This window comes from Festucalex cinctus, chromosome 14, assembly GCF_051991245.1.
Source record: "Festucalex cinctus isolate MCC-2025b chromosome 14, RoL_Fcin_1.0, whole genome shotgun sequence".
Classification (NCBI taxonomy): Eukaryota; Metazoa; Chordata; class Actinopteri; order Syngnathiformes; family Syngnathidae; genus Festucalex; species Festucalex cinctus.
The window spans coordinates 18,504,756-18,642,500 of record NC_135424.1 but is presented as its reverse complement, the minus strand read 5'-3'; the positions used below and the strand labels follow the sequence as shown (position 1 = coordinate 18,642,500).

At 39.1% G+C, this 137,745-nt stretch overlaps 13 protein-coding genes and 1 long non-coding RNA gene across 23 annotated transcripts in view; 6 read left to right on the top strand and 8 right to left on the bottom strand.

The window, feature by feature from the left end:
* The first annotated feature begins 19,480 nt into the window (after positions 1–19,480).
* msx3 (muscle segment homeobox 3) lies at positions 19,481–21,986 on the top strand. Its single transcript, XM_077495487.1, has 2 exons — positions 19,481–19,932; positions 20,903–21,986. The coding sequence occupies exons 1-2, from the start codon at positions 19,584–19,586 to the stop codon at positions 21,307–21,309; spliced, it is 756 nt and encodes a 251-aa protein (XP_077351613.1). The 5' UTR covers positions 19,481–19,583; the 3' UTR covers positions 21,310–21,986.
* Positions 21,987–22,234: 248 nt separating this feature from the next.
* znf511 (zinc finger protein 511) lies at positions 22,235–25,492 on the bottom strand. Its single transcript, XM_077495507.1, has 6 exons — positions 25,241–25,492; positions 25,094–25,170; positions 24,197–24,398; positions 23,932–24,056; positions 22,475–22,708; positions 22,235–22,377 (listed from the first exon to the last, which is right to left on the bottom strand). Exons 1-6 carry the CDS (start codon positions 25,385–25,387, stop codon positions 22,305–22,307), a joined length of 858 nt encoding a protein of 285 aa, XP_077351633.1. The 5' UTR covers positions 25,388–25,492; the 3' UTR covers positions 22,235–22,304.
* A 640-nt stretch (positions 25,493–26,132) lies between these two features.
* adam8a (ADAM metallopeptidase domain 8a) lies at positions 26,133–39,050 on the top strand. Its single transcript, XM_077496178.1, has 25 exons — positions 26,133–26,253; positions 26,355–26,452; positions 26,555–26,628; positions 26,717–26,795; positions 27,872–27,948; positions 28,281–28,485; positions 29,175–29,252; positions 29,357–29,425; positions 29,857–30,026; positions 30,103–30,184; positions 31,637–31,779; positions 31,854–32,031; positions 32,113–32,202; positions 32,319–32,514; positions 33,981–34,062; positions 34,142–34,319; positions 34,390–34,476; positions 34,553–34,637; positions 35,660–35,768; positions 35,854–36,034; positions 36,301–36,348; positions 36,451–36,507; positions 37,241–37,291; positions 37,364–37,444; positions 38,263–39,050. The coding sequence occupies exons 1-25, from the start codon at positions 26,208–26,210 to the stop codon at positions 38,305–38,307; spliced, it is 2,589 nt and encodes an 862-aa protein (XP_077352304.1). The 5' UTR covers positions 26,133–26,207; the 3' UTR covers positions 38,308–39,050.
* Positions 39,051–39,765: 715 nt separating this feature from the next.
* spef1 (sperm flagellar 1) lies at positions 39,766–45,762 on the top strand. 2 transcript variants are annotated; one of them, XM_077495355.1, is made up of 7 exons: positions 39,766–39,963; positions 40,398–40,509; positions 41,049–41,196; positions 41,263–41,308; positions 42,821–42,905; positions 43,037–43,142; positions 43,453–45,762. In XM_077495355.1, exons 1-7 carry the CDS (start codon positions 39,855–39,857, stop codon positions 43,573–43,575), a joined length of 729 nt encoding a protein of 242 aa, XP_077351481.1. In that variant the 5' UTR covers positions 39,766–39,854; the 3' UTR covers positions 43,576–45,762. The 2 variants fall into 2 exon arrangements, with proteins under 2 accessions (XP_077351481.1, XP_077351482.1); XM_077495356.1 differs by having other exon boundaries at positions 39,812–40,016.
* A 6,013-nt stretch (positions 45,763–51,775) lies between these two features.
* On the bottom strand, positions 51,776–58,155 carry erlin1 (ER lipid raft associated 1). 2 transcript variants are annotated; one of them, XM_077495803.1, is made up of 12 exons: positions 58,017–58,155; positions 56,426–56,551; positions 56,020–56,101; positions 55,769–55,815; positions 55,116–55,177; positions 54,894–55,019; positions 54,744–54,817; positions 54,171–54,229; positions 53,960–54,051; positions 53,792–53,881; positions 53,611–53,690; positions 51,776–53,284 (listed from the first exon to the last, which is right to left on the bottom strand). In XM_077495803.1, the coding sequence occupies exons 2-12, from the start codon at positions 56,533–56,535 to the stop codon at positions 53,114–53,116; spliced, it is 993 nt and encodes a 330-aa protein (XP_077351929.1). In that variant the 5' UTR covers positions 56,536–56,551; positions 58,017–58,155; the 3' UTR covers positions 51,776–53,113. The 2 variants fall into 2 exon arrangements, with proteins under 2 accessions (XP_077351929.1, XP_077351930.1); XM_077495804.1 differs by having other exon boundaries at positions 58,036–58,128.
* Positions 58,156–59,515: 1,360 nt separating this feature from the next.
* Positions 59,516–68,321, bottom strand: LOC144001492 (inhibitor of nuclear factor kappa-B kinase subunit alpha-like). 2 transcript variants are annotated; one of them, XM_077495835.1, is made up of 22 exons: positions 68,020–68,321; positions 67,538–67,648; positions 67,062–67,156; positions 66,868–66,985; positions 66,722–66,791; positions 66,535–66,623; positions 66,352–66,441; positions 66,132–66,256; positions 65,518–65,625; positions 65,295–65,430; positions 64,957–65,157; positions 64,735–64,837; positions 64,495–64,618; positions 63,440–63,591; positions 62,183–62,244; positions 61,985–62,094; positions 61,849–61,898; positions 61,673–61,781; positions 61,443–61,590; positions 61,275–61,318; positions 61,072–61,171; positions 59,516–59,857 (listed from the first exon to the last, which is right to left on the bottom strand). In XM_077495835.1, the coding sequence occupies exons 2-22, from the start codon at positions 67,640–67,642 to the stop codon at positions 59,780–59,782; spliced, it is 2,217 nt and encodes a 738-aa protein (XP_077351961.1). In that variant the 5' UTR covers positions 67,643–67,648; positions 68,020–68,321; the 3' UTR covers positions 59,516–59,779. The 2 variants fall into 2 exon arrangements, with proteins under 2 accessions (XP_077351961.1, XP_077351960.1); XM_077495834.1 differs by having other exon boundaries at positions 67,538–67,651; positions 68,020–68,320.
* Positions 68,322–70,695: 2,374 nt separating this feature from the next.
* Positions 70,696–78,236, top strand: LOC144001316 (urokinase-type plasminogen activator-like). The gene is made up of 11 exons (XM_077495532.1): positions 70,696–70,940; positions 71,294–71,384; positions 71,479–71,533; positions 71,617–71,767; positions 73,307–73,389; positions 73,463–73,501; positions 73,582–73,762; positions 73,866–74,011; positions 74,090–74,230; positions 76,211–76,359; positions 77,698–78,236. The coding sequence occupies exons 2-11, from the start codon at positions 71,334–71,336 to the stop codon at positions 77,890–77,892; spliced, it is 1,191 nt and encodes a 396-aa protein (XP_077351658.1). The 5' UTR covers positions 70,696–70,940; positions 71,294–71,333; the 3' UTR covers positions 77,893–78,236.
* A 3,983-nt stretch (positions 78,237–82,219) lies between these two features.
* Positions 82,220–108,933, top strand: LOC144001164 (vinculin-like). Of its 4 annotated transcripts, XM_077495236.1 has the most exons (23): positions 82,220–82,735; positions 87,007–87,077; positions 87,899–88,049; positions 88,843–88,951; positions 89,335–89,457; positions 91,952–92,112; positions 95,098–95,188; positions 95,265–95,412; positions 95,566–95,719; positions 95,802–95,977; positions 97,296–97,486; positions 97,791–97,817; positions 98,155–98,354; positions 99,583–99,711; positions 99,781–99,930; positions 100,249–100,357; positions 101,227–101,529; positions 101,599–101,723; positions 101,814–101,999; positions 104,117–104,272; positions 105,489–105,692; positions 105,880–105,984; positions 107,320–108,933. In XM_077495236.1, the coding sequence occupies exons 1-23, from the start codon at positions 82,568–82,570 to the stop codon at positions 107,464–107,466; spliced, it is 3,384 nt and encodes a 1,127-aa protein (XP_077351362.1). In that variant the 5' UTR covers positions 82,220–82,567; the 3' UTR covers positions 107,467–108,933. The 4 variants fall into 4 exon arrangements, with proteins under 4 accessions (XP_077351362.1, XP_077351363.1, XP_077351364.1 ...); XM_077495237.1 differs by lacking the exon at positions 97,791–97,817 and having other exon boundaries at positions 82,221–82,735; XM_077495238.1 differs by lacking the exon at positions 104,117–104,272 and having other exon boundaries at positions 82,221–82,735.
* Positions 100,785–105,727, bottom strand: LOC144001165 (uncharacterized). The gene is made up of 2 exons (XR_013278399.1): positions 105,457–105,727; positions 100,785–101,508 (listed from the first exon to the last, which is right to left on the bottom strand). It is a non-coding gene; the product is annotated as an uncharacterized LOC144001165 (long non-coding RNA).
* Positions 108,934–109,636: 703 nt separating the features above from the next.
* Positions 109,637–115,635, bottom strand: ap3m1 (adaptor related protein complex 3 subunit mu 1). 2 transcript variants are annotated; one of them, XM_077494515.1, is made up of 9 exons: positions 115,375–115,635; positions 114,751–115,028; positions 114,348–114,519; positions 114,138–114,275; positions 113,671–113,756; positions 112,608–112,741; positions 112,327–112,534; positions 110,458–110,602; positions 109,637–110,394 (listed from the first exon to the last, which is right to left on the bottom strand). In XM_077494515.1, exons 2-9 carry the CDS (start codon positions 115,021–115,023, stop codon positions 110,294–110,296), a joined length of 1,257 nt encoding a protein of 418 aa, XP_077350641.1. In that variant the 5' UTR covers positions 115,024–115,028; positions 115,375–115,635; the 3' UTR covers positions 109,637–110,293. The 2 variants fall into 2 exon arrangements, with proteins under 2 accessions (XP_077350641.1, XP_077350642.1); XM_077494516.1 differs by lacking the exon at positions 115,375–115,635 and adding an exon at positions 115,207–115,366.
* A 615-nt stretch (positions 115,636–116,250) lies between these two features.
* On the top strand, positions 116,251–126,496 carry LOC144000842 (adenosine kinase-like). 3 transcript variants are annotated; one of them, XM_077494519.1, is made up of 12 exons: positions 116,251–116,456; positions 117,109–117,165; positions 117,867–117,941; positions 119,103–119,156; positions 120,697–120,775; positions 120,867–121,039; positions 121,128–121,236; positions 123,061–123,231; positions 125,508–125,543; positions 125,627–125,741; positions 125,825–125,911; positions 125,998–126,496. In XM_077494519.1, exons 1-12 carry the CDS (start codon positions 116,362–116,364, stop codon positions 126,120–126,122), a joined length of 1,176 nt encoding a protein of 391 aa, XP_077350645.1. In that variant the 5' UTR covers positions 116,251–116,361; the 3' UTR covers positions 126,123–126,496. The 3 variants fall into 3 exon arrangements, with proteins under 3 accessions (XP_077350645.1, XP_077350643.1, XP_077350644.1); XM_077494518.1 differs by having other exon boundaries at positions 116,308–116,456; positions 117,109–117,173; XM_077494517.1 differs by lacking the exon at positions 117,109–117,165 and having other exon boundaries at positions 116,262–116,456.
* Positions 126,497–127,727: 1,231 nt separating this feature from the next.
* LOC144000845 (dual specificity phosphatase 29-like) lies at positions 127,728–129,599 on the bottom strand. Its single transcript, XM_077494521.1, has 4 exons — positions 129,545–129,599; positions 129,082–129,272; positions 128,768–128,991; positions 127,728–128,621 (listed from the first exon to the last, which is right to left on the bottom strand). Exons 2-4 carry the CDS (start codon positions 129,258–129,260, stop codon positions 128,389–128,391), a joined length of 636 nt encoding a protein of 211 aa, XP_077350647.1. The 5' UTR covers positions 129,261–129,272; positions 129,545–129,599; the 3' UTR covers positions 127,728–128,388.
* Positions 129,600–132,162: 2,563 nt separating this feature from the next.
* On the bottom strand, positions 132,163–135,932 carry LOC144000846 (dual specificity protein phosphatase 13A-like). Its single transcript, XM_077494522.1, has 3 exons — positions 135,751–135,932; positions 132,841–133,058; positions 132,163–132,774 (listed from the first exon to the last, which is right to left on the bottom strand). Exons 1-3 carry the CDS (start codon positions 135,873–135,875, stop codon positions 132,563–132,565), a joined length of 555 nt encoding a protein of 184 aa, XP_077350648.1. The 5' UTR covers positions 135,876–135,932; the 3' UTR covers positions 132,163–132,562.
* A 1,383-nt stretch (positions 135,933–137,315) lies between these two features.
* LOC144000843 (dual specificity protein phosphatase 13A-like) overlaps positions 137,316–137,745 on the bottom strand; it is a 2,412-nt gene continuing 1,982 nt past the window's right edge. The window contains 2 exon segments of the mRNA XM_077494520.1: positions 137,316–137,524; positions 137,597–137,745. The exon segment at positions 137,597–137,745 is cut by the window's right edge and continues 66 nt beyond it. Of these exon segments, the coding sequence (XP_077350646.1) occupies positions 137,316–137,524; positions 137,597–137,745 (358 nt within the window).

Sequence of the window (137,745 nt, the reverse complement as noted above, 5' to 3'; positions counted from 1 at the left end):
AAAGATTTCCTTTTCCCCAATATATCGCAACAGTGGTTACCTGGTGCAATCGCGTGTTACTTAGAGCAAGGGAAAAAAAAATCCAAAATCCCATATGGTAAAACAGAAAAAATCTTGAGATAGGACCAAAGATGACCAGGCTGCAATGATTGCCGAGTGGGCAACATTTAATAAATAATGTGGTGCTAAACAATGTTAATTAGAACAGCGTGAGAGTCCATTTATGAAGCCAAAGCACTGTAGACATCTCCGGAGAAGCGTGTCCCTCCACTATGACTATTTCTTTATTCAAACCATGAAATAGTAAAATAGTAAAATTCAAGTAAAAGCATTAATGCAAAAATAAATAAATAAATAAATAAATACATAAATAAATAAATAAATAAATAAATAATCTTTTCTTCAAATGAAATGGCCACCTTACAAATTCAAATACATTACAGAGCATGCTCAGAAGAACAAATCATCTTATGCTAGCCTCTATTCTACCACTACAGTGTGCAGTTAGCTAGTGAGCTATGCCTACACCCCCGAAAATGCAATTTCCCTGGATGCCACAATTTACAGAACAGCTCAAGGAGGTGACACCATTGGATGTGACCGCCGCCCAAGACAAGCCCCGGAAGCCTGTTAGCTCATGAGCTAGCTGGTGGCTACCGTCCTCTGCGCCCACAACTTTTGAAAGCAAAGACAACGGCTTAATTTTTCACAAGTTTGAAGCCTCATTTTATATACTTGCCTATTTTTTAATCACTAAATTTTGGCAAGATTATTATCAAAACTATCCAATTTATTTTCACTGAACTATAAGTACAGCATTTTGCGACATATGCTCATGGCCCAGTACCCCAATACTTTTGGTACTTTTCTCTTCAATAAGGAAGTAAGCAAGCTCAATTGGTCCATAAATAAAAATCCCTTCATGTCTTTTAAGCCAAGTCCTGAGTCACTTGTCGCCCCAACTGACTTGAAGTGGCAAACCACCGGCAAACAATAGTCTTGACGAGACGAGTAGCTGCCGACACCACGCGAAACCTCCAAACATGCCGTTTGAAATGTAATCATCTACACATTGTATGCACCGCATGAATACACAAACCCTCCCACTTCTAAAACAATCATCAGCTCCAGGCCACCATCATTACTCGCAATAAATCACATGAAGGTTGTCTCAGCATTTGAGGCAAACCGCCGCTCAGTCTCTCCTCGCGTCCTTCCGTCATCTCCCCACACACTCACAACATTTAGGAAAGCTGGGGTTTTCTAAATGACTAAAATTAACACAATGATCTACAATTAACTTAATTGATGCTTTCACCAATGCCCATTAAGCGCTCATTAGACATCTCTCGGTGGAGTTGGACCGCACAAATTACAGGGCTGCGAGAAAGACCTCCACGGTGGAGAGGACGCAAACACGAAAGCAGTGACGAGGGAGAAGTCTGACTTATGGACGCGCCACACGGGAATCATCTGCTTAACAGTTGTGTGCACTGAAAGAAACTTCAGCTTCGACATGATGCGGGGATTTTGGTCGTGAGAAAAGTGGACTTGTTCCTGAGCAGGTGAGTCCAAAGAGGGGGACAGAATGAGGCCAATGATGAGACAGTCAGTCTGGGGCCTTTTAGGCCTAGCATGTGATCATCAGCTACAATGGAGCTGGTGACAGCGGAGGAAGAGGGAAGATGAATTACACACACATATCCTTTGTCATGTATCTGGTAGGCACAGGACAAAATAACCATCCCCAATATATGAACTGTCCCCCCACATTAGACTTGCTCCCACTGCATATCTTTTTCTTGGTGTTTACCAACCACCATGCATAACGAGTTGTCAGCTTAGTGTCTAATACATTTATGTATGTATTCAGTGTTTTATTTGTTTCATAATGTTTTATAGGTATTCCAAACGCTCCTCACAATAAGCAGCACTTTGGAAAATAGTAACAAAATGTAAAGATTACAACCCCAAATAGTAAACAGGAATACCATCACACTGTAAATTAAGATTCCCGCCGTTAATATCTGGTTAAATATCTAGTATAAGTGTGTCTCTTTGAGAAAAGAGCTGACGTTTGTTGACATCTTGCTATTCCTGGAGTGTGAAAAATGGCCATTTCGAACGCTAGATGTTTGATTTGTCGAGCTGTTCTTTAACTCCTTGCTCATGTGTATAAACCATGAAAATGTATATTATTATTACAGGCATAATAATTAGAGGGAAAGCACAAGCGGTCCGCTCAATCTCAACACAAATATGCACCATTATCCACCCTTCATCACACTCATAAACTCAGTAAACATGTGGAAGCGGTTAAAGCAAGTTAAATAGCAATTAAATGTGTTTAGCTATGTACTGATTAGGCATATTTTCCACCGCGTGTTTGGGCTTTTAAATGACGGACATTATTGCTCAGGTGGGTTTTTGACGAAGAAACGCCCCCTTTGGATTAATTCGAACAATGTAACAAAACGCAACCCCTCTAGAATATCATAAAGAAGTCGTAAACAGAACTAACCCACAAGATAAATTTAATTATGGCATCTTGGATTGATGTCACTAATTATGACTGCTCCAGTTTAGTTTCATAAATATTTTAGGCTTATGAAATTTTAAGTCACGCAACACAATCATCACTGAGGTCAGCTTTCGTAAGATAATATCACAATAAGGTGCCTTGAAGACTTCCCTATAATATCAAAAAAAAAAAAAAAAAAAAAAAAAAAAAAGTGGAGAATTTGGAGGGCGGGTGGAATGTGGGATACCAATATGCGTGTTTTTTTGTTTTTTTGTTTTTTTATGTAAAGAGGAAGCCAGAGTACATGGACGGAACCTTTGCAATTATACGGAGAAAATGCACGCCACAGGGCCCGACTTAACAAAGAGCTAACAAATCAGGCACCATGCTTCTGCCAATGAAAACCATGTCCAACCATTTGGAGTTTGACCAGCATTTTCTGGACAAATATGCCTCACAAGATTTGAGTTCAAACATGCGTGACAGAAAAGAACAGAAACTTCAGTTCATCTAAACGATTAACTCCACAAGTTTTTGCCTTTGGCTTTCATCAAGCTTTGAAACCCATGACGTCTCTGAACTGTGAGACAAACATGCTAGCCCCATGTGAAAAAGTATTTCCAGATACAAATGAATCAAAAATCAACCAACAATTTGCATTCGACCTTGGAGGTTCCACTGTACGGTAGATTATATTCTGCATACTTCAGCTACCAGGACCTGTCCTTGCCTTGTCATAACTACAGTTCTGTTGTTCTCATGTTTTCATTGTCGATTACATTAGCTGTTTCCCTTAATTTCAGTATAAGTGTGTGACTCACAATGAAGCAGATTCTATCCTATGTCTTAAATTAAAGAAGTATTTCCCATGCTGTGGTTAAGTGGGACTTAATGAGGCTTGGTGTCTCAGTGTGAACCAAAATTTAATTTGCAGGCTGGGAAAACAGTGACTTCAAAGTTGCCGACAAGCTCTGTAAAAGCCGAGTGTGACTGCAGACTCATGTGATAATCGTTTTTGGGGTCATCACAACAAATGACACCTTTCACGCACAAGAAAGAGAGAGAAATGCCTCCAGGATGAGCGCATCAAACACGATGCCCCCTCCTGCTTTCCTCCATGAATGCCTCCTCGCTGGAGTCCACGGCAGCCCTAGTTGCCAGCTGGAGTACCCTCTAACCTTTAACCCGTGACCCCCAGCGGCACAGAATTCATCATGGGGCTGTCAGTTCAACACACACGGCGGGGAGTACTTCCTGCGTAACGCCGCCGCAACAACAGAGAGGAAGGATGTGCGCAGGTGTTGAAAACTCATACAGGTGCCACTGATTAAGTATTACACATCATAAAAACTACCTCTGCGACATCACAAGACTCCACTCAGTGTGCACTCGTGAGTGTGTGCGTCTGTGTGGCTTTGCGTGTCATGCTCCCATCCGCCCTGATGCTTCTGGGCTAAAAAGGGAGGATCCTGCTGTTTCTTGATGGAAAGCTGCCTGCGACAGAAAGATCTGGTTACAAGAACCCAGCGCTTTCATCCTTATTAAAGAAACATGTGCCTGCTCTGTGCAGCTACATTGGCAAATTTGACTTCCTTATGATCTCCGTCAATAGAGATGCTATCTTGTCTGTGGCAAAATTACCGGGGTGATGAAATTATGGTGGATGAGTAGTGTACTGGCAAAGGAAGAGGAATCTTGGAAACCTACGGTCCACGGGCCATATACGGCCTACAAGATCATCAGGCCTTAAAAAAAAACTGGAACTGTTATGAAAAGCCAGAAATCATAGATACTATAAATTCTCATAATATACTTGGTGTCCCCTAAAAAATAAAGAAAAATTAAATACGAATTTGGTGGTTCTTTAACTCATTCACTCGCAGCCATTTTCACTGAAGCAACCCCCTTGGCTCCCGGCTGTTTTACTGGATTTTGACTAATTTTGCAAGGCTCACTGAATATTGTGTTCTATTGCTATAAAACCTGGAACCTACCAAAAGAAAGATTAGATTATCTTCTTTCATCAGGAAAAAAAAAAAAGTATATTTGTATCTGTTTCAGTTTTACAGCAATTAGCATTAGAATTTAGCTATGTTTCATCATTATTCACAAACTTGTTTAAAACACTAGGGAAAAGAGCTTTTTGCAACATGGCCCTGTTTGATATCTTATGCTCTGCTGCCACCCTGCCACCTGCTGGCCGTTTTTTCTAATAACTACCATTGCTTTAAGCGACCTCTTTAGGTCAGAGGCTGCATCAAAAGCCTACTGTATGCTCCAGCATAAAAAATAAAATAAAATAAAATAAAAAAAATAAAATAAATAAAAATTAAAAAAATTAAAATAAATAAAAACGTATAAATACGTTTTTTGGGACCATGACAATATTTCAAACAGAACGTTTTTATATGTTTTGGGGAATAAATGAGTTGAGAGTGATCTCCAACCACCGGTACCAGTCTGCGGGCCACTTTGGCCTGGGCTGCGGACTGTGGCGGGCTGCAGAGATGAAAAGAATTTTAAAAAAAAACAAAAAAAACAAAAAAACAAAAAACAAAACAAAAAACATACAGTACTTCTGCCTTTTATTTTGAAAAGTGACTGGTTTCTCTCTGTTTCAACCATCTGACACTTGACACATGTCAAGATGCTAATTATTTTGGTTGCTAACGCTAATATTAAATCCACCAGCTGGCAAGATGATTTTAAAAAAAAGACAGACCATATGTAAAGTTTCTTTGCAACGGAGAAAGAAAGAAAAAGAAAGATGTACTCACAAAGGAACAAAGGATCTCCAATTCTACATGAAATCTGCATTTGCGGCGTTTGTGAGGAGATTTACACGTATGAGTCCCTGTCATCACAAAATGCGGCAAGTGGCCCTTGATTTAGCGTTTTGTGCGATGCTGAGTTATTCATGGAATTGTTGACTCATTTCCGGAGGATGCTAATAATATAATTACGTTAAAATGTGGCTTCACGTTTCTTGTTCTACCGAAAATACCCTTCGTATGGTATCATTCATGATAAGAGTTATCATAGTGACTGTATTAAAGCATTGTTGTTACTCTTGTTGGTGTTTATGCTGTTTGAGTGTGGTAACAGATTGAATTAAACTTGCATCTTAAGGCACTAGTGTATCTGCATTATGACAAATGCAAGACACAGAAATGGGAACTTTTCAAATTGTAATTAAAAAATGCACAATGAGTCTCTTAAATTTGATACATCCCCTTGAGATCAATTGAGTGAGAATTGGCTATTATTTTATCCATCCATCCATCCATCCATCCATCCATCCATTTTCTTGACCGCTTATTCCTCACAAGGGTCGCGAGGGGTGCTGTAGCCTATCTCAGCTGGCTTTGGGCAGTAGACAGGGTACACCCTGGACCGGTTGCCAGCCAAACACAGGGCACACAGAGACAAACAACCATCCACACTCACAAGCACACCTAGGGACAATTCGGAGCGCCCAATTAACCTGCCATGCATGTCTTTGGAATGTGGGAGGAGACCGGAGTACCCGGAGAAGACCCACGCGGGCACGGGGAGAACATGCAAACTCCACCCAGGAAGGCCGGAGTCTGGACTCGAACCCGAGTCCTCAGAACTGGGAGGCGGACATGCTAACCACTCAAACACTGTGCTGCCCTGGCTCTGATTTTAGATTACAAAATTATGTCAACTTTTATGGGTTGTCACTAGAAATTTTGACCATTAGATGATGGCCCTTTATAAAAATGGAAATACAGTACTCCTTTATAAGAAAAAAAATTATATTCTAGTGTCGGACCTCAGATCCAATTGACATGTAAATGAATGGGAAGAAGAAGAACCTGAATCAAAGCCAACGTACAGTGTAAGGATACCTTGCTCAAGGGGATGTCACCTATGCTTACATACATTCCAGCAACAGGCCCACACTTTTTGGTCCACAGCAGGTCTGCCGCCACCACAAACCCTGTCATACAACTGATAACTTATCTGTAGCAATCACGCTGAAATGGTTTCATTAACTGTGTGTTAAACACTGAATTCAAAATGTGTTTTTATTTTAGTACTGACTCACAATTGAGTGATTCATCTCAAAAGAAGAAAAAAAAATGTCTAAGAGCACTATAACTCGTGTCTTGGGCGATAAGACCTCTGTGGTTGGACGTATTTATATAATGTTACTGATAGTGAGCAGTCAAACAGGGCAGGAAGAGAAAAAGAGCAGAAGCACAAAGCTGATGATAAGGAGCAGTGATGTTTACAGTGTATTTCAAAGTGATTTAGAGGTTCCGGAAAAAAAATGAGTCTTGTGGAGGACACACAAGGCTGTGTCTATGGATTTTTGTCTATATTTTTCATTAATAGTTAAGCTGATTCATTATGATTTTATTTTTAAATAACCATTTATTTCACAGAATTCTATGCAAAAAATAATGATGATAAACTAACTCTTATGTTCTGCAAATCTGGGATGCACGCAGTATGTTTTTTTAGGAAGACCAAAAAAACGAGTTAAATGCACTTGAAGTGGATAGCCGCAGTGTTCTTTTCTAATTAGCTTAACCCAATAAGGATACGCGCTGCGTCTTCTTCAAACAAGCCAGCCAACACAAGATGAAACCCCGCTAAAGGGGGTTATTATTACATTATTGCTTTACATAGGCCTATGAACTTATCCCTGCGGAAAGACGCTCGCCAAAGTGGGATTTCACTAAAGTCTGAAAATCACTCCCAGCTGGCCCGAGTGCAGGAAATGCTGCTTTCGTCTCAAAACCTCAGAGCAAATAGTACATGAAGTGTGGCGCGTCCATGAGCATGTCTGTCCTCGCAACTAATGTCTGTCCTGGATTTTAAAGCATTTTATGTCCTTCAGGGATGCGGCCACGGCCAGCCAAGTGTTTCCTTTATGGCCCCCACTGTCGGCCTAAGCTAGCCGTTCAAACGTGCTCAGCATGCTTGAGGGGAAGATGCCAGGCTTAGGAAGGCGTGAGGGATGTAGTACTGCTTCCATAATGATGTCAACAATCGCTGTGGGGTCAGCCGCACCGTGACCAGGGTCCTCGTGGATATTTAAAAGGTCTAGTGGACATCTGAGCAGGCTTTGGTCTCATGCTTATGAAAGCAGTTTAGCAATGGCCTGGGGCCAGTAACAACAGAGTGGGACTGATTAGGGGAGGGAAAGAAAAGAGGAAAAAGGAGATAGCGACTGATAACATCTCACCCTGCGCGACTAGAACAGACAGCTTAAATCGTTGAAATGGTGTTTAAAAACTCGTGCCAAATATAAACAATAACATTAAGGAATAGGAGAGAACTGTTTTCGGAAATTGGAGTGGAAAATAATAAATCAAAGTCAAAGAGCTTGATTTGAGTTTGAACTCATATGTTGTGCAGTGCACGGGAAAGTTACTTCCAAAAAATAATATACTGTATTACACATTACTCGTTCCTATTATTTGAAAGTACATTACAAAATGAGTTGTTCTAGATTGTGTTCCACACCTTTTGTTATATCTTCCACCAAAACAACAGAATTCTAAGTTGTGAAATTTAGCAACAATGCAAAATGTTGACAGGCCTACTTCCGAATCAACTTTTGCACCTAGTTACAAAATGTAGTTTTATCAATAGAATTAAATAACATTTATAAAAAAAAAATGTCACTATTCAACCTCTTTGTCAGCATTACCAGAATATACAAGGTTTTATGCAAGACTTTCTGATTGTTTCATACTTTAGCACTAATATATCGCTGATGTTGTCATTATTATTTTTCAGTATGGTACTATAATTTATAAATGAAAACAAATCACAGGATGGAATGCACTGCAGTAATCTATATTCACCGTCAATGGACAGCTCATAAACCAATTCATGCAAAATATCCAAGCTAGCGAACACAAAAGTAAGAATGTGGGCGAAAAAAATCCTCTCACTCCGTGTTCTCGCTGCTGGGACAGCCAGTAATGTTACTACGATCCTGTATCAGGTTTTGACGCTCTACATACAATATACTGTACTATTTGTTTTTGAACCACAAAAACATGGCACGGTTGTCAAGGAAGATGCAAACTGCGACAGAGAGGAACCAGGTCAAGAGGGTGGATATTTTGAGAGGCTGCGGCAGTGATCGATCTCCCCATTCACTGCACCCATGCATTTCTGGGACAGAGACTTGCATGCATTGCTGTGTAGCCACAGGTACATATGAAATTCTAAATATACCATAGCTGAGTTTCATTGTAAAACACATTCATTCACTTATTTGTTGCAGCAAGATTCAAGTCCTCCGTCTCAAGCCAAAGACATGATTAGCGACTAGTCATGCTCTCAATGTCACCATGAATTTAACAAGTCGACTAGTCTATAACAACTCAGGCCAGAATATGCCTGATATATTTTTATTCAACTTTTGGTCCTCATAATAATAATAATAATAATAATAATAATAATAATAATAATAATAATAATAATAATAATAATAATAATAATAATAGCAATAATAATAATAATAATAATAATAATAATAATAATAATAATAATAATAATAATAATAATAATAATAATAACTACAAATTAAAACAAATCAACAATGAATAACATTTACTTGGCAGGCAATATATGCTACTTATTATTCTTATTACTTCTATTTACTATTATATAACTATTATTATTATTATTATTCCTTATACTTATTATGCTAGTCCTAATTATAAAATCGTACAAACGACTAATCAGTAGTGCTTTGACCAATGACTGCAAAGTCAGCCAATACTAACACCACCAGGTTCAAAATCACATTATGTTTTGTTTAAATTGTATTAATGAACATATTTTATTTTTATTACTGAAATATTATTAGTCATGCCATACTGAGTTACAGCAAAAGGTTTATGATTATTTTGTTAAATATTAAAGTTTTATTACTAGTATTGTTATTTTTGTATGTGACCTGATATATTTTTTAACTAATAATAAAAAAAATACATAAACACATCAATAAAAATAAATGGAACAAGAAATTACAAATATATACATGAATTATCACTCTGACTCATTCTCTTATTATTATTATTATTATTATTATTATTATTATTATTATTATTATTATTATTATTATTATTATTATTATTATTATTATAATAAACAGAAATTCATTTTAATAAATTACCATGTAACCACATCGTAATTCACTATTTACAATATTATTCCCTCTTCCTTCTCCTTCTGTCCCCCTCTTTTACTCCCCCCACATTCCCTTTCTGTTGCCAACTCTTCTTGTGTCAGTGAAGGCTGTTCTAATAAAAGTTAAAAAGCAAATGAAAAGGAGGTGAGAGGGAATGGAGGGAGGCGCATTCTTTCCTCTGAGCATGGAAAGAGTGTGGCCAAACAGAGTACCGGCAATGGCCTTAAGCGGGTAAAGAAAGGGCGGTGCTGATCAGAGTGGATCGGAGTAGAGTGTCACCCGTTTCACATACACACAAAAATGGTATGGTCCACATTTAAAGACACAGCGATTACTTGGGAGATGCGGTGATGACAGGAGATCCAAACACCCACGAGGGGAGAGAACCACGCCTTCCCAAACTTGACTGAGGGAAGTCATCCTCTCCTCTCTCCTCGACATGCTTATAAGCGACACTATAGCGGCACCCAAAAAGCTCATCTCCATCTTCTCTGTCTCAGAGGAGAAGGCGGCCATTGTGTGCCCGCTCCTCTCTTCCCAAGTCAGTTTCCTTTTGAGGCGGTGAAAGGCCCTTTGAGGGGCCCCCGTTTTGGCTGCGCAGCTCACCTGCAGAGGGGAAACTATGGGTCTATTCTGAAGCCCAGCAGCTGCCAGGGCACAGAGGCTGGCACCCTGTGAGAGAGAGAATAGCGGCCGCCGACTCTTTCAATATGAAGCCACTTAGTAACAGAAGGCATGTGCCAAGCCTGCAAAGGCAGAATGAGGAGTCACCCTTTGAAAATATCAGCAAAGACCCGTCGTCGCTCCTTTCTTCCCGTCCTATCTCTGCCTCCGCTCGCTTATAGGATGATGGAAAAGGGCCAGAGCGTCGGATTGGGGTCTTAAAGCCATCACACCGGGCTGGATGGCGGACCCCAGAGTGTTGGAGGAGAATTGAGCAACTTCAGAGGCAGCAGGCCCGCAACACAAAGCCCCTTTTCTGTCTGCCGCCTAGCTCCCACACTGGCGCTAATTTATGATGCCCTCACAGCGATTTCCACAGTCAGAAAAGTTCAATTGTGTTTTCCAGCTCATTAAGCATCAGCGCAACAAAGCTTTCATCTTCTCCGTCATCCCGCCGCTCATTCCCTCCCTCCACCCATCATTCGCTCTTTATCCCGCTGTCTACTAATCTGCCTCTTGTTTTAAATATCCAATCTAAATAGATGAAGTGGAGGAGGGAAAAACAGCCATTCTTATTGAAACAATCTCTCTCGTACTTTACGTTTTAGGTCTTTTTTTTTTTTGTCAGCTCCAAGTTCGACTGTTCCCCTCCTAAGCGAGAATTTAATGGTTGTTTATACAGGGGCCTCTGCTGTGCCCTCCCATCTCTTTCACAGCTCCTTGAGACAACGTGGCATCTATTGTCATCAAGCAAGAATCAGCCCAACATATTTGTTCAGGTTGTCACTGTGCCGAGATCACAGGAGCAACCTCGCATTCTCACACAGACACATGTAGAAGCGGCAAAAATTTAAGCAAGGCTTTGTACACACACTCCCACGTCACATCTCTGCATTTAAAAGTACAGCAACTACATAAAAGTCACTCAATTGGTAGGGTGACAGACTGTCACGCTGGCTCTCAGATCCGCTAACAGACTAATTGAAAGGAAGTGAACACAAAGTGAATCTATTCCCACCATCGAGAGCTACCACATAAGTGCCCTTGACTAAAGCATGTAACCTCGATTTGTTCCAGTTTTGACTTTTCCGACGCGAACCCGATCACGGCCTCTAAGAGATGCCGTTTCATTTTCTCACCCAAAGATGGCATCCCAAAGACGGATGAAAAATGAATGTACACCAAAATTGCATTTGATGTCCAGACAAGCCATTTAAATTTTCAAATAAAATCAAATATAGTTTTACCCACATTGGAACTTTCACTGCATTTGTAGGAAATTCAACAAGCGAACTCCTTTGCGCTGGCAGACATCATTATTATATTGTTGTCTGTGAGAACAATAGTACATGAGAAAACATGAGAAAAATACTGTAGATAATTTACAAAGACAAAAGCAAGAGACAAGAATTTATATAAAATAAAAGCTGGAAACAAGGTTGATTTTTACAAGTTTGGTAGTACCTGTATGTTTGAATTTGTACCTGAGCTATATGAGAGTAAAAATATGAATAAAATGCTCATTCGAAAGAATGGGCAAAATTATATAAAGTGCAGAAGAAAAAACAACAAATAAATAAATACATAAATACAATTATTATTATTATTATTATTATTATTATTATTATTATTATTATTATTATTATTATTATTGTTATTATTATTATTACTGCGATTATTACCATTGTATTTTGTCATCATTATTACTAATTATCACATGCAATGAAATGTGAATCATGATGTCTCTCTCTCTCTCTCCACAAGCATGACAATCAGCTGATATGCCACGGACATGCTGTAAAAAAACACATTTGTTTTGTCTAAAACATTTTATTTTTTAGGTTAATGGGATTTCAATGCTTTATATACCGGTCCTCATTTTAAATTTATGTTAAGTGTTATTTACACAATTAAGTTTTTTAAAGAAGTAACACATAAGTAGTGGTGTAGTGCTCCCTGGAGAAGTGGTATCCAGTACTATAAATTTTCACCTTTGACTTTGGCTGAAAAATCCTGGACTACAACATTGCACATAAGTAATGTAATTTCTTGCTGTTTGCTCTGCATTACTATAACTCTCTAAATTCCTATGACACTGAGCTATTATTACAAATCCAGATGTATGTAGTTCATACATCACAATAAATGTCATCACTGGCATGTGGAAATCTCCACAATCCAAATTTGGTCAATTTCATAGTTTGTTCACCAAATCTATTCGTTAGTTCATGTGGGTATGTTATTTTATTTATTTATACTTTTTTTTGTAATCACTTATTATTACCTAACAGCATGATCATGTAATCCTTGTCTGTCCTATCACCATTTCATCAAGCTAGGTAAAAACACCTCAGGGGACCCTAACTTTTTGTTCACCGCTACCTGTATATATATGTATAATAGTAGCAATTTCAGAGAATAGACAGTTTCAAAACAATCCTTCTATTTGAATTTCGTCAATTAGAAGAGCGGATCAGTATCACATTCCACCATCATCACCAATTGAGCACGGCCAATTTCAAATTGTTTTGTTGGAATGTGGAATAAACTCATCTTTTGCAACGGATAGCCATGCGCACACAAATGTGTTCATTGTTGGTGTCAAATATGAACACAAATGGGCCTAAACATGAGACTCCGTAATCAGTTGCACAAAATAAACAATCAGATCTAGTGTATGTTTCTATCTTGTTGTAATCCATTGTATATTGGCTACCATCAAGGTTTTCATGAAAGATGAATTTTACGAGTAAGACCTTGTGTGTGTCTCAGGTTTCTTTCTGCACTAGGCCCAACTCCTGTGCTGTCATCACCCACAAACGAAAGACGCCAACTTCGACTATCATGGCCAGACAATAAAGAGCCTGTGATAATTGGCCATCTCCAGCCTCTGCTATAGGCTCACACTCTAAAGTCTTCATCAATGCCATTATCATCACTCGGAGTCTAAGTTCCCTACTCTGCTGTCAGCACCCATCCCGAGCTCACCCCATGCTGGTCCACGCGGGGGTGTCTGGTTCCATTCGTCCCCCTCTGCTCCAGACAGATCCTAACAATATACAGTATCTGTGTTCACCTGTTAGCACTCCTCGCCGCGGAGTCGCCGTCAGTCTAACACTCGGCCCGACGCCATGTGGAACGCGCCTCCCTGTCACCGAAGCCTCCGTCCCACAAACCGCACAGAAGAATAACAAGCCGCTCGCCGCTCACCTGTCAGCACTTTCCCTGGCAGCTGAGTCATGCTAACATACAGAGCCTACATGAAAAGCACTTAACCCATCAGCAATCCATCAGGTAATTACAAAGAGTATCAGCGCATCATCTGTCACCTGTTGTCCCATTAAGTCCGCAGTCCTACTACTGCAGCAATTTCTCAAAACTGGCCCAGCTTCAGGCTTATTGTTGGCAGAGAAACATCAGTAAATGCTCAAGAAGAATCGGTCAGCGGAATGCGCATGTGTGTGTCCAGATTACGCTTCTACCACAAATTAATGACAATACTCCAATAGCCAGTTTAGTTACTTACTTAAAGTCTTAATTCGCATATCAAGGCAGGGCTTTAAAGGTCTTTGTGAACACGGATTGTTTTACTAACTTTACAACTGGTACGTAAACATTTTCAGGAAACAAATATACAAAATAATTTTTCCTAGGTTTTAAATGTACCATCAGTTGTAACAAATTAAATGACTGTCACTTGTAATAGTGTCATCTAGTGTTCAAAGTATTAGAGGCACACAGGACTCAGCACCTTCCTAAAGTTTGCTCAGGAGGAGCCACTACGGTGGCTCGGAGAGACCACATTTCACAAGCTTAGCTTACCATAAATTCTTATTTTGTGTGAGCAAACGAGCATCTCTGCGAGCGATGGCGACTAGGCAGCCGTTGTGAAGCACGGTGAGCGTCGCTGAAAGACCGAGTGAGCCGGAATTACCCGGAGAAGCTAACGAGAGTAGCTAGCGGGAGATAGTCGAAAGTGACAAGTGACGGGCCCGAATCACGGGCGTTAGTCACGACCACCTGCAGGTCCCGGCTGTGGAAGGTAAGGTGCAGTCGGCCCATTGGGTACAACACTCGATGCAAGTATGACCCGGGCTAACTACATTCGCAAAGTTGTCCTTTGTGCATCCCTAGCAGGAAGATTGCAGCAAAACATGGCAGCTCTCGTCTGGTGAGACTACAGCCATGTACTATAAATAGTGATTACTAGACCTATGATTACGTTTTTTTGGGAAAAAAAATGTGATACAACATATTTTTTGGCATGCTATTGACATAAACAGTACTTTTGAATGAATTATTACTTCACCACTAGATGGCGCTAGGGATCACTGAATGTCCCTTTAAATTGTTACGCTTCAACACCCAGCGTGCTGCCGCAACAAGAAATACATAAATACAAATAACAAATCCTAGCATGTTGGCGACTTATTTTTTTAATTTTTTTTTATATATACCCACTCACACGCATGGCCTACTTCTTGTAGACCACATACATGGGCCTCTCCCAGGCGGAGGTTGAACCCACGGCAACCGGCACCAAAGGCAAGTGACGGTTCCACTCCTCCACCTGGAGCCCATGTTGGCGACTTATTGAAATAGTCATATTGGGGTCGACGTGTTACGAGAGTGAGCAAGGTAATATCTTAATTGCAGCTCAAATGACCCACACAGCACAACATGAAAGGACTCATCAAGGCTGACATGCTGTAGCAGTTCCCTTTACAGCTCTGATCAGATAAGAAGGACCTCGGGCCCTCAACATCAATTTGGCATGACTGAGCACGTAACAGTGTGCTTGACTTGATTATTTCAGAAACTACTGTAGTGAGTAATTGCTTAAATAAACAGTTTTTGTACTGTTAGTGATTGTATTTTGGCAGGTTTGAACTTCCTGATTTTGTTCTGACGCCTTGAAAGGACAGCTTTTTGGGAAGCCACCCACCTGACTAAGACCCTTCTCCCCAATCGCTGAATTAAGACGAGCACACAGCTCTCGGTGGAGTCCTGAGGGTTCTGAACTTTCCCATTAGTCCCCAGATCTGTGCCTTGAAGCAATACTATCTCAGAGACAGACAGACAATTCTTACGACTTCATGTTGGTTTGAGCTATGACATGCACTGTCAACCGTGGGATCATATAAAGGCAGGTGTGTGCCTTTACAAATCATATCCAATCAAATGGATTAACCCCAGGTGGACTCCAGTTAAGATGTGTGAATACTTTACCGATCTCTTTTTGCCGTAACGTAAGTGATCAAAAGATAGAGTATTTTCTGTGCGTGTCATGACTTTACATTGTACATTATTTGGATTTTATTTCATCTTACATTTGTGCAACCGTCACAATCAGTTCAACTTTGAGGTACGCGCTTCTGTTGATTAGCTTAGCTCACTTCTGCATGAACTCGAGCATAACCAGCATTTTAGCCTGATGTAAGGATGTGTTCAATGGCATGTGAAATATTACTAATGGCGAGGAAAGTATGTAATCTAACATCCTTTCTGACAAACCAGCGTTGGCACTCACATACACACAAGATCATGTTCTGCTATGCTTACTTTTAAAGACGTTACCTTCACCACAAAAACTCAGCTGCCGTGTGTTTTATAAATGTTTATGCCAGATGACTCAGCACCTTCCTAAAGTTTGCTCAGAAGAAACATGCCAAAAGTCTCATGAAAGGGGAAGACTTTTTTTTTTTTAAATGAAATAAAGCTTGCTCCAACATGTTTGGTTTGAGAGGAAAACCACACTTATCTCATTAAACAGTTCTTGCCTTTGGCAAGCCGCAGCACTCGCAGAAATGAATGAGAGCAACTTTGTCAATTCTAGATAAACCAAGCCTGTTACTAATCTTACACTTTAATATTCAAAAGCCAAGATGACAGATGTGGAGATGTAATAAAATCAAAGGCTGTTGGACAAGTGACAGTGAGTGTGTTGTATTTTATTAATCCGACAACAAAACATTAAATTTAGAATCACTTTGAATTATGCTTAGTTCATATAATTTCTTCACAAATTGTTTCTCAAAGCAAAATATTTAATGATGACTTTTCAAAAATGTGCATGTTGTGGTGAGAGAGATAAGAATAACTACATATGTGTTTAAAATAAACAAAACAAACCCACGCAGCTAAGCCAGATCCTTTTTCAAAGAGTGGGAATCAAAGTCAAAAGTTGCTACATTCACATTAAGTACGGAGAATGTAATGTTGAACACTAAATTACAGGCACTGAAATGTCTGGTTACTCAGCAATCTATCTGTCACACACACACAGAGAGTAAGAGCAAGGGCGGGAGGGACGGAGGGACGGAGGGGGCGGCGGGTTGCTACGAGGGGGGGTTAGACATGGAGCAGACAGGCGCCAGTCACAGCAGGATCAAAGCGAGAAAAGTACCTCGGGGAAAGAAACAGTTAACTCCATTTAACCAATTGTCCCACAGACAGTCAGTGTGCTTGCTGTGGGCCAAAAAAAAAAAAAAAAGTTCCCATGAGGTGGGGGGGAAACATATTAGGTTTCTCTGAAAATGATTTGGCTTGATTTGAAGTGCTGCAAAGCAAGAACCAATTGGACGGGGCTCTTTAATGGGGCCTCTTCAACTTGATTTGGGGTTTCACTGTCTGTCCAGGGGTTGGCTGACAAAGAACACAATGGGTTGAAATACAGCCAATACGCAGCCATAGATAATTTGATTAGCACTAGGCCAAAAGGCAGAAACTTTACAGTGATTCCAGCGTATTAAACTACTGTAAATAACCCAGATATTTTAAATTCCTTAATGAAACACGTCGATGAAAATGTCTGCATACTTTCAGACACAACTGCTCAGATAAGGAAGCCTTTATAAATTTGCAGCTAGCTAGATGGCAGTGGGCTAGGACACCAGTGACACCAGTTTTTCCAGTGTTTAGACGGGAACAAAGGCATCAACTTGTTTTTCCAGGAACTTTTTTTTTATTTTTATTTAATAACAATTGAGTGTATACTGCCCCAATGACAAAACACCACGTGCAAATTCGCGCAACTCTTTTGAGCTTCTATCACACATACAGAATGAGGTCTTAATTCTGTATCCTTTTTTTTTGGTGTAAATTGGCATTTTTGGAGACTGGCGGGTCAAAATGCAAGTTGTCTATTCGTCTGAGTCCCAGCCAGTGTGCTATGTCCCAAAATTAGTTATTGGTGACAATTTAAATGATTCTTTGCTCAACTTAAATGCTCTTCCACTAAATTGTAGGCGTTAACCTGTGCATCTACTTTTTGTGCCATTTTTGTTTGGTAGCGTGTCATGAGATTATTCCTAATGTGAAATATGTGCCTCGGCTAAATAAAGTTTAAGAAGAAAACAGTGCATGTGAGAATTTTGTACAACAATTACAACTGTAAAGCTGCAATTTCACAATCACCAAAAGATGACCCTATGTGGGTTGTGGTCTACAAACTTTTCTATTTTCAGTTACCGACCGATGATTTCCTGTAGGCATCCATCTTTTTTTTTCAACGTGTTTACTAGAAAGCCACAACTAGGGTGTGACGTCATTCTGGAATTTTTTTCGGAAAAGACTCTTATTTCAGCCGCAAACTGAGGTATCTGGACTGGAACGCAGCCCATTAAAGCCGCACATTATCAAGCAGTCACATTCAAACCATTGTTCTACACTGTTATTTGAAATTGTTGTGCAGTGAGAGAGAAGATAATGTGTGATAAGAAAACTTGGAGGCGATACATTGTGGGAGTGGTTAGCACACCTGCCTCACAATCAAAAGGTTCTGGGTGAAAATCTTGATTCAGCATGCTCTAAGTGGAGTTTCCATGGTTTTGCCATGTTATCAGGTCCACTATAATGTGTGCAGCCGGGATGGCAATAGCTGCATATGCTAGGTCATGGGTCTGCAACCTGCGGCACTGGAGCCACATGTGGCTCCCTCTTCTGTGGCTCCCTGTGGATCTCTAAAAAAATGAGTAGAAATGAATATATTTTTAAATATTTATTTGTATGTTTTTTAGATAAAATATTCTTTAAATGAATTAATGATTAAATCCAAAATAAATAATAAAATATTTAAAGAAATGTCAGAGTCAACTAGTCACTACAAATTTTTAGGTTGTCAGAAAAAGAGAGATGTAAGGTTGATGAAAAAGTTTTTTAAAAAATACCTAAATGTTCAAAACGTGACAGATAAAATGTCCAAAAGGGAAGCGGAAAAGCAGAAAATTACCAATAAATGTCCATTAAATTGTCAAAATTGAGTTTAAAAGAATTTAGTTAAAAAAAAGAAAATGTTCGAAAAGTAACCAGAAAATGTCCTAAATCAAAAGAAGAAATCCCAGAGATGCCCCAAAATTGACAAAAACGTCAGAAAATTTATAGCAGGGAGAAATTTTCAAAAAATAGCCTAAAATCTCTAAATAATTAAGAAACTAGGCAGAAAATAAGTACAAAAATAATAATAAATAAATGTGAAAAATTACCCCCCAAAAATCCAAAAGCAGAAGACGAAAAGTAGAAGAAAAAGTATTGGATGCTACTGTGATAATTTTGTGTTGTGGTGCAGCTCTAATTAGCTATTAGGAACTTACTGCGTTTGACTAAAACTAATACTGTTTCCTTCATTACAATCTCCAAATGTTTTGTTGTCTCCACACAGATTTTGGGTTATTTATTTTGCCTAAAATGGCTCTTTTAGGACGTGGAAGAAGAGGACACAACCATGTTGTTGTTTGCTTCCATGTGTCCTTCGCCCACAATGATGAATTAATTTGCTAGTGTTAAATAAATAATGGGTGGATAATATTGCCAATATCAAAGTGGACCTTGCATTATTCGGAAGAAAAATATTTGGCACCCCGATGAGCTAAAGAGTCATCAGCAGCACAAGAGAGTAAATGCTGAATGTAAATTGACTAAGATAGTAAGGAATGCCAAATAACAGAGGAAACCCTGCTGGAATGTTCAATATAATATTTTTAGGGTCTCAAATTAAGCCCTTGGTTGGAACAGTACATCACAGGCTCGTCGTGAGGATGGCTGCCCTATCAGAGACTGGCTGGGTGGAGTCACGGAGGTTCGACAGATGAAAGCTTGTGGTACAGTGAGTCGGGAAAGCACTTCGCTGCATGAGGCGCAAGTTGCTGCGTGAAAAAGCATTTATACTTGGGTAAAGATAGCAAACACGACGGAGAACGCAGAGGGACATATGGTTGTATGGCACCTCAGCTGTGCGTCATGAATCCTGCGCAGGGATCGCCACCTTCGGCCGCACCGGGGGATACTTCCGCGGAGGAGCGCGCCTCGGGGGGCTCCGCACCCGAGAAGCTCCACTCGTCACCTGCCGCCAGGTGTAAAGGCAAAAGTGTGGATCTGCCTTTCAGCGTGGAGTCGCTCATATGTGATCGGACGCAGGCTAGAAGTCAACAATCCACGGAGCCCGGCGCGCGGATAGAAAGGGACACTGCGCGCACTTCGCCAGTGGAACTTAATCGGGTCAAAGGAGAGAACGTGGATGTCAACGACAAGGAGAGCAGCCCCTGGTCTTCTTACGCATCACCTCCTAGTGAGTGGAAGCAGTTATTTATCTTGTCCAATAATTGAAATGGTGAAGTATAAGATGAGAAGGCATACAAGTGAGACTAAAATAAGTACTTTAGCGCACTACACTATTATCATGTAGCCTACGTCACTAATGTATAGTTACATTTGGTTATATTTAAAAAAACAAACAAAAAACAAAAAACAGCATTCATAGCAGTAATATATTTATTCTTTGTATAGCTTATATTAATTTTATAAATTTAAAGCATCTTTATATGGTGGTTTATGTGAATTTAAGCGCTGTAAAAAAATAAAACATTTAAAAAAAAAAAAGATGTTCAAGGTCAAATAACTTTCTTTTAAAATAATTTGACGTTATAATTGGTTATTGTTGTGGTAGAAATGCACTGCATTAATACCTAACATTCTTCTGCTATTTTTAGCCTCTCACGTGGCTGAACAGAGATCAAAATAACATTAGAAACGTTTTTCGTGATGATGCAATACAGTACAATACAAACTAACAACACAATAATGAAGTGATGTTATTATCAGTGCCATTGACAATTCCGAACATCCGGGCATTTCTGATATTTCCCCAATGTAATTAACGCAATGCTTTCTTTACGGTGAAAACAAACGCGGATTGTAATTGCTTTTGCCTGTGACTATAATACAAACTTGGCAGGCTGTTATAGTCAAACGACATTTAATTACAAATTGAAATCCAAATAATCCTCACAAATCAAATTAAGGATCCAAATTCCGATGCTTTTTAATGACTGCAGAGCGTCATTTCACCGAGTAAAAACGCCATTGTGATTTGTGACTATAGCTCGGAATTGTCAAATAACCGTGTCCCGCAAAACAAAACCAAAAAAGTCCAACATTAATTACAATTTCATTAAATCGTGTATTAAAAAGTGTTGCTAAAGTGCCCATTCCTTATACATGCAATTAAAATCGCCCTTAATGATTTCTGTTTATCACAGGACTCCCCAGCCCAAGCCACTGCAACCTGCGCAAACACAAGAACAACAGGAAACCCAGAACTCCGTTCACAAGCACTCAGCTGCTGTCCCTGGAGAGAAAGTTCCGTCAGAAACAGTACCTATCCATCGCCGAGAGAGCGGAGTTCTCTAGCTCCCTCAGCCTCACAGAGACACAAGTGAAGATCTGGTTTCAGAACCGCAGAGCCAAGGCCAAGAGACTGCAGGAGGCCGAGTTGGAGAAACTCAAACTGGCCGCTAAGCCGCTACTGCCTGGCTTCGCCTTCCCTTTCCCCCTGAGCGCACCCATGGGCGCACCGACCCTCTATGGGGCTGTGAACGGCCCGCGACCAGCCTTACCGGTACCGAGACTATTCGGTGGACCGTATGGGATGTACTACTTGTCTTAACGCCGCATTGGACACTTTGCGTGTGTGAGCATGCATGTGTGCCTTTTGCCTTTGAAATGACCTCAATGCCACAATGCAAAAAGTTAAGTCTAATGAAGAAATTTATGTGAGAGTATTTATTTAGTTGGAGAAAAAAAATCGTATACACTTGTTTTAAGGTTAACAACAAATGCAACCTATAGTGAAGCCGGTGGCCTTAATCATTTTTGACAGTAAAGTCAAACATGACATTTTTTGAAGTGTAAAAACATTATGAACAAAATTTTATCATTTGTTGCAAATTATGTTTTCGACCAAAATTATTTTTCTTAAAAACGGTGAAGACCAATTAGCCTATATGTTCTTGCGACTGATGGTAAAATCTGAAATTGACCAAATTATCTGTTTTTATACAAATTGTTTGTACAGAATTTGAGCAGGCTTTACAAGCCAAAATTATGCATCATGTGACCTTCATAAAATGTAATCCAAAGATATAAGCAGGCAGTCCAACTAAATTGCACAGAAGATCTGAAGCAATAAAATTTCAAATGGATCCTGATCTTTCCATATGCATGTACTCCATATTGCACACGTTTTTCCCACATTGACAAATTTTACACCACTGACCTTTAAATTAAAAATTTCTCAAGTTGTTTTTTTTTCCAGTTGTTTGAAAAGCTCTTATAAGACAACAGCGGGCACCATTTATATCTGTAAATAAAAGTTGATGGCTTATTTTATACTAAAAGTGATCAACAGTGTATTTTATACTTGTTGGCTGAAAAAAAAGCATTTTTTGGAAATTAAAGTCTATTACAAATATAATGGAGTTTGTTTGTTTTTTTTGTTTTAAAGTGTTCGTTTTTAAAGACATACGGTTAAAAAAAAAAAAAAAAAAAAAAAAAAGTGCATGTCACGCAAAGGACTGGTTGAACAAATGAGCTGCAAGAAAACTATTTGATTTATTTTCATATATGAAACAATTGAGCACGTTTGTGATTTCTAAACATGTGTCATTTCCTCCTTCCTCTGTGACCTCTGAAGCCTCGGATGGAGCCGTGACCAAAGCACACATTAGAGGGAACCCTAGAAAAAGAAAAAAAAATCAAGCGGGATTGTGCAACTAACAAAAGGAATATTTAAGTGGAGTTTGAATGCAATGTCACAAAGCCGACCCACTAACCTGTAAGAGTATCGCGGTTTCAGATGCTCATAGTTTGTGTTGTGACCTGCTGCCTGTTCCTCACATGAGGCGCCTTTTTCAGTGAAGTGGGTCTCGGACACGGGCACGGGCGTCTCCATGGATTCCTCTTGATCTGCCTGTTTGGGCGGCTCTTCACAAAGAAACTCGCTTGCATTGTCCACCACCTCCATCGCTATGTCCATGTGCTGCTGCTGCTGCTTCGTCTCTCGAGGTCTAAACAAAGTCAGAAATTTTAGCTGATGAATCTATTCAAAAGAATTGACAACTTTAGTTAAAAGCAGACAAAAGTTGCAAGTGTCACAAGTGAAGCAAAAAGTTACTTTGTTGCCCTGCAAAAAAAGTGATGTTTTCAAAGTGACGTACTACATGAAGCATGGTATGAATAATAAAACTCCGAGGTCTTCTTATAAGTGGCCTGACATTTGCAAACATACAATCATTCTTTTGAAAGCGCATGTAAGAAGTGGTTAAATGATACTAAATCAAACATCTTTTTACATGGTTTTTTTTTTTAATCTACAACAAGCTCTTTGATCAAGAGTCATTGCAATCATGTACATTCTATCTTCATAAACATAATGAACATTTTGCATGCATCCTTGAAATTGCTGTCCACTCTGTTATTATGGGCTAACAGCCTCTTTAGAAACCCTCTGATGTCTTTCATGACATTACAACCAATATTAGCCAAAAATTGTCCAAGCTGTCAGGAAGCTCACATATTTTGCTATCTACATGTACAATTTAAATAAAAATAAAATGTAATAATAAAACTAAAAAAAAAAAAAAAAAGGGTGGGGCCTTGACATATGCGTTTCTTAAAGCATTGTTGATAATAACTCAATTATGTACCGGCAATCTGTCTGATGAGCCTATTGTGCTGTTTCATATAGTGTAAACAACGACGTGACCTAAATTTAAGATTGTTTCTTGTGGCTGAGTTTGCCAATGTTATTTTAAAAATAGTTATTGCTGTTTGAGTTCAAGTGATATTGTTGGGCAAAATCTGAATTTGCACTTAAATGTTTGCCTATTTGGCAATCATGTTTTATAAAAAATGAAATTAAAAATCTGATATTACTCACCAGATGTCCAGGTCATGTTTGTAAATGAGAATTAGTTTTCAGATATTTTTACCTGGTGAAATAAAGGTTGAAGATACTCACTATTTGAGTAGTTTTCACTTAATACTTACAAGGCACTTAAAGTCCTCTTACTCAGTTAATTATTTGGAGGGCAACTTCTTATACTATAAGTACAACTTGTTAGCTTACCCACCTCTAAATATCAGTGTGACTGTTTTGGAATAACATTGCAAAGTAGGCCCAAATAAAAACTTTTCGTTTGTAGAAAACAATACAATCATGGTAACAAAAAAAAGTACACAGAGGACATTGCTGCCATCTACAGAACAATTGAAGTAAGTGCAGTCTCACCCTTTCTCTCTTTTTGGTTTGTCAAATCTGAAGTCTGGAGGGTACTTGTGAATTCGTACGAGGTGGTCCTTCCTGAGTGTGCTCGTCCTGAATTTGTGTTCACAGCCCTCCACCAAACACTGGTACTGTAAATCACGTGTACCATGTAAAGCTGCGTTACGCAGACCATCATTTTTTTTTCTTTTGCTTGACATGCTGAATGTCAAAATATTATAATGATTGGAATTCCTCCACTCAGAATTTTAATTCTCGTGTTTCATCATACCATGTCTTCCCGCTGTGCCAGGACCATGAAGACAGAGTCGTGCCACTCCTGAATGTGAATGTCCAGGAGGCGAGCGGTGGGTAGTGAGCGTCGGCAGATGGAGCACACGTGTCTGTGTATGGAGTTGTAGTGGTGCTCATACTCCTCTAAAGTGCCGTGGACTGCATTGCAGCCAGAAATGTGACAGGCAAACTCTGAAATGCTGGTGAAAGATCAAGACAAACAAAAATTGTGAGGACCTGGAAATTGTGCTCCAGAAATACTGCTATAAAACCTAAATTGTGAAAGTGTAAAACTGCTTCAATAAGCTGAAGTACATTGTGGTGGTGTGTAAAAGGTAGTGATGGGAAGTAATGAAGTACAAATACTTTGTTACTGTACTTAGATAGATTTTCTAGGTATCTGTACTTTTAAACCACTGATTTTTACTATATAGAGTCTACATTTCAAAACAAAGGTAACTGGGACTTCCATCCATCTGAGCTGAGGCCTATCCCAGGTGACTTTGGGTGAGAAGCCGGGACAGCAACGACATGGAGGACCATAAACTAACTAGCATTAGTGAAAATGACTCAAGAGATTTGGAGCAATGAATCAAGCCAAATCTTGCGCCAGCCTAAAAACCACAAGCTTCTGAAGATCTGTCTAATCTGAAAGGGAAAAATGCCTAATTATCAGTTTAAAAATGCATTTATTTATGTAATAATTAAGTACATTTCAGTTTGTGTCTTTTTTTAGGCCTACAGTTGAATCATTACAGTACAATACCATACGTCTATTTTTAACCCGGTTTTTAACACACGTATTTGCACTCCTATGTATTTAACTCAATTGTGCGCCAAAACAAATAATGCTCGAGCTACCCACAGGTTGTGTACGTGTACAACTGTCACTCACCTGCTTGTCTGTTTGTCGTCGTCTGCCTCTGAAATGTAAAGGTCTTGAAGGTACATGTGTCTTTCAACGTCGCCATCCTGAACATAGAATGTCCACTGTAAGAATAGTAAGGTACATTGTTGTAAAAGCAGTTCAGGTTGTCATTACCTCAAACAATTCATGGTCCTTATGAAGGAAGATGAGCTGAGGACTGAAGCTAAACGGGGTTGCCTCCTCCTGCGAAATGACGTCAGTCATGCCGTCTTCATTATAGTGGTGCCTTTCTCGAGTCGGAACCGTTTCTGGTTGTAACATTACTATTTCTCAACGTCCACGCAGTCTAAAATGATTCCCCCACCACCTCACTGTTTTGGATTTACTGTAGTTGCTCGTGTCGCCGAATGATGACGTTCAGACGAAAAAACGGGAAATGGCGCCATCCTGCGACCATATCTAATCAAGATTATGCTGACGTACTTTTTTTTTTTTTTTTTTTTTTTTTTTTTTTTTTTTGTTCTTTTCATTTTATTGCCACAAAAGTAGTCATTTAATGTTTTCAAATATTTTCTATAGATTTAAATAATTGAGCACCGGAGATGTAGTTTCTGGTTTTAATTATGTTGTATGCAGTACACGAAGATGGCCAGCAGATGGAGGCAAATATGCGCTTCAAAAACTTTGGCCGATTAATTGATTGCTTTAATTGTATTTGACGCTTTTACACCCCATTAATGTATCAGAATGCATCCATATCCATAATCTATTTCCTTCTCCTTTTTTTTTTTTTTTTTTTTTTTTTTTTTTTTTTTTTTTTAAGATGGCCACTAATTGTAAATTCGTTGTGTTTGTATTTCCATGTTTTGGTTTTATAGCCAATTTGTGAAGTTTTGCCGAAAAAAAAACGCATTTATTAACCTACACAGCGTCGTACAAAGTATTAAAGGGTTTTTGAAGAGTAAAGTTGGATGGCTTTTTTTCTTTTTTAATTATTCACTTGTTATATCTACTCGTTAGAGGCAGGGTCAGTTTGAGGAAATTACAACACGGAGGGGCGGAGAGATGCTAGTCGACTCTTCGGCATTTTCTCAGACCGAGGAGCTCACATTCTCACAATGACTGAGTCCGTCCAAGCAACATGACCCACTTTGGATATTTGATATGGATTTTCTTCTCCGCGTGGGGTAGTTCTTTCTTTCTTCCCCCCCTCCATATCTCTCTCGCTTTCTATTTTCTTTATTTTTTTCCTTTCTTTGTTGGCTCATTGAGACGTTCCTATTTGCAGGGAGTGTGTGGACTCTACCTCATGTGATGAAGTATCAAACAGTGACACCTCAGAAGCTGAGGAATTCATCTCACATCACTAATGCTGCCACCCATCAGGTAAGTCACCCACACTCTTTACACACACGCCCTCCAGCACAACCTAATTTTAACCTCTGAAACAATCACTCATGTGCTTGAAATATTGTGTGTGTTGTGTAGAAGTACCCTGATGTACTCCAGTACTCTGTGATGATTGCAGGACAAAATTGCACACTGCACCTGGAGAGAAATAAGTAATAGAGGTTTATATTTGTCCGCTTGAGCATACATTTGTGTACATATTTACACTTGCTGATGTTTCAACCAACTTGATCATTTCAGGGATCTTATCGGAAAAACCTTCTCTTTGACTCATTATTCTGAGCAAGGCACGCAACTAACAGCAACTCCTGCTCTTGAGGTATGTGTTGTTTTATGAGGGTTCACTTTTTCAGTTATTGGGTCACAGCTTACTAAATTCATGAAAAATATCATAATTATCAAATAAAGCTTTATAAAGTTTTATTATATTATGATATACTGCACATTAGATATAATATTACAAATTAAATCTTAAATATATTACATTGTTTTGGGTTTCCCTATGGGGCAAAAAGTCCAAGGACCAGCAAATGTGTGGCATTATGCCTACAGGAAGTACACATTGAAAAAAGTAAGTATTGATAACATATTCCACTCTTGCAGAAAAACATTGAACAAGATTTGGAGTATGTCTGTAGATAATTGTCTATTTGTCCAGAAGTGCATGTATGAGTTCAAATTCATCTAAAAATGCCTCTATGGGCTTTGCTTTGTATGAAATGATTGCCAAAGTTAGAATAAAGCATTGCCCAAAATGTCTGGATAAAATAAGGAATTTAGATGACTAAAGGGTCTCTAATCCAGAAGTTCTCATTTGGTCTCCCTTTGGGACCCACATTTTCCCATGGTCCCATTTAAGTTGTGACCCAGACAAGGGAAATAACTTTTTTTGTGTGTCTACATTGTATGTGCTCTGCGATTGGAAAAACATCTGCGGTAGGGTCCAGCTCACTCAAAATCAAAATATACAGATGGCTAAGAATGACTGTTCTAATCTAACCATGGATCAATGAATTACTAATTTGACAGTGTGCCCAAACACTTTGCGTTCATATCAGTGTTTTCACCACAGGAGATTGTTGCATGTATTCATCAAGGTCAGGATATCCTGTGGCATCATACCCATACATGTTGTACTTTTCTCAAATTTGCTTCAAATCCACCCAGTACACAATTTGACGTGTGAGCTGGGCACTTTGATTTCCTAATGCCACAGTTCCTTCCTCTAATGCTGACGTCTCATACAGGAAGTTGATTAGTAATGCTAATGTATGTTCTTGATTTCTCATTCCCCTCTGACCGTGACTCATAAAGTGCAACACGTCAAACTTGGCCTCATTTTATGCTGTCATTACGGTATTTGTGTTCAAATCTGTGTGTTCCTGACATGTTCAGAATCACTGCTACTACCATGGACACGTCGTGGGAGTGGACGACTCCTCCGCCAGCATGGAGCTGTGTTCAGGATTAAAGTAAGGTTTTGTTTTTTGTTTTGTTTTTTTCCCCCACTCCCTGTCATGTAAATGTGATTCCAAGCATTTTATTGTTGCCAATGCATGGCATTAAAGCCATTATAGTTTGAGACTGTCCATTATGACTCATGTCCAGCATGTTAAATACAGACTCCACTGCAGCCGTTTCCTCCATTAGAATTAATAAGATTGAGTATGACTGGGTCTGAGATCCAGATGTCTGCTACATATTACATATTTTCTGCCAGATAGACTTACAAAGGGACTTCAGTTTGACCTTAGGGCAATGCTCGTCTCTCCACTGTCTCTGAAGTTCCTGTTTTACCCTGCAGGGGGTTTGTGCGCCTCCGGGATCAGACATACCTGATAGAACCCATGGCCTCACAGCAGGCTGAAGTTCACAGTGATGAGGGTCTTCACGCAGTTTACAACTACAAACACCTGAGAAGGAAGAGGAGCTCCTGTTCCCATGGAAACACAACCATGTACTATGATCATGGCGCTCGTCCGTCTGGGCTGTTCCAGCTTAGCAGTCTGGTAAAGACACACGCACACACACACACACATATATATATATATATATATATATATATATATATATATATATATATATATATATATATCCCTAGTTTAACCTAGAGTAAAAACTACCAAAAAATTTCATTAATCATGTATTAACGTATCTTAATTGCACTATTAATTTTTAATTTTGACCACAGATTATCTTTCAGCTTGACAGTGGATGGTTACGTTAAAGGTAGCACAGATTGTGTTTGAGCAATAAACATAACTACATCATTAAAGTAAAGTACTTAGTAAATGTTTGCATAAGACATTCAGAATAGTTTTTTATGTCAAACTGTCATTTTTTTTTCATTCTAAATTATGATAAGGAGGATGTGTGCAGTGGATTAAAAAATGTTGAAGACATCCTCATAACATTAAATGTCAGAGGAATTAACATATAACAGGTGCTCTTCAAATTTGTCAGGTAAAAAATGTTGATAAAAAGCCTTTTTAAATTAGTGATTAATCCTAATGAAACAAAATTCTACGATGTGATTAATCTGATTTAAAAATGTAATAATTTGACAGCTCTAGTACAGTATATGGTTCGTCTCCTGTATTGGATCTCATTACATTGTGGTGCATCTTCAAAAAAAAAAAAAAAAAATGAATACACTTATATTGTTTTTTTTTCCTTATACAATGTCTAACTTCCCCAGAGAAGCAGAGGCCAAACTAAAGATGGTGGAAGAAAACCCAGAACAGTAGAGCTCGCTGTGGTGGTCGACAACACAGAGGTTTGATTCTTCTTCTCATATCAATAATACATTTGGCTCTAATCAACATTGCTGATTCCCATATCAGGAATTGTACTAATGTACAGTAAATGTTTTCCTTTCAGTACAAGAGGTTTGGTAATAAAAGGACAGTGGAGGCCAGAGTGCTTGAAATAGCAAACAACGTTGACAGGGTAGGTGTCTCTTACACAAACAGAAACAGTCAGTACTGTGAATTAGTTGAATTCTAATATTCACACGATCTGGGAATATTTCCTGTGCCTGCACCACATTTCCTGTGGATAGCAGAATTGAAGAAAAAGTGTACTGATACGGTCTGTTCCCTACAAGTGACTAAAAGGAGAAGTTCTCTCACTTCAACTGTGAATCTTAGCACCTAAGCAGAGGAGTTTCACACATATCACACTTTGCCCGTTTGCATATTCTCGAGGAATTGGGCCAATGACTCATCAGACAGTAAACCCAACAGCGGTGGTCCGTGACAGTATTATAGACCCAGTCTATCCTTGCTCATGTCTGACTCGCTTTTGAACTTCTCCACATACTGTATTAAGTCATCCGTCCCTTTGAATGTGCTTAAGTGCATTCTGCTGTTGTGTTCCAGCTGTACCGTCCTGTGGGCGTCCGTGTCATGTTGGTAGGTCTTGATATCTGGTCGTACAACGATCAAATCCAGGTCAGCTCCAATCCCGAGCAAACGCTCGGCCGCTTTCTCGAGTGGCGCCAGCGCAACCTCCTGCCGAGGGTGAAGCATGACAACGCACAATTCATCACGTAGGACTCAGATGTCGTTTTTGGCTTTCATCCACTCTGACTAGTATGTGAAAAATGCTCTCTTTTTATTGTTTAGGGGTTTGGATTTCGAAGGCACCACGGTTGGTCTGGCTAACACAAATGCAATGTGCACTTCGAGCTCGGGAGCGGTCAATGAGGTGGGTGCTTTCTTTTATTTCATGCAATTATCCAGAATCATCATAAGACCTTTATAAACGGTGATCTGGGAATAGTTAGGCATTGGACAAAATGTCGTCGATTCCTGGTACCAGAACTCCACGCTCCTCACTAATCAATATACTATACAGTGTTGCCTCACTTTTTTTGCAGATGATACGTTCCATGCCGCCAGGTTTGGATGGATAATTACTAATTTTATTTATGTTTAAAGAAAAAGTATTACCGCTAGACAAAGGAATACTGTATGTTTCTTTTTCTTATACGTTATGCATATGAGTGTGAATATTAATACTTATTTTTGTCAAAATGTTGTTCTAAATAATTCAATACACTTTTGTTTGCATTGGTGCTGCATTGTATGTAGCGGTTGACTTATTATGTTATTGATCCAAATAAAAATCCGTATTAAGTGAACCGCGACGTAGCAAGGGAACACTGTACATGTTTATTAGGGATATGGAAGTACCGATACAAGATATGGTATCAGGCCGATACCCAGCCTTCTTGCAAAGTTTCGGTACTCATGACGGCGGCCAATACCGCTTGTGGCCATTTTATAATCAGGAACTAGAAATTAGAAGAATAGAAAATTGCTATTTCATGCAATTTTAAAGAAAAATGCTATAATGGAATATATTGGTCTTTTGTTCAAATGATCTGTTATTGTTTTTTTTTTTTGTTTTTTTTTTTGGGGGGGGGGGGGGGGGGTTGTTTATCAAAAGTACTAGTGGTATCGGTACTTAGTATTGGTATTGGTAAAATAGAGTGTACTTATATAGTAGTGTTGTTCCGATACCATTTTTTGGCCCCTGATTGCGATACTCAGCTTTGCAGTTTCGGCTGATACCGATACCATACCGATACCTAAGGTATTTTTTTTCCCTCAACATGAAACAGCTGTCCTGCCATTGGTTCAGAGCATTCAAGGTCCAATAGGATATCTGAGATTGGCATGCAGTGAGCATGTCACATATCAGTGAATGTCGTGCACGAGCAAGACACAAGATGCTGCATCCAAAATCCTATATTAGCGCTGGAATTAATGGTATCGGCATGTTACTTGTGAGTAGTTACCGATACCGATACCACTGTTTTAATGCAGTATCGGCGCCTCTGCCGATACCAGTATCGGTATCGGAATAACACTATTATATAGTGCTATTATCTCCACCATATGGTGCTCAAAGACTATTTAAGAGTTGAGTACTTGTACTGGTATCATTCTGAAAAAAAATGATATCAAACATCCCTAACGTTTTATATATATTATTGCTATATTGACCACATGCAAGTTAGATTTAGTGAAGACTAATTCTCCATAGGTGTAAATATGAGCGGAATGTTTGTCTCTATATGCGCACAAAGTCAGATAGCCTATGGTAGACTACAACTCACATACAATTTGTAACACACTTCTATTGTGCACACAGGATCATAACAACAACGCAATTGGAGTGTCCTCCACTATTGCCCACGAGATGGGTCACAACCTGGGCTTGTCTCATGATACCGAAAACTGTCTCTGTGGTTCTTTGACGTCAAAAAAAGGCTGCATTATGGCAGAGAGTGTTGGGTAAGTTATCTTAAGCTAACTACTGCACACTCAAACACAGAGCAAACGTTATTGCTTATTGAATGTTTCTCTAGTACCGTGCCTCCAGAGATGTTCAGCAGCTGCAGCAAGCAGCAGCTCAACAGGTTCCTGGAGGAGATCAACCCAGCTTGTCTGCTGGATACCCCCTCTACTGGCCGCATTTACGGTGGGCCAGTGTGCGGCAATGCCTTCCTGGAGCCCGGAGAGGAGTGTGACTGTGGAAGCGTAAAGGTACGTCGCGCTCACACAAACATTTACATGACCAAAGCTCACCAATGAAGGCTGGGTTGGAACAATACGCTCGCTTCCAAGGAATGCAAGAATCCCTGCTGCAACGCGACTAACTGCAAACTTAGTGCAGGAGCCCAGTGTGCTGAGGGTGAATGCTGCCACAATTGTCAAGTGCGTATTATACACTCTCCACATGATACTCAAAGTGCTACTATGTGGCTGTGACAGTTTGCAGGCTCGTCGCTTGTGTGTGATTAATTGCATTTGTGGTCCGTCACCGTTTGCAGCTGAAAGCGTCAGGCAGCGTCTGTCGGCCAAAGACAGGAAACTGTGACTTGGCAGAGCACTGCACTGGACTGTCCGCCTCCTGTCCTCCCGACGCCTACGTCCAGAACGGCCTGCCGTGCAACCGTGGGAAGGGATACTGCTACAACGGACAGTGTCCGTCGCGGCAGCAGCACTGCAAGAGACTGTGGGGACCAGGTACGAAAATTATCTTTTGTCTAAATTAAGGGTCTACAACCTGCGGCTCTGGAGCCTCATGTGGCTGTTAAGTCCCTCTCCTGAGGCTCCCTGAAAAAAAAATAATAATAACAAAATTAAAAAAGTAAAAATGTGGGTGTGGGTGTGTGTGTGTGTGTGTGTGTGTGTGTATATATATATATATATATATATTACATATTCAAGATTTTTTTAGATTAAATATTATTTAAATTAATTAATTAAATAGATCAAAAGAAAGAATAATATTCAAAAAATGTCAGTCCAAATTTGTAAATTTAAAGTGAGGCGAAAGGTACGTGAAAAAGTTTAAAAATACATAAACATGTTGAAAAGTGACGATAAAAATTCGAAAAAGAGGACAAGCAGAAAATTACCATATAATGGACACAAATTGCTAAAAACAAAAAAGAAAAGAAAAAAAGGTCAGAAAATCTATTTAAAAAAAAAGGTAGAAAAGAAAATATTCAAAAAAGCCATAAAACATCCAAAAACAAAAGAATAAAGATAGAAAATTACCATAAAATACCTGAAAATGCCAAAAAAAAGTCAGTAAATTCATTTTAAAAAAAGGCAGAAAAGAAAACTTTAAAAAGTGACTATAAAATATCTAAAAACAAATGAAGAAATCCCAAAAATTACTGTATAAAATGTCCACAAAATTGCCAGAAATGTCAGAAAATTGGTAGCAAAATAAGGCATAAAATATCCAAAAAAGGAAGAAAACAGACAGAAAATTGTTTTAATATGTTCATACAATTGCCAAAAATGTCAGAAATTTGACAGAATGGCAGAAAATTCTAAAAATGTATGAAAAACTAAGTCTGAAAAATTACACAAAAAAATAGAAGACAAAAGGTAAAAGAAAATTAATCTCTAGTATTGAATGTTGCACATTTTCTGTTATGGTACAGCTCTAATTAGCTCTTGGACCCTCAGTTCATTAGACTAACACGAACATACTCTTTCGTTCATCATAATGTTCAAAGGTTTTGCAGCTCCAGACAGTTTTTTTTTATTTATGTCACCTAAAATGGCTGTTTTGACAGTAAAGGTTGGTGAACCCTGGTCAAAATCCTCATCCTCCTCTTGCTGGCTCTGTATCCATCTAAAACAAAGGTGGATGTTCACCATCCTTGCAGTCAATTGCTTCCACAATGCGGACTGCACTTCCATTGGAGTCTATAGACAAAAAGTAGTTAGTAGTAGTAGTAGTACTAGTAGTAGTTAATGCAGCCATTCCAGTCAAACTTGATTGTTTAGTTTATTTTGATTTAATTACATTTATTTGTCTTTTTCTTGTATTTATGGTGAGTCATATTCTAACCAATTGAAGCACTGTGAGTCTGTCTATGCTGCATGAGCTATATAAACAAGATATACTTACTAAAGAACTACAATATTATCTTTAATTCTGTAACAGAAATCAATTTGTGTCTGGTTTATAGATGCTGAAGTCGCTGCAGATGCTTGTTTCTTCCAGCATGGAGGCTGCAGAAGTAGCCCGTTTATGCGTAGATGTCCTGGCCAGTATGTTTTGACACATATTAGCACAACAGTGTTGCATTCTTGATCTTGTGATTCATTGCTTTCTGCCGTTTGGTTGCAGAGAGCAATCATGCGCGACTCTCTTCTGCTCGGGAGGATGGCAGTTCCCAGTGACATCCCGGAAGTCCTTTTACAAAGTAGGAAATGAGGAATGTAACGAGGCGACCATGAACCCTGAGGACAACTACCCTGCAGACCTGGGCATGGTGCCCACTGGTACCAAGTGTGGCAACAATATGGTAAAAAAATAATTGCTTTACATTGTAGCTTCCTCAGACACGCTAAAATGTGTGTTGATCTGTTTTTAAGGTATGCTACAACCAAAAGTGTCAAGACATCAGCAACATAAGAGCATATGGAACCGATGACTGCTCCGCCAAATGCAACAACCACGGGGTGAAAATCTTCCCCACACACACAGACGCGCTCAATATTTGAAGCATCCCAAACTGACTGAATTTATCTCCAACAGGTTTGTAACCATCAGAGCAAGTGTCACTGCGATCCTGGCTGGGCTCCACCTTTCTGTGATGTCCTGCAATCTGAAGTGTCCGAAGGTATTGTACACAATCATGTATATAATCATTTTTATGTGGCTGCAGAATTTAACTTTACACTCTATCATACTCTTTGTCCACGTAATCCATTTATTTTGATTGGATTTTTATTTATTTATTTTGATCATTGTACACAACAGAAACAATACAATATTTAAATACATAATATACGTTTTCCATTGTTTAATTTAAAGAAAGAAATGTGTTTAAATCTGTATTAGTAGTGTGAGAATACAATTCACAGTTCATTTACCTACATGTAATTAAAGAGCATACTGTAACTGTATGTAGCGTACTGTATGTCACACTAAAAGCGAGTCAAGATGCACTGATAGTTTCTTTGTGTATGACAATAGAGTAGTCAATTTAGTTTTAGTCAGATATTAGGATATTATATGATATATAATGATGAGGAAACATTTGATTCAGAACTTACAGGTAAATAAATACATGTTGTAGTGTGTGAGGCAAGTGGTATCAACTTTTAAGTGTCCAAAATAAAATTGTATTTTCTCAAATGGTGGCCATGCCTCTAATATGGAAAAATTAGGACAAATTAAAAATTGTTAGGAAAAATACATGTAGTAACTTGAATAATCTTAAATGCTACAGTATTTTCCAAACACAGACATTAAATAGTTGGATTTAAATAGATACTGAAAGAATAAAAGAGTGTAGGAGTCAAAACAAAGAGAGGACGATAAAACAGTGTGGCTCCACTAGTATAATCATGAACTTCGACAATCACGCACTGATATGATGGTCAGTGTAGTGTACGTACAGTACACAGTTGTAGTTGAGCTTGATAAGTGTGCATTGCATGTGACTTTGCCTTGCTTTCTTACTTGAATGTATTCCACGTGGAGTCAGACAACTGAGCTCTTGTGATCAAATGGAGACACCAGTAGAAGTGATTTCACAGAATTTCCCTTCGTAGCCACAGTAATGATGTGAACTGACATACACTGTCGCTCCCCTCAAGTAATGAATGGATATTGATAATGTGATGTGCGTGTTTACAGGCAGCGGACTGGGGCTTATTGTGTCCCTGGCTGTGAGCTTGCTCATAGTCGCGGCCCTTCTCATCGGAGGTTTCATGTGCTGCAGCCAGAAAGTGCAACCTTCAAAGAGGTTTGACATTCAACTTGCTTGACCTTGACGGATCAATGCCCAAAGTTTTTTTTTTTATCTTAATTATTGTGTATTTATTTTACAGATGCCTCCAATCTACCTCAGGTCAGACGAATCCTTTATTTCCATCAGGCAATGCACGGGGCAGCCCTCATCTTCGCTCCACAAACATCAGCCAGCCAACGTTTGTGGAGTCTTCAGCCACGCAAGTGTGTAAACCGCTTTCCTTCTCCGTGGCGTCCAAGCCCTGCAGAACAGCTCCTGAGGTTTGTCGGTTAAATCGTGCAGCTTTTGCCACTTCGAAATCTTTTAAAAGCCAAAGACAACAAGGAATTTAAGTCATGGGGAAATTATACCTATTTTTGTGATCCCAGACACAAGTCTTCGTAATTGTCTCTGTAGCATTGCACCCAAAAGACCCATATTGTGTCTGGAACCTTCTACTTTCCAATGACTAAGCCAAGTCAGTCCACTCCTTGTAGTCTGTCTAGCACTCATCATGTTTTTCTTTCCACTTCGTTGTGTCCGGCAGCCCCCCAGAAAGGAAACAACTGTACCTCAGCCATCAAAGATCCAACAGGTAACGTGATCCAGACGTTCGTTCAGAACCCCCACGAGAGCCACCCTTATTCTCCTTAATGTTTGTTTCTACTTAAGTCACATATTTTATTTTGTTTTTTAGGGTTTAAAGCCACTCTTGCAACCACCAGCAGTGCCGAACAAGCCTATCTACTCTGAGGTAATATACAGTATAAAATGGAACGTAATCAAATGTTAGCAAAATGGCTAATAGTTTTAATCATGCATTCACTCATTATGCTGTATCAATGGATAGACAGCATTGTGAGTGACAGTTGCCCCCGCCCACCCCCACCCCCCACCCCCCACCCACATCCCCAAACAATTTGTTATTGTCCATATGTTGAAAACAGAAGAGGAAGTTTGGACGTTAAACCCTTTCACAAGGAAAAGGAGGGGTGTTGAAACACCCACATCCCACACGGGTGCGACACCCCTGCTAATAACTCAGCTTTGTTACTTGTATTAGCTTTGTTAAAGTGGAAGTCAACCTTAAATATTTCTTGAATTTTACCTCACTACTCTAAACATGACATTCGGATTAATATTACATTTGTGGAATAAGAGTTATGAAGCAAAATAGAGCCATTTTTATCCATATCGTGGGGCGGGGCATTTTGCTACTTGCTATCAACTGAAGATGACATCACAGTTGCTCAGGGCTCAGGCAACGACCAATCTCAGCTCACCTGCTTTCTGAAGCAGAGAACATTTGGGGGGTGACTTCCCCTTAAAGTAATTCCTCAGTTCTTTATTTGTAATAAATATGCAAAATTCAGATTTTTTTCTTTCAGGGATGAAACAAAAAAACTCTACTGTGAGAGGCGTGTCCAAAAACTTGGGTCTATATAACATGATTAGTTAGTCACATATTGATCTGTGATTACTTCCAGGCTAGGCCACTACCTCCGTCCAGACCTCTCCCACCGCTTACAACCAAACCAGTAAGTCAGCATTTAAATGCGCATGTAGTCAATGTTTTTGTTCTTTTGATGTAATTATCTGCATTCTCACAGGTCACAAAGCCAAAACCCGTCACGCCTCCAGTGAAACCAAAGCCCGCCGTCGTCCCTCCGCAGCTGCCTCACACTCAGCTGGTATGTATTGGCACCACAGTGATGCTTCCCTCAATCCGCCAGACTCTTATTGTTATTCCTGAGGAATCCGCATTCATGATTGTGTTTTTTTGGCCATCATTCCAGCGTAGCGATTTAATGAACAAGCAGTGGCTTGGTATTAGCTGTCCCTGACAAGTAATACACAATATGCAAAAAAAGAGATGGGACATATAGTACACAGCTTCGGCAACTCATGTTGTTCAAAGTCAGCTGGGATATGTGCTCATCCATGACCCGATGGTGAGGATAACCAATACCGAAAATGGATGTATGGATATTTGTATCTATTGTTTAGTTTTACAGGGAAAGTCAAGCCAATTTTATTTTTTATTTATTTATTTATTTATTTATTTATTTATTTATTTATTTTTTACAATAATATAGCATATTATGCGGCCCCACTGGTCTAAATATTGTATTCTGATTAATATGTGTTATTATTATTATTATTATTATTATTATTATTATTATTAAAACCTGATGTACTAGAGAAAAATGAGGACAGATGCTGAATCAGCGCAAAAAAAAAAATTCTCAAAAAGTAGTAAAATTTGTTGCCCATGAGTGTAATTATTTTGGTCATTTAGAGGAAATATGTGTGCGTTTTTGCATTTGAGTCACTTTCAAAAGTTGCTAAAGATTTCCAAACAAAATTTGACATGAGCTAAATTTATTCCTATGCTTTTTGTCTTACTAAATCTAAAAAATTGCTAAATTCATCAATGTTTTAACGTCTGAAGAGATTCTATTGAAAGAAGATTATTCTGTGTGCTTCCTGATGGTATTTATTTGTGTAGCTTGCAGGGAGAGCTGCTCTGACTCCACTCAGCAGACCCAGATGACCGAGGGGAATCCTTCCGCTTCTGAGATCCTCAGACACTGATGCTCTTATCTCACCTCCAGGACTTAAAAAGAAGGGGAAAAAAAGCTCTCAGGAGACGTTGGTGTGGGTTCATACGAGGACGAGATCCAGCTGAAGGATCAACAACAAAAATAAGCAAAAGTGCTTTTTTCTTCTTTTTTTTTACGCTGTGAGGATTACCGCCGTCTGCCTTGCTTCTTTTTTAAACTGTGATTGACAGCTCTAATGGCTGCGCAACCATGATGATGACGATGGTCTGTTTGAAGGGAAACGTCTCCTCGTCCTCCTCTTCCTCAATCCTGAGATATGTGAAGACTTTATGATTGCACTGCTGATGCTGTAACTCTTTTCACATTGTTTTGGTACTAGACAAGTTAAGGAATTTTCAAATGTGGCACCAATGTGGGCACTTTAAAGATTTTGTGTATGATAAGGGCAGAATGCGAATAATATGACTTTGCCTTGAATCCTTTTGTGGGACTGTATGACTGTATGAATTTGTGCTTGATGATTGTCTTTTTCTGATTGCAACATCGATTTTAACTTCTCAAGGATTTTTTTTAATATGTACTATGCAGTAGTCATCATCATGTTTCCCTTACAAAAGTAGTAATAATTCATTCCTTACAACGAGGACTCAAATTTCAACTTGAGTTTCATTTATATTTATAAAGGCCATGATGTGTGCATGCTTGTCTTTGAATAAAATTACAGAGAACTTGACGTTTGCTTTGCAAAATTATTTAAGGGTGGTAATAAATCACAGCACATCATATTAATCTAATGCCTACCAGCATATATCTGCATTTATCTATAATTGTCTGATTTATTTTTACTATTAGCATGAACAAATAATATTGATTGATAAACTACCATCCAAAGGTTTGTGAGTCACTTAGAAATTTCTTTTGGAAATAAAAGCTTTATTTTTGCTTGTTTTTTACTTTATTAACAATGTATAGTCTGATACTCGTGTTTCTGATTAATTTAAAACTATAAGTATAAGGACACTTTATCAGTTGCACTGTTTTGTTGTTTTTTCCCAAATTCCCCCAACAAAGAATATCAGAAAGTCAAGGCTAAGTGGGTAAATAAAAATTGTGATGCCTTTTTTTTTTAAGTTGCTCTCTAAGTGAGCCCCAAACTTTATAGCATACTATATATAACACTGTTTTCACGGAACATGAATTTGTAATGGGGGAAAATCATTTAAAAGATATGGGGGGGAAGTGTGTTTCTTCGTTGTCTAATTAATGTAGTGTATTTAATTATAAACTTGGTCAAACTGCGTAAGATACACTGTATTAGTAAAATACGGGAAAAAAAATTAGTAAAATACGTACATAAACTAAAGCAATATTATCATTTAAAACTGCTCCTCTGCTTTCGCTCTTTACGTAACAGGCCATTTACGCAGTGTTGCTTAGCAACCCTTTCAAACAACCCAGCGAACTCGTCTGCTCTGAAACGGAGCACTTGAAACGGTCAAAAGTGAATTCATAAAGTGTACAGAAACGCCAATAGCGAATGGATCGCGAGCTAGACGAGGATGAGCTGCAGGATTTGTACGCGTGGATAGATAAAATTCGTCTTTCAAGACCTAAAAGAAACATCGCTAATGACTTCAGCGATGGAGGTACTTCAAGCTAGGCTAAAGCTAAAATTAGGACAACAGCCACATCATTACGGGTACATGCGCATCGAACATTCTGCTTTTACAAAGATAATCATGTTTATTTTGATAGACAATAACAGAGATAATCTTTGTTTATTGATGTGAATTGTGAAGGTGTGAAATCACACTATAAGTGTACTTGAATTTTTAATAACTATAGCTCAGGTGTACATTAATAATAATATGGTCAGTTCCTAGCTACGTATTATGAATTTATAGTATGATTTTGTGTTGTTTATTTTATTTTGTGGTTTTAATTGTGTCTAAATGTGATTCTTATATGGAAAAAAAAAAAACACTTCTAGGCCATAAATATGCGCAAACTAGTTAATTGTGTGCTATTCGTAACATGATGTTGTATGAGAAGAATTCACCAATATGTTGTCTGTCTGCAGTGATGGTGGCTGAGGTTGTCAAACATTTCTTCCCAAAGCTTATTGACTTGCACAACTACACTCCTGCCAGCTCCACTCAGCAGAAGCTCAGCAACTGGAACCTCCTTAACAGGCGAGACGCAACACATTGTCCATGCATTCATCCATCAAAAAAAAAAAAAAAAAAAAATCCAGGCAAACGTTCTCACAGGCCGTACACAACTAATGAATTGAGTGGCCAGTGATTGTGTATCCCAAACACACTTTACTTGAGGCTTCCTGTGCTGTATTTGTTTGGCCATGACTGAGGAACAAATTCACACAGCATAAATATTTTTCTACAATATCCTGTCGCTCAAAGTATAGCTGTAGCGATGTAAAACGGGCACAATGGGAATTCAGTATGTCGATTGCCAACCCTACCCACCACTCCCAGTGGATACATCAACTTATTCAGTGGCTGAACTTAGCTAAACTCTCTTCATTTGGCCGTGAGAACCAGTCCAAACACTGTCCCGGACCATTTGAATGGCGCACGGCCAGCCCCGAGGATCCCTGTGGTGTTTATCATCACAACATGCAACGTCGGTACAAAACGCCTTCCATCTGTTGCTCCTTTCCTAATTGGAAACAGATGTGTGCGTGTTATTGAATGTCATTTTGCATACACAGGAAGGTGTTTTCCAAGCTGAACTTCCACGTGCCTGAGAAGTCGGTGAAGAAGATTGTACTGCGGTCCTCGGGGGTGATCGAGAGTGTGCTGAGCGGCCTCAGGGAGAAGATAGACCAGAAGTTGGAGGAAAAGATACACCTCATATCAGTATGTAATGCCAGCCTGGATAGACATGTGTGATATGTTTGTTGTTAAAGTCTATTTTCAATGCAGGATTTGGAATACTTTGACACCAGGAACCCAGAAAGAACGCTCACAGGTAACCACATCCTTGTTTTTGTTTTTTTACTCCAATAGAAATTGTGTAATTTGCGATCCACCCATTTTCCATGGCGCTTATTCTGATTAGGGTCACAGATGAGCTGAATCCCCAGCTGACTTTGGGTGAGGGGCGGGGTGCACCCTAGATTGGTCTCGAGCTAATCGTATGGCACTTTTAATGTAAACTACGTGTGGCCCTATCTATCCTGTTTTCCATCTTTCACTCCTCCAACACAACTGAATCAAACGATCAGCTCATCAGCCAGCTCTGCAAAAAGTCACCATTCTTTTTGAAGCTAAATAAATGAAAAAGAAAAAACGTACATTTTATTGTTTTATTTTTTGAAGAAATTCAATTGTGCTGCTATTTGTGCCTGTCTTGGCCACTGGATGGCAGTAATGGATAATAGAGTTATGCAGATACAAACAAAGAAGAATAGACTTCTTCTTCTACTATTACTGTGACTCATTAAGTTGTAAAATTTGTCTTTTTGTAGAGAATAATGTACTGTAGCCTGTGGGTATTGTTAAATTACTCATATACGTGTTGTCATTTGTGTAAAATATCCCTTGATGAAGGGTTGTAAAAAACAAAAAAAACAAAAAACAAAAAACAAAAAACAGACTGATAGCACGTCAATAGCAATTCCCCTCTTGGTTTGATAGTAAATTTCAACTGGGAGTGGCCTTAAACAGCTTGAAGCATTTTTTTTATTTATTTATTTATTTATTTATTTTTGAAGAATTGTACACTATTTGCTAGAGTGCTGCTTATTGTGAAGTAAGTTGAATTGAGTTTACTGCCACCAATGCCATACAGCGCTCGTAAGTCAAAGCGAAAGAAAGAAAGAAAGAAAGAAAGAAAGAAAGAAAGAAAGAAAGAAAGAAAGAAAGAAAGAAAGAAAGAAAGAAAGAAAGAAAGAAAGAAAGAAAGAAAGAAAGAAAATGGATTGTACTACATTATGATATCACTTTGAATCCAATTAATTGGTCATCCCTAAATATGATACCTGCTAATTCTAGAAGATTTTCCCTGATCCTCTCTGCTAGCTCCCCTGTAAGTGCATGTCATTCTATCGAGATCATAGTGACCACACACACACACATGCGATAAGCAAATGTCGCAACCTTTTGGGCGTCAGTCGCTGACATGGCTCTCCTCCTATTCTCACACCTCATCCTTCCCGCCAAATAACCTTGCGAGCTGACCTCAGACCAGCTCCTCTTTCCTCTCCTCCCCTCCACCCTGCGTGCTATCACAGAGAGACACAGAGCACACATCCCTGTATCAGCAGATGGCCTTATCACTGATCAGCATGGCAGAACTTCAATGTATTCCCTTCCTTGTTCTGCTCCTCATCAGCCTAATCCTCCATCTTCCCCCATTGTTTGTGCTCAGAAGATTTACTGGACTTTGTATGGCGTCCAACAACAGCAAACTTTTCACCTCTTAAGAAGAGTCGACATGATTGTAGAGGGAGTGTCACACATTTTCTTCTCTTTGCGCCAGAGTTTAGTCAGAGTGAGGCCAGATATCTGTCTGAGATGGTACGTGTGGAGGCCAAACGGGATGACAAGTTAAAAATGGAGACGAGGTAACAAAATCAAGCTTCACATGGCCATCAACCAATTGTCTCATGTTTTAATGCCAAAATCTATCATTTTAACAAGTTGTGTGGACTTTTTCTATATCCACTTTGTTTTTTGTGCGTATTTAATGTTGCAGCAAACTACAACACGCAGCTCAGTTTTACGCCAACTTGGACCCAGCTGTACGCCAAATTCTAAAGGAAAAAGAGCATGCGGCCATGGCTTTGAAAGAAACAGTGGAGGTACGCACCAATCAGTGAAACACATCGCTTGACTCGTTTTCCTATTTTCATTCTCTGCTGGGGGGAAAATCAGGTCATATAGACATTTTGCAGGTGTGCATGCATATATAGCACAAGCTGTGTCAGCAGTGGTCAGTGAGTCAGTTTCACCTCAGTGGATATTTTAACTCTCAATGTGTGACAACATCTGCATGTGAGGCAAGAGGCGACTTGCAACACTTCCTCTTTTTCTTTCATCACGCATCGCTGGACATGAGTCAATACACTGCCTGTTGTTTTCCCATCTATGTGTTGGCATGTGTGTGCGTAGATCCTGGAAATGAAGGTGAGCAAGTTGGAGCGCCTGGTCCAGCTCAAGGACATGCGGATAGACGAACTGAGGCGCAATCTGGAGATGTGTACATGCCTGAAAGGAAAAGACACCGATTCCTAAACCAGCAGTTTTTAAGCGACTAAAACAATTGCTTGGATCTCTTGAGAAGTCCAATGGAGGACCAAAACTGACAAAATTCGAAATAAATAAATGACTAAATAAATAAATAAATAAATAAATAAATAAATAAATAAATAAATAAATGAATAAATAAATAAATGACTAAAAGTGAAAATAAAAATGAATATAAAAAATATAATTCGAAAATTATATCTAAAAAAATAAATATAAATGGAAATAAATCCATTTTTATTTTCACTTGTAGTAATTTATTAATTTGTATAGTCATTTATTTATTTAGTCATTTATTTATCTATTTATTTGGTCATTTATTTATCTATTTATTTATTTAGTCAGTTTGCAACGGTGGAGTCCAACCCAAGACACGCTTAGGACCACCCCCTCATTTGAATAACATTTTGACTTGGCAGTACTGCCCAAAACTGCCAAAATTCAAAATAAATAAATGACTAAATAAATAAACGACTAAATAAATAAATAAATAAGTGACTAAATAAATAAATGACCAAAAGTGAAAATAAAAACGGATTTATTTCCATTTATATTTATTTTTTGGATATAATTTTCCAATTATAGTTTTTATATTCATTTTTATTTTCACTTTTAGTCATTTATTTATTTATTTATTTAGTTAGTTTGCAATGGTGGAGTCCAACTCAAGACACGCTTAGGACCACCCCCTCATTTGAATAACATTTTGACTTGGCAGTACTGCCCAAAACTGCCAAAATTCAAAATAAATAAATGACTAAATAAATAAACGACTAAATAAATAAATAAATAAGTGACTAAATAAATAAATGAGCAAAAGTGAAAATAAAAATGGATTTATTTCCATTTATATTTATTTTTTGGATATAATTTTCCAATTATAGTTTTTATATTCATTTTTATTTTCACCTTTAGTCATTTATTTATTTATTTAGTTAATCATTTATTTCGAATTTAGGCAGTTTTGGTCCTCCATAGAAGTCAACCCCAAAATATTTTTCTTTACAGTAATATGTTATATGTAGCGTTTAAACACTGTATTTTGATTAATATTTTATCCACCCCATTTTGCCACTTGCCATCAACTGAAAACGGCCCACCTGTTTTCCAAAGCTGATTTGTGATTGGTCGTTACCTGAGCAGCTGTGATGTCATTTTCAATTAGTGGCAAGCGGCAAAATGTCCATCAGAGGTGGATACAAATAGTTGGATTTTGCTGCTTAACTCATATTCCACAAACATAATATTAATCGAAATATCGTGTTTAGACTAGTGAGGCACATACGACATATTGTAAAAACATATTTGGATTAACTTCCTCTTCAGTGAAATACACACTTTGAATGATTTGCTTAGCTTCCATTTATCCCTTACAAAAAACAAAAAAAACAAAAAGAAGCAAGGTTCATGTGTATTTCACAGTGAGACCAGGACTTTTTCCTATTGGAAATAATGGAAATCTAAATTTCATAAGCCACCAAGTGCCTGCCCTTTTTGCACTAAGTCAGTCAGCAGCTAGCGGGCGTTAGCAGCTAGCTAACATTAGCAGTTGACTTCACTGGCTGGACGTTGATACAATATGTACAAATATAGTATCTGATTATTGTATTTAAAAAAAAAAAAAAAAAAGCAAGAAGAAGAAGAATCAAATGTTTGATTGCCTACTAAATTCTCAAAAGAAGTTCAATAATTTAATGTTAATAGAATTACTGTTAATTTATATTTTTCTGGAATCAAATGTACCGCAAAGTGTCCTCCTTTATAGTCATACAGTATATTGTTCTAACAATCAGACCCAAAAATCAAGAATATTTAAGAACAAATATAGTAATATAGAGAATTTATGTGGAATACATACACGCCTTATTTGTCCATAAAATAGTGAAAATTATTTTGTGTTAAAATTAATAGTGACTTCTCATTTTTTTAAGCGATGGCTTTCAAATACTGTTACACCAGCAACTTTAATTATACATGTTTATGTTAAGTTAGGGACAAGTGAGGGAGATTTACTATTTATTTATTTGCCTTGTGATTTGCTAATACTGTATTTAGTTGATGTATTTTTATTTTTAATAATGAGGTTCTGTTCTGGTGAACCGTTAAATGTGTAAACCTTTGTACAGCTTTTAACGTCGGACCACCCAATGCTCAATATATTGTCTAACCACTTTATTTTCCCAGTGTGACTTTTTTTGAATAACAAATAGGTCTCTTGAGAAATGAGCTGCGAACACAATAACATGCAGTGTTAAGCTTACTCACAAGCACAAGTCTAAAAGCACAACTTATTTTTAAATCAACTGTTTCCGTCTAAAGTGTGACATTTGTTCAAAGATAGCACATTTTTCACCAACGTTGACGGTTAAGATGAGGCTGACGAGAAAGGGTAAGTAATTGCTGATTCAGTATCACGGCCTCTAATGATTAAGCATTAGGTCATGTTAGAAAGCTGACACAAGTAGGTCAATTTTAGAACAGGATAGCTTCAAGATAGAAATGTACTCAAGACTAAACCATAAAAACAGGCTCCATCATGAGTAAAATAACATCTCCGCTATCTCGCAGATATAAACAACATCTCAGATACTGACCGTGTCCCTTTGCACAAGATCTTGTTGTCAAGCAGAATTTGTTCTGCCCATTTAAACACACTGTTCTGAACAACTCTTGGGCAAGTGTAAATGCTGCCTCCGCGAGTGAATCTTACCAGAGGCAGGTGTACATGCACTTTACAGTTCACATTCACTTCTGTGGGCAGGAACAAATTAAACGCCACTGTTTGAAAAATGCTCTGAGTTTAAAGTCTAAATAAAGAGTGATACAGTGGATGAAAGTGGCTTTTGATAGCTATTGTTGAATGGCAAAGAGCTGAGTAAGGAGCAGAAAACAGTGAAAGTGCAGTAAACATTAAAAAAGTATATATTCAGAAAAGTAATGTTTTTAGCATGAGTGTGAAGCTCCAGCACACAGGATTGGAATGTAAGGGAGAACAAGCGGAGCACAGATGATGACTGATGATTGAGTGAATCACCCTATCACTCTTCTGTTTAACAAGGATCATTCCAGATTTTTACACAAGCTGCCATGCCATATCGCTGGTGGGCTTCAGCAGACATGACATGACTTGACCTGACTTCCTGACAACACCAAACCACCCATTTAAGGACTGGACACAGTAAACATTAATATTAGTATTGGCAAGGTTTATTTATCTTGTTTATATCTTGAAAAAAAAGTAATGAAATCAGGATCAGATCCTATCTTTAAAAAAAGAAAAAAATACAGTAGGCCTATACAATAGGCAACTGAGGCAATTGCCTAGGGTCCCGACCTGAGCATAAGTGGGCCTCGTGAGTCGACTCATTGGCACCAAATCAGTGACAAAACAATGGCACTGCTTGTGTAGGAAATCCCCTGCATAGGGTCCCTTACTAGATGTTGCTAACTGGAACCCCATAGACAGACTCGCCTCAGTAGGACCCCCTTATAGCAAGTTTGTTTGATTGAAGCAGGCATTGCTTATCTCCTAATTATATATGAAAAGATATTATTTGCTTATCCGTCGTCCTGGTTTTTATATGAGGCCTCATATGGTCCTTCTTGGTGTTTGAAACTCCCTGTGATAACAAAATGGCTTAAATACACTTAATAAGTGACCTTTTGCCCCTCCGTGAGCCGGTACCTTAACGTGGTGGAGGGGTTTGCGTGTTCCAATGACCCTAGGAGCTATGTTGTCTGGGGCTTTATGCCCCTGGTAGGGTCACCCATGGCAAACAGGTCCTAGGTGAGGGGCCAGACTAAGAACGGCTCAGAAGACCCCTATGATGACGACGATATTTGGAGAAGCGTTTCCCTCGCCCGGACGCGGGTCACCGGGGCCCCCCTCTGGAGCCAGGCCTGGAGGCGGGGCTCGCTGGCGAGCGCCTGGTGGCCGGGCCTGCACCCATGGGGCCCGGCCGGGCACAGCCCGAAGAGGCAACGTGGGTCCCCCTTCCCACGGGCTCACCACCGGTGGGAGGGGCCAAAGGGGTCGGGTGCAGTGTAGGCTGGGTGGCGGCCAAGGGAGGAGACCTTGGCGGACCGACCCCCGGCTACAGAAACTGGCTCTTGGGACATGGAATGTCACCTCTCTGGCAGGGAAGGAGCCCGAGCTGGTGTGTGAGGCAGAGAAGTTCCGACTAGACATAGTCGGACTCGCCTCCACACACAGCTTGGGCTCTGGTACCAGTCCTCTTGAGAGGGGTTGGACTCTCTTCCACTCTGGAGTTGCCCATGGTGTGAGGCGCAGAGCAGGTGTGGGCATACTTATTGCCCCCCGGCTCGGCGCCTGTACGTTGGGGTTTACCCCGGTGGACGAGAGGGTTGCTTCCCTCCGCCTTCGGGTGGGGGGACGGGTCCTGACTGTTGTTTGTGCATATGCACCAAACAGCAGTTCAGAGTACCCACCCTTTTTGGAGTCCTTGGAGGGTGTGCTGGAGAGCGCTCCCTCTGGGGACTCCCTCGTCCTGCTGGGGGACTTCAACGCTCACGTGGGGAATGACAGTGAGACCTGGAGGGGCGTGATTGGGAGGAACGGCCCCCCTGATCGGAACCCGAGCGGTGTTCTGTTATTGGACTTCTGTGCTCGTCACGGTTTGTCCATAACGAACACCATGTTCAAGCATAAGGGTGTCCATATGTGCACTTGGCACCAGGACACCCTAGGCCGCAGTTCGATGATCGACTTTGTAGTCGTGTCATCGGATTTGCGGCCGCATGTTTTGGACACTCGGGTGAAGAGAGGGGCGGAGCTGTCAACTGATCACCACCTGGTGGTGTGTTGGCTCCGATGGTGGGGGAAGATGCCGGTCCGACCTGGCAGACCCAAACGTATTGTGAGGGTTTGCTGGGAACGTCTGGCGGAATCCCCTGTCAGAAGGAGTTTCAATGCCCACCTCCGGCAGAGCTTCTCCCTTGTCTCGGGGGAGGCGGGGGACATTGAGCCCGAATGGGCCATGTTCCGCGCCTCCATTGTTGAGGCGGCCGATCGGAGCTGTGGCCGTAAGGTGGTCGGTGCCTGTCGTGGCGGCAATCCTCGAACCCGCTGGTGGACACCAGCGGTAAGGGATGCCGTCAAGCTGAAGAAGGAGTCCTATCGGGCCTTTTTGGCCTGTCGGACTCCGGAGGCAGCTGACAGGTACCGGATGGCCAAGCGGAACGCGGCTTCGGCGGTTGCTGAGGCAAAAACTCGGGCATGGGAGGAATTCGGTGAGGCTATGGAAAACGACTTCCGGACGGCTTCGAGGAAATTCTGGTCCACCATCCGGCGTCTCAGGAGGGGAAAGCAGTGCACCGTTAACACTGTTTATAGTGGCGATGGGGTGCTGCTGACCTCGACTCGGGACGTCGTGAAGCGGTGGGGGGAATACTTCGAAGACCTCCTCAATTCCACCAACACGTCTCCTTTTGAGGAAGCAGAGTCTGGGGACTCTGGGGTGGGCTCTCCTATCTCTGGGGTCGAAGTCACTGAGGTGGTTGGAAAGCTCCTCGGTGGCAGGGCCCCGGGGGTGGATGAGATCCGCCCGGAGTTCCTAAAGACTCTGGATGTTGTGGGGCTGTCGTGGTTGACACGCCTCTACAACATCGCGTGGACATCGGGGACAGTGCCTCTGGATTGGCAGACCGGGGTGGTGGTCCCCCTTTTTAAGAAGGGGGACCGGAGGGTGTGTTCCAACTACAGAGGGATCACACTCCTCAGCCTCCCTGGTAAGGTCTATTCAGGGGTGCTGGAGAGGAGGGTCCGTCGGGAGGTCGAATCTCGGATTCAGGAGGAGCAGTGTGGTTTTCGTCCTGGCCGTGGAACAGTGGACCAGCTCTACACCCTCCGCAGGATCCTCGAGGGTGCGTGGGAGTTCGCTCAACCAGTCCACATGTGTTTTGTGGATTTGGAGAAGGCGTTCGACCGTGTCCCTCGGGGAGTTCTGTGGGGGGTGCTTCGGGAGTACGGGGTGCCGGGCCCCTTGATACGGGCTGTTCGGTCCCTGTACGACCGTTGCCAGAGTTTGGTCCGCATTGCCGGCAGTAAGTCGGATTCGTTTCCGGTGAGGGTTGGACTCCGCCAAGGTTGCCCTTTGTCACCGATTCTGTTCATAACTTTTATGGACAGAATTTCTAGGCGCAGCCGAGGCGTGGAGGGGTTCCGGTTTGGTGGCCTCAACATTGCATCTCTGCTCTTTGCAGATGATGTGGTGCTGTTGGCTTCATCAGGCCGGGGCCTTCAGCTCTCACTGGAGCGGTTCGCAGCCGAGTGTGAAGCGGCTGGGATGAGGATCAGCACCTCCAAATCCGAGACCATGGTCCTCAGTCGGAAAAGGGTGGAGTGTCGTCTTCAGGTCGGGGATGAGATCCTGCCCCAAGTGGAGGAGTTCAAGTATCTTGGGGTCTTGTTCACGAGTGAGGGTGGGATGGAGCGGGAGATCGACAGGCGGATCGGTGCAGCGTCTGCAGTGATGCGGACTCTGTATCGGTCCGTCGTGGTGAAGAAAGAGCTGAGCCAAAAGGCAAAGCTCTCGATTTACCGGTCGATCTACGTTCCAACCCTCACCTATGGTCACGAGCTGTGGGTCGTGACCGAAAGAACGAGATCCCGGATACAAGCGGCCGAAATGAGCTTCCTCCGCAGGGTGTCCGGGCTCTCCCTTAGAGATAGGGTGAGAAGCTCGGTCATCCGGGAGGGACTCAGAGTCGAGCCGCTGCTCCTCCGCGTTGAGAGGAGCCAGCTGAGGTGGCTCGGGCATCTGGTTCGGATGCCTCCTGGACGCCTCCCTGGGGAGGTGTTCCGGGCATGTCCCACTGGCGGGAGGCCCCGGGGACGACCCAGGACACGCTGGAGAGACTATGTCTCTCGGCTGGCCTGGGAACGCCTCGGGATCCCGCCGGAGGAGCTGGTTGAAGTGGCTGGGGAGAGGGAAGTCTGGGTTTCCCTCCTGAAGCTGCTGCCCCCGCGACCCGACCCCGGATAAGCGGAAGAAGATGGATGGATGGATGAAGTGACCTTTTGGCTGCTAGTGGCCTTCAAAATGAATAAGAGGAAGCCGTGCCTCGCATGCTCACACATGTTGAGTGTTTCCTGCGTGAACAGCTGAGCTGACCCTCCTTCGGGATCACGGAACTATTGATTTTACGTTGTGCTCATGACACACGAGTGCGTGTCACATTGTATGTTGCTCCAGTCATCCACACGTGGCCACAAACAACTTCCACGTGTAAAACCCCCAGAATGTATGTCTATTGTTATGGCTGAAATTTGTATTATGCATGTGGGCTTTTAACTATACCTGAGTATTTATGGTGTTAGTGCGCCCCTTGTTGGAAGCTATGGGAACTACACTTTTGTAGCCCTTCAGTGTGAAGGAAATAATGGTACCACCACTACAATATTTTAAGCGTTTTTGTCCATTGTTTGATACTGAAGTATTGTCAGCATTATATCTGTTCATACATTTCGCATGTTGTAAAATATTGTAACTAGTTAGCAGTGTACTTCTGCCTTACAGTTGAGAGGTTGTGGGATCAAACCTCGATCAATTTTCAGGGTTCTAAAGATGCTTTTACATTGGTTGAATCAGTGTTTAACTCTTTCTCTCTCTACTGTGTATATATATAAAGACATATTTTCGCTATTAGTATAATAAACACATGACTGCCGCTGAATAATGCCACAGGGAGAACACGTTTTTTTTTTTTTTTTACATTATATTTTCAGTATGATTTAACACCTGTTATTCGGGTACTCTTGTTGCAGTGGTACCAGAATCTCCCCATCCTCCACTTGTTAAAACTGAAGGTAATCTAATTCACAACTTCGAAGAGTTCTATTGTAAAAACAAAAATCTGAATATGCAGTGTACATTGTGAATGTAATTCAAACGTACTGGTAAATATTTTACATATCATACATTGAAACCAAAATAATTTTGTCCTACAAAGTATACTTGCCAAAGCAATATAAAAGTGTGCATAATTGTACTTGTTTTGTAAATGTCTCAGACTGTTTCATACTTATTTTCTGCATCTGTATAAATGTTCAATTTTGTAGGATAGTATACTGCAGCCAACAAAGCAGTTTTAAGTCAAGTCAAAAGAAAGTTGATTTTAATGGCTAATTCAGAATATGAAGATGAATAATTCAGTCAATCGAAGCATGGAGAAGAGAGGTACCAAAATAGGCTTTATTTAAGAACATTGTCAAAACGTGTTTTTTTTTTTGCATATAAACCCTTTAAAAACAAGGAGAGACAATTTAGGAGAATTTCACAGATTGTACAAAATATGAACGAGAAGAAAGAAAGAAATCATGTTGAGTGATTTATACCCCTCATTTGCATGGTTATTTGCAGCCGCCACCACGGCAAGTGAAGGAAAAGTGCGGCCATTTGGCGGTCACGTAAACATCACATTAGCGCATGTCCCTCTGAACACAAATAGTGTCTTTCTCTCTGCTCAGGTTGACGCTGATGCACCACAGCGTGGCTGACCACCATTATGAAACCTGGACAACTCGCATTTTCCTTAGACAAAGCCAAGAAGAAAAAGTCAAACTAGCCCCTGCATAAGCACTACTAATTAATTGCATTTTACAAAAAAAGAGAGAGGATGATAGTGTTATTACAAGCTAGTTTGTTTGGCAAAGTCAGACTGTGCAGTTTGTACGCAGCATCACAATGTGCTGACTGTTGAACGGTTGTGTAACCTTTACGCTTATTTTCTCATGTCACAGTCCCGTAAGTTTCTTGTGATCCTAGAACAGTAAACTTGAGCGCAACCCCAAGAGAACTTGAAAGGGATTTGGATTCTAATCCAGTATCAATATTAGGAAAAAAAAAAAAAAAAAGTCCTTGTGAGCATCTAACTAATTGTCATTTTCCTGAGATATCCTCAATAAGCTCAAAACAGAAAGCGTTGGCAGATATGAGCAGGCACTGCTTTTATCATCAGCACCAGGCCACAAGACAAACGAGCAGACCAAATAAGGACAGGAAGCTCTTCCGCTGGAACGTTGTTTACGTTCTCATTAGCATGTTCAAGTCCGCTTTCTTTTAGCAGCTGGCGAACGCCACAGTGCACTGTTTGACCCACAACCTAGAAATTCCCCACAAGACATTAAAAGAAATAAAGAAATGCCTCATCTTCCGTTGACTGATCTTTCCTCATACAAAACACAAATACCCTCTTGTTTCTAATTAGTGTCATCTGCTGCATTCCAGTACAGATAGGCCGTCAATAATCATCTTTGCATACAAGGATAGCCAAAAGCAAAAAAACAAAAACAAAAAAGTTGAACAAGCAGCGACTCCTTGCTGTTGCCTTACAAGCGGATAAGTTTTTAGCAGGCTTTTCATTCTTATACTTAAAACCAACCTCCACCCAAAAAAAAATAAAAATAAATCTATTCCCTTTTATTACCTTCTTCCTTCAACTTTTTAATCACCTCAAATCCTCCCAATCTCTTTTTGCTGTTTAAGACTCAATGCGAACGGCACTTTTACGATTTCAGCAAGTCCTGCTCGGGTGCCTTGTGACTGCTTTCGGCTTTGGGTGAGCCGAGATTTCCCTCCACGAACATGTTGGGGATGTCTTGGCCGAAGTAGATCTTGCTATTACTCGCTATGGCCTGGTATTTCATCAGCTCCAGGTACTCCGGCGTTAACTTCAGCTAAGAGACAGAACATATGTGATTGTTAAGCCGCACGACCACATTTTCATTATTGTGGTGACTGTAACAATGAAAAAAATGATTGATTCAACTAAACAGGAACACAGAAAAATGAAACATGATCTTGAGTGTGAATGGGTATTTATCAATTTCAGCTTGGATAGGCTACCCTAATGTTGATGAGTAAAAAAGAAAATAAATGATTTCCTTTACAGGAACTAATTATTCCACATCACTGATTTCAATTTGAATGTGAGGTTACTACCAGAAAAGGGTCTGCCAAAAATTGTATTACAATACTATTGCATACAATGTCTAAACCGTACCTGGTTTGCTTCAGCAAACCTTGCAGCGGTGTAGTATTCTGCATCTGCCTTGGCCTTCTCCCTGGCCAGAAAGGCAGCATCTAAATGAGACACATGACACGACAGAATACAGAAATATAATAAATAGTCGTTTCAAGAGATAAACAGGAAGTACTGCCTGTGATAAAGCAAGACAGCTGACCCTCAATTTCTGAGATCTTCTTCTCTGTTTCTTTCTCCATCACTTTCTGCTGAAACTGGATCTCAGCTACTTGAGCCACTTTTTGAGCCTCTACACATACAAAAAAGGCTTTGTGGTGAGCAGATTATAAGAGCGTGAAAATTAAGCCACCAACAAAAACACATTTACCGATAATCGCTTTCTTCCTCTCAGTCTCCGCCTCCTTTTCCACCACCTTCTGAGTCTGAGCGGTAATTAGGAGACGTGTCTTCTCTGCTTCCCTGCGCGCACACAGTTTCACACATACTGCACGTTTGTCTTCATGCTGTTGAACTCATTTGAACCAAGTAGGTCAATGGCAAAAAATGAAGGAAACATAGCAACTTGGGGTCAAACTCACATCAGTTCAAAGTTCCTCCTGATAGACTCTGGGATCTTTGGCTTCGTTACGCGGACAGCCTGTATCCGGTTAAGAGCAGGGAGAAAAGGTCTTTGAAATCCTCATAACTTAATTGCATACGTCATGTAATGATCGCCATGTTGAATGTTGAAGACTACTGTCAGGGACTAATACAAATTATGAGCTAGTCTGATGGCACATGATGTCACTAATGACCATAATGTCAAGAAAAGAGGAAAGATAGTAAGTTTTTACCGATAGCCATATGATACTGGATAGTGGATACACTGGTTCATTTTGTATGAAGAAAGAAAAAAAAAACATAAGAAAAGGTAATGAAGCAAATTGATTGTCCTCGACTTGAACTGTATCATTCTCTCAATAAGCCAAAAAGGATTCCTGAGTGGAATTGAACCATGGAAAGTGATTCTAATCACACACAACAAAAAAAGGGAAACTGGTTTGTTTGATTTGGCTGGTTTGAGTTTAGTCTTTGTCTTTGCGTCGTCACACAAACAAATTGTATTGACTGTAGTAGCCAACTGGCAAAGTGTCATTTGTACAAAAAAGTACCTGTATAGTAAGTCCAGGGGCCATCACATTAAGATCTTTCTGCAAGGCAGTCTTGAGGTTTTCATCAATTATATCTGTAAAACAAAAACACCATAATTTATCTACTGCACATTCAATATTGAATAATTCAATATTTAGCTCGAGGCAAACCAAAGAGCTCTATGTAGACCTCCTGCAGTGTGTGCACACTGCAGAATTGGTTTAATTCGTGGTGAATCTTGTTGAAAATGAGAGTTTTATCATAGTCGGCCGTGTAGTTCCTCACGATGTCTACCACTAGAAACACATCAGGAAGACAAACGGTGAGACGCCAACAACAGTTGTGCATGAAAATAAAAGGAACTTTTGCAATTGATTCTGAATATTTTGTACCTGCTGAGGAGACCAGCATATTGACAACCTCTATTCTGTCAAAATAGATCATCACGCCGCCACTGTCAAGGAGATACATAATGTGTCACTATCTCTCAACTACCAAAGGAGTATTTGGGCCCTCTTTAAAAAGCAAACAAGGTAAAATTTGGAGGAATGACCCAAGGCTTTATTTTGTGACCAGCAAAAGTCTGGCGCGAAGTGTGGACTAAATGTGCACAGGGGTAGGCTAGACTTTGTTTTGGTATTTTCGCAGACACCTGCAGCTTGGCGCAGTTTAAAGCAGGCTTTTGCACTGTTGTAAGAGTGAACACAACCAACTTGATTTGGCACTAACATTTAGCAGCTCCTCTCATTCCCCTTAAAATGAGCACAAAAGAAGTGCACACCCCTTAACATGGTGCTCGAGTCCATGCTGGAGGAACAAGAAGCAGACCTCCACAGGAGGATAATGTAAAAATAGCCCAGCTGATCTGTGAAGTGGGCCCTTGGGGACTGCCTTCCACCACGACAGTACATGTTCATGTTTTCGTAATACTTCTTATTTTATTCTCAAATTTCTTTGACATTATTCTGAAACCATTCTTTTTTTTTCTCAGTTGCATGTAACTTACTGAGGAAACAGAGACAAAAAAAATAATGTCCTATTGTACCTTGTTCCACAAGGAACATTCTTGATCTCATCAGTCTGTAGTGTAGTCTGAAACCCAAAAAAAACAAAAAAATAATGACCACAATAGTTCAGATAACAAAAACAATGACAATATGCTTTTCCACCAATGTACATTAAGAGAACTCTTCGCATACGCATATCATAGGTTCCTCTTTTGTTTGTATGTACGTTGAAACACGCTGTTAACGCCAACTTCCTCATTCTTATGAGAAGGATGCCGGAAGAGTTTACCTGCACTGCTCTGTAGGTAGTAATGAAAGGCAGCATGATATGATATCCAGGACCATTGGGTGCCGTCAGCAAAGCACCACCCCTAAAAAAGAGATTTAAAAAAAGTGGAATGATTTCGTAATAGCTGATTATCTGTTGATTACAGTGTAGGAGGGTGGAGAAAGGGAAATTGCCTGTAAGGCATAAAGTTAACGACTGAGTTCACTCTGATGTCATACAGTGGAATTCTCAAGTATATTATAAATCTTTCTATGATGTCAGTTACCTGTTTGAAAAAGTTTGCGAACAACTACTTTAGTGGTTCCCCTGTCTGCAGAGTTGCAGACAATAATGTATGACGAATTTGTGAGCTTTATAGCACAGTAAGGAATTTACCATACTCTAAAGGGTCAGTGTAAACAATTACCTGTAGTAGACAGCAAGGTGTCCTTCCTCTATTTTGTGAATGGAAGAGTGCAGCAGGACAGCCATCACTCCTGCTATTGCTGCAAACACAGCCCCAACATGCGGCATCATCCTCACTGGCTCTCACCTGCAGACAGACGGCCATTATTTAAACATCTGAAAATATTTACACAGGTACGGTAAATGGCATGGAGACGTTCTGCTGCCTTTTTATTGCAAGCAATTAAAATGAGTGGAGTCAAACAGGATTCATGCGGAATAAAAGCTATTGCGAGTAATTCACCATTTGACATGAGCAAAACAAAATTGTTCAAAAATGTTCATGCTTTAATTAAATTGGCTGATCTCCTTTAATGTACTTAATGATCAAATTAATAGTATTGGGGTTTCGAGGTTGAGTGCTGTAATGTATTTGATGATCTATTTCAATTTAGGGTATTTTCTATTGATGATTTAGGCCTGCCTGTGTTAATGTTTGAATACATCTACTGAAGTGATTCCCAACCACGTTAGTATGCCATGAGAGATCATCAAGTCAGGCAGGAATTAATCCCAATTCATTTAATTGTATCCAATTCCAAAATGTTTAATTCAAGATCTCGCTGAATTTTCTTCCTCTCAGTGTTTCAGCTTTTGTTCAGCTAAACTGACCCACACAGTGCAAGTAAATTTGTGGTGGTGTGCTGTGACATTTTATATAATGTAAACATGTGGTTTAAGCTCAATAAAGATGTGGTCAACTGTAGGCTACATCATTAGTTGTTTATCTTTTGATTACGGTTTGCTTTGTAATGCGCTTGGCTGCACTGTTTGTACCGTGTCTCCTTGTTTTGCCATTCACTTCAATGTTTCTCATATGAAACGAGATGATACATCTCAAGGGGTTAATAAACAAATGGCACGAAATGTTATGCATTCTACATTATGTAACAATCCAATTTTATGTTTTAGAGGAGGGGGAATCCAGCTATTCCACATTGATGGGGGGGAAAAAATGTACATTGCAAAATGGTATGTGTTTAGTTATTTGGAATAGCAGGTCGCACTAAGAGTGATTTATTCCCTCGTTGCAAGAATTTTACTAAGTAAACTAAAACTACGCACACCCATGTCTATCCTGTCCACAGCCACAGAATACTTTCACTTTAAATGTGTTAACCACAACAGAGCCAGTAACATTAGAACGTCCACACAACTGTCGCGACGGTTCATTTTACAGTGACAGGTGACAATTACTATACAGTTAACATTAGCACAAGTACACCGATTGGCATAAAAACAGAATGCTTTCCGCTAAACAAACATAAACAACAATCATTCTTCGTGACCACGGCTAAACATTTAAACGCAAGAGACCGACTTATTTCCGACTATGTTAGCCACAGTTAGCCGTGCAGCTATGGTTCACTACCGGGGGCGGATTCCGTATTGAGGCAGCTATAACATGCTGTGTGCTAACTCTTTGGACTGATAACGTCCGCATGCTACCTAACAAGGCCTAGTCTGTTTTGGAATACAACAACAACAACAACAACCGTGTAAGATAGTGTAAATGCCGAGTTGAATAATGAGTTGTAGTAAAACGAAATTACCACTCTCTCGAACAGTCACCTCTCCTGGTGTTCATTCAAAGGTTCATCCCCCTCAACCGCCTCCCACAGATTTGGTTTTGACTCGTTACAGTGCTGCATTCAGCGACTGTCGGAATAATTTTCGCTTCTGGAAGTGCACGTCAAAAAGTACAGTCTTTCCGAATCTGAAGTAGAACTTTAAACCAAAATAAATGAATGAATAAATAAATAAATAAAAAATATGTGACAGAGGTTTTATAAATAATGATTCAATTAAAATGTAGTGCACATAAACGTTAAATAAAAAAATGTACTTAATGAGCATACAGTACCTTAAATGCTGCATTCAGGGACCGTGGGAATTAATTTTTACTTTTGGATTTCACTGGTGTCCGATCGAAACCATGAACATTACATCATCAAAGACAACAAGCTATTTTCAACACTTTAGATTGGTATTTAAAAAACAAACAAAAAACAAAAAAAACGTGGACGTAGAAACGGTATAGAATTTTGAAAAAAAATAAATAAAAATAAATGATATTTATCATATGGTGTGACTTAAGGGGTTTCGGGCCAGTACCAGCCATTTGCAATGTGAATTCCAGAAAGACTGGCCACAACACATAACCGGCCCTAAAGTCATGTTTACTAGTAGTAATGATTAGAAATAATTAAGTAAACATCAATACAAGAGCTGAAAAATTCGACTTTTACAAAGATAATAATGCTGACAATAAAAAGTGTATTCATTTACAGTGACATTGTTTATTAATGTTGAATTTCAATGTGTCATAAGTCTGTAGGCTACAGAGTGTCGACTTCTTTGCCTTTCTTGTGGAGCAAAATAGGGTAATATAAATATGACAAACACCTCTTGACTTCAGTACAACAAACTAATTAATGAATACGTCTTGGATAATTAAAGATAAGAATACCAGGACCCACCAACAGATTGAATTCAAATTGTCTTTGAGATGGGCTAATGTTCGTATGATTTGCTTAAAATTACACTTTAACTACAGTTATTGTTTAATTCACAGAATCATTTAACTATATTTAATATTTTACTCCTCCTAAGGCTAGGTTCTGGGTTTGAATTTCAATGTAGGTCTCTCCTGTGTGGAGTTTGCAAACTTTGCACGTTTTCCCTGTGCTTGCTCCATATTCCAAACACGCGCATGTTAAATTCAGTGGAGATTCTAAAAATTGGCCGTATAGGTTTTGAATGTGATACATGGATTTTACTCCAATGACATTATGTACTGAAGTGAAGAAAATACATCACTTGAGAGAGAGCGAGAGAGCGAGAGAGCAAGAGCGAGAGAGAGCGAGAGAGAGAGAGAGAGAGAGAGAGAGAGAGAGAGAGAGAGAGAGAGAGAGAGAGAGAGAGAGAGAGAGAGAGAGAGAGAGAGAGAGAGAGAGAGGGAGGGAGAGAGAAATGGTTTCCTTAGTTACCCATAAGTTGTGTGGGAAATATGCTGTGTAAGTGGATTTGGCACACAATAACATTGAACACATTGTGACCAGTATATAATTTTCTTGGCAATACTTCACTCCGAGTTCAGTTTTACTAGTAAAATAAAGAAATTCTGGTTTATTGGCTGTATGTAACACACTTAAAACCAAACCCCCCAAAATATAAGCTTATATCACTACGTTTTAACACAAGTCTGTGCCTATTACATCACTCTGTGTAAGGAAAAGTTACAAAAAAAAAAAAAAAAAAAAAAAAAAATCAGGCAGCATAACATGTAAGGCACAAATAATGTATCTCTGACTTATTAAGTTTTTGGTTGGCTGCTCAAAGCCTTTTGGTTGTGTTTGTCTGCGCCGTTAGGGATCCAACTCCAATCTTGATCCTGTCGAAATAACAAAGAGATAACATGTCATTACACGACAGGAAACAAATTGTTGCAATCTTGTTTTGAGAGTAAGTTGGTAGAGTTGTTCCTGATACATCATCAAAATCTTTTCACTATATTGTCTATGTTAACACATAGCTTCAGGGTTTTCGTAAATGGAGGATTTAAAAAGGCTTACGTCAACTCAAGACTGCTAAAATGTAGTGACACATTTGGGTAATTGACGCTTGAGTTTACTGTAATTCAATGAGAGAATCACAAGGGAAAACGTGCCACCGTGTGGCAGAAATGTACAATATGCATTATTCATGAATTTTCACCATGTCTATGCAGTGATTCCCAACCTGGGTACTGTGACACCCTCAAGACCTGAGTAACAGTGTTGATCATATTTTACCTTAATTTAATTCCACTTCAAAACTACACCATAAAGTGTTTGTGTAACTTAACTCATTCACTGCCAGTCATTATAGAAATTTTTTACATTTCCAATACTCACGTGATATTACATTCAATAATTATATATAAACCGAATCTACCAAATAACAGAATAGACTCCCTACTTTTTGTCCCGTCCCGTTCTTTTATAATTGACAGCAGAAAAATGTAGGTTTGCCAAAATACAGCCATTTCTCCCATGGACTCTGAAACTGTGTTTATTTCCTATAAAATGGGGCAATGATGTCATCTACCGGTGGTTGGGCATCAGTAAAGTTGTTTCCAAGTTTGATATTTACAGTGGAGCATGCTCAGATTCGCCCCCATTTAGCACCGCTCTAAAAAATACAATTGACAAGTATACTTGTCAAAGGCAGTGAATGAGTTAATATGATAATAATAATAATTCAGACACGAAGACATGTGAGCATCTAACTAATTGTCATTGACATGTGACATGTCAATGACACGACGTCATCTTTAATTGACGTCTCCATGAAATAATGACATTGAGGAGTGGATGTCTCATTTTACCAAATATGTCCCTCCCCGTCTATTTTGACACACTTTCCCCCCCTCGGCAAGCTACGCTGAATAAATGGGAGGAGTTACAACGCACGTAATTGGTCTGTTTGCCTCTTGTGTTTGTACATTTACAGATAAAAACACTCGGCAAGCTACGCTGAATAAATGGGAGGAGTTACAAGGCACGTAATTGGTCTGTTTGCCTCGTGTTTGTACATTTACAGATAAAAACACTCGGCATCTCGTACCATCATGCTTTGCTCCCTTTCATGGCTGGCATCCTGTAGCAGAGAAGTGAGCTTACTTAGGTAACGCCAGTTGTCATCCAATAATTGAGAAACCGTTTCACTGCAAGAGAAAAAAGGATCGTTCGTATAACTTTGAATCATGAGTTTGTACAAATCATCTTTTAGACTATTTGGTAATATAAAGCTTTGTAATTCAAAATTACCCATCATTGGATGGCTGAACACAAATCTGTGAATCATTCTGGGCCTTAAGACACAAACATGCAAAGTAGCATTAGTGGCTTTTAGTTTATTGTTCTATCTTCTAAATATCATGGCTACTGAATATTATTTTAATACTCTTTATTTACTTAATTAATACTATTACTCACACATGCAATCTTAAGAAGATACCAGAACTCTTTCTGCCGCTTTGCTTGCATCTGCATGACGGCTGCCTCCGCCGTCTTTATGCTCTCAACTGCCTTCTCCAGCTTTGGGAACAAATCAACGATGCGTCGCTTACACACCAGAATTGTGCTGCAGAGTGAGACACGTGTGGTTAAGTAGAATGACACATCAGTCCTGCTGCACTTTGCTGGGTTGTTTGTGAATGAATTACCTCAGGTGAGTGTACAAGTCTTTCAGCACTCGGTCTTGGTTCTGAACCATTTGTAGTATGGCCTTCACCATGCCCGAGCTGTCACTGTAACCATGCGGTGGGTCGGGGCCTGTACAAAACAATTTATTTTCTATCACTCTTCTATTATAATAATAAATGTGAATTTCTGCACTAACTTTTGCATTTAGCTTTTAGTTGCTTGTAGAGTTCAATAGCTTTCCCTTCACTGTGGAAAAGCACATGAAGATAAATTAAATAATGTGTACTCCACAGCATTAATATGATTTGTTACATCGTGACAAATATACTGACAGCTGTTCCATTAGGTCTCCTTGTCTCCTCAAAAATGGACTCCGCTGCAATTCCACAATTTCAGAATGAAGCGCAACAATTTCTTCATCCAGATATCCCACATCAGCAACCTGCAGCAGAAAATATTTGTTGAACGTGTAAATTCTTAAATGGAAGTACAGCATGTCTGCATATATGATTTTATATATTTCGTCCTACCTTTGTAAAGCTATCGGCCTTCGCTTCATTTTCATGCCACGTCCTAAGCATCTTCTCTGAAGCTTCGCATAAATACATAAATGTTTAGTAATAATTTTAAACACAGTGAATGTAAAAAGTGTAAACCACCGTGTTCAAATGTGATGTTTTTCTTGATTTGAAGGAAAACAGACCAAGACAAATCCATCCATCCATTTTCTTGACCGCTTATTCCTCACAAGGGTCGCGGGGGGTGCTAGCGCCTATCTCAGCTGGCTCTGGGCAGTAGGCGGGGGACACCCTGGACTGGTTGCCAGCCAATCGCAGGGCACACAGAGACGAACAACCACCCACACTCACAAGCACACCTAGGGACAATTCGGAGCGCCCAATTAACCTGCCATGCATGTCTTTGGAATGTGAGAGGATACCGGAGTACCCAGAAAAGACCCACACGGGCACGGGGAGAACATGCAAACTCCACCCAGGAAGGCCGGAGCCTGGACTCGAACCGGAGTCCTCAGAACTGGGAGGCGGACGTGCTAACCACTCGACACCGTGCCACACTAAGACAAATCATTAATAATAATAATAAAAAATAAATAAAAAAATTAAAAAAAACATTATTTCAGTAACCTCAATTGAATATTTTGTAATCTTTTCAAGAGGGTAAATAAAAAAATAACACAAAAATATTTGGTTGCACAAGTATGCACATCCTCTTTTACCTGGGATGTGACTGCTTTAAAAAAATACCAATCAATTCCAACCTATGGAAAATTATTATATATATCTTAAATACAGTGGGTGTCAGCACACAACTGCCACCATTTAAAGTGGTTCTGGTTAACCGAAAATTAATGTCAGCCATTCCAATAGATTTTTACTGACATTTTTTTTCTGTACTCTATAGCGGAAGTCTGAAGGGTTTGTGCTATTGCTGAAATTGGAAGTCTTCATAATATAATATAATATAATATAATATAATATAATATATATATATATATATATATATATATATATATATATATATATATATATATATATATATGTTTTTATTTCTACTTTTCAAAAATACCTTTTTTTTTTAAATGAGTAGTACTGATTTTAGATCACATTAATGGGTGGTAAGAGTTTTTAAATAATTTATCTTGGTCTCATTCTTTTGCATCACAAAAACCCTGCATTTGAACAAGGGTGTGTAAACATTCTCTATCAACTGCATGTGCATGGATGGATGCATGAATGGAAAAGAGGGGCCAAAGAAGAGACACTTACAGATGCCTGTGTGTCTCTGCTTGGCGTATTGCTCCAAGTCATGCTGGATGCTGGTTTTGAAGAATGCCAGCTTGGCTTGCAGCTGCTGTGACTGTGAGAAGAGCAGGTTCTTGTAGCGTGTTAAGTTGGTATTGTAACGCAGCAGACTCAGCCTACGCGCAAACAAAGGAAAGGAATGCTTTTTAGGAGCGGGTACGGCTCCCAGTTTGCCCTTCTTTATGCAAATTGCAATAAAGTGCATACATTAGGAACAGTATTTGGAATGTGACCTGCATTTTTATGATTGTATGATTTTAACGTTTCGCAAACAATTTTACGCATGATATTCCACAAGAACACAGAAACCTCAGTGAGTATCAATGGATTAAGTCCGGGATTGTGTTTTGTTTTTCCTTTGGCTTTTTTACAACATTTTCTCTAAAAGCTGACTCTCATTCAAATCAGCATCACTGCCAATGGTAAGGCTCTTTTTATACATGTACTGTATGTCTCTAAAAATAAGTGAGAGGCATGAGGCACAACCACACCTTTGCATTTGCATTGTCTAGGTAAGACTATAAAACGTCAAAATTCCCCGACACGACCGTGCCAGTTTTCCGTCCCTGCACCGCCGGTAAAAAATGTTAGGGGTCAGGGAATTTTACTTTAAAAGATTACCAGCCCTCAGCTGGTCATAGACATGTCATACCAGGAAGCAGTGACAGCTCTGATGAAGGCTGAAATGTCAGATGCAACTTTTAGCCAGGTAAGAGAACTTCTCTTTACCTGAAAAATATTTGCCTGGATACAAAAAAAAAATAAATCTAAAACTTATCTTAAAAGGCCTGATGAATGCCATCGATTTAACACTAAAGAGTTTTTGTCTTGTTTTTTTATATACACTTTTATGGACGTTTGTATGATGGTGACAGTTTGACCCTGAAACAATTTACTGTACTTCCTATTATTTCATTTGGACAAAGTATATATGTCTATTGATTCATTCATCCATTAACGTTGTTGGTTATCACCTTTCTAAAGGAGCACTCAAAATGCAATTCCATGAAGGTACTTACATAGCAGCTCTTTGTCCCTGGTACAGGCGGCTATAGTCCTCTTTTAGCCCACAAATGTAGCTGACTGCCTCTCCCCATACCTTCCTCAATGCTGCCAGCGGGAGCTGCGTCTTCGTCTCTCTGACTGTGGAAATAAACATTTGTTCCCAACACTTAAAATTATTTATATTTTATGGGAACCAAGCACCAAAAGAGCATATTTAATCCTATCCTATCCTATTTTAACGTGAAAATTTCTACCTATAAAGTTGACACTCTCAGGCAAGGTCCTGGCAGTGAGGGGTCCTGAGTACTTGGATAGGCTCTTATCAAACAGGAAGACGATGAAGGTGTCCCAGCCTCGCTATAGAATAGAACAAAAATGAAGGCACACATATTGCAAAGGTAATGATACCAGTTAATCCAAAGTGGCTGCAAGAAGGTCATTTAATGCAAATGTACTTCTGCATAGGGATCACATACCAAACCATCTGGCAGGCAGTGCGCAGGAGGTCGGCGTGGGTCGAGGGTGATTCCCGTCTCTAACAACAGTTCTTGATTCAGAGGAGAGATGTGAGTCTGTGTGTGCGTCTCCAGACGAATCTGCAAGGAGTGTAAGCTCTCTTCGGCATCTAGGATCAAAGAGTGCAGCTGGGCTGACGTCATGTCCAACACATGGATCACCTGAGCACCAAATCTGGGAATTATTATCTTTCTCAAGGCAAATTTATGACAGAGCTGTTGTGTTAAATGTAAACTGTACAGATATATTTAAAGGTAGTTGCTAATGAATGTACATAAAAGTGCTTGTTTTTACTGACCTTCATGTTGAGAATATTCTGGAGAGCTTTGTAACAGTTTGCCTTATCCGTAACAGGATCTAACCCGCCGCCCCGGGCTGCTGGGTCCCACAGTAACAACATCTGTAGCAAATTCTCTACTGGTGCCAGCAACGGCCTTTACACAAACACATGCAAAGAGTTTAAATGAGCAGTAAATTAGATACGTGATTTATGGCGTAATAATTGTTGTTTTTGTCTCTACCTGCTAAGGTTGTTGGGATATGGAAGCTGTGTTGAAAATCGAACTTCTCCGTTCATGTCCTCCACTGCCATGATGTCCTTGGCACCTTTATTCTTCACATGGCTTGTCCTAATAAAAAGGCACACATATTAGAACATACAACAAATATTGTGAACATTCATTATAATGTGTTCCAAGCTGAGTGCATATGCGATTTAGTCAAATTCAAGCACTTTCTAACACAGTTTTGAGCGACCATCTTTCATTACAGCACAGGAAGAAAGGAGTTTGAGTTTTCACAAGCATATTTTGTTTACTGGGACACATAATATGGAGAATTCCGTCGGATAGGTAAGCGCTGCAGGAAGTGCATCTACCATGTAAAAATTTTGAAATCATAACAAAATAAATACAGGACTGGAAGAAAATAGGAGACCACAACTTTTTTATTTGTTTCCTATAAACTACTAACAACATAACTTCCAATTTCCAAACATAAACATTGTCACTGGGATTTAGCTGAAAATGGTCAACATACAAAAAAAAAAAAAAAGCCACATTTTTCTGACTTGTATTTTTCTTGCAGTTGTACGTTTATATAATATAATGCAAATTTAATTATGAAGCAAACTCACCACTGTACAGGCTGCATATGGTGTAGAAACGGGCGAAAGCCACACGTGCATTCAAAAATCACTGTTCCAAAACTCCAGTAGTCCACAGATACCGTGTAAGGTTTACTCTCAAACAGCTCTGGAGCCTGGGACATGTAACATAGCATTGCACGAATGGTTTTAATTTGAAAAAGAAAAACCTACGTTAGACTGCATAGTAACATACAATGTGTGCACTTACAAGATACTGGAGAGTTCCGACGAATGATGTACAGACACTGCCTTGGTCAAGATCTTTAGCGTAACCGAGATCTATAATTTTATGGACAAGCTGAAGGAAAATGGAAGTGAGAGCATGTACAAGAAAGCAGTAGTTCGAACATTACAGATGGCGCTTTTGTATACATGCAAGATAGAGGTTTACCTTCCCGTTGATCTCTTGCAGAACTATATTCTCTGGCTTTAGGTCTCTGTGTATAATTTTATTTTCATGAAGGTATTCGATACCACATCCTGTCAAAAAGTTAAAATGCATTAAACTGTGTCATCACACTAGGACTTTTGAAGCAAAAAATAATAATAATAATAATAATAATAATAATAAATCTTACCGATGTCACGGAGCAGGGCGAGTACTTCACTCTCCTTCAATCCACAACAATTTTCTGGTTTACTGAGAACCTAAGCATTTTAAGGAAATATATGTGGTGACAATTCAATGTTTAAAGCCTTGACAAAACACTTAGTTCATAATTACTTTGCGTAGGTCTCCTCCAGAGCAGTACTCCATGGCTAGCAGCGGTAAGTCATTCAGAGCAATCAAGCTTAATTCTTCAGGAACTTCGCTGGCCTGAACCACATTCACGTGGTTCAACCTGAAACGGAAAAATATGACGGTAAAAATCGAAGTTATTTTTTTCCTACAACAGTTGATTATCCATCCACATTTACTTCTTCATGATCTGGATCTCTCTCCCCCAGCGTTCCTTGTTCTTGGAGCTCAGTTCAAGGCGGCAGATTTTCACAGCTAACTTCTCCCCTGACTTCTGCTCAACAAATAAAAATAAAAACACCTCACTCATGAGCAAAAATAATGATTCATTCTCATCTCCTTGTTCTCATATTAAGGAGTGTTAGAGCCACACAGAAAGGAAAAAATATATGGTAGATTTAATGAGTAATCTTTTAAGATAATATTGTATATTTGTACAATTAAAGTCATAATATTACATGATGAAAGATGCATACTGTATTTTCGATAAAAAAAATAAAACTAAAAAAAATTCCACAGGAAACAGTGAGAATGATGGAATGATGGTTGGACTTCCAGCCAGTTTGTCATCTCCGGCAGCGACTATACATCATCTAAGTTCAGGGTGGCAATTTGTATACTCCTGTGTAGTGACCATTTGGATGAAAGCACTTACGTGATTTTGGTAGAAGTAGACATGGCCAAAACCTCCCATCCCAAGCCTCTCCTTCATCTCCCATGGTCCACACAGCTGGTTCTGTTTGATGGAAGCCCGCTCCATTGCCACCTGCTAACGATAGAGAAAGTACATTGCAGAGTTAGGCCTTGCCTTGCCTTTTACATATGTGCGAACAGTTTATTTAATCAGACAAATATACAACAGACAATGGCAGGAAATACTGTACTTTTAGCACTTTAATAATGCTGTACATTCATTCAACAGTCTATAGTCACTAAAATTTTGGTGTTTTGGGTAAAAAATAATTTTAAACTGCAGATGACATGATGTATATTTTGCTAAACATAGCTAATAAATAACATCCATCCATTATACATTATTAATACATTTCTAGGTACTACCGAACTGACTGTCAGTCGTCAAGATAACTTCCTGCGTAGAAATCGTCCTACTCGCAAATTTGGTGCAAATCCTCTTACCTGTTTAGTACGTATGTTTTGCTATGCCATGACTTCGCGTCACAACATTTTTAGCCATGCACAGGTTATTAGCCTTCAAAGTTAGCTACCTATGAATGACGGTTCTTTCTTTTACATTTCTGTCACTGTTTTACGGCTAAGATATAACTTAACAAAACTGGTAGCTTCCCCGGTCTTTCGCGCTTGTAACTGGAGATATATGTGGTGTATTTAGGCTGTCGTTGAGAGTTGATGGACCCAAAAGGGAGTTCCAAACAAACTGAAACTAATGTCAACGCTTAAGAACATCTGCGCATGCGTGAGAGGATCGCCTCAGAAGAAGAAAAAAAAATGGAAGGGAGTTATTGTAGGGTTCTTGTAACTTTTTTTGACTGTACATTATTCCGATTTTTTTGGAGGCAAGAATGTATTGCAGGCTGTAGTCATATTTTTTTTAATCGTTTACCAACCCTGCTCCATGAAAAGTCTCATTCAACATGGTATGGTTTTAAAAGTGGTCTGCAGATGGCGACGTATACTCAGCTTTAGGTCTGGTTTATTTATTTTATTTATTTTTATTTTTTATTTTTTTTCATTTATATTTTACATTTTTCCCTCTTAACTTTGACGAAAGGTTTGTTCATATTATTATTATTATTATTATTATTATTATTATTATTATTATTATTATTATTATTATTATTATTATTATTATTACACCTATTCGTAAGAGATAGTGCTAAAGTCGTGTCCAAAAAGGAAATGAGAGGTAGTACAGTTGATCTAAAGTAAACTAAGTTGTATATTGAAGCTAAATGGGTTTCTCACCTGTTTCACACTCTACAACACTTTTCAAAAGAGGCCCATTGTGAAAGTTGCAATTGTCAAAACGTTTTTGTGGCAATAGGGGCCTATCAAAATCATTGATTTTATCCAAAGTTAAAGTAGTTTGGCAATGAAAATTCCAGCGTTGGACACTTTGAGCTTATGGTAATGTGGAATGTGGAATAGGTGAGAAACCCAATGCCATTTTTTCACCGGAAGTGAAACAATTAAAATCATGGTCGTAGAAATGACAGTGTTGGACATTTTACACCAAATGTATTGGCATTTTCTGACAGTCGTATTTTTAAAGTGTTTCTCATTAGAAAACTGAGGCCTCTCTTCATCAAGTGCATGTTGAACAATAGGACGTTCCGTTCCAGCAAATATATGTGTGCCTGTGGGCTGGATCTCACCAGCATTTACAAATTTCTCATTTTAGCTCCGCTTACCATTTGGCTTTGACATGATAGCGGGGCGTCACGTGGGGATGTGATTAGTGTTTCAGACATAGTCCAGTGGTTGGGCTACATCTTGAAAGTGGTTCTGGATCTTCACCCAACCTATAGATTAACCTGTCATTGGCTTAGAAACTCGGTGTAGGGGTAAACTATCCATCCATCCATCCATTTTCTTGACCGCTTATTCCTCACAAGGGTTGCGGGGGGTGCTGGCGCCTATCTCAGCTGGCTCTGGGCAGTAGGCGGGGGACACCCTGGACTGGTTGCCAGCCAATCGCAGGGCACACAGAGACGAACAACCATCTACGCTCACAAGCACACCTAGGGACAATTCGAAGCGCCCAATTAACCTGCCATGCATGTCTTTGGAATGTGGGAGGAGACCGGAGTACCCGGAGAAGACCCACGCGGGCACGGGGAGAACATGCAAACTCCACCCAGGAAGGCCGGAGCATGGACTCGAACCGGAGTCCTCAGAACTGGGAGGCGGACGTGCTAACCACTCGTCCACCGTGCCGCCTGGGGTAAACTAGACTTTTATATTGTTTCATGACTTTCTGCATCATTTGCTTTTTCATTTGTTGTTTAATCCTTATTTGCAAATAGAGTCTGAGGCCTGCACGATGCAGGAGTTTAATTTGTGATTTTGTCGGGGAGGGGATCAACTGACATTTTAAAGCAAGAACAAAAATCACAATTTTGAGTGAATGTAGCCTTGAAATTATAATGACTAATGTGCTAACTTCTTCCTCCTGTTGTTTCCCGCTTCCTGCCTTGGCCATGATTAAGTACACATGTGCCACCGTCATCCCTAATAGAGTTCTGATCAGGAAAACGGAAGTGTGACTAAAAAAGTCATCATGTTTGAGATAGTGTATTGGAGGGGGATTTCAAAGACAAAATCCCCGATCAAGTACTGAATATTACAAGGCAATAGTACAAACTAAACTTGATTCTGTTTTCATTACTGTCGTTTTTTTTTTTTTTTTTTTTTCGGTAAACCAATGGCAAATAATTTAATTACATTTGTTTCTATGCATAATGTGACATATTACCACTAGTACAATTCAAACAATTGTTAGCATACACCTTTAAATTAATCATTCAGACTTATCGAGTTGGCATCTATCAGCATTCATCTTGCACTGTACAGTAATTTTATGTATACGACAGTACGACTAAAATGTAAACTATGAGTAGCATTTGTCAATATCCGGCCCATTAAAAACAAATATTGAACGGCACAGTGTCCGCATTGCTAAATTAAGTTCAAACATGTAGACTTTCTTTGTGTGTGCCTAATTAGAAAAATAAATATACAGTTGATAGACATTGTGTTGGTGAGCTCATCTTCACATAAACGTGGGTGTCTGTTTTATTACCAATTTTGGATATACTTCTTCTTTTCGAAATTGCTGATGTCACACGTCATGACCAATTCTTTGGTGGAGCCAAATGTGATGGTCAGCTGTTTTGTGGGACTGATGTTCTGTTGGCCTGTCATAAACTCCTCCTCCCAGCTTCTGCATTTTTAAATGGGAGGGTTGCAGGGGAAATCAGCACTCAAACACACAGCAAGAAACAAGACACGTAGAGGAAAAAACGGCTTCAGAAAAAGAATCTTCATCAGGATCTTTGGCACCGTCTTGCAAAAGAAAGGTATGCATATATTATCACATTTATTTCCCAATCTATTATGTTGACAAAATTATTATTCAATGTTTAAATGTTTATTATTTTGTGTAATAAGTGAAGGGTAAGTACAGTTCTGACCATGCAATCATGTCTTTCATTACTATCACATTGATACTGCGTTCTTTTAAGAGAAAATATTTTTATTTTGCAAGCTCATCTGATACTGCCATAGATGAACATATCCCATTGACACAAATATGTGTACTGTAGATTGACGCACTTTATTAATCGCATGCACGTCTGTTCTCTTGTGTCACTTCAGATAATCTCCCTATAAGGGCATTTGGTGTTGATATATTCTATTCCCTTTTTTCTAGTTTGTTTCCAGACCAAAATATCACAAAAGCAGAAGTAAAGATGAACTTCTTAGTCATCCTGTGCATCATTGCTGCTGTCAGTATTGAAGTTGTAAGTCCATTTCAAATGCAAGATTTCATTTAACGCTTGGTAATTGGCCACATATATTTTTTAAACACATTTGTGAATCATTATTCTTCTGCAGGCATTTTCAAAGAGGTGGCTTAAGTGGTCACCAAGACATACACGCGCGCATCAAGGTGAGCTCACTGCTCTTCACTTATGTGTGTAGTTTGGTTTTATTATGTGTGGAGCCATTAATCATTTTTTATTGTTTTCAAAGATGATGCTTCAGAGGCGTGTTGGTCAGGGGATGGGAGCAGTTACAGGGGAATCATTTCCAAAACAACAAATGGGCGCCGGTGTCTTAAATGGAACATATTCAAAAACCCCTGGGGCACCTCATCTGGAATTGGGAATCATAGATACTGCAGGTAGGCCTGAATTCACCTTGCTGAATTAATGCCTAATGATACCTGGCCTGGCGGCACGGTAGTCGAGTGGTTAGCACGTCCGCTTCCCAGTTCTGAGGTCTCCGGTTCGAGTCCAGGCTCGGACCTTCCTGGGTGGAGTTTGCATGTTCTCCCCGTGCCCGCGTGGGTCTTCTCCGGGTACTCCGGTCTCCTCCCACATTCCAAAGACATGCATGGCAGGTTAATTGGGCGCTCCAAATTGTCCCTAGGTGTGCGTGTGAGTGTGGGTGGTTGTTCGTCTCTGTGTGCCCTGCGATTGGTTGGCAACCAGTCCAGGGTGTCCCCCGCCTACTGCCCAGAGCCAGCTGAGATAGGCGCCAGCAGCCCCCGCGACCCTTGTGAGGAATAAGCGGTCAAGAAAATGGATGGATGGATGGATGGATGATACCTGGCCTGAGCTTCTATACTATTTAAGTGCAGTGAAACTTAATTTCAACATGCATTCAAAACAAATTCCCATCTGAAAATGGCTCAATGAGTCAAGTTTCCCTAACCAATTCTGGCTTGCTGAACTGAGCTCTTGTGAGGTCTGATGCTTGATGAGCTGAGGTCTCATCCGATTTGATTTCATATCTACTGTGAGACTTTAGAGCAGGGGTCTGCAACCTGCGACTCTGGAGCCACATGTGGCTCTTTAGTCCCTCTCCCTTGGCTCCTTGTGGATCTCTAAAAAAAATAGTAGAAATTAATATGTATATTTTTTACATATATATATTTTTATTTTTGAGATAAAATATTCTTTGAATGAATTAACAATTTAGATTTGAAAAAATGCATAATCAAATATTCAAAAAATGTCACTCCAAATGTGTAAGTTGTCAGAAAATGAGACAAAAGGTCGATAAAATTTCCAAAAAAAAATTTAAAAAAAAGCAGAAATATTACCATATAATGTACACAAAATTGCCAAAAAACAGAGAATTTATTTTAAAATAGGCAATAGGCTGAAGACGTTCAAAAAGTAACCATAAAATGCCCAAAAACAAAAGAAGAAATCCTCAAAATTACCATAAAATGTCCAAAAAAATGCCAAAAATATCAGAAAATTTGTAGCAAAAAAGGCAGAAAATAATATCAAAAATAGCCATAAAATTCCCAAAAAGGAAGAGAGGCAATTTTTTTATACGTCCATACTGTTTCGTTTATCACAATATTCATAAGGTTTTGTGGCTCCATTCAGATTTTTTTTTATTTATTTGGCCTAAAATGGCTCTTTTGACAATAAAGGTTGCTGACCCCCTGCTTTACGAGGAATAATATTCTGGAATTCCATATTAGGCAATCTTAGTGAAATTCTTGACATTCTAATTAATTTGGTTATTTCTCTATTTTTTTTTCGTGAAGTACTGTAGAGTGCTATTACAAAATTTGATGTTGGTGTTTTTGGCGCTGGAACAGATTAATGGCATTTCCATTCATTTTAATAGGGAAAAGTTACAGGTGTATTCACAGAATGAATTCAACTTGTACATCAGGACCACTGTCATTTTTAACTTCTAGGAATCCTGACCAGAGTCTGCGGCCGTGGTGTCGTGTGAAAAGAGGGAAGAGAGTCGTGAGAGAATTCTGTGACATCCCTAAATGTGAGAGATTGAAATAGTAAAACTTCTTCTAAGTTTAATTTGGACTTCCTAATGATGTCATGTTGCCCTCCAGGCTCCACAACAGTAAAACCTCCTGCAGCTGTGGATACAGGTAATCTAGTTTTCACTATCTTGTCACAATAATGTCCTCTGATGATAAACTGATGATTCCCTTCTTTACCGTCCTTGTAGAACTGACGTGTGGTGAGACATCAGAGCGGAGGATGCACAAAATTGTGGGCGGTTCTTTCGTAGCTGCACGGTCGCAGCCGTGGGTCGCCGCCATTTTTCATCAGCGCTACAAGTTCTTTTGCGGAGGCTCGCTCATTGCGCCATGCTGGGTGCTCACGGCTGCTCATTGCTTCTCCGATGGGTGAGGCCAAACACACAGCCATGCGTGTCATCATTTCCTCTGCTGAAATTCTCTTTAGATAATAGCCCTGACTCATATTTAACACTGTGTGTGTTGGGTTCAGTGAAGCCACCAACCTCCAGCGTTTGTCCGTGTTCCTGGGGAAGAGCGCCATCAATGAAACGGATGACGTCAACGAGCAGAAATTCACTGTGGAAAAACTGATCCTCCATCAAGTATACAATGGGACCAACTACAACAATGACATAGGTGAGCGCAGGCAAGGCTTTAAAAATATATTGTGTTGTACTCTATGATTCTCATAAGTGGTTTTGTTTGTCTTTTCAGCTCTGTTGAAGATCAAAAGCAGTGATGGGCGATGTGCTGTGCGATCGGAATCTGTTCGCACGGTTTGTCTTCCTCCACCTGACACTCAGCTTCCTGTTGGCTTTCAGTGCGTCATCGCAGGATTTGGCAGGGAGAAATCTGGTAGGTACAACATAATACACAACAAACTCTCCAGATAACACTACTGGAGAAACATGATTTTTATATTTCTTGGTGGGTGGGTGTGTGTGCGTGTGTGTGTGTGTGGGTGGGTGTGTGTGAGGGGGGTGTTTTTTTTGTGCTACAGTAATAGTAAAACAAAATATCCAGTCAATACAGTACACTCACAGAAATAACTTAAGATTTATGTAAATTAATTTACATAACAAATTCCATTTTCTTTTTTTTTTTTAGATAATTTTAATACAAACCTACCAAATAAATCCTATATATATTTATTAGTCTAATAATGGCCATTTAATTGAAATTTATAATCCTCAGGTTTATGTATTTAGTGTTAATAAAGTATAATTAATTTATTTTTATTAATTTTTTTATGTTTTGGGATGTCTGCATTCAGTTTCATTTCATCCCTAAAACTCAACATGAAAATGTAATAAAAGAAAAAAAAACAAGAACATAAGTGTTTTTCACAGAAGCATTATATTTATCGTGTATAGGTAACCAGATTATTATGCAATTCAAGCAATATACTTTATGTATTTTAAATAAATACACTCATTATTATTAACTCATTCAAGTCGTTGTACTTTATTAATAATACATTTATAAATATATGTGTGTGTGTGTGTGTATATATATATATATATATATATATATATATACATATATATATATATATATATATATATATATATATATATATATATATATATATATATATATATATATATATATATATATATATATATATTAGAGCTGTCAAACGATTAAATTTTTTAATCAGATTAATCACATCGTAGAATTTTGATTAATCACGATTAATCACTGACTTAAAAAAGCTTTTTTTCCCCAACATTTTTGCCCGCTGCACACGCTCATCCTGCTTTTTCTAATCAATTAATTATTTGCATAATTTAAAATGGGGAAAAAGTGACCTACAGCATACGTAAACATTTATTAAATGCTTTACTTTAACGCATGTAGTTATGTTTATTGCTCAAACTCCAACAGCTACCTTTAATGTAACCATCCACTGTTGGCTAAAAAGGATCATCTGCGGTCAAAATTAATAGTGTGATTAATCTGTTGTAATACAATGATTAATGCGATAATTTTTTGTGATTAATTAATTAGTTAACGCTTTAACTTTGACAGCACTAATATATATATATATATATATATATATATATATATATATATATATATATATATATATATAAATCTGATTATGCATTTTAAATTAATAGGCTTTATTGGACTAATGAATATGTATCATATAAGGTTTATTTGGTATGTTTGTGTTAAAATTATCTAAAAAAAAAAAGTAAATGGGAATTTTTCAGGTTTAAAAAAATTACACAAAACTTAAGTTAGGCTTGAAATAGTTCTGTGAGTATGTTGTAGTAGTTTCAAAATGGTGTTACTCCACCTGCTCCACAACTTAGACCTGCTTTTAGATGTTTTAAGATCTAGTCTATTTTCTGTCACCAGATTGTCAGTTTTGCTAGGAGCATGTAAAAGAAAATGCTCTCTGTGCATCTGACTGAGCCCAGCATCGCGTATCCCAGTCTGCCAAATTCCCAAACAGAAAACAGTAAACTAGACTTGCCTTGTCACGAAAATCAAAACTTCATTGTCTATAACATGTTAAAACACACTTTTTAACACATCATTAACTTTGTACACAGAAAGTATACTATTGACAAGTGCTGTGAATACCTCTAGATGGCAGTAATGCCTAAGGCCAGCTGCGCACTGAATAATGAAGCCGGCTAAACTGTATTCATGTAAAAAAAAAAACTGTAAAAACCCATGAAACGTGATCACTTATAAACTCCAGATTTCCACAACAGACAAGTAGATGCATTCCACAAAAACATGAATGGCGAGAAACTGTGAAAACTGTATGATCTAGCAATCTAGCACGATTCTAACTTGTGTTGTCTGGCATGTCTACAGCGGCGTTGCAGTACTCTCAGTACTTGAAAGAGGCCCGTGTGAACCTTCTCTCCGAGTCTCATTGTAAAAGAGATTCCACGTATGCAAATCTGTTGACTGACAACATGTTCTGTGCTGCGGCACCCAATTGGAGCATGGACGCCTGCAAGGTGAGCAAGCCCCGTTCATTCCAAGAACCATTCTGCCGTTATACTAAATTTGGCCATGTGAACAAAAGCAAGTAGAGGGGGAAAAAAAAAAGTAGAAGTGGTAGCCAGAATGTGATTTCTGACTGTAGAAAAGATGATCTGAAACTTTCATGGTATCCACTTCAAGGGGTTGCAAGGATTAACAATGTTTTGAACCTGTAAATGCAAAATAAAAATAATGCTATTTTGCGTCCCAAAAATGTTTACAACCTTCTTGTTTGGTTGCTGGTCAAATTGACATCTTTTAAATTTTCATTTTTCTTTTTTTGTTTTGTTTTTTTGTTAATATCAAAAACATTTCTTTGTGTTACGTGATCTTTTTTATTTTATTTTTTATGACACAACATTTGAACGGGTCACATTGACACGTAGACATTATTGAGAAACAAACAGGAGGGGTACTTTTATTTGGTAACTTATTCGGTAAGATGCTTACATTTCTACTGTGGAGAAAAAAATAAATTATATCATGGCATCATTAGATGTGACTATGGCACCTCCAAAGTCGATCACATAGCTTGTTGACTTCCAAGTTGTTCTCATTTCAAAACAGTGCAGTATTTGTCAACTACAACTGGAATGTATTCATTCCAGACTCAAACTGTCACAATCATAAAACAATTGTTAAATGTTAAGGTAATGTATTGATGAACATTTTAGCATATTAAGCTACGATACAAGAATAGAAGAAAGTTAACCACTGCACAATTAAACAGACAAAAAAGAAAAAGAAAAAGCAAAACTAATCAATGTGATGATGCGAAGAGGGGATTCCACTTTTCATTTCCTCTTCTATTCTGTCGTGGCACTTTTCCTCATTGCTATCACTGGTACAATTCCGTAGTGATGTCACAAAAAAAAAATCATGAAGTAAAAGCAAAACACAATGGTGTAATTAAGCTTTGGCCACTTAGTAAACTGAACTGAAGCGCATGACAATAATTTCCATTTGACATACTGGGATACTGCCTTTAGAGGGTATACAAGTGGTGGCTGCCTACAGAGGGCACCTTATCAAAAGGGATGTAGCTTAGTGGTAGGGTGCATGCTTTGCATGTATGAGATCCCGGGTTCAATCCCTAGCATTTTCAGCTTACTTTTCCTTTACTGTAAAAGTATGATTATGTGTTTGTCCATTTTCTGCAATTCTTATCCTCATCACAGTCATAATGAGTTTGAAATATATACATCATTTTAAAATTGTAAGGTTTGATACAGCACTTGTGTTGGAACATGGCTGGATGGACCTCTCATTGTGCACGAGGCACTGACTGACTCACGTTTCTCTCCTCGTCACAGGGCGACTCTGGGGGTCCGCTGGTGTGTGAAGCCTCCGGTCGGCTGTTTCAGTTCGGCATTGTGAGCTGGGGCATTGGCTGTGCTCAGGAGAACAATCCTGGGGTTTACACTCAGCTCACCAAGTACAACAAATGGATTGCAGAGAAAACAAAACTACCACAGTATACAGAAGGTGTCATGTACCCCCCAAAATGAAGGTGGATGACAGGGAGTCCACTGTGGTCAAGTTAATTTCCCAAAGGAACATTTGGCAGCGCAGAGGGGAAGGTGCTGTGTGCATTTTGTTGTTTGCACTGTGCACATAGTGGCAGCTAATGGGCATTTACTGCACATGGACAGAAACAATCCTTAAAGGGTTACTTGACTCATTGAGCCATTTTCAGCGGTATAAAGTAAAAATTTTGTCTATAATTAATGTGGTAACTTCATTATTTTTCATGTACAATTAATACCTTTAAAAAGTACTTTTTCTACTTGCTGTCGACTGATGATGACATCATCTGTGCTGAGAAAGTAGGTAACGACCAATCATGCCTCAGTTTACTGGCCATGATTGGCCGTTACCTACTGCCTCAGCACAGGTGATGTCATCATCAGTTGACAGCAAGTAGAAAAATTACTTTTTAAAAGTATTAATATTACATGAAAAATAATGAAGTTATCAAATACTTTCTGGTCAAAAGATTAACTTTTCACTGCTGAGAATTGTTCAGTGAGTCAAGTATCCCTTTAAGGATTTACTGTCATTTTTCTAAAGGAATGTTTATATTTTATTTATTATATTGGATGTAAAATAGCTTTATATACTTTTTTTTTTTTTTTTTACATATTTAACAAATCTGTTTTATTTAATTTAATGTTACCATTTTCAACTATGCATATTGTAGAGAAAGATTGTCCTTAATATTTTTAATAGATTGAAACATAAATACTGTTTTCATACTGTGCAAGAGAAAATGTGTTAATAAGTGGAATGAGCCACTCACTGCAAAAATAAACAAATAAAACAGTAATGTATCGTACGTTGAAGTATAATTTCCACATTAAATTTTCAACAATGTAGTGCATTGGTCATCTTAAAACCACTAGAAATTATTAAAGGGGAAGTCAACCCCAAAACAATTTGTTTGACAATAATATGTTCTACGCAGTTCCACTAGTCTAAATATGGTATTCTGGTTGATATTGTGTTAGTGGAATATGAGTTACGGAACAAAAGCCAGCCATTGTTTCCAATCTCATGGGGCAGCCATTTTGCCACTTGCTGTTGACTGGAAATGACATCAATGTTGCTCAGTGCTCTGGCAATGACCAATCACAGCTCACCTGATTTCTGAAGCTGAGTTGTGATTGGTTGTTACCTGAGACCTGAACAACTGTGATGTCATTTTCACTCAACAGCAAGTGGCAAAATGGCCGCCCACTGAGATGGATAAAAATGCCTGGATTTTGCTGCATAACTCATACTCCATAAATGCAATATTAATCAGAATTTCATGTTTAGACTAGTGAGGTCACATATAACATATTATTGTCAAGAAATGTTTAAAGTTGACTTCCACTTTAATTAATTTAAAGACTCTTAAATTGTCCTTATATCTGAATGTGATTGTGAATGCTTGTCTGTCCTTTGTGTCCTGTGATTGGCTGGTGTCCAGTCCAGGGTTTACTCCACCTCTCGCCAAAAGTCAGCTCATGGGCTGCAGTTCTCCTGCGAAACTAATGAGGACAAGCAGTATATGAAACAGATGGTTGGGTCGGATGCAGTCAGTTATACTAAACTGCAATTTTGCATCCAGCTGTTTTTAGCTGAGTTCAAACCTAATGTGATCTTCCGTACATCCTTTAATTGAGCCAAATATCAATATGAGCAATATGTTCAAATAATCAAGCCTTGTAAACATGAATATGCGTCATATTTTCTCCATAATATTTTTTTTAAACTTCAAAACATCTCCAAGCCACTTCTGACACGAGCATTACTTAGAACAAATACCAAGCCATGATAGTTTACAACAGCACTGCTGGGGCCAGTCACAACACTAACTTGTCCCCCTACACACACCTCAACTACTCACACAAATCTGTTTACTTTATTACTGTGCCTCAAACCATACATGGTTTTGAGTTGCACTAAGAGTGTGAGTCTCACTCCCCAGAAAGGACATTTCCAAGAAGAAGGTTGGGATAGATCAGGGTTAAAGATTGGTTGCCTCGCAGCTGGAAGCTTTCAGGTTAGATCCCCCGCTTCCCAGCCAAGTTACTCAGGATGCTGCATCATGGAGATGAGACGGTTACCTCCCTTACATGGAAGTGTACATGGAGTACAGAAACGGAAATAGCACATTTTTTCTTGTATAAAAAAAAAAAAAAACTGAGACCACAATAAGTTAATTGAAATAGAAACTATTGATAGAGTAAAAAAAACATCTACATATATCCATCCATCCATTTTCTTGACTGCTTATTCCTCACAAGGGTCACGGGGGGTGCTGGAGCCTATCTCAGCTGGCTGTGGGCAGTAGGCGGGGGACACCCTGGACTGGTTGCCAGCCAATCGCAGGGCACACAGAGACAAACAACCATCCACACCTAGGGACAATTTCGGAGCACCCAATTAACCTGCCATGCACGTCTTTGGAATGTGGGAGGAGACCGGAGTACCTGGAGAAGACCCACGCGGGCACGGGGAGAACATTGCAAACTCCACCAAGGAAGGCCGGAGCCTGGACTCGAACTCGAGTCCTTAGAACCGGGAGGCGGACGTGCTAACCACTCGTCCACCGTGCCACCCCCCTCTAAATATAATAATATTAAATTAACACTATTTATGTGTCATTGTTGCACAGGTAATATTTAAGTGACCTTATTTAGTTACATGAGGAGAATCCATTGAAGCCTCTCAGTGTAATGTACTTTCCTGCACCTTTTGTTTTTGAAATGGCAGCCATTTTAAGAGCTCTTGTCATAGTAACGATTAGATTTGGGTATATAAATGCTGTCCATTCAAGAATTGTAGAAGAGCGCCACTTCAACCAGGTGGACCAGAGTGTCTCTCCTGTTCAGATGACAACAGCCTCTTGTTCACACCCACACACATACACCTAACACACACACACACAGGCCTACAGGCACTGGTAGTGAATGTCTCCAGGGTATAAATACTGTTTTCGTCTCTGGTTTCCTCAGCACACGTTGAGACTGTCACCATTCCAGCAGCTCTTACAGGAAGTCACTCATTGCTAATACCGGCAATTCAATTTGAATGCATTTATTTATGCATGAAATTCAATGTGGGTTTTATAAATGATGTTTATGCCCCATGAAGAGACTCTTCTTCGGTTCACAGCAAAATGAATTCCTGGTCTTAATATAGACTTGCACATTGAGGTTTGAAGACGTGGACTCCTGACCCAGCATTTAATGAACGTAGATCATGTATCAAATGTAAGTTTGTAGCTTTGTAAAGAAAAAAAAAGAGAGAGAGAGTAATTCACAGACGTTTCACGCCAAGTACCACATAAAAAATACCTACAACTTTCTGAGTACCAACATAATGGACATCACGCAGTAGCAAATAAGGTTTAAGTGTAGTTCAAAACAGAAACAGAGGTTTTATTGCTAAAAAGTATCCTGTATTTAATATTATTGTAAGCCACGGTAACGTTTGAACACCACATGTGTGACATACTAGGAAAATAGCAAAACTGCTTAAATAATCAGTTCAATACAAAGTGTACCTAAATGTTTAAAAACAAACAGTTCTTAAGGATAAATGCAAATGTGAGGAATTTAAAGGTTAAATTCAACTTATCTGTACTTGGGCAGTGATACTTTTGTGTCCCATGTACTAGAGCCGGGTCTGCAACCTGCAGCTCTGGAGCCACATATGGCTCTTTAGTCCCTCCTGTGGTTCCCTGTGGATTTCTAAAATATTTACATATGGATTTGTAAAATATTTACATATTTATGTTATATTTGTTTTCAGATATTCCTCAAATTAATTAATGATTTTGATGGGAAAAAAATTGAATAATTAAATATTTGTTTTAAAATCTCAAAAACATTTTGTTAGAAAAATAGATGAAAGATGAGTTTAAAAGTTTTTAAAATTACCAAAAAAATGTCCACAAAGTAATCAAGTCAGAAAATGTATTTTTAAAAAGGTAGGGGTGTTCAAAAGGTAACCATAAAACATCCAGAATTTTTTATTTTTTTTATATTTATTTATTTATTTATTTTTACCTTAAAATGTCCACAAAAATGTCAGAAAAAAAATGCAAGCAAATTTTTCTTCTTATTATCTGTATATACTGTATAATGAAAAATATAAATGTACAGTACTGGTATAATAGTGTTGGGGGCCAGGCTGGGGGGTGGGGGGGTGTTAAACTACCACTCGTTGCGGTACCACATTCGTCCTGTTGACGGCGCTGCACTCAACGTCCTCAGACAATCGAGGAATCCCCACCTCTTCTCATTAATTTAGCCCTTTCCTTTTTGGGGGGTGCACACTGGCATGCATGCATGACGTCATTTGGGAAGAGCTGTCACTTGCAACGGTGCTATGCTCGTGCATGTGCATGTGCGTGGCGCGTGAGCGCGCAACAGTACCGACCCTCCTTCACAGCACCCGCACAGAGCAAGCTGCGTCTTCGCCGTGATTGGGCGGAGGGCGGTGATTCCTTCTGGCACGACTCGGGCCACAGCAGGGACTCGGGTCCAGTTTTGACCGTCAGAGCCGACGTGGTTGTTGCTCCTCCCGCGAGTGAGGAGAGAATAAAAAGCAAGAAAGGAGGGCTTCTGTGCAAGGAAGCCGCCGACCACCTTTGTTTGTGTGTGTTGGGGGCTGCGGTAAAAGTCGTTCACCATGCCGGTGTTTCACACCAAGACCATCGAGAGTATCCTGGAGCCGGTGGCCCAGCAGATCTCTCACCTGGTCATCATGCACGAAGAAGGCGAGGTGGACGGGAAAGCCATCCCGGACCTGTCCGTACCGGTGCAGGCGGTGCAGGCTGCAGTCAGCAACCTTGTGCGGGTGAGTCGATGTGAGTTTATTCTATCGGTTTGCTTTCTTTCCAGTCATCATGTCAACGTCAGTTCGAGTGGCCCAATCAATGCCAGACACATTTTGAGCAAAGCCCTATTTTTATGGCGTTTGATCTTTGCACAGCATGTAAGTGACGCACACAAACAAGCAACTTAACATGTTCAACTTTGCCCTTTCAGCCCATCAGATGGACACTCAGCTCTCAAAGGAGTTTGTGGGGCGGAAGATTGATTAGACACACACGGTGCTCATCTTTAATTTAAACTGAGATTACGCAGTGGGTCACTTTGTCTGTGTGCACTCACTGGCAAAATCAATACTGGCAAAGTCAAGAGACATCACTCAAGAGGCACAGCAGTCATTTGCTTTCGCTTCGACCGATTATGGGACATATTAGATCAGAAGCAAATTGTACAGCTCATAATCAGCCACCCACTGTCTGTTTGCTGTTGCGAAATACTACAGTTAAAATATTATATACGGCCATGTACCATTTTTTTTTATAATGCTTGCAATCATTTGATGAGCTGGAGCCTATTGCAGCTGACTTTTTCAGAGAGACGGGTTACACCTTGGACTGGTCGCCACTCAATTGTATGGCACAACAAACAACCATTCCCACTTATTTTTCGGAGTCCTTGATGAACTGAACATGTTTGCTTTTGGTACTTGAGAGGAAGACAGAAAACCCCCGCAAGCATGGGGAGATCATGCAGACTTGATCCCCAAACCTGGGACTGGTTACTAGTCAATCAATTATGCACATGTATACAGACATTTGTTTGGTTGTTAGATTGTATTTTTTCATGCCCCTCAGAGGACATAATACAAAGTAAAAACAAAATTGTGCACTGATAGGAAAAGGTTCACCAGCCCCAATTTCATTAATAATGAATACTTAAAGTAGAGTCCACGCTGTCCCATGATTGCGTCTCTGTCTCTCTGCTTGTCCTGATCACTTCAGTAGATCCATCCAGACGGCGAGCAGGGGAGGCTAATAGCAGCCTTGGACATAGATGCGTCCCTGATGCAATTGTTGGGAAGCTAAGGTCCAGATAGAGGAAGCGCCTCTTATCGGATGTAATTAAGGATTTCAAATTTGGGGGCTCATTTTCATCTCCTGATGACGCCTGCTAAATGTGCAGCAATGCAGTTGAATAGGAGACAAGTGGTCACTAATGGATGAGAAACATAGAGGGGAAGTGTGGAACGAGAGCACACAGCTTGCTGGTTGCCGGGTAGAAAAACTTAATTGGATATGATGGACGCCCTCTGGTTTTGTGGACTTTATTTTAGCAAGAGTCAGTTGATGCGAAGATATACCTGTAAAAGAGTAGAGTTCCACTGATACGGTTAGACTGGGTGGCCGTGTATGTAAAAAGTAGGTCACTTCTTCTAGATGCAAACAAGATGGTGTCAATCTGTCAGAGAGGCGGCACGTGCGTAGGCTGATGATTCAACTAAACATCTTAAAGATTATGTAGTGCATATGTTTGGAAAAGAAGTTGTGTTGTCTGAAGTTGTGCAGATGACGGAGACGCTGTTGGAAGTTTGAGCTCCCCAAGGAGGCGATGTCGATCTAATTCCTGAGTATGTCTGAGGGGGAGGGGGAGGGAGGAATAAATAGATTTACTGTTGAGAAGTGAGGCCGGGTGGGAAGTGGGCAAAAGAGTCACCTGCTTCTGTTTGGGATGTGATTCACTACATGACCCTGGATTACCTTTCCTACTGTGCCCCCCTTGCGAGTCCTTATGCATCCTATTCTGTACAGCCACTCAGTAGTCATGTTTTAATTAGAGCCGGGACTCCAACTTGTTATTTTCACTTAATTAAATCACAGACAAGAGAAAAAAAACAGAGGGAATCATGTTTTTCTATTTCTGCACTCCAAGCGACAGAACTTCAGTGCCTGAATTACTGGCACTTTGATGCAAAAGCATCAGATGAGGTAAAGATTAGTGTTGTTCTGATACCGATACTGGTATCGGCAGAGGTGCCGATACTGCATTAAAACAGTGGTATCGGTATCGGTGACTACTCACAAGTAACATGCCGATACCATTAATTCCAATGCTAATATAGGATTTTGGATGCAGCATCTTGTGTCTTGCTGGTGCACGACATTCACTGGTATGTGACATGTTCACTGCATGCCGAGCTAAGATATCCTATTGGCCCTTGAATGCTCTGAACCAATGGCAGGACAGCTTTGTCATGTTGAGGAAAAAAAACCTTAAGTATCGGTATGGTATCGGTATCGGCCGATACTGCAAAGCTGGGTATCGGTATCGGGAGCCAAAAAACGGTATCAGAACGACACTAGTAAAGATTATTGTAAAACTGTCTGGTGGAAGTCAGACAAAGTCTTTGGTTATCATTGAAGACCTTCAAGCTTAAACTACTGCTACAGCGTAACTATGTTTCGGACAGTTTCATCAATCAGGCTATTAGCATTAGCATTCCTCACAGTTTAGTACTAGACAGTAGTTGACCACTTTCCTCCTGCACTAAAGCGTTACAGCTATTGATTTTCACTTTCAATTTGACCAGGTGCAGACCTTTTCAACACACACATGGAATGACAGTGTGTGGACATGGACACTACAGAGGGCCACTTAACTGCACATTAACTATGCAGCAATTGTACACTGAATAATCAATGCTAAGTGATGCCAATTACAGGAAGCACTTACACTCAAGCAGGTCCTTTATCTGAAGTTTCAGCAGGACTCACCTGCTATACTTGCGGAGCTTCATTCCTGCGTGTTTCAAGGAATCTTTTGCAGTAAGATTGGATACCAGATAGTGCTCGTGGTTGCTTCTTGCTAAGAATGCAACTTCCTGTGACTCTCTGGGGCTCACACAAAATCTATTAACTGAAGTTCACCAATTCAGCACTGAGAGACTGATGATGTCATCATCTCCCTGAAATTGCATCTCGGGTGTGTGCGTGGCCACGTTGGCGCTTTTGTGTGTGTGTAATTTGGGTCCTCTGCCAGCCATCTGCATCTCTGTTGATGAAAACATCCGCAAGAGAAGGCAGCATTCTCGCTACTGTTTGATTTTTCACTTGCTGTCAACTGAGGCAGCAACCAATCAGACCACACCTGTTTTCTGAAGCTGCGCTGTGATTGGTTGTTACCTGAGACCTGAACAACATTGATGTCATCCTCAGTCGACAGCAAGTGGCAAAATGGCTGCCCTCCTGAAATGGATAAAAATGGCTGGATTTTGCTGCATAACGTAATATTAACCAGAATACCATATTTAGCTTAGTGGGGCTGCATAGAACATATTATTGTTCATCCTTCCATCCATTTTCTTGACCGCTTATTCCTCACAAGGGTCGCGGAGCACTATCTCAGCCGGCTCTGGGCAGTTGGCGGGGTACACCCTGGACTGGTTGCCAGACAGCCAATCTCAGACATATTATTGTTAAAAAAAAAAAAAAAAAAAAAAGAGGAGGGTAATGCCTTCACTATTTTAATGCTAACTCAGAATCAAAAATGCTATTGATAGGCTAATTGTAGTGTTTATTACCATTTAAGCAACAGATATTTGAACACACACGTAGACAGACAATATCACAATACTCACACTCAAAAAAAAAAAAAAAAAAATCATCTGCAAAAAATGACTTAGTTCAGTAGCTAGCTAGCTTGCGAGTCACAGTAGCATAATTGTGAAACTATTCTTTTTTGTTTGTGTCTGCATGACTATATATATATATATATATATATATATATATATATATATATATATATATATATATATATATATATATATATATATATATATATATATATATTTTATACTGCCCCCAGCCGGCCAAGGTGGGCACACCGAAAGGAGCAACTCAATGAATTGGATTGAAGCATTAAATCATGACGCAAAAACTGTTTAATTCTTTACATTCCATGTTTTTTATGAAGCACAATATTATAGAGTGCTATCTAAAATACAACATTACAACTTTTCTTTTCTTTTTTTTAAGAAAGAGAGACTGGAACTGATACCAATTCTATTTGTTTCAATGTGGAAAGATGATTATTTCAGATGAGGGTTTTGAGTTAAGACTGTGGTCACAGAACAGATTATACTCTTATCTCAAGGCACGCAAGCATAGGACAGTCTTCAGCTCATCTACTAATAAGACAAGTATTAACGAAGATGGATGGAAGTGTGGAAGTTTCATATCATAATACCAAATAGATATATTTTTTGATGCAAACATTTAATTTCCCATTTGTCTGTTTCAGGTTGGGAAGGAAACAGTTCAAACCACCGAGGACCAGGTGCTAAAGAGAGACATGCCGCCTGCATTCATCAAGTAAGCTTGTTTATGACTCTCCGTGATGGAATTCATCCACTTTATGTCTGAGCAGACAGGGAACTTGTTTTGAAAAATACAGAAGAGGATTCCGAGCAGTTTAATGTTAGGAAATATGGCGGCGTGCCCAGCTGCAACAAAGAGCCACTTCTGAACTGAGTGTCCGGTCAGAAGCGACCCACGGGTGACTTGTCCGCCATCAAGCATTCACCCGGATGAGAGTTTGTTGTGTTCCAGCATGCTTCCAAAGGTCTGATAAGAAGGCTGAAAACGCCGACTCAGCGATGCTGCACCCCTGACATCAGGCTGCATTGACTTTAGTGTCCTGTAACGACAGAATTATGGATATCAATGACCTAAGCGCAGCAATGTAACACTGCATTTATGTAATGAATTATCAACAGCCTTGGTCTATCCTCAGTTTTAAGAGCAAATTCCAGATCTTAAACAGATATAGATCTGAAAGAGCAATCCCCCCTCGCACACACACATGTATACACATACATACACATCGTAAATCTCACCCACCGGGCTTAGGAGGGGCGCATGTGTAATGCGAACCTGACTAAATATAGATGAACTGGCAGCTATCGATACCCTGACCAGCGGGGGTCAGAAGAAAGAGGAGGTGCCTTGGCTTCTTCCAGGCACTTACATTCATCACCTTATTCAACCTAAGACAACCTGTAATAACTTATCATTAGCACACTCAAAAACAAAACGTAACATCCAACATTGTTGTGCTTTATGTGTAGATGTTAGCCTTGTTTCGTTTCTGAAATGTAACAAAAACAAGAAATACATGTTGCGGGTGTGTGCAGGGTGGAGAACTCGTCTTCTAAACTGGTCCAAGCAGCTCAGATGCTGAAGACGGACCCCTACTCGGTCCCCGCTCGGGATTACCTCATCGACGGATCCAGAGGGATTTTGTCAGGCACATCTGACCTGCTGCTTACGTTCGACGAGGCCGAGGTGTGTGGATATCTTTCAGGGAAATAAAGCTTTTTATAGCGGTTCACGGGAGAAGGAATTGAGCTCAGACCTCCGAGCAGTTAATGGGAGTCTCAGTTAGATTTAATCAGTGAGATCAAATGACTTTCCCCTCTATCATAATGCAGAATCTGTGTGTGCGCGTGTGTCTGTTGGATGTTTGAGGTTTCTCCTACTCCCTAAGTGGAATCACGCTGAGCATGGTATTATGGTCACCGTGCTTTATCGCTAGTTTTGAAGAAGAAAACCTCTTCTAGTCACAAGATATCACAAGATTGCACACACACTCTCACGCACATAACAGGGGCCACTTGAGGAACAACAATAAAAGGCTTTAGTATTCCTTATTAGCCATTTTCAGCAACAACAAAAAAAAGTTCATGTTTTGTCTATGGTGAAGTTGATAATGTCATTATTTTTCATGTACAATTACTACCTTTATTTTTCCACTTGCTGTTGACTGAAAATGACACCATCGGGGCTCAGTTGAGGTAACGACCAATCAGGGCTCACCTGGATTGGTCATGTGACATTTGCAAACTGAGCCATCATTGGTCGTTACCTCAGCTCTGAGCACACATGATGTCCTTTTCAGTCGACAGTAAGTGGGAAAATGTGTTTTTAAAGGTATTAATTGTACATGAAAAATAAAAATAAGTTATCAAATTAATTATAGACAAAATATCATCTTACTGTTGAAAATGGCTAAATGAGTCAAGTATTCCTTTAACCGTTTGTGATGCTAGCTACTCTATGCACATTTATTGTGTTTCAGGTGCGTAAGATTATCCGCGTATGCAAAGGTATTATGGAATATCTGACCGTATCTGAAGTGGTGGAGACTATGGAGGACCTCGTCACATACACTAAAAACCTGGGACCAGGTCAGCAAGAACTATTTTTAACACTTTCCAAATAAGTGACGTCCAAATTAAGTATAAAGCTCAGTTGTTGACCACTAGATAATGTTCATTTTAATTTAATTATATTTTATTCATTTAAAGTAATAGACTTTCATTTTATTTGGGCTAAGTTACAAAATATGGACTGCAACCTTTTTTCATTATTATTGTTCCTTGCCCTAATTTTTTTTGTTTTTGTTTGGGTGATCCTAAAATAAGATGAGCTTCATTAATCCCACATTAGGGACATTTACATTGTTTATCAGCAATAGTGGATGCAATACATATGTTAAAAGATATATTTTCTGTCTCAGTGCCTGTGACTGAATTACTCAATTGTTCAATAACTCTCTGGCTTTGCTCAGGGATGACCAAGATGTCCAAAATGATCGAGGAGAGGCAACAGGAGCTGACACATCAGGAGCACAGACAGATGCTCATCAACTCCATGAACACGGTCAAAGAGCTGCTGCCTGTTCTCATATCAGGTCAGTGTGTGTGTTCCACGTGCGCGTTGGTCCGACTGCGTCACAAAAAGCCAAAGAGAGCAGGTCACTGAGCATGCCTCATGGTTGTTATAGCAACGCTGATCATTACAGTCATTAGTTGCGTTGTACTGCGAGATTGACTACAAGCACACACGCAAGCTGCTGCTTGTTATCCCGGATCGAATAACAAGAGCTGGAAAACTCTTTATACTGTAGAGGCAAAAGTATTGGGACACCAAGGCCTTTATACCTGCATACCCAAAGTGAAAATGGCAGTATAACAATTTCCACTAAACTGTAAAAGAACGAATAAAAAAGAAGCTTCACTTTGTCCTACTGTTCATTAAGTATCTCCTTTGGTTGTATTTATGATTATTTTAAACCTTTTTCATTATCAGTTACATTTTGAACTTTCATTTATGACTTGCTTCACATACACATGGCTCTATTTTGATTTTGTAAGCATTTGAAAGCTCACTCAATCAAATTCTGTCTCATATCCTCATAATACATGGGGTTTAAAAAATTGCATAATTTAGTAGTCTAATAACAGCCAATTCTTGGTCTCAAATGTTAACGACGTGAACAAATTTGAAGTTAAAACCCTCCATGTCACTGTTGCCATTAGACAGCGATAGATTGCTCAGGTAATAAATCCACGCTAATCTACGATATAACTAATCATAAAAATAATATAATAATAATAATAATAATATAAATAAATAAATAAATACTAAATAAAAATCAAATAATAATAATAAAATAAATAAATATCAATAAATAATCATAAAAATAATTAATTAAAAAAAATAATAAAAATACAAAAATTAAAAAAATAAGAATTCATAATATTCTAACAATGATATAAATAAATATAAATACAGGCGGCACGGTGTATGAGTGGTTAGCACTTCCGCCTCCCAGTTCTGGGGACTCAGGTTCGAGTCCAGGCTCCAGCCTTCCTGGGTGGAGTTTGCATGTTCTCCCCGTGCCCGCGTGGGTCTTCTCCTTCCTGGGTGGAGTTTGCATGTTCTCCCCGTGCCCGCGTGGGTCTTCTCCGGGTACTCCGGTCTCCTCCCACATTCCAAAGACATGCAAGGCAAGGCAAGGCAAGTATATTTGTATAGCACATTTCATACACAAGGCAACTCAATGTGCTTTACACAAGGAAAGACAACACATAAGCATCAAGAAACAGTAGTTAACATTCAGAGGAAGAAAAATAAATGAAAATAGGTTACAAAATTTACTAAAAAGAACATACAATAACAATCTTAAAACATTATTCAACAAACTTTAAAACATTTCACATAAGGAAGTTTAAAATAATAATAATAATAATAATAAAAACACTTAATTAAAGCTGTTTAAAAGTCCCTAATCAAAGGTATAAGAAAAAAGCATGGTAGGTTGATTGGGCGCTCCAAATTGTCCCTAGGTGTGCTTGTGAGTGTGGATGGTTGTTCGTCTCTGTGTGCCCTGCGATTGGCTGGCAACCAGTCCAGGGTGTACCCCGCCTACTGCACAGAGCCAGCTGAGATAGGCGCCAGCACCCCCGCAACCCTTGTGAGGAATAAGCGGTCTAGAAAATGAATGGATGGATAAATACAGGTGGCTGAGTGGTTAGCACGTCCACCTCCCAGTTTTGAGGACTCAGGTTCAAGTCCAGGCTCCGGCCTTCATGGGTGGAGTTTGCATGTTCTCCCCGTAGCCTCGTAGGTCTTCTCCGGGTACTCCGGTCTCCTCCCAGATTCCAAAGACATGCATGGCAGGTTAATTGGGCGCTACAAATTGTCCCTAAATGACAAAATGGAACTTCATTTATATAACACTTTTCCACCTTTAAGGCCCTCAAAGCGCTTTACATTTTGACTACCCATTCACCTACTGATGAAGCAGCATCAGGAGCAATTGGGGGTTCAGTATCTTGCGCAAGGATACTTCGACGTGGTCACAATGGCCTGGGATCGAACCCACAACCTCTGACGACCACCACTGAGCCACGCTGCCCCACTGTGCTTGTGAGTGTGGATGGTTATTCGTCTCTGTGTGCCCTGCGATTGGCTGGCAACCAGTCCAGGGTGTCCCCCGCCTACTGCCCAGAGCCAGCTGAGATAGGCGCCAGCACCCCCTACGACTCTTGTGAGGAATAAGTGGTCAGGAAAATGGATGGATGGATGGATATAATATAAATACATAATTTAATATAAATAATAGAAACAAAAAATGATATATAATAATAATAATAATAATAATAATAATAATGATGATAATAAAAACTAAGCTCATAGCTTATGAGTCTTCTTCGCCTGAAGACTTCCATCCATTTCCCCGCCACTCTTATGAGTCGCTCCCATTATACATATATATATTTTTTTTTATTCCAGAATGAACTCAAATGAATCTGGACGCATAAGTGGGTCATAACAGCTGGAAACGTTCACCCATTTCCGACGAAGCTTCCAATCATTATTGCTCGTCTTTCCGTCCTCAGCCATCAAAATTTTCGTGGCAACCAAGAGCGGGCGCGGTGCGGGCGTGGAGGAGGCCGAGAGGAACCGACGCTTTACCTTTGAGAAGATGAGCGGCGAGATCACCGAGATCATCAGAGTCTTACAGCTCACCACGTGGGACGAAGACGCCTGGGCGAACAAGGTACTCCTCAGTTCACAATGCGGTTTCTCATTTTAAACCCCCGCAAGTTAATCCCCACACACTTATTTAATTGCAGTTTTGGTGTGGAAGGCCTCCTCATACACACACAGACACACACGCCCCTCCACACATAGTTTAACTGTGTTATCCACACAACCCTCTTTGCTGCAGAGAGCATCTCTTGACCTTTTGTGATTCACTTTTTCTTTTTGCTTGCTGGTGTAACCCCCTTTTTCCTTTTTCTTTCTGTACCTTCCTCCTCCATTATTTTCCCTCCTTGTAGAAGGTAAGCCTGCTTCTCTCCCCATCTGCAGCCTCCAGTGCACGCATGTGTGCCACTTGGTTGAACACATTTTAGTGTAAATGCCATGCTGGTACTGAACAACCTGTGTGTCACGTGTTTCAGTCAGCTGATGTGATGACGTTCTGTATATATGTAACTCATCACTTTGTGTATCGTTTTATGTGCATCTGTTTGTGTGATTTGAGCAGAGGTGACAAAAAAAAAAGAGCTTTAGGTAGGCGCACGTACTAACATCTTCATTTTTGTGTGGGGGCAAGTTGAATTTAATATTATTATTATTATTATTATTATTATTATATAATTTAATTTAATGTATTTGTTTTTTGGGCAGACCACGTTGCGCCTCACTAGAAGTTGATCAAGGGTTTTGTTTTTTGTTTTTTTAAACACACACTACCTGACAATTTGTTGACTGAAAGTATGTAATAGAATTTAGACCAGCTAAAAGCAGGTCTAAGTTGTGGTGTTATGAGGTGGATGTCATCATATTTCATTCATGAATATGACAGCTTAGGATAATCCCTGTGAACTCATTGTAGAAATCCATTCATTGAATGAATTATTGTTGTTATTATTATTATCATCTTGAAAATATTTTTTACAGTACCACCCTGACCACGGCAAAACTATGGGTGGATTCAGGGAGGTTGTCATACGCGGATGTGGACTCAAAAGTACACTGTAAAGAATTGACTGTATAATTTACAGTAAATAACTGTTTAAAAAAAAAAAAAAAAAAAAAAAAAAAGTTGTCAGCTAATTATTGTAAAATGTGAGTTAATTACTGTAAAAATCTATCTCAGCATAATACTGTAAATTTGTATTTTTTCCTGTATGTTACTTACTGTATTCTTTGTAACTAATTTCTATACAGTAAAAAAATAAAAATAAAAATTACAGTAATATTCTGTAATAGATTTTTTTACTGTATATAAATTACTGTTACTGTATTCTTTGTAAGTAACTAATTTATATAAAAGTTGTCAGTTAATTTTAAAATCTGTTAATCTCTATAAAAATCTTTTACAGTATATTACTGTATTTTTTTTTACTATATATAAATTGCAGTTACTGTGTTCTTTTTTTACAGTAATATGCTGTAATAGATTTTATTTTTATTTTATTTTTTTACTGTATATAAATTACAGTTACCTACTTTTACGTGCGCCCATCTAGGAAAATATGAAAAGAAAGAAATCTCCACCCATGTGCAAGCTGGTCTGAGTTTTGTGCTACATTTTCACTAGGCATGAAAATATGGCCCTCTGTCTTCAAGTAGAAGTCCTGATTCAGCTGATTTCAGTCGATTTTTGAAAAAACTAGCAAGCCTATTTTGACAAAGTAAGGGATCGAAAGTACTGATATTTGATTTCAAATTAGTGTGCAGAATTAGAAAGTTGTCAAAATAATAAATACTCAAGTAAACTAGAGATGCTTCAAAAACCTACTTCAGTACAGTAACAACATAATTGTACTTTCCACCACTGGATTTGAGTTAAGTGGCTTGAATGATGTCTTATAATGTAAAGTAACCGAATTTACTGTATTTCCTCTACAGCTCATGTCGTGTGCGTTACACAAGATGTTGTTTTAAATCAAAATGACTTCACTCCGAAATGAGTCGGATACCTTGTTTTCTTGATTTATTTTTAGAACATCAGAGATGATAAGATAAAAACTTCCCTTGTCCAGCCTGTCACTCTGCATGTTTCAATACACATAACCGGTCCACACAATGATTTGTCTTTGTGTGTCTGAGTGGTTGCTGTGCGCATATTGTGGCCTGTCCCAGTCATCATGGGGGGCAGATGCTGCCCTCCTCTCGTGGTCATGAATGATATAAAATAAGCTGGTGCAGACACATGCGTAATACATGACCTATTGAACGGTTCCACTCAAGCGTTTTATCGTCCTCTGAGCTGGAAGTTAAATGTTTTTCCTCTTTTATTTGGGGAAAAATGACCATCTTAATACAATTTTGAGTTCATTTTCAACTAACTGAAGCTGTATGATAACATAATCGCATGTTTGATGGCATGTGGTGTTTTAATGACTGCTGTGACTATTATATTCATGTAAGTGACCATAAACTAGTTGATTGATAGTTACCAAACATTTTGTAGGACAATTGAGGCAAAATGGAGTTTACTGTTAAGATGGAATCCGCATAGCAATTGTTTAGTGTAAACAAGCTGCCTTGTTACATTAGTTACCAAATGTCAGCAAAACCCCCCCATTGCGTCGTCCTCTGCAGTCATTCAGTGAGCCATTGATGGACGTCATGCTCTATTTTTAACTGTAAATATGACAGCTTGGGTGGCAGAGTGGTTGAAGTCATTCATAATAGTGATTCACCAACAGATAAAAACAGTCGTGTGTAAAATGGTAGTTGTGCAAGAAATGACCCAGATATTTCAGGAAATTACTGTTACCGGCACACATATTTTAAAAGATGAGAGTAATTTTGCTGCCAATCAAAATATAATATATTAGGCACTTTATTTAAGGGGCTGGACTCTAAATGAGGTTTGACACAATCATATTAGTGATTTAACAGTGATCAAAAACGCTTTTTGGAATGACGAAGAAAATTGTAAACAGTTTTATACATGGTCTCCTCATTATTATTTTAATTAAAAATAAATATTTTATTTTTTTTTCCATTTTAATAATTTAATCAGGATATGGAAGCACTGAAAAGATCTTTGGCCTTGATTGAATCGAAGATGATGCAAGCAAAAAGTTGGCTGAAAGACCCCTACGGACAGCCAGGTTTGTATCTGAGTGGTCCATGTTGCCCTTTTATTGCCGTTATAGAACAATATTTTGACCTGTCGCCCCCAACCAGGAGAACCAGGTGAGGTCGCCCTACGTGTGATTTTGGACGAGGCGGGAAAGGTGGGAGAGCTTTGTGCCGGAAAGGAGAGGAGGGATATCTTGGCGACACACAAAGCTCTGGGACAAATGACCGACCAGATTGCAGATCTTCGAGTCCGGTATTGCCTTCTTGTTGTTACTGTTCTGTATTTCATTGTTTCTCTACATTTATTTAGGTATAGTATGAAGTTACTGTTGCCACCGCTCGAAAACTATGCATGTATTTACATGTATGTATTCAATATTCATCCTTTTGTGTTTATTTATGGCAGAGGCCAGGGTCCGAGCCAGGCGTGTGTGCAGCGTGCAAGCCAATGCTCTCAGGGCTTAGACTTGTTATTTGGCAAAGTGGACAATGCTGCTCGCAGACTGGAGGCTCTTATCAATGCCAAGCAAGCCATCGCTCGGAGACTGGATGCTGCACAGGTTTCATAAAACAACACAACATAGAGATTTAAGCACTTTTACCATCACCAGATGGTGTTTATGATCATGTTGTTTCATTTAGGCCTGGTTGGCTGACCCGAACGGCGGTCTGGAGGGTGAGGAGAACATCAGGGCGTTACTCGCAGAGGCCAAACGCATTGCTGACCTGTGTGAGGACCCCAAAGACAGGGACGACATCCTGCGCTCTATCAGTGAGATTGCAGGCCTCACTTCCAGACTTGTAGAGCTTCGCAAACAGTACGTTTATTTTGTTTATTTTCCCTTTGACAGCACTACTGTACATTCATCTAATTCTAAGACTATTCATTCCCAGGATGAGAGTGCAACCTTGTGTCACCAATACCTGGCACATTTTACCTGCATGGAGGTTATGTTGTTGCCTGCCAACTTTAGGCAACAGTCCTACGCTAAGGTTGCTAAAATGTTTGAATATGGTGAAGAGCTAATGGGGTTAATGGTTTTGATGGCTTAACCCACCTGTTATGTTTGTTTGAGAGGAACAACAATTTAATACTCAGTTTTAAGTTTGAATTTCCAGAGAAAAGAATATATCACACTGGGTGTTATGTGCATCTTTCAGGAACAGCAATAATGTTTCTGGGTCAAAGTGACCCTGAGGTATTTAATCATCCAAAAAGTGTCAAATAACCTTTTTTTTTTTTTTTATACTAATAACAAGGACAATAATTTTATTTTAATTTTCCACCTGTCTGTTCCATTTGTTTCTTTGGATTAGTAATAACATCCTGGGTAAGTTTGACCCGGGGTGATAAGCAATTATCCAAAGAATCAAAGTTTTTATGTGTATACAATCCTGCTGAACTAACAAAGCCAATACTGTACTTCATTTGCACTCGGGATTTTTTCTTTTTTTTTCCCCCGGAGCAGCAATAATTATCCTGGGTCATTTTGACCCAGGTTTTGCTTAATTTTAATAATTTAAACAATTTCAAAAAACATTTTTAAATATCTCTATCACGCTTCAGAGATTTTTTTTTTTTAGTAACAAAATGCTTTAACTAAAATGTGCATTTGTTGATTATACATAATAAGCCAAGCAGAAGTCTTTACCTAAAAACAACTTTCAAGTTCAACATTTACTTTAAATTTCTAACGGGTCAGTTTGACCCACAACATAACAGGAGGGTTAACGCAAAAGAATATGAGTGCAGAAATTAAAGGGGAATATGACATTGAAATTGAGACATTTATTCAAAGGACCTGCTTGGTTCCTGAAGTCCGCCAAGTCATAACATGAATCATTATTTCCCTAAATTTTGAATGCAATGACCATAAAAGGAAACAGACATAAACGTGTCAAGTAACTCTTTTGTCACATCATATGATTTGAGACATGACATAAATGTTATTTCCCTTTAAAGATTGTCTAACCCTGGGTTAATAAGATGTTTGGATTCTAACAAAATAATAATAATAAAAACATTTTTCCCCCAATTTAAAGGTGGCGAAGACTTTATTTCCCTTCTTTTTGGCTGCTCCTTTTCGTGCACATCATTCCAAAACATTTTCTCTCCATATTGCATTGTGGTCTCAGAGGTAAAGGTGACAGTCCGGAAGCCCGTGCCTTGGCGAAACAAATTGGTGCGGCACTGCTGACCCTGCAGGCCAAGACCAATCGAGCTGTGGCCAACATGAGGCCCGCCAAGCCTGCAGTCACTCTGGAGGGCAAAATGGAGCAAGCGCTACGGTGGGTCGCCAACCCAGGAGTAGATGACAGAGGTGTAGGTGAGTGGGTTTGCCAAAATCCTTATGTTGTTCTGTTTTGGTTAGCAACTGGGTTGAAATGAGCTCAGCAGTTTCTGTATGATGGTAACTGAATGATAGCGACAATGAAGTGAGGTAATCACTGTCGGTACTGAGTTTTCTGACGGGAAGAAAGGAGGCATCTATTTCAGCGTCAAGTGGAAGAAACAAACACTTATTGAGGAAATAACTAATTGCAATTCCACCTAATGTTTTAAATTCTTAGTAATGTTTGACTGTTTATTCATTGTCACCTGTTCCCTCCCACGCTGCCTCTCGGGAACAGAGTGTGAGAGACTAGAGTGGAACACAGGTACTGTCTTCCACTTTTCACCTTCCGCTGAAGATGCACTTTAAATATTCATGACTTCAGAACTTGATTTTCAAATTGTGATACTGGTAGCACTAGGGGTACGCCGGCTCCCTCTAATGGTATGCGGAAGAATCACTGCTTGAATACAGTTCATTTGTGTTTACTTTTTCATAACTTTGTTTTTACACATTTATTATTGTTTAACATTTATACGTTTTTTTTAAATTTCCCTCCCTCCAACACCTCCATAGATGTTTGTTTTTATTCGAGAGCAAGCTGATAGCAGGTATTTAAATGTGATATGGACGACGACCTCTGACCATTGGGGTGTCCTCAGGTCAGGCGGCTATCAGAGGGATGGTTGGAGAAGGCAGGAGACTGGCAGGGGGCCTCTTGGGGCCGTACCGCCAGGATATGATGGGACGCTGCGACCGAGCGGAGGCTCTCATGACATCCTTGGCAGAGATGGCTGGCAGGGGGGAAGCCGAGACCCCTCACGCTCGGGCGACTGCCGCGCAGCTACATGACAGCCTTAAGGTAGTACATATAAGCGCTGCCTTCTTAACTCATTCACTCCCAGCAATTTTCCCTTGAAACAACCCCCTTTGCTCCCGACTGTTTTACTGGATTTTGACTGATTTTGCAAGGCCCACAGAATATTCTGTTCTATTGCTATAAAACATGGAACTTACCAAGAGAAAGAATAGAGTCTCTTCTTTCATCAGGGGGGAAAAAAAAGTATATTTGTATCCGTTTCAGTTTTTCAGCAATTAGCATTAGAATGTAGCTAAGTTTCATCATTATTCACAAACTTGCAAAAAGAGCTTGTTGCAACATGGACATGGCTGATCTCTTATACTCTACTGCCACCTGATGGTCGTTTTTTGTAACAACTACCATTGTTTTAAGCGACCTCTTCATGTTAGAAACTGTATCAAAGCCCCCTGTATGCTCTAGCATAAAGAAAAACATGGGGGAAAAAAAACCCTTATAAATACGTTTTTGAGAGTGAAGGACAAAGTATTAAAAATGTATTTATACGTTTTGGGGTTTGAATGAGTTAATATATTCAGGGTGGTCAATAAATTAAAAGCGTTAATTTATAAAATGGAATTTGCTATACTTAAGACCTTAAATGGCATTAATTAGCATTAGATGTTATGTTGTTGCTTTATTTTTATGCCCAAATAGCAACTACTCTTAATTTGAAAATAAAAATGTACTTTTCCTGTCACCAACGTCCAACATGAAACACCAATGCCACCTAGTGGCAGAAAATTACCTCAACACAAATTTATCACCCAATGTTTCACACTAACCATAACGTAACTGTCAATTCATGACTTTCTATAACATTACTTTACCAGTGAACTAAAAGATACAACCACATTTATATTTGGTACCCATGCTTGTCTGCTTTTATTTTAATTAACAAGAGTATGAAAAGCGTGAAAAATACATTTTATTGTACGTTTACAATAGCTATAACGTGCAATTAAGTTGTGATTAATCACAAGTTAACTATGGAAATCAAGCAATTAATCCTGATTAAAAATTGTTAGCGACTGACAGTCCTAATATATAAACACTATATACAACACAACGTGGGCATTAGCACAAAAGTATTCCAACCCCACAGTGTAAACAAATTAAATTAAGCTACACTATTTCAGTCTACTGTATGAGGCGTGCTTGTCATCTGATTGAATGCACTGGTGGATTGCGCCACCCAGTGGTCTGATAATGGAATATGTCCCCACGCCAGGACCTGCGGCATAAAATGCAGGAGGTGATGACCCAGGAAGTATCTGACGTTTTCAGTGACACCACAACGCCTATCAAATTGCTGGCCGTGTCTGCGACCGCACCCCCGGACGCCCCCAACAGAGAGGAGGTTGGTGGTGGATTCAGAGGAGAATTGCGGTGAATAAGATGCTTGAGTCTTCTGTCATCCTCGTTGCAGGTTTTCGAAGAGCGTGCTGGGAATTTTGAGGCGCACGCAGGTCGACTGGGTGCAACAGCTGAGAAGGCGGCTGCTGTGGGAACAGCCAATAAGAGCACGGTGGAGGGGATTCACGCTGCGGTCAAACATGCCCGTGAACTCACGCCACAGGTTAATTTCTTTCAAGATAAGACACACGAGTGTGGGAGCGTGAGGTGTTTTGATATGGTCATATCCTTATTTGGGGGTCTCCAAGAAACCCAGTAATGGGGCCCTCTACATACTGCAAAAGATTTGGAATATTAATGTTTAGTATAAACGCTAAACTGGGAGTTATAAAAAAAATAAATGAATGAAAACAAATAAGTGATTTAAATCTCAGAAAACCTTTTTAATCAGTTTCCGTGAAGTGATTTGGGGCCTCCTGGAAATCCAGGTGCCCCAGACAATTGCCTGGGTTTGCCTAATGGTAAGTCCAACCCTATCCAGGTCACTTCTGCTGCTCGGATCTTGTTGAAGAATCCTGGGAACAAAGCAGCGTATGAGCACTTTGACACCATGAAGAACCAGTGGATCGACAATGTAGAGAAACTCACAGGTGAAGATTTTGCTTTTCAATCTTATTATTATTATATTATGATTATGTGTGTGTACAGTGATTATAAAACCGTTTCATCTTTATGTTTTAGTTAGGATTTTATACGGCAAACATAGCTAAAATATTTTTTAAATATATATTAAAATTTGTCTAGCTGTTCTAAATAATATTATAGTATATAGTTATGTATTTAATATCAATAATAATTAATTATAATACACTATAGTATATCAGTAGGGTCTATTCAATTTAGATTTTTTTTTCTATTGTGGTAGGTCAGATATTTTATGTATCCTTGTAGTGGGTATTATTTTTTGATACATTAGATGGGACTACTTTAAATACATGCATTAATTGTAATGTAGTGTCAGACAATCATACTTTTACTGTACTGTACTGTATACTACTATAGTAGAATAGAAAAGAATAGATGTTTAGCCTTTTAATTAGGTATTACGGTAGTCATATTATTAAACTTATTTCATAGCATATTTAACAAATAAAAGAACATTTAAATTCAATTTACGTTTTTTTAAATAAAAATAATTGCTCAGTTTTATATAGAGCCTTTAAAGCATAGGTATCAAACTGCAGTCCTCGAGGGCCACACTTCTGCAGGTTTTGGAGGTTTTCCACTTTCAACACAGCTGATTCATATTTAAGCTCATCAGCAAGCTCTGCAGGAGCCTGATAATTATCCTGATCATTGAATCAGGTGCGTTGGAGTAGCGATACCTCGAAAACATGCAGGACTCTGGCCCTCGAGGACCGGATTTTGACACGTACTTTAAAGGGACATTAAGAGGCTTAACAATATATTATTGGAGTAATATTCATATGTTTGTGTATATGTTTGTGTGTGTTTCCAGGTCTGGTGGATGAGGCCATAGACACCAAGTCACTCCTCGACGCCTCCGAGGAAGCCATCAAGAAAGACATCGACAAGTGCCGGGTTGCCATGGCGAACGTTCAGCCCCAAATGCTTGTTGCCGGGGCGACGAGCATCGCGCGGCGAGCAAATCGGGTTCTGCTGGTGGCCAAGAGGGAAGTGGAGAACTCAGAAGATCCGCGCTTCAGGGACTTGGTGAAACACGCGTCAGACGTCCTGTCGCACACCATCTCCCCCATGGTCATGGACGCCAAGGCAGTGGCTGGCAACATACAAGATAAAGGTACACACACTCAGAAGAAGCCATAAACAATTGGTGCGTGAAACAGGATGACCTCTGACCCTTCCACAGGGCTTCAGAAGGCCTATTTGGACTCCTGTCTGAGGATCCTGGCCGCTGTGGGAAAAGTCAGAGAGGCCTTCCAACCTCAGGAGCTGGATTTCCCCCCGCCACCACCTGACCTAGATCAGCTCCAAGTAAGCCCAACACTTACTTACTGTTATCATTAATATTATGCATTGTCATGAAGTGTAAGTAATGGAATTTCAAATGTGTTTTCTATCCAGGTAAGTGATGAGCAGGCTCCACCCAAGCCGCCCCTACCAGAGGGCGAGGTGCCACCCCCTCGTCCTCCTCCTCCCGATGAAAAGGATGAAGAGTTCCCGGAGCAGAAGGCCGGAGAGGTCGTGAGTGAGCCCATGATGGTGGCCGCCAAACAACTGCACGACGAGGCTCGCAAGTGGTCCAGCAAGGTCGGTCCAACTATGCATATTTGCCTCAATTTGTAAAACTGACATTCATTATTGTGGTCATGGAATACAGTACATTCTCTCCGTTGACTTTGAATTCATATGTTGATGCTGAAATGTGGAAATCAGTGGCTTGATTCCAATTTCAGAAGGGAACTGGAAACTGTCATCTGGTAAACTAAAAGAAACAAATGCACACACACACCTTTACTGGACGTTTTTTTAATTACACTTGCACAATCCAGAAGCCTGAAGATGGATGATGAATAATTGAGTTCAGTTCTGTTTTAGCGCTGTTTATTTTTGTAATTTTCAATATTATAGAATTAGCATATAGGCCTCACAATCAGGAGATCGAGGTTTGAATCTCCATTGGAACATCTCTGTAGAGTTCTCAAGTTCTCCATTCATTTGTTGTTACATAAAAAGATAAGGATGTTCATTAGGACTTTGACAGCTGATTTGGTAATGCAGTGCTGCCTTGAGATACAAGTGACCTGACCGGCGTTTTTTGAGATACAAGCCATCATTCAGACAATTTGTTTGCATTGACTTGACTGTGGAGTGGCAGTCAACTCAATACAGCTCACTTCACAATAAGCAACAGTTTGTCAAATAGTAAACACTTCATCAAAAAATCAATTTTAGTCTGTTTAATGGCACTCCCATGTAAAGTTTACTGTCAATTTAAACCTAATACTTAGAGAATTACACCTTGTGTATTTAAATCAACCAAACAATGTAGCCTGAAGAATGTACTGCTAGCTTAATTCTGCATATAATGGTTGATAATAAAGCACACAAAACTTTAGATTTGTGTGGGCTTTATAATGTTTCTTTTAGTGCCGTTACTAATTACCTTTTTTCCCCCAGATGTATTATCCTATCGATTAAACACCCTCAGCTCCGAAAAACTTAAAAAAATAATAATAGATAAATAAATAAATACATACATACATACATACATACATACATAAATGTTCTTTAAAAAAAAACTTCACTAATGTTGACCACGAGTTGAATTTTGTGGATATAAATACTCTGTTCCTTACTGTTCCTTTATCTTCTGTACACATATTACACAAACACCAACAAAAATTAGCCTATGCTAAACAGTTAACAATCATGATTAGCATTAGTTTCAAATAAACTTGAATCACTTACTATTGTACTTTTCCCAAAAATCACTTCATAGTCCAACACATGAAAAATGCTATTTTTAATCAAAAATATTAAATGGTAAATGGAGTGCACTTAAATAGCACTTTATCTTCATCATATGTTTACTAAGCCTGACTATTCACTTCTCTCATTCAAACATATTTCTTTTCCCTTTTGTCCGTCTCCTCCTGGCTGTTGTATTGATATAATGTAATGTTTTGTGTTCCTAAATAAAACATTAAAAGAATGCATGACGTGTGAGAACCATTAAAAAAAAGTCATGCTAATCGATATTTGTGGTTTTAGAACACTTGAAGCAACTGATGTAGACAGATATCCGCTGTTTAAAAAAAAAAGAAAGAAAAAAAAAACTACTACAGCACCATACTGAGTCAAATACAATAATAGTAGAAGTACAATTATTCTTCTTAATGCTTTACAATCTTTGTTTAAGTTACTAGTACTACCCTTTTTTGGTACAGTATTATAGAACGCTATTATTCAAATGAAAAAGCAAAAACAAAAATTAATCTTGTATCTCAAGGCACCACTGTAGGTATAGAAGATCCCAGGTCACCTGTTTTTTATATTTTGATGTGGAGGAAATAATTTATTCATATTTCATTTGTGACGTGAGATTCAAGCAGTTGCTGCTACTTTAGGTCTTGTCTATGTGCAGTCTTTGGAAAATGTGTCAGTCACTTTATTTGCGTCCTGCTCATATTTTGGAGCTAAACCTCAGAAATCACGGCCTCGCCTCCGCCGCACAGTCCCGCCTTCCCTCCCTTCTCCTCCATGATGCTTGTCCTCCTCCCTCAATTCCTCCTCTGTTCTTCCACCTACTGCTTTGCATAGTGTACTAAACACCTCCTTCCCTCCCGCCATTCCTGGCTCTCTCCCTCCCTCTTTGCCTCCGCCAACCGCCGCCGATACACCCCTTCCCCTCCTTGCCGTGCCAGGAGGCAGTAGAGGTAGAGGATGAAGATGAGTTTACTGACGGTGAGGATGACTATGAGCCCGAGCTGCTGCTGATGCCCTCCAACCAGCCTGTCAATCAACCCATGCTGGCGGCTGCCCAGGCTCTGCACCAGGAAGCGCGCAAGTGGTCCAGCAAGGTCTGACGGCGCGTTTTTGCCGCTGGATATTTTTGACTCCACCAATTCTCTCTACACACGCATGCAAAAACACATAAGTGTCACTCAAACAAATTGCATCTGCCGCTACCATGGCAACCTCCAATCAGCTGTGGCTGCTCAGATGGTGCTAAAGTTGTACTAAAGGTTGACAGTTGATGGAATGGCTTTTTTTTTTTTTATCTTTGTTTTTACTGATGCACCACTGTGACCACCTTCCCTCCCTTATGTTGGTGATTTAAAGGAGGAGTCTCGCTGTTGTCAATCACTTGTTGTCAGGGCGACCTGTGATGCCAAGGATGACAGTTTCCCAAAGACATCTGGGTGATGTCGTGTAGTTTCAACCCTAGTTACTAACCTTAAAGCACTGAGATACGGGTCAGCATGTAAATATCACAATGATATTCTGCATGTAACTTACTAAAGAGCATTCGCTGCCATTTTCATGATTTCTAACCCATCATTATATTAACAGAACAATGCTTGGAAACCTCATGCGATGTATGGACAAAAGTATCGACGCATACAGACAGAACTGACAATTGAGATTTGATTTTTTTTTTTTTTTTAATGAGCTTCCTTGTTCAAGAACTCTGATGTGATACTTTAACACAAAAATTATCAAATTTTGGTAAAAAAAAAAAAAAAAAAAAAAAAAATGCTTTTCTCAAAGCATTCCCACAAAATCGGAAGCACAAATGGGGTATATGCCACAGAAGAGGCGGGACTTCCGTGTCTTTGAACATCAGCTGTAATTCCGGTTCAGGGTTGCGTGGGCCGCGTTCCAACACTCAACTCTCCCACCCCTGCGTCTCCCAACCGCTTGCTCCCGTCGATGGGCGGGAGCACGCAAGGCGTCTCAGTTCTCTGAAACCTTTCCGACAACTGACATACACACTACACACGCGCAGTCGCGCACCCGTTAACGGGAATGTGCAACCGAGGGGCACAAAGTCGGAAGCACAAGTATTGGGACGCCGCCCAAACGTCGCGATCCGGAACCGGAATCAAAGCTGATGTGCAAAAACACGGAAGTCGGAGGTCCCGCCTCTTCCGTGGCATAGTAGATTATACGACATTGTACAAAATTCAGTAGATGTGTCCCAATACTTTTGTCCAGAACAGTTTCTCCATCCTATTCCCTCATCCATCCTCCTCCTTCTCACCTCTCTAACATCCCCTCGTGTCCTCATTTCAGGGCAATGACATCATCGCGGCTGCCAAGCGCATGGCTCTGCTGATGGCCGAGATGTCGCGGCTGGTGCGCGGCGGCAGCGGCAACAAGCGAGCGTTGATCCAGTGCGCCAAAGACATCGCCAAGGCGTCGGACGAGGTGACGAGACTCGCCAAGGAAGTGGCCAAGCAGTGCACGGACAGACGCATCAGGACGAACCTGCTGCAGGTTTGTTTTTAAATGAATCATTCCCTCGTGAGAAAAAAAAAATGACACTTTTTTTTCCGCAGCAGTGCCCTCTACAGGACCAGAGGAGCACTGCGCCAATTGCCCCAATAAAAAAATCACCATGAGTAGAGTCCAAGCCATTCATGTGAAATCCTAAATAATTTATTTCTTCTTTTTCTTGTTGAAGGTGTGTGAGCGGATCCCCACCATCAGCACTCAGTTGAAGATCCTCTCCACTGTGAAAGCAACCATGTTGGGGAGGACAAACATTAGTGAAGAGGAGTCAGAGCAGGTAAAATTAAATTACCATGCACATATGCAAAAGATTCATGTTATCATTTGACTATAAGGGATTGACAAATTAATTCCTCAAATAACAGATTCAATGTGGAAGTCAACCCCAAAATTTTCTTGACAATATTTCTATGCAGCCCCACTAGACTAAATTCTGTATTCTGATTAATCTTGCATTTGTGGAATATGAATGGAGCAGCTAAATCCACCCATTTTATCTAGCTCAGGGGACGGCCATTTTGCCACTCACTGTCGATAGAAAATGACATCACAGGTACTCGGCGCTCAGGTAACGAACAATCACAGGTCACCTGTTGTCTAAATTTGGTCACGTGACATTCGCAAGCTGAGCTGTGATTGGCCATTACCTGAGCCCTGATAAACTGTGATGTCATTTTCAGTTTTCGCTGCTTCATTCATATTCCACAAATGCAAATTTAATCAGTACCATGTTTAGACTATTTGGGATGCCTAAAACATATTATTGTTAAAGAATTTTTGAAGGGTTGACTTCCCATGCTTCAATTAACTTCAGGTGTGATGTCCACTACAATTAATAAACAACTCTCTCAAAATATACAGTGTATACTTTGGATTTAATAATACAATGGTAACTTGATCTGCTCAATTTTTAAGATTTGACCTGTCTCTTTGTTTTTTGTTTTTTGTTTGTTTGTTTTTTACGCAACTTGCAAGAAAAAATTTAAGTTACAAATGCTCGCCCTGGTAGCAGCAGTTTGGCAGATAGTCAAGTCATCTTTATTTATGTTGCGCTTTCAGACAGTCTTAGCTGTCACAAAGTGCTTTACAGAAACACAACAAAACAAACAAACATTAACAGCAATATGAAGAATTCTTCAAAAATGAAGGCCAGATGAATTTTACTGTATAACTAAGCATAAAGCAAATAGAAGTACATGCTGTGTTTGTAACCAAACCACATTTAGTGTTGTCTTATGAAAGTCAGCTAGCTTAATGCTAACACACATAACCAGGCTAATGAAACAAGCATCAATGTCATGGTAAAGCTTAAACATAATTAGACATCATGCAGAAATGCTCACAGGTATATGTTTTGGTTTTTTTTTTTTAATCCACTGAAAAATGACTAAAATGACTTTGGTTCACCTCAAATCTACTTGTCTATATGTATTATACTGCCCCCTGGTGGCCAAGGCGTACACACCAGTTCATCTTCGATTAACTTTTAGATGAAAATAATCATGATATGCATGTCTCACTTAATGGGTGGGCATAAGAACATTAAAACAAAAAATATATATTGTTTGTGGCTTCCCATTTATTCCTCCCAATGTCTCGTTGCTTGGTGCAGGCCACAGAGATGCTGGTCCACAACGCCCAGAACCTGATGCAGTCCGTGAAGGAGACGGTGAGAGAAGCCGAGGCGGCCTCCATCAAGATCCGCACGGATGCAGGATTCACCCTCCGCTGGGTGCGCAAGACTCCCTGGTACCAGTGAACGAGGCAATGACTTTGTGAACAGCGGCGCACACTATAAAGAGTACAAAAAAAATAAAAAAAAATGAAGTAGCAACATAGACATAGATGATTCTCCATCATCCACTGTAGATGTGCTTCATTTAAAGCTCTTCCTGTCCCTTTTTAAGTGGACATCAAGGAAGTGTTTTTATTAATATATATTTTTGGTATTTTGATTGCAGGTAGCTATATATTTTTTGCATGGTGATGTTTTCTATTTTCTAAAAGGCGATTTGAGACATTGTGATAGGACGTTTGTGTTTAACAGAGCTTTGTTTCTTAATAATGAAGTATTTTGTGCGTGTGTGTGTGTATGCTAAACTGTGAGAGATTCTCACCAACTTTAAAACGCTCAAGGGCGGCGCTCTCATCCGCTCATGTTTACTTTTAACGCTGCTGACTGAAGACCTGTGTGTCCATTTGAAGGTGTGACGTCATCGCCTACATTTCGCTTATACTTGAACTATGAAGTCTTCTGGATTGGAGGTGCTCGGCAATGAAATGTAATTTCATAAATGGGTGACTATGGAAGTTTTGAAGTGTTTGCTTAGCATTAGCTGTGTGCGTGGCAACTGATGATTCTTTGTATGGACGGGCTTAATAATAATTTTAATTGCAATATTTGCTGGTTTTAATTGAGGCAAAATGGAGTACACTACTTGTGTTAGTTTGCTGTCAAAATAAGGTCAACATCACTTGGCTGCACATATCATATAATGATAATAATATATAATAATATAATCATATTTTAACCAGTTCAATCATATTTTAACTAAAAAAAAATTCCACACAGCCAATCAAATATCCATCCCTATTTAAATGTGAAGTTTTTATGTCTGCTTATTTTTTATTTTATTTTGAAGCCAAATTATCTATTTGACATTTTGACATCTATTTGACGTACTACATTTTTAAAATAATTCAAAGAGCCCACCACCTCACATTTTATTTTGTTTTATTTCACTTTTTTTTTTTTTGTAGCAATGTGTAATTATTTAAAATTAGTTTATTTTCCTGTGCTATCTCCATAACAGTTGAACTGTTTTGGGGTCATCATGTATTTGGAGTGGTGGCGTCACAAGTTAATCTCCATACATCATTTTAAGCTCTTCTTTTCGCTTTCAAGTTATGATTTCTACAGTGTTTTGTATGATTGCTGGGCAAATGTAACTTCTAAATGGAGAATCACTGTGTGCATGTGTGCTCGTGAATATAAACAAGCACGCCAATGACGCCATTAAAGAGACAGAATGTAGTGAGCATGTAGCAGCCGCTTGCTGAGAGCGACAGGGTGTATGTACACTACAGTATATATGTACACGTGTGATGTATCCCATGCACCCTGAATGTATCCTGAGAGCTCATGGCCATGCAAACACATGCGCTGTTTGTGCCTTGGAAGAATAAAATAAATAAATAAATAAGACTGATTCTGAAGGACATACTACTTGCAAGTTTGCCTTTTTTCTGCTATCAGTATGTATGACCTCCTGCAACTGGACCTCAGACCTTAACTGCTAAATCTTTTATCTCTTAATTGTTAGCACAAGGGAGTTTAAGCGTTAAAAAGTGTATATTTAAAAAAACATAAGGCTACACACCCGTGTTCTATGGAAGCGTGTTGCATTTACTTTTTTTTCCCCCCCAATTTATTTTTTATTTTTTTCTTTTACTGAATTTTTTTTCTGAATATTTTTTTTTGTTTTTAATATTTTTTGTTTTTTATATATTTTGTGTTATCTTCTGCTTGTCACTGAACCAGAACAAATCAAATAATAATCAACCTATGACAGAATTTCATAGAATTTGATTAGCATCAGAATGATTTAATTCACAATTTCCAGATAGCTGCTATTGCAAAAAACATACGGTACTTAAATTGGTTAATTCAACCTATTTGATCCTGTTTTTTTGACTTGTTAATTTTTAAGATACATTTTTATATTGTTTCATTTCATGTAAGGTGTACTAATGTGCTCTGAAAGTCCTCTTAAAATGACTTGTATAATTTTGATTGCTACAAAATTCTGATTCCTGCTTCATTAGTGAGTCCAAAACAAAACAAAAAAAACAAAACCTTAAGGAAAATGTTGGGAAACAGCACAAAAAAAGGAACATGGAAGAAGCACACACATACAAGAAGAGTACAATTTATACTGTCAAAAGAATTTTATAAGATCTCTTGTGCACTGAAATTCATACTTATAGAGCAATGGACTTTTTTTTTTTTTTTTTTTTACATAAAGAAAGTTGTGCAAATGCTAGGCTACGATAGAAAGTTGCGTTCAATAACACATAAAGTTTGTGCATATTTCTAAGTAGGTGCTCCCCTGCAGCCTGACATAATAGTGATCAGATAATACACTTGTGTTGCTTATCTTGTTATAAAGTCCTGAAGGAAGCACCTTACAAGGCCACATTACAGTCAAAGTATGCAAAGAAAATTGTGTTGTCTTCACAATGTAAGTGGAAAAAAAAAATGATGCGCAGAAAGGCAATATGCAAGCAATATTTCAATAATGATTGTATGGGCTCAGTGCCCATTTACAAAGCAACATATTCCCTTCAGCAAAACGACATTTGGAGGAATTGGTCACAAGGCTGATTTATATTATTACTGTTATTATTATTAAGGCTTCCCTTCAGAGGCCACACAACATAAGCTTCTTGTTATATACAGAGCCTGTAATGCCATAAAACGTATTTAATAAATAACTGTTAGAATGCAAAAATGTGTTAATAACGCTGAGGTTTGGATAGATTTGGAGCGCCGGGCCTGGAGCGTTGACTGTCGAGTTGTGATTGAGTCAGGTTCGCACTTGGAATTTCCCAGCTTTGGTGAGGTATTTCACCCCTTTAAAGGGTTTGTACTTTTCCCCGTACATGTCTAGACGGTTCACCTTTAGACCTGCAGAGAATAAATTGTTAGAACGTCCGTCACATTGTGACATTCCCCCATTGATTGCATTACCCGATATGGCCATTTGCTGAATCTTCATGTCAATGTTAAGCGAAGGGTTCTCCTCGGGTTTCGGAGCGCCCGACTGCACGCTCAGGCTGCCTCGCAGGTTCGGAAGCTTCTGGGGGTTCAGCTTCCCGACGTCCCAAACCAAAATCTACAAACACAGATGGATGATGTTAGTATTACAATTAACATCTTATCAGTAAATGAATAGATGGAAATACAAATGTTTTGAAATACATGTATGTTTTTAGATGAGTCGGATGAAAAGTATAAAGGTAATGATGAGGAAAAATTAGTTCCCTCATGTTTGATTTCTGATTGGTGACTCATTTGATGCATGGAAATGGTAAAAAAAAAAATAATAATAAAATAAATACTTCTACTGGCATTTTATGTTAAATGCTGAGTATTTAAAATAAAATTGTAAACTGTGTTAAATAAAATTGTGATGATGTCAGCCAAATGACTGCATCCATTGTACTTTTCTAAGCAGAATATAGGGCTGCTTGATTATGGAAAAAATAATAATCATGATTATTTTGGCAATAATTGAAATCACAACTATTGAAACTATTTTTTTGGTACAAAACAAGAAAATGTTTAAGCATTTAGAAATATTAAGAACAATTCAAAAATAGAAACACTGTAATTATGTAAGTTACCTTTGGACCAAACTGAATTTATAATAATATATATTTATAATAATATTTATTAATTTTTTTCTGTTGGCAAAAACTTGAAGTTGGTGTCCAGCTTGTGCACTGTGTAGTAGGATGATCATTTATTTTTTGGTACAAAACAAGAAAATGTTGCACATTTAAAAATATTTTAAAAAATAGAAACACTATAATTATGTAAGCTCTTTTTGGACCAAACTGAATTTATAATAATATTAATATTTATGATAATATATATTTATTTATTTATGTTGGCAAAAACTTGATGTTGGAGTGCAGCATGTGATTGTGCACGGTACAGTAGAACGATCATTTATTTTTTATTTTTGTACAAAACAAGAAAATGTTTAAATTTAAAAAACGAAAAAAAATATTAAGACAAATACAATTCTTTGAAACACTATAATTATGCAACTTTTGGGTGAAACAAAATTTATTAAATTAGTTATTTTAAAATTAAATAAAAAGGTGCAAATGTATAGATTTGAACAACACAAAAAAATAGTATTAATAATCTTTTTTTATTTATTATTATTATTATTATTATTATTATTATTATTTATTCATTTTTACGATTATGCTGATTTTGTAATTGCTAAATGTAATAATTGTGGGAATGCTGAAGCATTCCCACATGTTATTGTGATTTTTATTCTCCACACTTTTTTGCCGCATAAAAACTCCCACATAATACTTCCACTACATACTGTTCAAATTTCAACTAGCTTAAAAAATTCACGCCTCACGGGGCGTATCGTCTGATTCCACATTACTTACAGTATTTGCACAATTTAATGTTTAATATAAACTTTTCTCCATTTTCAATGGGACAGACTTAACTATTTTTAAATATCACTTTCCACGCCCACTTCCATACATTAACTTATCATCATTACCAGGTGTCTGATACTGCTCGGTGTCACAGTTGGTAAAGTCCATTGCCCAGTAATCAGGAGGTCATAATTTCCTAATTTATCTCTCAATTTACTTTATAAGCATTCCACATGCATTCAAAATCGTAGCATTCAGCTTTCAGCATTCCCACACAATTTCTCCAGAAATTGCACTTTGTCTAGTTGAAATTATAATTGGTTGTCGATTAATTGCACAGCCCTAGCAGAATACATTAACTCCTCAGTCCCCGATTCACAGGCAAGACCCAAAAGTATGGAATCTTCTGTGCTGAGTGTGCATTCACCTTGGTGGCGAGGTCGTATGTGTAGTTGCCCTGCGTGGCAGTAAGGTTGGCACTGAGCACAGCTTTGGGCATGTGAATGGTGACCAGCAAGCCCTCCACCGTCTTCCCCATCGTCTGCTTGGGCCCGATTGTGATGTCCAGACGACCGCAGGAGCCCGTCTCCATGAAACTGATGTTCTGTTTCACGTACACCGGGATGGCCACCAGACTGAGGTGGTAGGAAAAAGTAACCTTTTTGCATGAAAAAACAAAACTGCACATTCAGAATTGTCTGCGCTTACTTTTGTGAGCTGACGTGATAAGTCATGAGGGTGAAGTTGCCGTCGGGCGGGATGAACGAGAGGACACGCTCTGACTCCCAACGCTTGAACCGCACACACGGGTGAAAGCTGACGTCGTCCAGGAGGCGGGGATTCTGTATGAACAGAGCAACAATAGGGTTCGTAATTAATTGCATGATTTCCAGAGCTAACTCGAAGATTAATCATGCTATATCTGTTCTAAATGCACAATAAAATATTGTTTGCAAGTTTTTCATACTCTTATTATTTAATATAAAAGTGGACAAATATGGTTACCAAATAAAACTGTGGTGGTTGTATGTATCAGTTCATTGATTCGGTAATTTTACAGTGTCGGGGTTACCTGTTTGACATTTATTCAACACGACACAAAAAGGAGAGAAGACACTCAGTTCAGGGCTCGCGAGCAGAGAGGAACTGACTGATACAATTCACTCCTGCACTCTCTGAAGATTCCTCTCCTCACCCTCGCTATTTATTTGTTTTTCCACGCCCCTAGTTACATGGGTGTTCCAACCCTAAAAATGCAGATGCAAGGCATAGTTGGAACACAGTGTACTTGTTTGTCTATGTGTTGTGCATGTGTGTGGAAGATTGCTGAGTACGTGTGGTCAAGTTTGCAATCATTTCTTAACAGAAAACAGGCGACCTCAGCAGACTGGCTCGAACCATTCTGCTGTGTTAGATGTTGTGGTTCTTCAGCTTCTGCATCTTCCAATAGCCAGGCTATGTGAATGTGAGTGGGAACAGAGCAAAGCATTCTTCACTGCAAGCAGAAGCAATTCTTTTTGGCAAGCAGAGCAGTCTTCATTGCAAGCAGAAGCAGTTCTTTATTGCAGCAAATGTATGATAACTTATTTACAATTATTCCTACATAAAGTAAGTAATTTATAAAGTTATTTGAAGTTATAAAGATATACTAAACAGTTAAAAGGAGCGTGAAACATTGAGTCAAAGATATCTTGAAGTAATTTTCTGCCACTAGGTGGCATTAGTGTTTCATGTTGGAAATAATGAAATGAAATCAAAACTGAGCACTCACCATGAAGGACAGCGTGAGGTCCGGCATCCCTGTGAGTCTGACACAGGCTTCAATCACACCTTGAATCTCTGCAAACACCGTGGAACCTGAACAAAAAGCATAGTTTACATAGCATTAAGTTCAGTTTATACTTATTAACAATATTAAAAAAAAAACAGTTAATAAAAGTTTGAAGACAATCTGACATTGTTTAACTGTAACAGTCTTTGTGACAGAGAAATCCTAATCAAGTGGGTGACGCAAAATACTTTCTTCCCTTATAACAAAAAAATGACTGTCAATCACTAAGTTAAGTGCAAATTTAATTTCATTTCCAGCCTTATTACAATTTCAGGAAATTATTACGTTATTGGGTGCTACAAGGACCTTGAAAAAATAATCGCCCTACTTTGAAGTTAATTACATAATATATAATAGTTCTCAGTGGGAAAACAGATGGTGGATCTCAGTAGGGAGCATCTTCCAACCTGATTTGTCCAAAATGGCATCGATTTCCTCAATGACATCAAAGTATGCTTCATTATTGGTGTATTTAACACCAGCACGCCTCCAGGGGATATTGGACAACTGACCAGTTGGGAGCGTGTCTCCAAGATTGCTCCCACCTAAGGAGAAACGCAACAAAGGTTTTGGACTCCACACATTTTGAGATAAGTAAACGTCAGCCATTTGTTTACCCGTGAGAGTATTGACGACCGTTCGGAGGATGGTGGGAGGCCTGATCATCTCCTTGAGGACGTTGGACTCGGTTGCCAGCGGAAAGCCGTTGTCAAGCATCTCTTCGAGGATCTCGTAAACCGTCACCAAGTTGTCTTTGATCACGATTTCGGAGCATTCCCCAAAGTAGTCCTGTTGTATACAAAGGAGTTTGAGCGTTTGGTTGATATCGTTGATATTTGACACTTTACAGGAAATCAGGATCACAAAATAAAAATGAGAAATTACAAGAATAGAAAATTGTCATTAATTTTATGCAATTTTATGGAAAAAATGTATTATTGGGATGCCACCATATAAAGTGCCTCTAATTAACCCCAAATAAATTTGAACTGTAGGTTTCCCACCTATGTTGTGACTTACTTGAAGAGTGTCTGCAACCCTGTGCAGGAATTCAATGACAAACAGTGGAGGCACTTCAGTCTGGATGACAGCGAGGAAGAAGAGCTTCCCTCTGTAGATATTAATGAGATAGTGGTGCGGGGTTTGCAGGATGGGAGGCACATTCTCGGGTTCCAGGGCCTTCTCCTTGGCTTCGAAGAAGTAGTCGCACACGCTCCGGTTGATGACGCTCTTCCAGTGTTTCTCCAGGAAGATGTCTCCCGTGAAATTGATTAGAAACAAACTGTGGATCATCTCAGCTGAAACAATAAGGTGATTGTTGTTGTTTTGATGTCAACAAAGCAAGGTAACAAGCGCGCGTCAATACTTTTAAAGCATTCATAGTCATACGAAATTATAATTCTTTGTTTCCATTTAAATTCAAAAGTGATGGTGTCATAAAGAAGTCTCATATTGTGCCAAATCTGAACAACTCACTCAGTCAATCGAGTTTACTCCGACCAGTTCCTGAACTTAGTTTATAGATTCCGGAATATATATATTTATACGATCTACAACAATGTACAACATTAACAAGAATCGCTAAATTGCATATACAGAAAAGCTTATGAGTAGTAACGTTCGGTGTAATATTTTAACTTTTACCTGCTGACTGTAGTTTGGTCGATAAACAGTGATGATGTTGCCACCAGACAGGAAAGTCCTAGCAGATGCCTGCTCCAATGAAACGCATAAACGACTTGATTCACTATTTTATGGCAACAAATTGAAGGAACTACAAATCCGATTGGATGTATAGTTTTTAAATCCCTAAAATAATGATATCAGTATTTAAGGGAGTTTCGAGGCTATCGGTCAAGCTTTTTTTTTCCCGTCAGGCACATTTAAAGGCGGCTGTCCCTACTTTGCTCATAAGGAGATGTTAGTGTTAACCCTCATTCACGTCTTTCAGGATTTTTGTTACATAAAATGTAGCGATCAGAATAATAAGTATGTCAAGCGCGAACTAGATTTTTACGCCAAATGAATGTTATTGTATATTTATATGTTTGGTGGTAAATTATTAATTTTGACTCTTTTAAATATAGATAGCTAACCTACGGAAGTGTCGAAACTCGGTATTGCAAAAATTGCATAATAATCCAAAATAGCGCTTTAGCAATTTCCCGTTTTCCCCTTTTTTACGATACATTCCTGTTAATTACTTCATTAAATGTAACGCTCTCTTCTATAATTACAAATACCCGTAAAACACAACAAATGTTGTCGAGAAGCAGTGATCTTAGTGTTAGAAAATTGTAACTTAAGAACTCGTAGGAATAATAATAATAACAATAACAATAATATTAATAATAATAATAATAATAATATTAATAATAATAATAATAATAATAATAATAATAATAATAATAATAATAATAATAATAATAACATAAAGCTTCTCAAGTCAACGTACTACAAGTCTATAAATGCAGCTTTTGATTGGTGGCGAATTCTTGGTCCGGCCGCTTTAATATCCTGCGAGCCCACAATCAGGGTGATATATCAATTTATTTTAATAGCGGGATCCGTGCATGTTGTCTAGCCGGTAAAAAGGTGAACGCAACGTGCCCGTGCCTTACTTGACCAATAATGGCCTCCTCTGAGGAACCCAAAGCCAAGAAACCTAAAATTTCTACAAAAGAGAAGACGGACTCTGTAGCCAAAACCTCTCCTGTGAAATTAAGGTGATCACAATCCTGGGGTGGGGAAATGTGTGCTAATATTTAGTCGTTAAAACGAACTCTAAATGTGAGCTTCGCTTGCAGTAGTTTTTTTTTTTTTTTAAACACAAATTTGAATGAAGAGAAGGAGGTCAATGATTGTGTGTAACCTAGTTGTATTAAGCGTCCCCATGTAATTGTCCTATGAGTTGTTATTGCCAGTTCAAGGTGACCGTCGGTATGTAGAAATAAATAGTTCACCCCCCCGTCAGTGAATTGCTGTACAGTTGCCAGGTTTGTTGGGGTGACACCTGAACGCACCACGGTTCACCACAACGCGTGGCACGGCGGTCACGTGGCCTCGACAAGGCACTGTTTTGGTACCCAGTTTCCCCCGGCTTGCAGTTGAATGCACCGCGATGCGATTCTTCACGGCTAATCCAGCTCATTTGAAGCGCTTATCAGCACGCCTCTCACGATCTTCTGAAGTGTCTTACAAGAGATGTGTTGAGGCGAACCAAGCCAATAGCCAGGCGGAGAGCGGCTGTTGTGGCCCTTCCTCCTTTAGATGCCCACCAGTCAACCAGTTAGGAGGAGGAGGAGGAGCTGGGGTTGCAGGGGGAACATCGTGCTGAAATTGATGTGTTTGGGAATTCTTTGCTCCTTTTTCATTTAGCTCACTCAACAGGTGTCTAGCACCCACAGAGACAGACAGACAGAGAGACCGATGTCTGCATTGAGGTAAGTCTCCAGTGGCAAAGAGGATCAATGTAATCAAGCTTGAGTAATTGGCTGCACAGATATCTGACTTGCATAGAGGGAAGATGTATGTGTGTTGTCGGACAAGATAGTGAGGGTGTGGCATCCATCTGGGGCCCATGCATTGCCTTTGGAATTAACAATCGAGCTTTAGTCTTCTGTGTTTTAGAAAAAGGCTAAGTTACCAAAGGGAGGCATGTGAAATGAGGTTGTCTAATCAGGACTTCAAGATTTTGTGGATTATAAACGCAAAAAGTTGCGTGACAGACATTTGCCGATGCTGCACTTGTGGATGTTACTCACTGACACAAGGCCTGAGGGTCTGGAAACAGCTGGTGTGCTTTTGCAAATGGAATCACATGCAGTGTCGACCTGGTGGAGAAACATTTACACACACGGTTGACTTGGCTCTCTTGTTATACAATTACAAGTAATGTCATTGCTGTGCACCATTTCTCCTTTACCGTGCATATTTTTTCCATAGTCATCATGTGCTTGTGGTCACATGAAGCTAGCGTATGCCCACAGTGACATTTCTGAGCCACTTGCTGACTTATCTCGAGCAGATTCGGAGAACGTAAACAAGCAGGATGCTGCAACGTTTAATCTCAAGATGCTCCTTGGTGACTTCGAGGAATGCAATGGCTAAATCCTCTTTTTGCACTTACGTTACAGCCCTAATTCACTCTTTGGGATGGGGAATCCCTTGCTGGACATTTGCGCCGTGGTGGACAAAGACTTCTTGGACAAGTAAGTTCAATGTTGGGGATAGATGCTGATATTCAACATATTGACGAATATCAATATCAACCTTTTTTTTAATTTATTTTTTATTTTATTTTTTAAATGTGACTGTTGATAATAGAGCAATTTAAAATTGCATTAGCTTCAGGAAAGTATTTATTTAAACTTTCAGTTAACTTTAAGAGATGCTTTAAACTGCACCTTCTGTTTTTTGTTTGAAATTGAAACAAATATAAGTGAAAAGTTAACATTTAAACATTCTTAAAATTTCAGAAAACTTTTATTCAAATTTTTAAGACATGATGATGACCCTGGCAGTGCGATAAACTTCTCATTAGAATTTTTAAATAATATTATTATTTATTTATTATTTTATTATTAATAATAATCATAATAATAATAATTATTATTACTTAATAATAATAATAATAATAATAATAAGTCAATAAGTTAAAAGTTGACGTTTTGGTTTAAAACTTGTATGCTAATAATTTCCCTTTTAGTGAAAGTGAATGTCTGCTTATATCAGCTTGTATCTGCTTGTATCAGCCCTTTTAAAAAAAACAAAAACAAAAAAAAAACAGCTTATCTCTATTCAACAGCAGTCAAAATAGTTTGTTTCTAATGGTCTTGGATGCACCACATTAAATTCAAGCTAGCGCAAAATGTACACTAATGAATCATTTCTGTATTGTTTTCTGTTTAACCTCTATAATAAGCAGATAAAGCAACAATTTGAGTTCCGAATACCAGTTGGCGCCAGTCAGACATTCTATTTACTTATTTCATTAACTCTGTATCCTCCACAATAATCGGCAGACTTTCCTTTCATAGTGTCCAAGCTGCACTGAAGTGACCAGGACAAAGGGCTCATGAGGCTTCCAGTTCAGAGTCCACCCTGCAAGGAAACCTTGCGTAAACGCCGGGATTAGATTTAAAATAGCCAAGCACACGCATCTGATTCAGCCTCTCCTAAAAAAAAAAAAAAAAATGAAACTGTACCTCATGGATTAAAAACGTTTTTTAGATTAAAACAGTGGCAGAACCATTATTGTGTTTAAAGTCAAGATAAACTTGTATGAGGATGAGTTTTTGTTTTGTTTTTTTTTGTTTTGTTTTTTTTCCAGAATGAATGTTAATAATGTGCTTTTTTTGTGCTATTTGTAGATACACACTGAAGCCAAATGACCAGATCCTGGCTGAGGACAAGCACAAATCCCTGTGTGTATCTCCCCCTTAACAGCCCCTCTTGTCGAATATTGACCATTTGATGTCACATATTTGTCCCTCGCTGTTACATGTACATTCTGACGGTTCCTCTCAAGGCTGGAGCAGGCCAGTCAAAACAGCCCTGCGATGTACTCCGTTCGGTTATAGAACAGCAATAGTAGGACAGCAGATCTAGCACAGCGAGAGTGCGTGTGAGCCAATAGGAGAGCGGGACTTTTCACCTCCCAGTTCCTGTGAGACAAGAGCCACAAAGCAAACAGCAGGAGATAAAGTTGTGGACTCGAGCTCGCTGTTATACATCAAGGAGGCGTACAGTCACATGATATACACTTGTTCATCCATTAGGTAGACTTTGTAAATATCCATAGGGAGTTGTTCAAAATGCAAAATGAAAAGCATGACCTATGTGACAGTGCTTATGCAAGATGACTCAGAAAAAGAGGTCAGGAAGTGATTGCAGTGCAGACACATTTGTTGGGAAAAAAAAACACACAAACAGCATCTTTTGCATTTTACACAGAATCGTCACAATAACCCGCAATCAGTTAGATGCGTTGTACTGGACCTTCTGATTTAATCCCATCCAACACATGCGTGAGTCTAAATAATAATTTCTACCCCTGAACTGGTAGGCTCTTGTAGGATAACCATTTGTATCTTTTCTCATGTTCCGTAAGCAATCATAGTCAGAAAGGCCCACACTGCGCCATCTGGTTCCGTCTCAGAAAATATAACAGCAGTTGTCCTACCCACAGTCCCGTTGAACCCTTGCAGAACAGGTTTCTCAGTGACAGTAGGCTATCGATGTAGGTTGTTGTGATCCATATCTTCTACCACTAGAGGTCGTCTTGTCTTCTCTGGAACTGGCAGTTGACTGGAGGGTTATTCATCTACAGTACTATGTATGTTTGCATGAAATGAATGACCACTGACCAGCCATCACAGACCATGCCCATACGTTGTAGGGAGTGCATACAGTTATGTGGAGGCCATTCGCACTACTTAAGCACATTAGGAGTTTTAGGATATTTAAGCGTGATTCTGAAAACTGCTTTCAATCACAGGTTTGTGAAAAGGGGATGTAAAAAAAATATATTGAATATGGTATGTTCTATGCAGCCCCACATGTCTGAATACAGTATTTTTAGATAATATTGCATTAGTGGAATATGTTTTAAGCAACAAAATCCATTTCGCCACTTGCTGTCGAGTGAAAATGACATCACAGTTGCTTAGGTCTCGGGTAACAACCAATCACAGCTCAGCTTCAGATAACAGGGGAGCTGTGATTGGTCGTTTTCTGAGCAACTGATGTCATCTTCAGTCGACAGCCAGTGGCAAAATGGCCGCCCCAAGATGGATTAAAAACGGCTGGATTTTGCTGCATAACTCACATTCCACAAATATGTTCATCAGAATGTCACATAACATATTATTGTCAAGAAATGTTTAAGGTTTATTTCCCCCTTTAATCAAGTGTGACATAGGTCTTACTTTTTTTTTTTTTTTTTTTTTTAAACACCCCATCCAGGTTTGACGAGCTAGTCAACAAGTTCAAAGCGGAATACCACGCTGGAGGAGCCACACAGAACTCCATAAAGATCGCCCAGGTTAGTCGTCTGTGTCGTCCTGTGACATCACGGCAGTGATTCAGTCCTTCATTTAACGTGGAGTGGTAATTTGTGCGGTCACTGTGTGCAGTGGATGATCCAGGAGCCTCACAACGTGGGCACCTTCTTCGGATGCATCGGCAAAGACAAGTTCGGGGAGATCCTGAAGAAGAAGGCGGAGGAGGCCCATATTGATGCTCACTATTACGAGCAAGACCAGGAGCCCACGGGCTCGTGTGCAGCGTGCATCACTGGAGCCAATCGGTAAGGTCCGCACATGTACGGTGGTTTTGTTTATTTGAAATATACAGCCCATGATTTGTTTATCTCTGGTGTTTTCCCTTTCTTTAAGGTCTCTGGTGGCTAACCTGGCTGCTGCTAACTGTTATAAAAAGGAGAAACATCTGGACCTTGAAGAAAATTGGAAGTTGGTGGAAAGCGCTAAAGTTTATTATATTGCCGTGAGTACTGAGCTGTGAATGTCACTTGTACACCTTGAAACTTCAAGGTGAACATTAGAGTATTCACTGTACATATAAACAAATGTCGGACACAAAAGGCAACATGGATTAATTTCAAATAAGTTATCATTTAAAAAAATAATCTAAATCAAAGTTTTAAACAAACTGTACTTAAATATTAACTTCAAATGTGTTTATTGTATTAAAAAGTTAACTCTTTGACTGCCAAAGACGTTTAATAATGATTAGTAAAATTCCGATGAATGGAATGCGATCATTCATTTAGTAGCCACATTGTATATGTAGTAAACGCAAACAATATTCTTTTTGCCTTGAAAGATGAGTTAAAATGCTCAAAAGCAGCTGGCACTGTGGATTTTTTTTGTTTTGTTGTTATAACATGTGGCTGTCAAAGAGTTTTAAAAACACAACACAACTGAACTTGGGCAGTGATTTTTAAGTACCACTCGAGGGAGCCTGTGCACCACTAAAATGAGAATCCCTGTTTCACCATATTTCACCCAATCAAAACGGACCAGTGACCTGTATTTGGACAAGCATTGTTTATGGCAGTGTTTCCCAACTACTATAATTTATTTATTACAAATAATTTAATCTGTGAATGAGTGACTGATTGCCACAGACGGGACAATTATATGCTCTTCCACTAGATGGCAGAAGTTTTATTTAACTTTCCCAGCCGTTTAACCTGGCGATAGCCAGATGGTACCTCTCTACAATAATTTCATTGGGAAAAGACGGGACATTCTGTACAATAATTGGAGCTGATTCGACGATGCGACATTCTACACGTTTGTTTTAACCAATCACGGCCACGGGTGAAAATTTCGTTTTCGTTCTTGTCGAAGGGGGGAAAAGCACGAACATCTTACCAGCTAAAAATGCACGAAGTGCCTCTCGCTGTTCAACATTCAACAAGGAAACTGTGAGTAATTCTGCGAGAGAACAGAATTAATTGTAGCGTCCATTCGTCCATGTTGGGTTTGTTTGTTAGCCCTGGCTTCCTGGTTTCATCACAGTTGCATATCCCGCCCCCAAACACAATGTGATTGGTCCAAACCACCAGTGGTTCGGAATGGTGGTTATCTCTTCGGGAGCGGTACAAGATGTATAAGCGAAGTGCGCATTAAGTTTGCGCATGCGCGAGGGAAAAAACAAGGCTACCAACTACCTTATCAATTTAAATGGCGGAGATTAGAGTGGTGACAATCTTTGCGTAACTGTACACTTTAAAGCTTGCAAGTCAACTTACCTGATGTCAGTAAACCACATGCTATGCATGCTAATAAAAACAGCAACTTTCCAGCAGTTGAAACATTTCTTTCAGAGCCGATTCCATTGGATCCAATTCATTTTCAATGACCGTTTGGTAGTTTTGCCTACCCACAATGCACCTTGAATTCGAGATGCGCACTTCGCTTATTCTCCGGAGTTTGTGAACTCACAAATACCACGAGAATTCATCCTGCAAGAGCAAGGTTACCAGCCGTTGCTTTTCATGGAACAAAATAAGTCAAGCCTTCCTGCTATCATATTATCAACTTATATTATTATCAAATTTGTTATAGAGATGAGATCATTATTTCTGTATACATACTTTTTGTTTACTGGTGTGAGACTTTTCTAATGGTAACTACGTCCCTAAGTTCAAAGGTTGAGAAACACTGATTAATCGTGTAGTATCGGTTATTAATCTAATGTAATTAAAATATTTGCTTGTGGATGCATAATATGTATTTTTCCACAGCTGTACTATGTGTTTCCACATGTATTGATGCAGCTGTTGATGATGTTCCCTTCCAGGGTTTCTTTGTCACAGTGTCTTTGGAGTCCATGCTGAAAGTGGCCAAGCACGCATCAGAGAATAACAAACTGTTCTGCCTCAACCTGTCCGCACCCTTCATCTGTCAGTTCTTCAAGGACCACCTCACGCAGCTCTTGCCCTATGTGGACGTGCTCTTCGGCAATGAGACGGTAAGGTAGCTTTCTGATAAGTATTTATTGTATGTGCACTTGTGTTCAAAATAAGAGCAAAATGGAGTGATTAGGATTGTATTCTGGTGTTCAACATGATGCAACGTTACCTCTTCAAATATTCTGATGTATTCCAACTGATCCACGGTAAGCCATAAATAGTCCCACCACTACAGAAAGTGAAGCCTCCCCATATCATGATCAAAGGGTACTTTCCTTCTGACAAACTGTCTGCAGCCTCTTTTAGTCCCCAAAAGAGCAATCTTGCTTTCATCAGTCCACAAAATTGCTCCATTTCTCTTTTAGGCAAGCCAATGTGTCCTTTTGGTAAATTGTCGCCTCTTGAGAACTTTTTTCTTTTATCTTTTTTTGGCAACTGGACTTTGCAGGAGCGTCTTGCCAAACGTTTACCTAAGTGAAGTCTTAAAGATTACCAGAGTAACTGTAAAATGTTGTCTAATCATCTTGGACTGGATAGCAGTTCACAGGTGCCAGAATGTGTACACTGTGTAAAAAACAACAACAACAAAAACACAAAAAAAACTAGTAAAGGATTTTTACTTAGAAATTCAAAGTAACTTTTACAAGGAGAGTTATGAGTACATTTTACCTGTTTATTAAAAAAAAAAAAAAGTTATTCAAGTGGTGAGGAACAAACTCATGACCTTCAGCTTGGTATGCAAACACTCTACCTACCACCTGAGCCATGCCACTCTTGCTCGTTGCCACTATACTGCATTGCTGATGTGTCCAAAATGAGACCAAAAATGGATCTTGGAGATATAAGGATTCCGGCTGACACCATCAATAAATTATCACACAGCAGGAACGGCATGGCTCAGGTGATACTCGTGGCTGTCTCTCAACCTGAAGGTTGTGGGTTCGTTCCTCAACTATTGAGTAGCTTTGTTATTATTATTATTATTATTATTATTATTATTATTATTATTATTTATTTATTTTTTACTCATTCACTCCCAGCCATTTTCACAGAAGCAGTCCCGTTCGCTCCCGGCTGTTTTACTGGATTTTGACTGATATTGCAAGGCCCACAGAATATTGTGTTCTTTTACTATAAAAGCATGGAACCTACCAAAATAAAGATTAAAGTCTCTTCTTTCATCAGGAAAAAAAAAAAGTATGTTTCTATCTGTTTCCGTTTTGCAGCAATTAGCATTAGAAGAGAGCTAAGTTTCATCAGTTTTCACAAATCTATTTAAAATTGTAAGTAATTGAGCTTTTTTTCTAGATGGCCCTGGTTGATCTCCTTTGCTCTGCTCCCACCTGCTGGCCGTTTGTGTAATAACTACCATTTCTGCAACTGTTCTTTGCAGTTGAGAGGCTGCATCAAAGCCTTCTGTATGCTCCAGCATGAAAAAAACAAAAAAAACGTATAAATACGTCTTTGGGACACTTAGAATATTAAAAAAAACATATTTACACGTTATTGGGAGCAAATGAGTTAATAAGCTGATAAAATGTACTTACAGAGCCCCTAAAGTGACATGGGTGAAAAAATAAATAAATAATTGTTTCTTGTCCAAGAAACCCATCCATCCATCCATCCATTTTCTTGACCGCTTATTCCTCCAAGGGTCGTGGGGGGTGCTGGCGCCTATCTCAGCTGGCTCTGGGCAGTAGGCGGGGGACACCCTGGACTGGTTGCCAGCCAATCGCAGGGCACACAGAGGCGAACAACCATCCACACTCACAAGCACACCTAGGGACAATTCGGAGCACCCAATTAACCTGCCATGCATGTCTTTGGAATGTGGGAGGAGACCGGAGTACCCGGAGAAGACCCACGCGGGCACGGGGAGAACATGCAAACTCCACTCAGGAAGGCCGGAGCCTGGACTCGAACCGGAGTCCTCAGAACTGGGAGGTGCTGTCCGAGAAACATTTGTTTATTTTTGTATGTACTAAAAACTCTCCTTGTAAAATGTACTTAAAATTTCAGAGTTTTAAAGTAAAATATTATTATTATTATTATTATTATTATTTATTTTTTTAACACTTTAACATAACTATGCATAACAGTTCTCAGAAACTGTGGTTATGCAACAAAATGTTGGTTAAGTGATTCAAATTAATATCTAATATCTTCAAGCAAGTTTTTTTTTCTGTTTATACTATTAAACAAGTGGTTCTTATCCTTGTTGGAGGTAATAGGGTTTAAACTGTAAACATTATTTATTTATCTTTTTACTTTCCCTCCCCTGGTATAAAACAAAGATTCACTAATCCGTGATGTTTCTGTTGATTCTGTCCACCAGGAGGCAGCCGCATTTGCTAAAGAACAAGGTTTTCAGGTAATTCAGTGTCTCTCCTGTTATCTCTGCTGCACTTCCATGCATTTTGTCTAAACGTGTGTCTTGCTGTCACGTCTCGGTAGACCAAAGACATCAAGGAGATTGCCAAGAAAATGCAGGCTCTGCCCAAAGTCAACAGCAAGAGACAAAGGATTGTTGTCTTGACTCAGGGGAAGGATGAAACTGTGATGGCTCTCAGTAAGATTTCTATTCCTTTTCCCTCCTGAAATAAAATCGGTCTGTGTTTGAAGTGTCATTCTTTCCCCCTTCTTTATGTTCAGGTGACAAAATCGAGACCTTCTCCGTGATGCCAATCGATCCCAAAGACCTTGTGGACACAAACGGTGCTGGTGACGCCTTTGTAGGAGGTGAGAGCTTGCAATGATTGCTGCTCTGATTTGTTACGGTTCAGTTGGTTTCCCCAGTTTGAAAAAGATTTCCTTCCGTTGCGCAGGTTTCCTGTCTGGGCTGGTCCGAGAAAAAGCGCTGGACCAATGCGTGAGAGCAGCTCACTACGCTGCCAGTGTCATCATTAGAAGATCGGGCTGCACGTTCCCTGAAAAGCCGGACTTTGTTTGATGTATTTTTATTGTTGTTCCGTGTCCCCAAAAATCATCATTTGACACAAAATGTCACCTAGAATATTTTTATGACAGTGCTCCCTCCCATTTAGATATATATTTTTTAACATGCCATCTGATTTTATTTTTTAATTGTCAGCTTTGTGCCACCTCACATGAGCGTGTCTTCTGTATTTTGTTTGTTGGAGTTGCAAGAACTATTAATAGGGATTTGTAAAATGCAAGCTCAGCAAATCGAATTATAATTGTGGCCAAAATCAGGTATATGACCACAGGACCACATTTTGACATGAGAACTCAAAACATCAGTGTCAACTTCAGGACTCTGCACTAAACTGATTTTTTTTTCCTTATTAAAATAATTGTAAGGGATTTATTTGTGTGTGATTTACTAAAGTTTGTCATTTAAAAAGCACAAATTATAAGCATCAAAGCCACTGGCCATAGGAAATGCAACTGTGATGTTCAACATTGTGCAAATAATGAGTGCCTTTTATTTGTTAAAGGTTAAATACTTGAAGCTGCTTTTGTCATCAATATTCAAAGTAATAGTGCACATCGCTTGTCCTGTTGCAAAGTAAGACCAACAATCAAAGGATAATTGAGGGCATTATGCGAGTAGCCGTTCTAATGGTGTAATTTTTTTTCACCCATTTTCCAAGTACCTCAACGCTCACCTTTGTTCAATTTCACACAAATGCATGTTTATCACATTGTCATAAGATTTTGTTTTTCCTCTTCAGTGTTTGATTTGGATTAATCAATACTTGAATACAGTTATGACAATTATTTGATGATGATACACAATGTTTTCTTCCTTTTAGAATGATTGCTTTTAAATCTTGGATTTAAAATCCCATTCATATTCCTCAACATGTACTCAAACAGCAAAAGGCCTCAAGTGACCCTTTTGTCTGGTTGTTGCCAGACTTTAATGTCTAACATGGACTAATAAAATGAAAACAAAAAAATCAGTGGTGTTGGAACCCCCCCGCCCCCCCCTTTTTTTTCTTATGTTAACATTTGCTTGCCAACAGCATTTCAAACAGTTAAAAATGTAATTAAGATGCATTTAAGACATTTTATGTTGGATTTATTTTTAAATATCTATTCATTACTACACAGTACTCATTGCAGTCTTAACCTCATATGCTGGGCTTTTAATATCAGCTCATGTGAACTTTTTTTTTTTTTTTTTTTTTTTTTTAAGCTTCTTTTAGTTTGTACTTGCCCCAGATTTCTCAATTACTACTGAAACTACAAATCAATTTATATTTTTAAAATAGCTGAAATTAAAGTAACTGAAGTTATTTGCTTTGTTTTATACGAACAATAACAAACAAAGCCTTAAATTTTAAATTTTTTGAGATAAAATATTTAAATAACACAACTGCAGTGCAGTACTGTATTTGCGCTCCATTGGGATCCGCAAAAAAACAACAAAACGTGCATGTCAAGATGTGTTTTTTTTATTATTATTATTATTTTTTTATTTTTTTTTGCTATTTATCCAAGAACAACAAAAATACAATTAGAACCAATTTTGGTTGGACTGCAAATATACAAGTGTATTTTATTTTATTTTTTTATGCTGTGTAAAGCCTTCTGTTACTCCCCCTGATCCTCAGATTTAAAAACGGATGTAATTTATATATTTTGGCAAGTAATCTTTTATTTTATTTTTGTTTTTCTTCATAAAATAATTTCAGATTAAAACAAAATGAAATTACATCAGCATACTTATTTTTCTTCTCATACAGTTTTCCCACTAACGCGGTTCACAGATTTTTTTTGTGTGTGTGTATGTGTGCAATTTTGAAGGCTTTTTTTTTCTTTTTTTTTTCTTTTTTTTTTTTACAGTAATGTACCTATTTTATAAAATTTAGGAAGGTTTGCAAATTGACAATGTTTAAATTATAAAAATGTGAAAAAATGTAAATGCCTCGATGAGAAAAGTATAAACTGTGTGGTGAGGGGTTTTAGAGCTTTAAAACATTTATAATAAATGTAAAACATAAATCTAACTACTTCACATATGTCATGTATGTCATTTTTGGAATCTAACCCCCAGTGGAAAACGAGGGAAAATAAATACTCAACATTTTCAAGAATAGCCCGTAACATGACTCCCATTACTCCAATGTTGATTTGTTAACATTTAAGCACATATAGATTAACTAACACAAGAAAGTTAGGTGTTCAAAGATGAGGTATTACATTTAGTGCCTCACCCCCGCCAACCCCCTTTAGCAATGTGATCCCAATCATGATTCTTCATCTTGCATCTTTTGTCGTTTTAGTCTCAGCTTCTCCTCTTGCAGTGTGATGTCAAGAGCTCTGAGCTGCTTGAGGAAACCGTGGTTGGGCAGGACGCAACGGCTTTGTCGCACGTGCTCGATGGCGTCCACCACGGTTAAGCCTTTCTCCATCATCAGGTAGGCCAAGACCAGTGAAGCTGACCTGCTGCGACCCATCACGCAGTGCACCAACACCTTATCTGGAACAAGTCGAAAGATGACGAGAATGGAGACAAGATGTTGAATCTAGGTTTTGCTTGGGTTTGTTCCTTAATGGTGTGTTTATCGTGTTTGCTTAATTTGGTGGTTCTTGAACTTTTTACACCAAGTACCACCCTTGACTTACTCAGTGGTTGTCTCAGAGCTTCGCTAATGAACTGTGTCGCCGGGCAGAAGAACTGCGAGATGTCAAATGTGGGTTTGTCGTCAGCCTGCACCCCAAAATAATGGATGCCCGTGTCTGCGTAGTAACCTGCACCAGTCAGCACATTGTTGTACTTCCCCTCTGCAGCATTCAACACGTGCGTGATACCCAGTTCCTTCAAACCAGGTCGCTCCAGAGCCGTCTTCCTTTTCCCAAACAACACATGCCACTTCATTTTTAGAAATTAATTATAGTTATGTTTTGTTTTGTTTTTTAGTTTGTGTGTGTTTACTTACTCATCCCCGATGAAGATATTGGGCCAGACTTGGTTGAAGTGTGCATATTGAACGCTGGTGCCAGTCCAGAAAAGCTGCTCCAAGTCTAGAGTACCTGGTGTGATGTAATCGCTGTCTGGGTCCACTTGAACAGCTGTGTAGGGGTTCTTTCCTCTTGATTTCACCGCACAGGAGGACATGGTTCTACCACACTAAATACAAAAATGTAAACATGTATGATAGACTTCTTGATAAAACCTGTTAACTATTATCTATGATGTCATTTAAGCTTGAGCATTATACAGTAATCTTTCCCAAATGTACGGCCTGTGAGCCATTTACGTCTCGTGACAGCATTTCATCCGCAGGATTACTTCAAGATCCCAAAAATATTCAACGCATTCATACGTCATAAAATGTATTACATATGGTTGATCGTTAGCTAAAGTGTGTGAAGCTGAATATGGAAATATGTATCACTTACCAGTCATATAGTTGTCTGAATTTTGTGATTTGTCTCCAAGCAGGACTTGTGTTCCTTCACATTTGGCATAATGACACATGTTAACTGCTCTCTCTGTGTTTGACATGATATTTTTAGGCCGTAGCCTGCCATGACACCACATCAGCGTGACACGCAAACATTTGCTTATTTAAAACCTTGTGACAATTCATGTACAGAATGACAGCGGTCACTGTTATGCTGTGCAGGAAATAGTAAGAGTCCAAGGCACGCAAAATGTCATTTTAAGAATCTCACGTGTCCAAACAGGTGTGTGAGGTCACATGACAGCACATTGAGACCTATTTGTAGAAATAATATACAATTGAACACCCAAAGCATAGTGGACAAACATACAAAAAGTTTATTGTCCAAAAATGATCACAGACTACAGTTAGTTAACTTGAATGATTGGTTCTTGTGTTTGTTTTTTTGTTTGTTTTTTTGTTTGTTTGTTTGTTTGTTTGAATTGTTAATATGACCGCCTAATTCAAAATAAAGTATTTGTTAAGTTACTGTACTAAATCTCATAGCCTATAGCAGGGCTGAACAGTGAACACAAACTGGAACTCAAATGGCAAAAAGAGAACAAACAGGTTAAAATGGGTTGGGGATGGGAATTGTTGTTTGCTAGCTAGCGAGGTTGCTGTACCATTCTTGATTTTGGTGCAAGGGCTTACAGTTTTATTTCAAACAGAAAAAGAGTAAACATTCCAGGAATAATTGTGTGGGGGGGAAAAACTTACTTGAGGTAGTTCGTGGATCTGTTAGTTAGTTAGTTGACTGCTTCCTGGTTCATCAGCGGCTCTGGTACAATTAAATGCTTTATTGTTTTATCAGGTTATTATCCATTCTGAACTGCTCCAGATGAGTTGATGCTTTCCATGTTTGCACTGTGATGGAAATCCCCCCTGAACTGAAGGCCCAGGTACCAAATGCACAGACTAGACTGAACCAGTGCTCATAAGGGTGTCTGGGGTGTCTGCGTATGCACATCATTGCCAATGTAAAGGTTGGTCCACACTTGATTGACATGCCCAGTGGGTTGTCTGACTTTTAGCAGCAGCTCCTGGAGCGTTGTCACGGAAGGGGGGGGGGGGGGGTGTTCCGTGGTGGATCCCTCAGAGACATTTTAGTCTAGCACACATGCACAGACTACACCGAACTACATGTGCATCTCACACACTGAAGGCTCTCTATTTGAGAAAAGCAAATGCGTGGAAATGTTGGTAATTTCTCAGACGAGCTCCCATATTCTGAGCAGGTGTACAGTTTAGATATATTTTATAGATAGCTAGAGATATACAGTAGATAAAGCCCTGAGTGTCATTGGCTTCCTTGATAACGCGGCAGTGTAATGGTAAAATCAAGACAACGTTCCACAACAGATTCAAGGAGAACTATTTAATCCACTGTGACAACCCGCCGCAGGTCCTCTCAAGGGAAAACAATGTGGCATTCTCCAATGAACTTTAACATTTGCTGTCTCACTTAGTTCCACGCTGTTCTCCTTGGAGAAGAACTGACATTTACCAGTATTGTATGTGCTTTTTTTTTTTTAATGTTCAAATAACACATAGTGGCTCCATCCATTTTATTTTTGTAAAATTAATTTGGGATATTTTACATGATTCCATTAATTATCGTTAACACAGTTTTCTGATTAATATTGTGTTTGTGGATTATAAATTAAGGAGCAAAATCTGCCTGTTTTCATCCATCTCACAGGGCGGCTATTTTCTTTATTTATGTATTTAGTTGTTGTTGTTGTTGTTGTTATTATTATTATTATTATTATTATTATTATTATTATTATTATTATTATTATTATTATTATTATTGCTGTGTTGAGATCATTATTATTATTATTATTATTATTATTATTATTATTATTATTATTATTATTATTATTATTATATAAATGCTTTTATTGACACAATTCAACACAAATTTAACAGGGCGGCCATTTTGCCACTTCCTGTCGAGTGAAAATGTCATCACAGTTGCTCAGGTAACGACCAATTATGACCTGTTTTCATCCATCTCACAGGGCGGCTATTTTCTTTATTTATGTATTTAGTTGTTGTTGTTGTTGTTATTATTATTATTATTATTATTATTATTATTATTATTATTATTATTATTATTATTATTATTATTATTATTATTATTATTATTATTATACAAATGCTTTTATTGACACAATTCAACACAAATTTAACAGGGCGGCCATTTTGCCACTTCCTGTCGAGTGAAAATGTCATCACAGTTGCTCAGGTAACGACCAATTACAGCTCAGCTTGTGAAGGTCACATGACCAAACTCAGAAAACAAGTGATCCGTGATTGGTCATTATCTGAGCCTGCCCATGAGGAACTGTGATGTCACTTTTAGCCCGCAGCAATTGGCAAAATGGCCACCATTTGAAATGGTTAAAAACAGGTGGGTTTTGTTACTTAATTAATATTCCACAAATGCTATATTAGAATGTATATATATATATATATATATATATATATATATATATATATATATATATATATATATATATATATAATGCCGTGTTTGACGAGTAAAGAAAAAAATGTAAATGCTGCTTTTTGTTGCAATGTGATGTGATTGTTAATAATATAAAAATTGATCATTCTTGTGAGATGATTTCGAGAAGAATGATAAAAAAAACATTTTCCTTTTTTTGTTGACTTGACTTTACACCTTTTTTTTTTATTACAATTGCTATGCTCATTGAATGACATAATCTATAATTAAGGTTAGTATGTACAGTTAAAAATAAACAAACACAATGTGCATTTTAATAATATATCAATTCAGAAAAAGACTTGCTAGTGTTTTAAAAGGTTATAAAGCAATGCTGTATATACAAAGTTGTTGATATTTTGATGTGTGACAAGGATGGAGAAATATAGAATTTGAAACCACAACCTGAATTGTTGTCCATACAAAATGTTTGTTAACAGAAACGATGTAGTAGGGGTCGCTTCAGAGGAGGGGACACAACCTCCTTTTGAAAGCCAACTGTTCATTCAGCTTGTGGAGAAGCATCAAGAAGTTCCGATTGGGGTATATGGCTCGTTTTTGCACGACGTGCCTCAGAGCATCGTGGAGGGAGAGACGTTGATGTAGCATCAGGTAGGCCAGTGCCAGGGTGGCTGAACGGCTCACGCCCATAATGCAATGCACCAGAACTTTCCCTGGAAAGTCACAGGAAGAAAATCAAAAGCGCGATTATAAATGCAGAAATTGGGTAACGTGCTTACCTTGTTGGTCCTTTAGGCCTTTATGGATGAAGTCAGCTGCAGGTTTGAAGTACTGGCTAAGGTCAAAGTGGTCCGAGTCTTCTGCTGGGATGCCGCAGTAAATGCAAGCGTTGCCATAGAAACGTTGGTCCCCAATGCTTCCCTGCTTGGAGTGAGCTGCATTGAGGACGTGAGTGATGCCCAGCTTGGATAAAGTCTTTCTATTCTGTGCCACAGCTCTTCAAAAACATACGAGAACACATACAAGCCAGTTCCAAACCATCAAAACATCATCACCATGACCAATCTTGCACACCAAAATCACCATGGTAACAATCAGATTGACTCTGCCACTCAGTTGAATGACCGACCAACTGGCCTGTTTTATATCAAGTCATGACACTAAGTGCAATTACTCAATATGCCGTGGGTCATTCTCAAAGAACTCAACTGCCTATTCAAGCTCATCTTCAGACTAACAAGAGTCTTTTGTCGCAAGCCTTTATTATCAAGGAAGTTTTCTGCTGTGTTAATGAGCTCTCATATGTAGTGCCCCTACAAATGAATAATTGAGACCATAAACTGTGTCCTTTATTCAGTGCTAAAGACAATGTAGCTTTGATCAATAAAAAGGAACATCGACACTTGACACAAAAAAAAAAAAAAAGTCCTATTTCAGGCACACTTGTTAATTTTTATCACAGTAACTCAACCTCATCCCATTATTATTTATTGCATTTTAAGTCGACTCTAAAGGTAGCATTTTAGTCTTTATTTTAGTCAAAGAAAACGTCATTTTATTCGTCTATTTTTAGTCAACAAAAACTGTCAATATTTTAGACTAATTTTAGTCAGGACAACCATTTTAACCCTGCATATTTTTTTGTCAGCAGATAATTTCACGTAAAAATTTCTCATCTTTTTGATAAAAAACAACTTGACACAAAATTACAGTGGCTACTATGGCTCCATGCTATGAGCTAGTAAGTTAGCCAGCATTAGTTAGCAGTCCCATTAACATTATTTTCGGAACATTATAGCCATTGGATTAATGTTAAGTAATAACTATAACAGACTTTTTCTTTTAACCTTTCACTGTGAATCCACCTCCTGTCTGTCCTATATGTTTGTGCCGTATGTCACATGTCACAGACGTGACAGATGAGCAGAGACAAGATTTTACAAAAATCATCTAATTTTCGTCTCGTTTTTGTTCATGAACTAAAATGTCCATAGATTTTAGTCCAGTTTTTATTGAGTGAAGGACATTTTCGTCTCAGCCTTCATTAGTCGACGAAAATGCATACTGATTTAGTCCCAGTTATTGTTTATTATTGAGGGCTTTAGTCTAGTCTAGTCTAGTTTTAGTCCGGTGAAAAATGTGTGTTGACGAATTATTTTTGTTTAGTTTATGTTGACAAAACTAAATAGTCTTAAAGTACGTTTTTATCGCTAGCGGTGATTGTGACTCACCAGGCCGGCTCTGTGAAATATGTTGAGATATGCTTGCAAATTGGGCAATGAAGCGTTCAAAATTGTCAAAAAAACAAATACAAAAAAAAACAATAGTTCATCTCTATTAACTCAGATGTTATTTTTACTGACAATAAATAGTTGTCATGACTAGGGTCATGCAAGGGTTCTGTTGTGCTTACTGTCATGACTAGGGTCATGCAAGGGTTCTGTTGTGCTTACTGTCATGACTAGGGTCATGCAAGGGTTATGTTGTGCTTACTCACATGACTAGGGTCATGCAAGGGTTATGTTTACTGTTGTGACTAGGGTCATGCAAGGGTTATGCTTACTGTCATGACTAGGGTCATGTAATAGTTAAACCTAGGGGTCCGCCAGGAGGCGTCCTTGGGGGGGTTGTTATTGTCCTGACTAAGGTCATGCAAGGGTTATGTTTGGGTCATGAGCGTGAGGTCACGTGTCTGTTTTGAAATGATGTAACCAGCATCTAGTTTAAACTGGTAAGACGCTATGTGATGTCAGAAGCTATGTGACGTCAGGAATCTTTAATCTCTTTATCTGGTCAACAGCCAATTAGATAATTCCATGTCAGTCCTGTTACCCACATGTCTAGCCACAACCAATCAAATTGATTCACTGCCTATATAAGCCTGTCTGAGAAGGGTGTGCTTTTTTTTTTTTTTTTGTCATATTATTACCTCTGTTCCTCTGTGCACATCCACAGCCCAAGTTAGCTTAGCGTCTCGTGATTCTCGATACATTGCCTTTGTTTCTTGTCTAGTCAAGTTTGTTCTACGCCTCTCGATGTTATGCGAATAAAGAGTTAAACTCTTATTTGAGTCTGCGTTCTGGGATCCAACTCCAGAACATAACAATAGTTAATGGTATTGTAGGTATGAGGTAGGATTTATTTTTCTGGGCGAAGACTCAACATTTTCTATCTAGCCAAGCTATTAAGTCAAGGTACTATCAGTGGCATATGCAAATGAAAACAAATATGCAAATGCCCGCTCCTGATTGGTGGACTGTTTTCGCGGACGTTCCTGGTTGGTTGCTGTCCTCGGCTTCCTAGATTTTCAGAAACAGCAGCGTAAAAAATGTCGGACGATTGAATTCTGATGCTAATCGAAACAGCAGCACCTACGGAGGCAAATAAAACGATCTTTCTGGTAAATTGCGTGCTAAAGATTATCTTGCATTAGTTAGACAATGCTGTTAAGGACAATTTATGTCCAGAACTCAACCGAGTTTATGGATTCCTTAATAATGATTATTTTTGTTTTGTTTTAAATTCCAGCTTGACTTGTGCCTTGAACATATACAATAATTTATCAGTTTATTCTTGTGGTAATAGTCGCGTAGAAGCTGTTTCAAACGTAATAATTTTACACTTAAACAAAGCAAACAAACAAACAAACAAACAAACAAAAAACGTCTTGCAACTGAGATGTCACTCACATGTTTCCTATGTAGAGGTTTGGCCAGACTTCATCCACAGCCGTGAGCTCCAGTGTGCAAGAATCCAGAATGAGTTCCAGTTGTTTAATGAGTGCCAGGTCCTGTTGCTCCTTGCGGCCTGACATTATCTCCTCACAGGCACAAGGACCACAACACCTTGTGTGTGTGTGCGCGTGCGTATGTGTGTGTGTGTGAGCGAGAGAAAGTGGAGTGTCTTGTCACTGCCAAAGGCTGCTCGCTGCTTGCTGAAGGACGCCAGCAGCTGCCTGTACGGACGTCGCTGGCCTACAAAATTAGCTCACTGCTCTCTCTGTGATTCTGTGTTGCTATACTGTCGCAGGATGGCCAAAGGTCAAAGTCGGGCACGCTGAGGTCACTCCAGCAGTGCAACTTCCTGTCTACTGCTTCATACATCAACACGTATAGTATGTTTGACTAAACTAGTTCAAAAGATCAACATTGGCATGACATCATGCCACAGATTTTGCCCAAACTGCAAGTTGTGGGTCAGTTTTTTTGGATCGTATCTACCAAATCTCTTTATTCAGACCTATACCAGTATGTGTACGCAACTCTTGAATAGTCACAGATACCGATATCAAGTACTTTTTTTTTTTTTTTTTTTTTTTTATCAAGTACTGATACCACTAGTACTTTTGATACATAAAGTACATTTTTAAAAAAAACAATGACAGATAATTTTAAAGACCTGTATTTCCAAAAATAGCATGTTTTTAATTGCAAGAAATTCGTAATTTTATATTATTATTTGTTTCCATTTGCTCATAAAATAATATTTTGTATATATTTTATAACACAAAATATTTTTTTTAAATAAATACATTCATAATAATAATAATAATAATAATAATAATAATAATAATAATAATAATAATAATAATAATCTAGTGGTCAGAAAATCCCAATCAAAATATGTGGTTCACCAGTTAGCCAGGCTTTTTAGTTCCTGATGGTAAAATGGGTACAAGATGGAGGCCGATAAACAACCGATAAAAAAGGTCTGGCATCGGTCTGATATGATACCTGATATCGGTACTCACTCATAGTCATAATAATGATAAAATTCAGTAAACTACTTTTATTTGATTATTGATCATCAAGAAGCAACTCAAGTGATATACTTGAGCATGTTTTAATCACCGTTTGTTAAAAACAATACAATAAATGTCTTCTGTGTTCTTTATTATTCATTTATGTACAGATATAGAAGGGTAAATGTCCATGTTCTGGTAGTAAATTTTATATTTTGTGAGTTTGGGATAGAAAATATGCATATTGAATAATTAATTGTACAATATATGAATAAAATTTTTGAATAAAATATTATTCTCATGCTACATTGCATTCGATTCTAATAAGTTTGGAAACAATATGAATCATTTATAGGGCAATCATTACAACACTTAAATATAAAATTTCAACAAATTAATTTGTGATTTTTTTTTACATGTTTATAAATTCAAATCAATATTTTGGTGCACAATTTCAAATATTATTTTTTTCTTATCAGATCAATTTTGAACAGTATTCTACTGTGTGGACTTTTATTTTGGTACGGTGTCTACTTTCCTCTGCAGGGATTGTTGGAGGCGCATAAGCTGCTTCAGGAAGCCTCTATTTGGAAAGATCCAGCGTTTCTGCTGCACACACTTTATGGCGGAGAGGAGACTGAGGTGATGTTGAATCATCAGGTATGCAAGGACCAATGTGGCTGAGCGACTCACACCCACAGCACAGTGCACCAGTATCCTTCCTGCTAATAAAAAACATTAATTGGAGTTTGTTCAACATCTTGGCAGGCTCTCACTGCAGCATCACACATTACCCCCTGACGTCAGAGCCCGGTCAATGAAGGTAGCAGCGGGGTAGAAAAAAGGTGAAAGGTCAAATGTGGGCAGGTCATTGGGTGGTACGCCGTAGTATTTCACCGTGGTTCCATAGAAGTCGTCGCTACCTTTACAGCACAGTTTACCA

Excerpts from the sequence above, each read along its gene's own strand:
- msx3 (XM_077495487.1), top strand. The coding sequence starts at position 19,584 with ATGGCACCTCAGCTGTGCGTCATGAATCCTGCGCAGGGATCGCCACCT. Across the intron at positions 19,933-20,902 it reads TTCTTACGCATCACCTCCTA|GACTCCCCAGCCCAAGCCAC; the intron begins GTGAGTGGAAGC and ends TGTTTATCACAG.
- znf511 (XM_077495507.1), bottom strand. The coding sequence starts at position 25,387 with ATGTTACAACCAGAAACGGTTCCGACTCGAGAAAGGCACCACTATAAT. Across the intron at positions 25,171-25,240 it reads AGGACCATGAATTGTTTGAG|GATGGCGACGTTGAAAGACA; the intron begins GTAATGACAACC and ends TTCTATGTTCAG. Across the intron at positions 24,399-25,093 it reads GACGACAAACAGACAAGCAG|CATTTCAGAGTTTGCCTGTC; the intron begins GTGAGTGACAGT and ends ATCTTTCACCAG.
- adam8a (XM_077496178.1), top strand. The coding sequence starts at position 26,208 with ATGACCCACTTTGGATATTTGATATGGATTTTCTTCTCCGCGTGGG. Across the intron at positions 29,426-29,856 it reads TAGCAAACAACGTTGACAGG|CTGTACCGTCCTGTGGGCGT; the intron begins GTAGGTGTCTCT and ends GTTGTGTTCCAG. Across the intron at positions 36,349-36,450 it reads AGCCATCAAAGATCCAACAG|GGTTTAAAGCCACTCTTGCA; the intron begins GTAACGTGATCC and ends TTTGTTTTTTAG.
- spef1 (XM_077495355.1), top strand. The coding sequence starts at position 39,855 with ATGGATCGCGAGCTAGACGAGGATGAGCTGCAGGATTTGTACGCGTGG. Across the intron at positions 41,197-41,262 it reads AAAAGATACACCTCATATCA|GATTTGGAATACTTTGACAC; the intron begins GTATGTAATGCC and ends TTTTCAATGCAG. Across the intron at positions 42,906-43,036 it reads AAGTTAAAAATGGAGACGAG|CAAACTACAACACGCAGCTC; the intron begins GTAACAAAATCA and ends TTAATGTTGCAG.
- erlin1 (XM_077495803.1), bottom strand. The coding sequence starts at position 56,535 with ATGATGCCGCATGTTGGGGCTGTGTTTGCAGCAATAGCAGGAGTGATG. Across the intron at positions 54,818-54,893 it reads GGTCTACATAGAGCTCTTTG|ATATAATTGATGAAAACCTC; the intron begins GTTTGCCTCGAG and ends TTTGTTTTACAG. Across the intron at positions 54,230-54,743 it reads CCCCTGGACTTACTATACAG|GCTGTCCGCGTAACGAAGCC; the intron begins GTACTTTTTTGT and ends AACCGGATACAG.
- LOC144001492 (XM_077495835.1), bottom strand. The coding sequence starts at position 67,642 with ATGGAGCGGGCTTCCATCAAACAGAACCAGCTGTGTGGACCATGGGAG. Across the intron at positions 66,792-66,867 it reads CTGGAGGAGACCTACGCAAA|GTTCTCAGTAAACCAGAAAA; the intron begins GTAATTATGAAC and ends TAAAATGCTTAG. Across the intron at positions 65,158-65,294 it reads AGAATATTCTCAACATGAAG|GTGATCCATGTGTTGGACAT; the intron begins GTCAGTAAAAAC and ends TTTGGTGCTCAG.
- LOC144001316 (XM_077495532.1), top strand. The coding sequence starts at position 71,334 with ATGAACTTCTTAGTCATCCTGTGCATCATTGCTGCTGTCAGTATTGAA. Across the intron at positions 71,534-71,616 it reads ACATACACGCGCGCATCAAG|ATGATGCTTCAGAGGCGTGT; the intron begins GTGAGCTCACTG and ends TTGTTTTCAAAG. Across the intron at positions 73,763-73,865 it reads GCTCATTGCTTCTCCGATGG|TGAAGCCACCAACCTCCAGC; the intron begins GTGAGGCCAAAC and ends TGTTGGGTTCAG.
- LOC144001164 (XM_077495236.1), top strand. The coding sequence starts at position 82,568 with ATGCCGGTGTTTCACACCAAGACCATCGAGAGTATCCTGGAGCCGGTG. Across the intron at positions 95,978-97,295 it reads CTTGTAGAGCTTCGCAAACA|AGGTAAAGGTGACAGTCCGG; the intron begins GTACGTTTATTT and ends TTGTGGTCTCAG. Across the intron at positions 101,530-101,598 it reads TGGCAACATACAAGATAAAG|GGCTTCAGAAGGCCTATTTG; the intron begins GTACACACACTC and ends ACCCTTCCACAG.
- ap3m1 (XM_077494515.1), bottom strand. The coding sequence starts at position 115,023 with ATGATCCACAGTTTGTTTCTAATCAATTTCACGGGAGACATCTTCCTG. Across the intron at positions 113,757-114,137 it reads TGCCATTTTGGACAAATCAG|GTTCCACGGTGTTTGCAGAG; the intron begins GTTGGAAGATGC and ends CTTTTTGTTCAG. Across the intron at positions 112,535-112,607 it reads TATCACGTCAGCTCACAAAA|TCTGGTGGCCATCCCGGTGT; the intron begins GTAAGCGCAGAC and ends CTACCACCTCAG.
- LOC144000842 (XM_077494519.1), top strand. The coding sequence starts at position 116,362 with ATGGCCTCCTCTGAGGAACCCAAAGCCAAGAAACCTAAAATTTCTACA. Across the intron at positions 116,457-117,108 it reads ACCTCTCCTGTGAAATTAAG|CTCACTCAACAGGTGTCTAG; the intron begins GTGATCACAATC and ends TTTTTCATTTAG. Across the intron at positions 123,232-125,507 it reads TGCTCTTCGGCAATGAGACG|GAGGCAGCCGCATTTGCTAA; the intron begins GTAAGGTAGCTT and ends TCTGTCCACCAG.
- LOC144000845 (XM_077494521.1), bottom strand. The coding sequence starts at position 129,260 with ATGTCCTCCTGTGCGGTGAAATCAAGAGGAAAGAACCCCTACACAGCT. Across the intron at positions 128,992-129,081 it reads AATATCTTCATCGGGGATGA|GAAGACGGCTCTGGAGCGAC; the intron begins GTAAGTAAACAC and ends GTTTGGGAAAAG. Across the intron at positions 128,622-128,767 it reads AGCTCTGAGACAACCACTGA|ATAAGGTGTTGGTGCACTGC; the intron begins GTAAGTCAAGGG and ends GACTTGTTCCAG.
- LOC144000846 (XM_077494522.1), bottom strand. The coding sequence starts at position 135,875 with ATGTCAGGCCGCAAGGAGCAACAGGACCTGGCACTCATTAAACAACTG. Across the intron at positions 133,059-135,750 it reads AACCTCTACATAGGAAACAT|AGCTGTGGCACAGAATAGAA; the intron begins GTGAGTGACATC and ends ATGTTTTTGAAG. Across the intron at positions 132,775-132,840 it reads AGGCCTAAAGGACCAACAAG|GGAAAGTTCTGGTGCATTGC; the intron begins GTAAGCACGTTA and ends GTGACTTTCCAG.